This window comes from Macaca mulatta, chromosome 1, assembly GCF_049350105.2.
Source record: "Macaca mulatta isolate MMU2019108-1 chromosome 1, T2T-MMU8v2.0, whole genome shotgun sequence".
NCBI classification, from domain to species: domain Eukaryota; kingdom Metazoa; phylum Chordata; class Mammalia; order Primates; family Cercopithecidae; genus Macaca; species Macaca mulatta.
In genome coordinates, this window is record NC_133406.1 from 211048692 (window position 1) to 211192870 (window position 144179).

Below are 144179 nucleotides of genomic sequence, written 5' to 3' on the forward strand. Positions count from 1 at the left end.
GGTACACTATTAGCTCTGCTGTGCTTTTCCCCTACCTTAACGTGGAGGATCTTTACAAAAATTATGCTGCAAAAAATCTTGTCTCCTCGTTAAGCAAATAATAATAATAATAATAATAACCGTACCAAAAAAAAAGGCATCATGTGAGGGTGAGGGGGAATCAGGAAGAGGAAAAGAGGCCTAAGTGCACGCTGGTGACTACAAGGAGAAGATGGGAACGAGTCATGTAGCCAAATTATTTTTAGCTAAGAGTTGGTTCCATTCACTTCATAATAGACCATCCTTGCTGTCCCCTGTGATATGAGGGATTTTTCCTATTATTATTTTCCTATCTGCCACAAGGCCCTAGGCCCCCAAAAACCCTGTCCATGAAAATGGGGCCAATGCCAACAGAAGCTCAAAGATTGTTTAATGTGAAATTGGGCATGTTCAGAGGAACCTCCCACTTGGCCCTGAGCAGAGATGCAGGTCTTGGACATGTAAGGCCCAGGACCAAATTTGTCCCAAATACCCTGGGGCTGGGGGGAGAGGAGGTCAGAATGACTCCCTCTTTTAGCCAGCAGAACTTCTGCGAGGGATGCTCCTGCTGGCTCCAGTTGTGATGTGCAAATGAAATGCCAGTTCCCCCATCAAATTAGCAAGATTCCTGGCACTGGCAACGGTGTGGGGAGGAGGCATGGCTCCCCAGCCTCACCTTGCCCTCCCTGGAACACTCTGGAGCAGCCACACACCTCTACAAGGGCAAGGCCAGGTGGGAATTCCAAGCCCACCCCCCTTACCTGGGTGCAGCTGGGCATCACAGTGAGCCAGCCGAGCCAGGCCAGGCCAGGTCTGTGCGCTCAGGTGACACACAGGGGTATCCCTAGAACCTGCTTCCTTGGGCTGCCTTGAGAAATAATGAGACAGCCCCCTGTTTAGGACAACATCTTCCCCGTAGGACATCACCAGGGCTGAAGTCGTTGTTTTCTCAGCAAATACTCACTGGGCGCCTACTGGGCATTCGCTGTCCCAGGCAGCAGGGGAAAGCCCAGAACAAAATAAGGCTTCTGTGTGGGGAGCTCAGATCTAGAAGAAGACAGATGCAAAGCATCAGATGGGGACTGCAGGGTGCATAAGGGCGCCAGAGGAAAAGGAAGCAGGGGAGGGAGCAGGGAGTGCTGGAGATCACACTTGGAAATGGGGGTCAGGGAGGGCAGGTGAGGGCAGGTGACATTGAGGGAGGGAAGGTGACATTGAGACAAGGATGAGGGGGGTGGAGGTGGCAGGGAACAGGACAGACATGGGAGAAGTTCCAGCTGATGCAAGGGCAGGGCTAGAGTCTGTAGCTGGGAGCTGTAAGGGCCCCAGGTCCAGGAACGAGCTGGAGGGGTTGGAGGGGAGTAGAAGAGGAGATGAGGTAGGCCAATAGGGGAGGGGGCTGGAGACTCTGGGGGCCCGGGGACGCTGTCATCTTGGATGTGCCCAATGAGGCAGGACCGTGGGACTTTAGAAGCAAACCAGAGACAGCTCAGCCCTGAGTGTCACAGGGTCACACTGGCTGCTGTGTGGAGAGTGGGTGGAGCCAGGGGCCTGCCAGGAGGCTACTGCACCAATCCAAACATGAGGCCTGTGGGATCACGGTGGGACCCTGGAAAGGGTGAGAAGATTTGGAATCTGGGTTTATGTTAAGTTTGAACCAATGGGACTTAAGGGTTATTCACTCTATAAATATGAGGCATTATTAGTTTTTAAAACAGCATACCATTTTATTGAATATCTCCTTATAGGAGAAATATTCAAGAATGGAATCCATAGCAACATTATTCTGGAGAGTTTTTAAAAAGGAAATTATCCAGATTTTTAAAATGGGAGTTTACTTAAATAAATTACAGAACATCAATCAAATGGACAATTTCCAAGAGTATATAATGAGATGGAAACTGGTCACATTGGAGTGTCGGGTAAGAAATCCCCAAATCTGCATCTGCTCCATGAAGAGGACACAGTTAGGGTCATAGATGTCCATCTCTGCTCCTGGGCCCTCAGGAGAATGACGACTCCCCATGGCCTTCCCGTTAGGTGCTCTGAGACTGGCACTGGTGAATGAAATGTGCATAGTGGTAGTGAGTGTCCCTTCTAGATGGAACATTTGAGATCCAGAGCCCGTGCTCATGTCCTTTCTGCCCTACTAAAGTGACCGTGGAAGCACACACAGAGATATTGACATCCTCAGACAGTGGAGCCTCCCTCAGCAACAGTTCCCGGGTGCCGGTGCTGAGCCAAACCCTCCCTGCTGGCCACAGTGGACATGCAATAAGGGTGAGAAATCACCTTTGTTGTTTTAGGGTAAGGTGGAGTTGCCAAATCTCATCCTAGCTTGTCCTGACAGTCTGTCTTGCAAGCTCCAAAATTTCATCTGCTGCCGTGACAATTTTGAGCCTCACAGGACCCCAAAGGCCTAATTGTGAGTTCCCAGGCTCCCACCAGGTATGCTCTCACCCAACAGGCAAGTCCCCGCACCCAGCTAGTCCCTCTATCAGCCAGGCCAGCTGTACTCCACCTGATCCCCACCTAATGGACTTCAGCTCTCTGCCAACGTGGAGTTATTCAAACCAATTACATCCTTCTGCAGGCACCTCACCCTCTTGTTACTACAAAACCTTTCTCCCATGGCCCCTGCTGGTCCTCTCTGCTCTTGAGTGCAGGTTTCCTGTGGCCATACATGAAATGCAGCATCCTCCTCCCTCGGGCTGTGTGTGTGCCTAATAAACTCATCAACTGCATCTGTCCAGCGTCAGGTGTTGTGTATTTAGCCGTTTCATACTGTTTAAGTCGGAGGATTCCCCCACCCCCGGCCCACCAATAGGATAAACAGGAAGCGAGCAGAACACAGTCCTAGCGATGGGAAATCATTTATGAAAAGATAGACCTGAATATGAATAGAAAAAGAATGAAGAACAGCACCAATACTTTAACAGTTACTGTCTTTGGGAAGTGGGATGCCAGTGATTTATACACCATTTTTATATATCCTGTGCTTTCCAAGTGTTTTACAGTAAGTGTAAATTATTATTTTAAAAGAAAACTCAATGTTATTAACAAGAACACCTGGGCCCTGGCCAAGGCCATCCTTGTCCCAGGGTGCATTTTTCTCTCCCTCATCCGACTCCTGGTCCACTTAGCATCGGTCCCACCCAATTAGCCCTTTATTATAGATCGTTTTGTTCTCTAATTGTTCGCTTTGCATAATTTAGCACGGCCATATACTTGTTCTCAAACATTTGATTTAGTGTCCCTTGGCCTCAGTTTCTTCATCTCTAAGTGCAGTAGTGGCAGAAAGGGAGATTATTAGAGGCCCCTTTGTGTGACATTCTCGTGGAACCTAAAATAAAGCGAACACTGGTTTAGCACTTACTGTGTGCCAGGCGCTCTGCTAAGCACTTTTCATGCATTCGTTCACTTATTTCAACAGCCCTGGGAAGGAGACTCTATTATTGCCTGCTCCCTCCCCCATTTTAAAGATAAAGATACTTAAGTTCAGAGAGGTTTAGAAACCTGTCCAAGGTCACACAGCTCAGAAGTGGTGGAGCTGGATTTCAAACCTGCGCAATCTGCTCCTGGGTCTGTGCTCTTCCTGCTCTGGTGAATGTCAAGTCTTTCCTATGCCCAGACCCTGCATCAGGTGCTTGATGCACAAAAATGAGGCAAGGTGTTTGCCTGCAGGCAGAATAATAGTGAGGACTCATTGTGTGCCAGACCTTTAACTCATATTAGGTCGCGGGGTCCCTGCAGCACCCTATGCAGAGAGATTGCCACAGTCACTTACCATGGTACAGAGGAGGAGCCAAGGCCCTTCATTCTGCCCAGACTCTCACCTCCAAGAGGGTCCCGGAAGTGTCATTTGAACCCAGAAATCTGCCTCCAGTTGCTTCATTTCGTCCAGTGCTTACAACACTTGATGTCGTCAGTATTACTGTGCCCATTTCACAGAGGGGAGAAATGATGAGGCTCAGAGAGGTTAGGCAACTTTCCTGAGGTTTCACGGCCAATAAGAAGGAGAGTCCTGGCTGGAAATCACACTCACCCAAAGCCTATGGCCTAAGCAATGGACCACACTGCCTCTCAGCACCGGTGGCAGGGCTTGGAAGCCTTGAATGAGAACCAGGCCTCCCCCATCAGGGTGTAGAATCAAAACGCAACAACACCCTCCAAGAGGGACTCCCAGGGATTTACATCCAGATGCTGTCCTCAGAGCAAAGAGGAAAGAGAACATGAGGGCTCAGAGCAGGAACAGGAGACTGGAGCCTGGAACCCAAACCACCTCCCTGCAGTGTCCAGGTGGCACACAGCAGCACTGCTCCAGAGGGTCAGTGCCTTCTGCCCGCATGAGTCTGGAACTGTCACTTTGTAACTTTATAACTAAGCCAGTGCTGTGTGCTGGGTAGAACCCATCAGACATGTCTGGGGTGACAGGCGGCCTCCACAGCTTGAGAGGCTGTGACTCACTGTGGATCCTAAATCCAGCTGGAGTTTATGGTTCAACATAATTGTTCTAATTGCCATTGTCATGGCTGATAACATTATGTGACAGCCATAAACTCAGCTTTAGAGAGGGCCCCGGAGACGGGAGCAGGTGAAGATGATGTGGACGTGATCTCAAAGGGAAGCGGGAGGGCTCAGGCTGGAAGACCGATCCTGCATTCTGGGGACAGGTATCTTTTTTATCTTTTGTTTGTTTGTTTGTTTTAGACAGATCTCACTCTGTCACCCTGGCTATAGTGTCATGATCATAGCTTACTGCAGCCTCAACCTCCCAGACTCAAGCAATCCTCCCACCTCAGCCTTCTGAGACTATGGGACCACAGGTGCAAACCACCATGCCCAGCTAATTTTTTTTTATGATTATTGTCAGGTATCCTTTTGTAGATTCACTGACAGCTACACTCGCAGAAGATGAGAGTTAGAACATCTTAAGTAAAGTGGTATAATGATATGTTAACATCATTGGAGGTTATCTGTGCAAAGCTTAAGATAATTGCCAAAATCATGGTGTAAGGGTTACAGAGCAGTAGGATAGTCTCATGTAAGAATGAGACACCACCTGATTCTTAAAGCCTAAATGTCGCAGGACCCTGGAACAGCACAACAGCATCTTGGACACAGAGATGGGGGTGGTGTGAGATGGGGCCATGGGGAAAGGCCTGGATTTCAATCTTAGTTCCATTGCTCATTAGCTCTGGGACCACTTGGTACCCCATCTCAAGAGTGGGAGAACTGTGTCTTCCTTAATGGGTGCAGGGGAGTACCTGATGGCCTGATAGGGACCATGCATGGCAGGGTGCCGTGTGCCTCATTGTAAGTGATGGCTGCATATGCAGGGACAGACTGAGATATGATGTCAGGGCTAAAAGGACTCCTCTGAAACCTCCAGTGTTCTGTCTGGCCCTTGGAATCACCATTAAAGCAACCCTGATGGCAGGCCCCATGCCAGCAGGACTGAGCAGTTTGGTCTCTGCTACATCCTTAGCACCTAGAACCAGGCTTGGCTCAGAATCAATGCACAATTAAAACTGCTGAAGGGATGAACAAATGAATGAAGAGTGAGTGAAGCTTAAGAGGCAGCAGCACCAGTAACTGTGGCCTTGGGTGAAAAGATGGGAGTTGAAACCTTCACCCTGGGATCACTGCACCTCCTTCTTCCCGGTGGTGATATCCAGGAGCAGCTGTTGCCCTCCAGGGTCTTCAGGGTCTCTCCCAGGTCCCACCCCACAAGGTCTGACGATGAGGCTGTCTCTCTGGGGAGCTGGGAGGGTCAAGAAGGCTAAGAAGGGTGGCAATGGGTCAGGTCTGTGTGGGGCTGGCAGCAGCGACAGGGCTGGGCTGCAGGTTTCTGGTCCCACATGGTACCCAAGCTCACATTATGGTGCTGGCAAGAAGCCTCGAGCAGTTATTAAACTGGTGCGCCTGTAGGTGTATACTTGTCAGAAATGGTTTTTGCATATTTTGATAAATTTATAAATGTGGAGTGTAATTATCCCTCATTAGCATACACTTATGTTCAAAATCATTGTATCCTGTTTCACAAAGAACGTGAGTTGCCAATTCACGACCAAGACACAGTGTCACCAGCCTGCCCATTGTGTGTCCCCACCACTGATTACACGGAATGGCATCTCAACAACCCTGAAACCATCTCCCAGCAGACATCTTTTTGCGCATGATCATTACATATATCAATTGCTTGAGTCACTATTGTTGGTTTCTGCTACTTGGTACCCAATGCATCCATCAGGATGCAAGCACCTACTATGTGCCCAACTCATGTCCTCATAATCCTCAACAGGATTATGGTCACTGCTATCTGTGCACACTCTCCTATATCAGAGCCTGGACTTCTGCGGGGGAAGGACGTGTCTTGTCAGTGTCTGTCACCCCAGAGCTTCACATCTGTCAACGTGGGTCACAACCCACATTGAACCCCAATTACCAGGAGCTACATAACATGAATCCGTGAATGAGCCAAGGAGTCAATTAATGATTAAATGAACATAATGGATGCAGAAGTGCTTTGTAAAATTTAACAGAAGCTTACAGGTTCTTGGAGATGAATCATGGAAGAGGGTTCAGGGTGGGAACCACGGATCAGAAAAAAAAATCAGTGCTCACTGTCCCCCTGCTTCAGCAAGGATGGAGGCACTTCCATCCTCCCAGATGTCCCTCCTGCTCCCATAGATGTCAGGTCTGCAAAATCTCACCTATCCCCTTGAGCCCTTGCTCTTGTTCCTGCTGGCATTAACAGTGAGCATCTCTCTCCCTTCCCCAAACAGACACTGAAAGAAAAGGCTTTGTGCTCTGTCATTTTCTCCCTAAAAATAGTCGTGAGAAACCAAATGGTCATCATTACACCAGCTGCAATTCTTTGCTACATTATTTTCTAAGAGATGGAGGACAGGGCACCAAGAGAGGGGGCAGCAGGGAGAAGAGAGAACAGGCTTTAAAATTTCAGCACCAGGTTTTGCAAGCAGACTGGATTAAAGAATCAAATCAAATGAATTTTGCCATCAGAGTGAGAGATCTGTCTTCCCCAAAATGCTTTACTTTGACAGTCGACTTCAAGAGACTTGACAGAATTCGTTTTCCCAGCAAATAGGATCAAGGTAGGAAATAAGACCCATTCCATCATGAGAATTCTGTTAACCGCTTGACATAATTGTGGGTTATCCAGGGAGGGTAGCCAGTTTTTGGCAAAATGGATGAGTCTGTTTGTTGTGGTTCTTTTTCCCACCGATGTCTCACATTTCTGGCGCCTGGAAAAGGCGGTGTGAGGGAGGAGTCAGCCACGGCAGGCAGGGGCTTGGAAACCAGTTTGAGACCCACACAGCCCTCATCCTCTCTGCTTCCCTGGGAGTCATGAGGAGCGCAGGGAGGGTTCGTAGAAACAGCATTTTTCCTCCTTTTAAAATATCTGTAAAGAGTTTACCAAACTAGACAAACATAAGATTTGGCATTTGTTACTTACCTCCATTTCCTCCTCTGTAAAAATAACAGACTTGATGACATTAGCCACCCTGGGGAGCTGCAGGTCCAGAAGCCCACAGATATGAGGGCACCAGACACCATGGCACACAGTAGGACCTCACGAGGAAGCTGTTTCCTCCCTGCCAGGCCCTCCCTGCAGACCCCAGGGAGAGGGTCTAGGGCCATGTGCGATCCATGACTTGCAGAAATGCCTCTAAGATGTTCCCTAGTGTCAGCTTCCCTCTGACCACAAACGTGCCATTTCTCCATTCTTGTCTTCAGAAATGACAAGAATGGGCTGGGAACCGTGGCTCACACCTGTAATCCTAGCACTTGGGGAGGCCAAGGTGGGAGGATCACCTGAGGTCAGGAGTTCGAGACCAACCTGGCCAACATGGCGAAACCCCATCTGAACTAAAAATACAAAAATTAGCTGGGTGTGGTGGCACATGCCTGTAAATCCAGCTACTTGGGAGGCTGGGGCAGAAGAACCGCTTGAACCCAGGAGGCGGAGGTTGCAGTGAACCGAGATATCACACCACTGCACTCCAGCCTGGGCAACAGAGCAAGACTCCGTCTCAAAAAAAAAAAAAAAAAAAAAAGAAAGAAAGAAAGAAAAGAAAAGAAATGACAAGAATAACACATAGTGCCTTCACCTCTAAAACCTATGCCTGCAAAGACCAGATCCACTGCCTCCCCACCTAGGGTGAGCGTGTGCACACATGGGTGCATGCATGTGCACATGTGTGCATGTGTGTGTGTGTGCTGGGGAAGGACCATGTACCTCACATTCTCCAAGGCCTCAAATGTGACCCTCTGACACTGCCTCTAAGAGATTTTCCCACAGCCCCAGGAATACGGGGACAGGTGGAAGGCAGGCAAGACCTTCATCTAACTTTCTTCTGCACGGGTCATGGTTCCCATCTACTCCGCCTCATGTGTGGAACAAATGAGCTTTCTAATAGTCCCTGTGATTATCTGGTGACTCATACAATAACAGTGCACCACACATTTGTTAATGAAGGTATTAATTTGTACATGTAAACATTCAACCTATATCCCCGTGTGTGACTCTGTTTTAATATTCCTTCATTTTTCACTTTTCTGGGAGCCACGAAAGAGAGAAGGGGTCTGGGTTGCTCTGGGCTCTGTGAGGCTGGCACTAGGTGGACACAGCCCATCAGGGCACAGCAGGTGCTCCAGTCCCCACAGGTGTGGGCCCTTATAAATGTGCCTGTGGACACACGTGCTTAGGGTTCAGATTTGTTACCCTCCTGCCTATGTGAGGAAGGGAGGGAGGAAAGGAGGAAGGCTGGGAGGGAAGGAGGGAGGGAGGGATATTTACCAAATGGTTCCCAACCTAACTATCTCACTTGACGCTTCGAGCCTGGAGGATCCTGAGCTGAACGGTGACTTTGGAGCTGGACAGTGACCCTGTCACTCCATCCTGGTTGCCCAGTCTCAACCCTGCCCTTCCCTGGTAAATCCACCTGCAGCCTCATCCCAGCCTGTGGAAGCACCAAGTGGACCATAATTCCTCCAGGCCTCCCCACCACGGCATCTCCAGGCCCATTAAATGGGCGATTTATAGGCCCGACACGTAGATTTGTGATCACTGTGCCAAGATCAATGCTTCCCCAGCCTGAGATTATGCTCTTGAGCAGTTCCTTCGCCTTAGAGAGACCTGAGTGCTCTGCCCTCGTCAATTACTGGTGCCATGCATGACAGCCCTGCCCCAGCTTGTCACCTCACACTGGGGACATGGGGGCAGGATGGTGCACTGTGCCAGGCTTGCCATGGGCTCCCCGGAGCGCCTCATCCACATTCTCCCTCTTCAGGTTCATGGTTGAGAGCCCGACTGTGCAGCTACATCTCCTGGGTTTGAACCCCAGAGACGTGTGACTGTGGAAAATGCACTCAGCCCCTCTGTGCCCAGTCTCCTCATCTGCAAGTGGGGATGTGTTGGCTACTGCTATTGTCACCAACGCCTTCTTTCCCCTTCCTCCACCCTGACTACCCTCACCCTCATCATCACCCCGTCTCTGCCCACACCTCGCTCCTGGATGCCTGCCCCTCCATCTCGTTGTGCACAGCTTGTGGAGGCTTCGGGGTGACATCCCAGGGATGGCTGCATTTCTCGAGGTCACCCAGAAACCTGAACAGCCTTCGAGGCCCACAAGGCTGTGTCCTCAGAGGGAGCAACGTCATCACCATGGCCTTTAGGGATAGATGGTCCTGCAGTTCCCGTACTGAGGAGCTCTGTCCTCACTGTCATCTGTGAATGAGGTTGCTTGAATCCCTAAGTACCCAGGACGCACCAGGCAGACTTGAGGAAGGAAAGTCAGGCTCTAGCAGCACATCTGCTGTGTGCCTAGTCCCATCACCAGCACTGTCCCCCTTCATCTTCTCACCAGCCCTGTTGATAGCCCCCCTTCACTGCACAGAAGGGGAACCCGACGCTCAGAGAAGACTGAGGTCTGTGTGAGGAAAGGCTCCCATTAAAGCCTGGGTCTGCTGCTCTCCCTCGAAGCACATGCTTGCCCTGCTCCAGGTTCCACCAGGCCCTGAGTCTGTCCCCAACCTCCCTCCAGTCATGCCTGGTGTCCCTGCTGGAGAGAGGCAGGTCCCAGGTCCTAAGGAGGAACCAGGGATTCAGAGTCTTGGTCTTCAGCCTGAGACACTGTTGGTGTCTGCCTGTGACTGTAGCTCCTGCTATATCCCCATTCCAAGTCCTTTGAAGGGAAAGAAACAATAAAGAAACACCTTTTGTCAGGTTTCTGGTGGCTCTGAAATCTCCCTCTTGCCATTCTCATTGGTGCAGTCACCGAGAATCTCAGTGGGGGAGAAGGATACAGTAGGGTCCCCCACTTCTGTGTCTGTGGAGCCAACACACCACACAGTGCCCGCCCAGCAGGAGGCCCTGGGTTCACACACCTGCTCTCAGGAGATGAGGCTGAGCAGCCAGGGCCCACGCAGTGCCCTCAGCTGCCTTGGGAGGCCTGTGGCCCACCCTGCTGTGCTCCTGTGCCTGGCAGCCCAGAGGCCCAAGGATCTTCTGGCTAGAGCTGCACTTTCTGACAGCGAGGGTCCACCAAGGGGCCTTGAAGCAAATGGTCACGTGTAGATAAAGCCGGTCTCCATCTTGGAGGGGAAGAGAGACTGATTTGGCCATAAGTGTCACAAGATCTTGGTAAAGGAGCAAGCGGGCAGAGCTCTGAAAGAATCAGCATTTGCTTTGTGCCTACTGTATACAGGCTCTGAGCCAGGTGTTCAGCCCTCCCAAAACACAAATGTTACTCCTGCAACCTCGTCCTGGGTGCACTGATCCCAGGGGAGATCCCCAGTTATTTGGTGGCCATCTGGGCCCCCATGGAGCTGTGAGCTCTGGGCTGGGGCTGTCATCTGCTTGTTCACGGCCGTAGCCCCTAGGACGGTGCCCAGCACATCACAGGAGCTCAGTGAACACTAGTGGAAAGGGTAAGGAGGGAGGAGTGCTATTCAGAGAAGGGTGACTGAAGAACACACACAGTGACACATGATGAAAGGAGGCAGGGCCAGGGGCCCCGAGCCACAGCCTGGGGGACTCGGGGACTTAGGGACACGTCTCCACCTATAAGCCCCTGAGGTCACATCAGGGACACAGATGACACTCTGTGAAGTCCCAGGTGGAGCCTGAGCAACAGGGGTGAAAGGAGGGTCACTTTGTCTCGCTTGTGGCTCTCACTCAAGGCTGCCGTCTGTGGAAGGACCTGACGCTCTGACCACAGCCCTCTCTTGCCCCTCAACCATCCATGGCTCCCAGCACCAGCCTGACAAAGTCCAAACTCAGATCCGCTGTGTTCTTGCCCCACCTGCCTTCCCTGCCCCACCTCCCTCCACTTGTCCCCACAGTCTCCAGGCTTCAGGCCCAGTCAGACCACCCCTGGCACCTCCACCCCCACTCTTTATGCTTCCCTATCATTGCCCTGCTGTCCTCCCCTGGAACACCCCCCACTGAGTTCCTGACCACCCTGAGTTCCTGACCCCTGGAACTCAGGCCCCATTCCAGGCTCAGCTTGAGCGTCACCTCCTCCACGAGGCCTCCTCTGATTCCCCTGGATGCTGACTTTGCTTGTCCCTTCTCTGTTCCCACAAACACCGCTATGTCCCTCTCCCAGAGCTGGCTCCAGTCTCACCACTAGACCATGAGCTACCCCAGGCGACAGGAGGTTTGATTCTTCTCTCCCTGATGCCTGGTGCATGGCCTGGCACATAGGAGGCCTCACAATGGGCTGGGTGAGTGAATGGATGAATGACTGTTACCTGCCTCCATTCACTCAGGACCAACCAAGTGCCAGGCACTGTGCTGAGCATGTTACAGGCATTGTTTGGTTTAAGCCTCCATATAATCCCTTGTGCTGTGACTATATAGGCCCATACTATAGATGGGGAAACTGAGGCCCAGGGAAGTGAGGTCATGGGTCCGAGGCCACGCAGTGGGTAGGCTGAGGCAGCAGCACCTTTCCTGCTCACCTCCTCCAATGCCTCGTTTCCCTCCTGACCTGAACCTGAGCCCACGGCTGTGTCTGGGGAGTCTCTGCTGATTCACCACTCACTGGGGACCCCGATAGCTGTTTTGGCTGCAAGTTGGGATCACAAACCTGCAGCCTCAGCTCTAGAGCAACAGAAGGACCCACCAGGAGCGTGTGCCCGGGAGGGTCTCTGCACCCAGGGAAACCCTCCCAGTCCCACCTGCGGACCCCCACCCTCCCCATCATCAGTGGGGACCCCTCCCAGGTCCGTGAGGACACTGACAGTTCCCTCCCCTCAGCCCTGGGAACGTGGTTTATCCATCACAGGGACAAGGTCTGTAGAGTCAGGATCGTGTGTGGATCTCTGATGAGCTGGAGCCAGGGAGCCATTGAATCCCAGAGATTCCAAGGAGGGGAGGAAAACCTCAGACAAAAAGAGGAAGGAGCGAAGAGGAAATAGGGATATGTCAGGGAAAGTAATCCAAGTAATCGTTCTCGGACATGAAAGAAATATGTTCAATTATATTTTACTTCATTTCGTTTTAATGTTCATGCCATATTTTGGTGCCTGCAAGCTACGGATTACCCGAAAAGAAAACACAATGAAAGATGAGAGAATTAAAAACAGACAAAAAATACTCCCCAAATTGGAATCCCTAAGAGAAAGAAATAAAAGCCAGGCTTGAGACAAAAGAGGCTGCTTGGCACCGAGGCCGTCGCAGCACTGACACCGGCTGCCCAGGACCACACAGCCCAGAGCACGCTTTCTTTGACTGGGTTGTCGCAATCAGCCAGAGTCAAGGAAAGACTCAGGCCAGAGTCAAGGGGTCCATGCCGTGGTCCTGAAACTGCCCCTATGTGCTGTGTGGCTTAGGGCAGGTCACTGCCCCTCTCTGAGCTTCATTCTTCAGGGCAGAAATGAGATGCCTAGACCAGATGCCCTTGAAGAATACGGAGAGTGCAGACCAAAAAGAAATCACAGTGGACACAGCTCAGGGAAAGGGAAACTCAGGCATCCCGTGGAGGTTGTGATCTCCCCAACGGAGACAGCCCTTTGGGGAATCACATTGGAAGGGAGGGATGAATGGCTTTGGGGCCTTCTACCTCCCCGCCAACACCTTCTGTCTCCCACCAGAGTCCAGCCACTATGTGGGGTCTGTGCCCCTCACACATCAAAACCACTGACAGGATAGACCCTGGAAATCTGCTCTGTCTCTGCAGCATGAGAGGGGCTGAAGAGGGGGAGGACAGGTGCCTCGTTCCACCACGGCAGCATCTCCCATTTTCAAGAAAGGGGGCACCAAGTAGTCACTAAGAATCACCCAGGAGAGAGGCTCATGCAAGGAGGAAGGTGCCTCCTGGAGCCCCTGGGTTCCTGGCCAACGATTCTGCCCGGTCTCAAGGCCAGAAAACCACGCGGGCAGGGGTGGGGGCCATTCCAGAGATGGAAAAGTTCAGATCCTGCTGCATGTGCATGTGTGTGTAAGTGTGTGGGAGTGTGTACATGTGAGTGTGTGTTGTGTGAATGTGAGTGTGCATGTGTGTATGTGTGAGTGTTGTGTGAATGAGTGTGCATGTGTGTATGTGCGTGTGTTGTGTGAATGTGTGTGCGTATGTACATGTGACTGCGTATTGTGTGAATGTGAGTGTGCATTTGTGTGTATGTGAGTGTGTTGTGTGAATGTGTGCATGTGTGTGTGCATGTGTGTGTTGTGTGAATGTGTGTGCGTATGTACATGTGACTGCGTATTGTGTGAATGAGAGTGTGCATTTGTGTGTATGTGAGTTTGTGTGAATGTGAGTGGGCATGTGTGTGTGCATGTGTACGTGTGTTGTGTGAATGTGTGTGCACGTGTGTATGTGCGTGTGTTGTGTGAATGTGTGTGCGTATGTACATGTGACTGCGTATTGTGTGAATGAGAGTGTGCATTTGTGTGTATGTGAGTTTGTGTGAATGTGAGTGGGCATGTGTGTGTGCATGTGTACGTGTGTTGTGTGAATGTGTGTGCATGTGTGTATGTGCGTGTGTTGTGTGAATGTGTGTGCGTATGTACATGTGACTGCGTATTGTGTGAATGTGAGTGTGCATGTGTGTCCTGTGTATGTTGTGTGAATGTGTGTGCATGTGTGTGTACATGTGAGTGCATGTTGTGTGAATGTGATTGTGGTTGTGTGTGTGTTGTGTGAATGTGAGTGCGTGTGTGTGTACATGTGTGAGTGCACGTGTGAATGTGAGTGTGCATGTGTGTGTGTAAGTACATATGAGTACATGTGTGAATGTGAGTGCGCATATGTGTGTTAGTGTGTATGTGTGAATGTGGCGGGTGGGCATGTGAGTGTGCATGTGAGCATGTGTATGTGCATGAGCATGTGTGTGAGTGTGTTAGTGTGTGGGGGAATTTTATGTGTGTTTGCAGGGTGGGTGTGAGAGCAAGTGTATTGTGCGTGTGTGTGTGTCTGGTTTGAGTGTGTGTGTGACTGCTTGTTTCTATACACATCTTTGTGAATGTATGTGCGTGTGAGAATATGTACGTGTGTGCATGTGTGTGTGCATGTGGGTGTGAATGTGTGTACATGTGTAATGTATATGTGAATGTGTGTTGTGTGTGTGTGTGAATGTATGTGCAAGTGTGTGAGAATACATGTATGTGCATGTGTGAGTACCTGTGTGTGTCTGTGTGTGTGTGTGTGTGTGAGTGGGTGAGGGTGTCCATGGGTGTGTGCCTGTGTGTGTGTATGTGTGTGTATATGGGTGTGAGTCCGTGTGTGTGAGTGTGCATATGTGTGTGAATGTGTGTGTGAGTGTGCATGGCTGTGTGAGTATGTCAGTGTGTGCATGGGTGTGTGTGTGTGTCTGTGTGCATATATGTGTGTGTGAGTGCGTGTGTGTGTGCGCACATGTGCGTGAATGTGTATGTGAGTACGTGTGTGTGAATGTGTACGTGTGTGTGAATGTGTACGTGTGTGTGCGTATGAATGTGTACATGTGTGTCTGCGTATGAATGTGTGTGAGTGTGAATGTGTATGTGAGTGTGCATGGGGGTGTGTGTGTGTGTGCATGGGTGTATGTGAGTGCCTGTATGTATGTGTTTGTGTGTGTTACTATGTGTGAGAGAGAGAATGATAGAGAGAGAGGGAGACGGACCCCAGTGCCTCAGTGACAATGCACAGGAGGCAGCAGCTCAGCCACATTTGTACCCCTGGCGCCAGCAATGGACTTTCCTGAGCTGCCAAGAGCAGGAGGGAGGCTCCAGGCAGGATTTGCAGACACCGCCTTGAGCCAGGCAGGGAAGGGTCTGAGCCCGGCTGAGGATCCACAGTGGAAACACACCAGCAATGGACAAAGCACAAAACCCTCTTGCAGAGTTTACATTGAAAGCCCTCCACAAAGGGCAAACATAGCCAACCCTGACTGAGCACTCACTGTGAGCTGGGTGGAGGCTCAGCACGTTGTGTGGCCGTTTCTGAGTTAGCCACTATGGCTGTCTCAGGGGAGGGAGGTGTAAGCAGGAGACTCTGCCCTCCCCTGCCCTGCCTCTGACCTGGTGTGGCCTACCTCGCCCAGCCTCTCCAGGCGCTGACTAAAGCCACTGACACTCATCCTGAGAGGAACAGAAGGGGTTGGACAAGGCTGCCCTTAGGAGCCCCCAGGCCCTGGCAGGTGTAGGCACCCAGGGGCCCCCTATTGATCTTCCCTGTCCACCATCCCCCAAGGAAGTGTTACCCTCTCCGTTTTACAAGTGAGGGAGCTGAGGCCGCATTACAGGATGGTCAGTCGCTGAGGCTTGAGTTCATCTTCACTGCAGGAGCCCTCAGCCGCACCCAGCCTGGGGTTTCGTCTCCTGCTCCATTCATAGTGGCTATTTGACCCTGGACAAGTAAATTGCACCTCAGTTTCCCTATCTGTAAAACAGAGATAGTAATGACACCTACGCCACAGAGCGCACAGGGGGATTAAATGATTTAACACAGCGAAGGCGCAGCACAGGGCCTGGGTCACAGGCAGTGCAGAGAAGAAGCTGCTGAGTCAAGATCTCAGCCTCCCTCTCCCACTCGAGGCCAGGGCTCCTTTAGTTTCCTGGGGCTGCCCCTCCAGCAGGTGCAGGATGACACCTCCTGCTGGGCACACTCAGTGCCTCAGTAGATACCCCTCTGCCCTGTCGGATTGACAGCCAGGAGAACTCGGGAGGGGGCAGGTCTAGTAAGGACCCCAGGCCCCTCCCACCATACTGCAAGACGGATCTCCTAAGATTCACCACAAAAAATAAGACATATTCTTCTGAAGTCAAGAAAACAAAGCACTACACTTCAGAGAACTACAATTTCATCTGAAGGAAAAAGGTGTCATTTAAAAAATTAAATCATGTTTGTTTTCTTTGTCTTTCCCCAATTCCAGAAGCAGTCAACTGCCAAGACATGAACTTCGACAGAGCAAGGCGTGAGTTAGGGAGACGGCCATCTGCATTGAGCCCAGGAGATGCAGGCATGGGAGAGGAAGGAGGGTGAGCTCGCTCCAGGGTGACCTGTGTCTGCTCTGGGGCCTCAGCTCTGTGCCTGTGTGTTGACCAACCCAAGGGTTCCAGGACCCAGTGTTTGCACACCTCGACCTTGGGGGCGCCCAGCCATCCTGATCTCCAGTCCCAGCTCTGCTACTGACTAGCTAGGGTAGCTTGGGCATGAGATCAACCCCTCTGAGCCTCACTTATTCATCTTTCAAAGGCACAGCATAATAGCAGCCAACTCACAATGTCCTTGGAAGAATTAAATGAGATAATGCCTGCAAAGCTGTGAGCCAGGGCCTGACATAGAGTGGACACCTCAAATATATTAGCTATTAATTCTGCATTTCCTTAAGATGTTTTTTGCATTTTCCTATTTCTAAAAAATAGAATGTAGAGAGGATGAAAAGACAAGCCATATATTGAGAAAAAATATCTGCAACAGACATACCTCATAAATAGCTGTTATTCAACATATACAGAGAAGGCTGCATGCGGTTGCTCATGCCTGTCATCCCAACACTTTGGGAGGCCAAGGCAGTCTGATCACTTGAGCACAGGAGTTGGAAATCAGCTTGGGCAACATGACAAAAAATCCATCTCTACAAAAAATACAAACATTAGATGGGCATGGTGGTGTATGTCTGTAGTTCTAGCTACTTGAGAAGCTGAGGTGGAAAGATTGCTTGAGCTCAGGAGGTCAAGGCTGCAGTGAGCCGTGAGCCTGCCACTGTACCCCAGCCTGGATGAAAGAGCAAGACCATCTCAAAAAAAAAAAAAAATCTTACTTGTGAGTCCCTCAAATGTTATTGTTACTTCCTCAAACTGTTGCCAGATTAATACATAACCTACTGACATTGAAAAGGACACTGATTTGTTTCTGAATCATGAAATTTTACTGATTGTCTTCTACATAAAACTTCTTAGCTTGTATGTGGCATCTGTAGCCAATGATGACAAATTTTGTATTCTGCCCTCCAATGGAAATGGACAACTCTGATATGGAGTACCCTCCCTTCTCCTAAACTTTTTTTACAAAAGCATTCCAACTTGTAACAGACTTGGGAACACACCTAGCTTTGTTGGTGTGTCTTCCTGGATTGATTCTCAAATGCAATTTCTAATAAACTTGTATGAAATTATTTCTCCCTCCACATCTTAATTTTGGTCTACATCTTAAAGCAACAGCAAGAAAACAAATAGCCCATTAGACGTTAACAGACATCTTGCCAAAGAAAATAAAGATGGCAAATGATCATATGAAAAGATGCGTCATATCATATGTCATCAAGGAAATGCAAATTAACACAATGAACTACCATGATACATTTATTAGAATGGCCAAAATCCAGGACAAGGACAACACCAAATGCTGGTGAGGATATGAAGCAAAGGGAATTCTCATTAATTTCTGGTGGGAATGCAAAATGGTACAGCCACTTTGGAAGGCAGTTTGGCAGTTCCCCTCAAAACTAAACATACACTTACCATCTAGGAATCATGCTCCTTGGTATTTACTCAAAGGAGTGGAAGACTTAGATCCACACAAAAACCTGCACACAAATGTTTATAACAGCTTTACTCATGATTGCTGAAACTTGGAAGCAACCCAGGTGTCCTTCGGTAGGTGAATGGCTAAATAAACTGGTAGGTCTGATACAGGGCTAAAAAGAAATTACTTAGGCAGTTAGGGAAGGTAAAGGAGTCCTTGGTAAGGTTTTTCTTTTAATAAAAAGTAGCCCCCAAATCATTTCTTATCTAACAGAAAGCAGCCTGAAAAATCAAGCTGCAAGCATAGATGAGCAAGCTGGCAGCCTGCAGAGGTGAACGCCAGCAGTCGTTCCAATAGTAAAGGGAAACCTGGAAGTCAGATATATTTCACATGAGGGTTCCCTCTTCCCTTTTCTTTGTTGCCACATGTGCAAAGCAAAGCAGGCAACATGGCACCAGCCAGGTAAAAATCCCATTTACATAATAAAAGATTAGGATGGGATGGCCAGCCTCCTCACAAGCTATGTAAATGGCACACCTGGTTCAACCAATCCACTACGCCCTATGTAAATCAGACACCACCTCCTCAAGCTCATCTATAAAACCAAACTCATCTCACCCCAAACCCAGAAACCCATTCGGGACCCCTTCCTCTGCACAAGGAAGCTCTCTTCTTTCTTTCGCCTATTAAACTTTCAGCTCTTAAACTCACTCGTGTGTCCACATCTTCGATTTGTTTAGCATGGGACAACAAACCTCAGATATTTCCTGAGACAGATGACACCATTTCATTTCCAGACAATGGAATATTATTCAGCGCTAAAGATATGAGCTATCAAGCCATGAAAAAAAAAAAAAAATGAAGGAAACTTAAATGCATATTATTAAGTGGAGGAAGCCAATCTGTAAAGGTTACATACTGTACAAGTTCCACTATATGACATGCTAGAAAAGGCAAACTATGGAGACAGTAAAGAGATCAGAGGTTTCCAGGAGTTGAGGTGAAAGGAGGGAGCACAGAGAATAGGTGGAGCACAGAGGATGATTAGGGCAGTGAAACTATTCTGTATGATACTGTCATGGTGGATGCATGTCCTATACATTTGTCTAAACTCATACAATGCACAACACTAGGAGTGAACCCTAAGGTAAACCATAGACTTTGGCTTATAGTGATGTGTCAATGTAAGTTCATCAGTTGTAACAAATCTATGTCTCTGGTGTGGGATTTTGATAACCTGGGAAGCCGTGCATGTCAGGGCAGGGAGTATATGGGATGTTTCTGTCTCTTCTGCTTAATTTTGCTGTGAATCTAAAACTGCTCTAAAAAATAAAGTCTGTTTTTTAGAGAGAGTGGAATGTGTCTTACAATTGAAAAAATACATTTCTTGTCTTTTGTTCACGAAAACCTGTTACTAAACTAATGATAAACCTTTAAATCTCTTGTGCACCAAAAAACTGTTACTAAACTGATGACGGACCTTTAAAAATCCACAGTATCTGAGACGTGAGGAGGTGCAATATCATTCATGAAAAACTCCGTTCCTGTGAATGGCCCACAAGAAGACACACACTTGTAGGAACAAGACTCAAAGCCAATGACTAGTGGAGCGTTGAAGATGTTAACTTTGTTCAGTTCTGGAAAGGGAAAGAGAGACCTGCCCTGCCCTTTCACAGCAGCCAGGAAACCCAGGTGCCAGACTTCCACTTCCTGCCAGGGTGCAGTAACAGGTTCTAGATTTGTCCTCCAGACCTTGTTACAAAATAAATGAAGCAACAGTTTTCAATTCACTGAACTTCAGGCAATGATCAGTGATCCCTGGGAGAGGAATGTGATAAGGTCAGCCCATGGCTGCTCTGGCTTACAGACTTGAGGGGTTCACAGCATGAGAAGGGAGAACCAGGTGAAGCCAGGAGACACCTGAATTAAGGAGATGAAGCTGAAATTTTGGCAGAATAAGGCAGCTAGATTTCATAGCACAGAACACTGGAGAGGAGAGAACTGCACAGAGGAACAGCTCTGGGAATCTGCAGAGGACCCTCAGAGAGTATTTCACTGAGCACCAATCGGCATACATGTGTGAAGGAAAGAGCTGAGACCGGGAAACAATAATTCAAGAGGATTGGAGAGAACCATTCCCAGTGTTTGCACTGGGCTGGGGACAGAGCTGGTCCTATTATTTAGACTGGAAAATATTCTAATTCACTGAGCATTAAGTAGAGTGCTCAGAAGAATCTTGCCTTGGGAGTAGGGAAAATTAGCTCTGGGCTAAATGCTGCCCTGGTCCCACCTAACAATTCTTAAAAGAAAGACTTGAAGGACTTAAACTGTTTCCAGGCAACTTAATTAGGTCCCAGAACAAAGCTCAGGAATGCTTATAAGGATACAAAAATATTCACCACCCGACGAGGGTAAAATTGGAAATATCTGGCATCCCATTAAAGATTGCCAGGCATACAAAGCAGGAAAATACGACCCACAATGAGGAGAAAAATCAATCAATTATAACCATCCCTAAACTGACAGAGATGTTAGAATTTGCAGACAAGGACATTAAAACTACTCTTAACATTGTGTTCTATATGTTCAAAAAGTTAGGCAGAGACATAGAAAATGTCTTTTAAACAGCCAAACAAGGCCAGGTACAGTGGCTCACACCTGCAATCCCAGCACTTTGGGAGGCGAGGCAGGTGGATCACCTAAGGGCAGGAGCTCAAGACCAGCCTAGCCAACATGGTGAAACCTCATCTCTACAAAAATATAAAAATTAGCCAAGCATGATGGTGGGTGCCGTAATCCTAGCTACTCAGGAGGCCGAAGCAGGAGAATCGTTTGAACCCAGGAGGCAGAGGTTTCAGTTAGGCGAGATTGTGCCACTGCACTCTAGCCTGGGTGACAGAGCAAGACTCCATCTCAGAAAAAAAAAAAAAGAGTCAAATAAAAATTCAAGATATGAAAACTACAGTGTTTGAGATAAAAAGTATACTATGTTGAAGAAAAGATTACTAAGATTGAAGGCATAGCAATAGAAACTATACAAAATAAAATACAGAGAGTAAAAAGAATTTTACAAAACTGAAAAGAGCATCTGTGAGCTGTGAAACAACTTCAAGCAGGTAGATATAATGGCCATTCAAGTCCCCAGAGGGGAAAGACAAAAGGGTTGGAGCAGAAAAAAATACTTGAAGAAATAATAGCAGAAAATTTTCTAAATTTGGTAAAATCTGTAAACCCAGAGATTGAAGAATCTCAACAAATTCCCAGCACAAAAAAAAGGATAAAAAGCACGTCATAATGAAATTTCTTAAAGCCAGTGATAAAATAAAATATATTAAAAGCCGACAGAGAAAAAAAATTTAAGTACAAAGGAACAAAGATAACAATGGCAACCTATTTCTCTTCAGAAACGATAAAAGCAAGAAGAAAGTGAGACAACATTCTTAAAGTATTGAAAGAAATTTCTGTGAACCTATAATTCTATAACCATTAAAATATCTTTCAAAATGAAGGTAAAATAAAAACTTTTTTCAGACATGTAAAAATCCTCAATACAGGAATGTTAAAGATAGTCCTTCAGACAAAAGGAAAATGGTATCAGATGAAAATATGTATCTACACACACAGAAATAAAGAGCACCAGAAATGTAAGATCTTTTCTTATTTTTTGAAAGATAATTCACACACACACACACAAATGATTAACATATAACTTTATATCCAGTGAAAATTTCTTTGAAAACATAATACTATTGACAATAGCCCCAAGAAAAATGCAATAATTAGGTGTAAATATACCAAAGCATGCATAGTATTTATATGCTAAAAACTACAAAATGCTGTTGAAAGAAATTTTTTAAAGTCTTTAATAAATGAAAAGACATGCCATGTTCATAGATTAGAAGATAACCCCAAGTGATGTAATGCAATACTAATCAAAAGTTAAGGAAAAATTGTTTACATATATAAAGAAGCTGGTTCTAAAATTTATATGAAAAGACAAAGGAAGCTAGAATAGATAGATAATTTTGGAAATAAAAAACAATGTTGGAGGAATCACATCTTGATTTTAAGACATTATAAAGCTGCAGTAATTAAGACAATGTGATACTGGCAAAAAGACAGGCATATTAAATCAATGGAACAGGGTAGATAACCCAGAAATAAACTTAAATACAACCACTTGATCTCTGGCAAAGATACAAAAGCAATTCAATGGAGAAAGGATAGCATTTTTAAAAAATGGTGGTATAAAAACTGGTCATCCATAAACAATTAAACAAAATAACCTGGACTTAAACTTCACATTTTATACAAGGCTAACTCAAAAATAGATTATAGATAAAGACAGAAAGCATAAAACTGTACAATTTTTAGAATATCACGTCAGATTCTTAGCAAACTCTTCACCACCAAAAGCATAGTCCATAAAATTAAAAAATGATAAATTGGATGTCATCAAATTTAAAAGTTTTGTTTTGCCAGACTATCAAGACAATGAAGATAAGCTACAGAGCGTAAGAAAATATTTGCAAACGACATATACAAAAAAGAATCCGTATGCGAACTATATAAGGAAGTCTCAAAATTCAACAATAAGAAAAGAAAACAAATAATTAAAATGTGGGGAAAGATATTTGAAGAACAATAGACATACAGATCAATGGAACAGGCTAGAGAACTCAGAAATAGACCTACAAAACTATGACCACCTGATTTTTGACAAGGGTACAAAAGTAATTTAATGAAGAAAAAATAGCCCTTTCAACAAATGTTGTTGAAACAATTGAACATTCATAGGCCAAAAAGAAAAAAAAAGAACTTCATGCTAAGTCTCGCATGTTATACAAAATTAACTGAAAACGGTTCATGGACTTAAGTGTAAAATGCAAAGCTATAAAAGTTTTAGAACATAACATAGGGAAAAACAATTTCACAATCGAGGGTGAGGCAGAGTTCTCAGACTTGAGACCAAAAGTACAATTTATAAAGGGAAAATTTGATGAATTGGATTTAATCAAAATTAAAAACTCTTGTTCTTCAAAAAAATTCATCGAAATGGTGAAAAGACAAACTACAGAGTAGGAGAAAATATTTGCAAAACACTTATCCAACAAAGGACTGATGTCTAGAATATATAGAGAACTCACAAAACTCTACAGTTAAATAAACAAACAATTCAATTAGAAAATGGGCAAAAGATATGAAGAGATGTTTAATGAAAGACCATAGACAGATGGTAAATAAGCACATGGAAAGATGCTCAACAGGACTGGATATGAAAGAAATACAAATTAAAACCACAGTGAGATTCCACCACATGCCCATTGGCATGGCTCAAATAAAATACCAAATGCTAGCAGGGAAACAGATCATCTAGAACTTTTATACATTTTTGGTGGGAACGCAAAACAGTTCAGCCACTCTGGAAAATGATTTGACAAGCTAAACATACCCTTGCCAAATGACCCAGAAATACCATATCTAGGATAGACAAATGCAAAATTATAATGAGACCTTTCAATACCCTTCCCTCAATTACCAATTAAAGTAAATAGCTAAAAAGTCAGTAAGAATATAGAAGACTTGAACAACATTATTAACTCAACTGACCTAAACTGACATTACAACCAACAACAGCAGATTGTACATTCTTTTCAAGTGGACATAGAACATTTTATAATATTGATCAGACCTTGGGCTGTAAAACAAGCCTCAATAAATGTAAAAGGATTCAAGATATACAAAATATATTCTCTGATCTCCATGTAAATACATTCAATAACAGAAAGATATCTGAGAAAGTCCCCCAAATATTTGGAAATTAAAATAACACACTTGTAAGTAACCCATGACTTGAAGAAGGAATCAATAGAGAAATTTAAAAGTACTTTGAAATGAATGAAAATAAAAACACGACATATGAAAATTTGGGGAATGTTACTTAGGGGAAACTTATAGCATTAAACATCTGTATTTGAAAAGAAAAAAATTTCAAATTAATGACTTTAAATTCCATTTTGTGAAACTAAGGGAGAAAAGACCAATTAAATCCAAACTCAGCAGGGAAAAGGAAGAGTAAAGGACAGAGCAGAAACTTACAAAATAGATATCAGAACATTGACACAGGAAATCAATAAAACCAAAAACTGATTTTTCAAGAAAGTCAATAAAATTGATTAACCTCTAGACAGACAGTTTAGAAATGAGAGAGAGCAAGAGAGCAGGGAAGGAGATGAAAATTACTAACATCAAATTGAGAAACAAGACATAGTAAAGATTCTGAATATATAAAAATGATAATGAGGGGATAATCATGAACAACTTTATGCCAATCAATTGGACAACTTAGATGAAATCAGAAAACCCCCTGAAAGACACAAGCTACCAAAGTCCAATCAAGAAGTAGACATGGTAGATAATTTTTAAGTTGAATTTCTAATTAAAAACGTCTCCATACACAAAAAACTCCAGTCCCAAATGGCTTCACTACAGAACTTAACTGATTATTTAAGGAAGAAATAACACCAAGCATAGGCAAACTTTTCCAGAAATTAAAAGAGGAGGAGACACTTCCTTACTCATTCTATAGGCCCAACATCAACCTGATAACAAAACCAGGCAAAGACATTAACAAAAAAAAATACCCACAGACCAATATCTTTTGTGAACATAAACAGAAAATTTCATAACAAAAATTTAACAAGCCAAATCCAATAATAATAAAAGGGTAATACATCATGATCAAGTGAGGTTTATTCTAGGTTAGTTTAACATTTCAAAATCAAACTATGTAATTCACATTAAGAAACTGAAAAAGGAAATGTCCATATGATCATTACAATTGATGTCAAACTTTCTAAATAAAATTCAATATTAATTAGAAAAATGATCCTAGCAAATGAGGAACTTCCCCAACTTGACAAAGAGCATCTATGAAATACCCATAGCTAACATCATTCTTAACAGTAAAATAGTATAAGAGCAGGAAGAAGAGAAAAATGCCTGCTCTCACCACATCTATACAAATGTGTACTGGTCTAGGCAAGAAATACGGCAAGAAGAAGAAACAAAAGCAATCAGATTGAAAAGGAAAAAATAAAAACTGCTTTTATTCATAGATGTCATAATTGCCTCTATAGAAAATCTAATGGACTCTATAGAAGAAGCTACTAGAATGAATAAGTGAGTTTAGCAAGGTTGCAAAGTAAAAGATCAATATATGAAAAATAACTGTATTTTTATATGTTAGCAATGAAAACCAGAAATTAAAATTAAAAACACTATGTACAATACTATAAAAGTATAAACTTGGAGTACATCTGTCAAAAGATGTGCTAAAACTGAACTCTGAAAATTACAAAACATTGCTGAGAAATTGAAGAGGCCCTGACCAATGCACAGAGGCACCGTATTCTTGGTTGGGAGACTCCATATTGTAAATATGTCAATTTTTTCCCAAATAGATCAATAGAGTCAATGCAATCACAGGCAAAATCCCCACAGTCTTTTTTTTTTCAATAGAAGTCGATAAATTGATTCTAAAATTCCTATGGATATGCAAAGGACCTAGATGGCCAAAAAGAAGAAGAAAAAATTAGAGGTCTAACACTATCTGATTTCAAGACTTATTATAAAACTACAATAATTAAGATAGTGTGGTGTTGATGGAAAAATAGTCAAATTAAGCAACGGAACAGAACAGAGTCTAGAAATAGACCCACAGATAGAGACAACTGATTTTTGATAAAGGTGCAAAGATAATTCACTGGGAAAAAATAGTCTTTTCAACAATTATGCTGAAGCAATCAGATGTCTATGTGCAAAAATATGAATCTTGGCCGGGCACTTTGGCTCACACATGTAATCCCAGCACTTTTGGAGGCTGAGGTGGGAGGATCTCTTGGGCCCAGAAGTTCAATACTAGCCTGGGCAACATGGCAAAACCCTGTCTGTACAAAAAAAACACAAAAATTGGCCCAGCCTGGTGGCATGCACCTGTAGTCCCACCTACTTGGTAGGCAGAGGTGGGAGGATCACTTAAGCCCAGAAGGTCAAGGCTGCAGTGAGCCATGATCACACCACTGCACTCCAACCTGGGTGACAGAATGACACCCTGTCAAAAAAATAATGAAAAGAATCTTGGTTCATACCTCCCACCACTTACAAAAATTAACCCCAAATTTAATATAGGTCTAAATAAAAATCCTAAAACCATAAAACTTCTAGGAAAAACAAAAAACAAAAAAAAATGAGAAAATATGTGTGACCTTGGCTTAGGCAAAGATTTGTTAGACGCAACACAAGAGCACAACCATACAAGAAAAAATTAACAAATTGGATTCAATCAAAATTTAAATCTTCTGCTCTTAAAAAAAAAAGGAGAGAGAAAAAAGCCATCGACTGGGAGAAAATACTCACAAACCATATATTTAATAAAGGCCTTATATTCATAATATGTACACATTTTGAAAACTCAATAATAAGAAGAATAGCAATTCAATAAAAAGTGACCGAAGATTTGAACAGAAACTTTACTAAAAAATACAACAAAGGGCCGGGTGCGGTGGCTCACGCCTGTAATTCCAGCACTATGGGAGGCCGAGGCAGGCAGATCACGAGGTCAGGAGATCATAACACAGTGAAACCCCGTCTCTACTAAAAATACAAAAAATTTGCCGGGTGTAGTGGCAGGCGCCTGTAGTCCCAGCTACTCAGGAGGCTGAAGCAGGAGAATGGTGTGAACCCGGGAGGCGGAGCTTGCAGTGAGCCGAGATCGTGCCACTGCACTCCAGCCTGGGCAACACAGCGAGACTCTCTCTCAAAAACAAAAACAAAAACAAAAAAAAAACAAGGAAGACAAGTAAGTAGATGAAAAGACATTCCTTGTCATTAGACATTCAGTCAAGTTACCGTGACTGAGTGTTGGTGAGGATATGGAGAAACTAAAACTTATGCACTAGTGCCATATACTGCTTTGAGAGATGGTACATATGTTAGTGTCTTAAAAACTTAAAAAACATGCCCCTGCCATATGTCCAGTCATTGCACTCTTTAGTATTTGTCCCAAAGAAAGAAAGCACTTTCTCTACAAAGGCTTGTACACAAATGTTCATGGCAGTTTTATTCATAAAAGCCCCAAAACTGGTAACAACTCAAACACCCACTAACAAGTGAATGGATAAACAAATGGTTGCACATCCATACACCGGAATACCACTCACCGTTAAAAACATAGCAAACGAATGATACACACAACAACATAAATAAACTTCAGTATAACGCATGTGAAAGAAGTCGGTCTGAAGAAAAGACTGGACACGGCATAATTCCGTTGATATAAAACTCTAGAAAATGAAATCTCATCTATAGTGACGACAAACAGATCAGCAGAGGGCAGTTGATTGGGGTGGACTGGGGGGATTGCCAAGGGGCACAGGGAAAGTTTAGGGTGATGGATTTGTCCACTATGTTAATCGCGGGGGTAGTTTCATGGGTGTATATGTATGTCAAACATCAAATTGAACATTTTAAATAGGACAGTTCCTCATATATCAGTTATACTTCAATCAAGCGGTTAAAATATACTAATACAATTTAAAGGGGGAAAAGTAACTCCAGTCGTCAGCTGCCTTTAACAAGTCGGTTCTGCTGGCCCCTGAGCCCCTGCACCACCCTGGCTTGGGCTCCTGGGTCTGGCATGTTGGCCACCACTTGCTATGTCTTGTGGACCAATGTACCCCGCCTCCTGCAGGTCTCATTCCAGGAAAGTCACTTCAAATTCCACAGATGTGATTCTGGAGCAGGGCAGGGGAAATGAGCGAAGCCCTCAGAGCACAAGGCAGGCCAAGTCAGGGCGCAAGAGCCTCGGAAACAGCAAGAGGTGGGTGACAAGTGCCATCTTACTGCTCACTCATGCCCTATGATTTAATATAGTTCTGACATTTCTCCAGCTGAGTGGCAGTGAGAGCTGCAGCTGCGTGAAATCGGGGGATAAAAGTCGGAGCAAAAGGCCTGAAACCTTGGATCCCTGTCATTTCGCCACCAGCTCTGCCAGAGTCCAACTGGCACAGTACTGGAGCGTGAGAACAGGAACAGAGAGAGAGACTGAAAATCCCAAGAAACTGCTCCTTCCTTGAGAGTCCACTGCTGCTTTTTTTTTTTTTTGGCAGATGGGGCATCAGGGAGAAGCCATCCGGCTGAACAGAGGAGACCCTAGGCTGCTGGCAGTGGAGTCTGGGGGCTGCAGTCCCATGCACTGAGCACCAGGCCAGGGCAGGCTGCAGGGACGCTGCAGTAAACAAGACAGGTGAGGCCCCTGCCCCCATGGACAATCATCCTGATTATAATAATAATAATAATAATAATAATAATAAAGTAACATTCCCCTGTGCCCGCCACTGGGCTAGGTGCTCCACTCTAGCGGTTCCCATGCAGGGGCCATGCTGTTCCCCAGAGGAAATTTTTGGCATGTCTGAAGACATTTTCAGTTCTCATATCCAGGGGTGGGCGGTACTACTGGCATCTAGTGGGTACAGGACGGGGTGCTGTTAATCACCCTTTGATGTACAGAACAGTCCCCACAATGAGGAATTATCTGGCCCAAATACCGCAGTAGGGCCAAGGCTGAGGACCCCTGCTCCATACTCATTTCTCACTTAACTCTCACAACACAACTGAGGCCCAAGTCACCTACCATGACACACCTGTGAAAAGGCAAGTTAGGACTTGAACCAGGTCTGCCTGTGCCCCGAGTCTATACTCTGACCCACAGCATGGCGCAGCACCCCTAGCACACAATAGAGAATACGCTGGGAGCCCAGGGTTCTGAGTTCAAGTCCCAGTTGATCCCTGTAAAGAAATGAGTCAGTCATTAAACCTGTCTAAACCTGAGCTCTTTACTTTGAAAATTGGGTTCATAATCCCCGATCTGAATGAGCATAGAGTGAAGGAAAAGCTCCCCCACTGGTGGAAACACAGGATTTCACATTCATTCATTCATTTACCAAATCTCTACTGAGCATCTGATGCTGCTCTGGAGATAAACCGAGAACAAGATACAAGAAGTCCCTGCTCCCAGAGCACTTACGTTCTGGAGGATTCTGGGACATTTGGACAATCAGGTCACTACCTCCAGGAAGGCGGGGCCACCCCCAATGGGGAAACGCTGTCGCTGTCAGTCCTCTCCCCTAATAGGATTCCTGGAAGTAGATAAGAAACAAAAGCTATTCCTGTCCCTCCCAGTGACTTTTATGCCCATCACTGTGCCCTCACCCTCTTTCTCTTCCTGCAAAATGCAAACTTTACAACGTTTCATTTTCAAAAGCTCCCAGTCTCCAATGCAGGTTGAACTCCATGCTCAACGATACTCTTACCAGGTTGGTGGTGGTATTGCTGTGGCTTTCTTGTATTTTTCTTTTCAACCACCTACCATGACATCATGTCCACGGGACCTGAATTCAAGGCAGTAGCTCTTCCCTTCTCCTCTCCATCCACCTGCACGTGGCTGCCCAGTTAATCCTCCTGGAGCCCACACACAAGATCGTGAATCCCACTGAAGCCTGTGCTGGGCACTGAACAGTAGCCCAAGTCCGATCCACAAGCCCCTGCATCCTTTGTGAACAAACAAAGCCAGCCCCACCCACAGCTTCTAACCACCCTCCTTCACCTCACACTTTCCTCCTGGAAGACCTGGGTCTTGCACATCAGGCAAGCCCCTGCCCCAATCTGGGCCTCAGTTTCCCCATCTATAGAATAAGGTCTAAATAGAGGAACCATCCAAACCCCCACACTTTTCATTACCCACTGTGAAGGCTCGACCTTCCTGACTCGTGATGGGGCTGCACTGGGCAGGACAGTGTGCCCTCCATCTGTGTCCCCAGCACAGGGCTTGGTGCGCCATAGGGCAGCATGGCGCGTCGTTCTGAGCATGAACCTGAAGTCAGACAGGCTGGGCTCAAGTCCAGACTTTGCTACCCAGGTAGTCGGGCACTTTGCTTCCAAGGGTCTCCAGTACCTCATCCCTAACACGGAAACAGTTCCTCCAAGTGCTGTTGTGAGGATCCCGGCCAGTCCCTTCCTGGGGTGCCACCCCCCACCCCTACCCCCACCCCTACCCCCACCCCCTCTGCACCCGGAGATGACCCCCGCCCCGCACTTGCACGTGTTGTGCAGCCACGCCCCTGCCACAGCTGACTGGACCGGGGCAGACACCTGACCCCAGGCAGACCAATAAGCTCAGGGTTGGCCCGAGAGCCGGACCTGGGCCCAGTGTGCCTGTAGGACCTGAGTAAGGGAAGGAGGGAGGTAGAGGGAGGGCAGGAGAGAGAGGACATGGAGCTGGGACCAGAGAGGGAGGGAGGGAAGGAGGCAGAGCGGTCCCCTCCAGCAGGCCCAGGCTCCACCAGACCTCTCCAGGGAATAGGTCCCAGCTATGATTTAAGCCAGCCCCAGTGGGTTTCAGCCCCTCCCAGCAGAGCGCCCCATTCTCTGCCCTCAATCCCCAAAAGCAGACATGTGCCGTCCTCTGCCCAGCTCCTCCCCACCCCTCTGGACCCCCTGCCTGTCTTCTCTGCGGTCTTTACTGGACCCAGTCTTCCCAGAGGCCAGGCTCCTGATGGGGCCTCAGTCGTGTTTTCTGGAGGAATAAGGCAATGAGTGAATGAGCGAGTGAGTGAGTGAGTGAGTGACAAAACCTCGGAGGCGCCCCCAACAATAGCTGGAAACCATCATTCTGAGCAAACTATCGCAAGGACAGAAGACCAAACACCAAACACCGCATGTTCTCACTCATAGGTGGGAATCGAACAATGAGAACACTTAGACACAGGATGGGGAACATCACACACTGGAGCCTGTCGTGGGGTGGGAGGAGGGGGGAGGGATAACATTAGGAGATATACCTAATGTAAATGACGAGTTAATGGGTGCAGCACACCAACATGGCACATGTATACCTATGTAACAAACCTGCATATTGTGCACATGTACCCTAGAACTTAAAGTATTAAGAAAAAAAAAAAAAAGAGCCAGGGCCGAGGGGCAGGCAGAACTGGGCTTGGGTCCTCCTCTGCTGCTCTCGACCTCCCTGAGCCGCCACCTCCTTACCTGCAGCCGAGCGGGGTGGCCACCCAGTCGGTGCCAGCTGCATGAGCACTGTGGCTTAAGCTTTCTGTAAATCACTTTCGTTTTAGTAAGAGATTGCAGATCTAGGCTCAGCTTCCTTCTTCCTGAATATCTCGAAATGTGCCTGTTTTACAAGCCATGGGTGCTGGGGATAGCCAGGAGACAGGGATCCTTCCCAGCCCCCGCCCCCTGCCATTGCCCAGGTTGAGGAGGGAGAAAAGAGCCTTGGTTAACCATAAACGCGAGCCCAACTACTCGGGGAGAGGTGCTGAAGTTGTTTAACCGTTATTTTAAAAAATCCTTTCTGTCTAAATCTGCCTTTTGCCAGTACTCAGATTTCAACCCCCACATCATGTACCACCCCACCCCGACTCTCTCCTGGGCAGGTCGGTAGACTGGCCTGTAGAGGTGCCGGGATGGTGCCCTCGTTCTCTGTCCTCTGACACCCAAGGGCCTGAGCGCTGAGCCTCAAGGGAAGACAGCTGGGTGCAGGAAGAGTGGCTCAGCTAGTTCCCAGTTCAAGGTCTTTGGCAGATTACTCCGTCTCCATGGACCTTAGTGTCTTCATCTGTAAAATGGGAATGATGACTTCAGAGGGCTGTGGTGATGACTTGGGAGGAAGCACTGAGGCCAGCACCTGGCACAGAAGTCACTCAGCACTGTGAGCCCATGGCTCCTCCCTGCAAAGACAGAGCAACATGAAAAATCTTTTGGAATATTTCAGTCGTAAGTGATAGAAAAGCTAACTCAAGTCCGGGCGCGGTGGCTCAAGCCTATAATCCCAGCACTTTGGGAGGCCGAGACGGGTGGATCACGAGGTCAGGAGATCGAGACCATCCTGGCTAACCCAGTGAAACCCCGTCTCTACTAAAAAATACAAAAAAAAAAAAACAACTAGCCGGGCGAGGTGGCGGGCACCCGTAGTCCCAGCTACTCGGGAGGCTGAGGCAGGAGAATGGCATAAACCCGGGAGGCGGAGCTTGCAGTGAGCTGAGATCCGGCCACTGTACTCCAGCCTCAGCAACAGAGCAAGACTGCGTCTCAAAAAAGAAAAGCCAACCCAAATCAACCTAAGCAAAAAGGAATTTTTTTGTGTCCAAGGTAACTGTAAAGTGTGTGGAGATTTCAGGCGCAGCCATGGCACCTGCCCATATCAACAAGAAACAGAAAGACAAAGCTGAGCCTCCCAGCGCACATCACTGTGGGAAATGGAGGCCCAAAGGCAGCCTTTCTCCTGGGATTGGGGGTAGTTACAGGGTGCTGGGCTAAAACAGTCAGGTGCATTTCCCTAGACAGATATGTGTCTCCGGGTGGGGACACAGAGGTGCTCACAGCCAGTGCTGGAGTGGCCCCTCCCATGGCTCTGGGGAGGTAATAGCGTCATCCAAGGGGAATGATGCTAAGCGGGGATTCCGGGCACCCAGGGAGGCTGTTTTAAAGCAAAGAGCATTCACCTTGCTTGCAGGCGAGCTCAGACTGTGGAGAAAGGTGATCCTGTAGCTCAGAGTGGCAGAGCCATAAAAACCCTTAAAGAAACGGCTCCAGAGGCCATCAGAGCCTGGGCTGGGCCCTGGCTACCTGACCCCCAACCTTGCCCTCAAACCATATCCTACCCTGTGCTCAGGGACCAATGCTGTGGACAGACAGACTGGTCCTAGCCCCAGGCCTCCTTCCTTGCTCTGAGAGCTTGAGCTTAGCCGTCTCTGTTACCTGGCTCTGGCTTGGTCCCTAACCGGGCCTCTTCCTGGGATCAGGCTTGACAGGTCCTGAGGCCCCACCTTGTTCCTGAGCCCCTGACTCCATCTGCCCCACTACCCTCTCCACCAAGCTTCTCCCTCCCTTGCCCAGCATCTGTAGTACTTTCTCACAACCATGACAGTATCAGTAATAATAATAATAAATAATAATTATGGCTAACATTTAGTGAGTACCGACCATGTGCCAGCCCGATGCTAAATGTTTCTCATGGATTATCTCATTTAATCTTTTGAACAGCCTTCAGACGTAGAGAGCCTGGGTTAATTTGCTGAAAATCCATTTAGCAAATATCAATTCATCAAATGACCGATTTAACCAAAAATCAATTTGTCCAATGATCCATTAGACACCCAGTGACAGGCAGATACATCAGCCCCGGTCTGGGCCTAGAAACCAGGCAACCATTTCACCAGAGAGGCAGAAACAGAAGCAGGCAGCGGCTATGAAGGACCTATGTCTGCAAAGACCAGGACTTCAGTGGCTGCTGTTGAAAGAGAAGCCCACCCATTTAATGAGTTGCTTTTCTGTGGATGGGCTTCCTGAGGTATAGAAACTGAGGCTCAGAGAAGTTGGGTAACTTGTTCAAGATGACCCAGCTGATGAGTAGGTGCTGAGATCAAAAGCCACTCTTATGGCCCAGAAATGCAGGCTCTGCTTCCACTCAGATATCCATGCTGAGGGGTCTCCTGCAAGTTGCTTCCCCTCTCCAGGCCTCATCTTCCCCATGTGTGAAGAATGGAGTTGGACTGGATTATTTTTGACACCCTCCTGGGCTGACATGCTGTATTAGGCCATTTTCACGCTGCTGATAAAGACATACCCAAGACTGGGTGATTTATAAAGGAAAAGAGGTTTAATGGACTCACAGTTCCACATGGCTAGGGAGGCCTCAGGATTATGGCAGAAGGTGAAAGGCACATCTTACATGGCAGCAGTCAAGAGAGAAATTTTGCAGGGAACTCCTCTTTATAAAACCATCAGATCTTGTGAGACTTACTATCACAAGAACAGCACGGGACGGACCCACCTCCGTGATTCAATGACCTCCCACCTGGTCCGTCCCACAACACGTGGGAATTATGGGAGCTACAAAGCAAAATGAGATTTGGGTGGGGACACAGCCAAACCATATCACATGCTGTGAAACCAAAGACAGTTAAGAACCTGCCCCAAGCCACACAGCAGGTCAGCAGGAGAGCAGCTCCTGCCCTCAGTCTCCTGCCCCCTGCTTAGGGCCTAAGCCTTCTCCTGCTGCCTCAGTCATACCCACACCCTCCCAGGACACCTCTTGAGCATGAATCTAATGGAAAGGCTATTTTTGTCACTTTGCAAGGCCAAAAACATTGCCTACGTCAAGAGATCCCCACCCTGCCCTCTCACCCACCCCTCCTCAAACCTCCAGGTCCAACCCAAGGCCACACTGCCCCAGCAGGGCCCCTGAGTATCTCAGGCCAGGCTCATTCATCTTTTTTTCCATTAAATATCTTCTGTCTGAGCTTAGTCCTTAGAGCTCATGAGGGGATTAACTGGGATAATGCAGCTCCAGAACCGCCTGGAAGCAGAGTGACAGCACCAGCTAACACTTCACTGGGCACTTACTGCACACAGCCCTGTGCTGAGCACTTCACATGGTGTTTTGACTTATTGGAGCCTCACAACAAACCCATTTCACATTTTACAGAGATGGAAACTGAGATGAACTCACTGTGGCCCTTGTAACAAAGCAGGACACGTTATATGGTGGACGCTCCATAAATGTTCCTCCCCAGCCCTTCTCCACACCACCTTTATTCTGTAGACCAGTGGTTTTCAAAGTGGGGTTCCAGGAGGGAAGTGGGAAGCCAAAGCTGGAGGATTGCTTGAAGCCAGAAGTTCAAGACCAGCCTGGGCAACATAGCAAGACTCCATCTTAAAAAAAAATTTTTTTTTTAATTAGCTGGAAATGATGATACATGTCTGATCCCAGCTACTCAGGAGGCTGATGTGGAAGGATTGCTTGAGCCCAGAAGGTCAAGGCTACAGTGAGCTATGATTATGCCATTATACTGTAGACTGGGTGACAGAGTGAGATTCTGTCTCTAAAACAATAAAACTTTTAAAAAAAGAAATGCAAATTGTCAGTCTCACCCAAGATGCTGTGGCCTTGGACGGCCTGAGCTCTAAAAGCAGACTGACTGGCTCTGATACTTCACACTGCCATGGTTTCCAGCCAGTCACTTAATCTCTCTGCCCCTCATTTTTCCATCTGTCAAAAAGAAATGATAATGAGAAAACTGAGGCTCAGACAGGTTCTATAACTTCCCCAGGGTGGCACATTCAGCATTTGATGTAATCAGAAAATGAACCCAGGGAGGCCTGGCACCGAGGCCTGCACCCTTGACCATTCCCTGTTACCACCTCCCCGTATGGGCTCCCTCAACCTTGTAGCAGCCCCTGTTCTTCTGTGTCTGCCCAGCCTGTCCACACAGCGGAACGTGTTGGCAAAGGCAGCACATACCTGTGCAGGTATGTGGAACCATTAGCATGCTCAGGGACACAGTTATTCCTCCTCCTACAAAGTTGGGCTTTGGGGGAGCAATTGAGCGCGCGCTCCTGCCACTCCCTAGATTCTAGGTGTCTGAGCGGAAACCCTGTTTGTTTGGCTCTTTAACCACACTGCTGCTAGGGACTGGCACTTGCTAGGGGCTCAGGACCCAGGAGAAAATGTATTGCTCAACTGAGAGCAGACATTCTCCCCACTTCTGCATAGAACCATGTCCCACTCAGGAAGCTTGAGGACGGGCAGCTCAAAGGTCATGAGGACCTAGCCTCTTAGGCACTTTCATCCCCACTGAGGCCCTTGAAGTCCTTCTTGTGGCTTCCCAAGTGCAGGTCAGGGGCAGCAGGAGGGAGAACAGAGCTGCCTCCCTACTCTGATCGTAGCTGACCCATTGGCTGTTGAGCCCACTTGAGACACCCAGTGGCTCTCAGGCAGCTTGCAAGAGACCAGATTCCCTCTAAGGTGGGAGGGCCTCAGAGCTGGCGAAATCCAGGTCTCCCTGTTACCTCCTGAATTTCTATCCTAGGGCCTGAGAAGCCTGGAGACATTCAGAGGCCATGGACACCCAGCCAGGAGTGCCCTTCCTCCAGTGTCCCCCCACGCCAGCCCCCTGCTGTCCCCATGCCATTGCCTGCCCCATCAGGCTGCCAGACACAGAGTCAGTCTACAGCTCAGAAAACCTGGCCCACTGTGATTATCAAGGACTTGCTTCTGCTCTATTGGCAGCCGCATCCTACCCGCAGTGGCCTGCCTACAATGGGCACAGCAGCAGCTGGGTGAGAGCTGTTTGTACTCGGAAACCGCCGCTCTCTGCCTTTCCAGATTTGTACCCAGGACACGGAATGCTCAGCAGCACATTTTATTTTCTTTGAACAAATCAACTTTCCACCACAACATGGAGAGCGGAATGTGTCCAGATATCAGTGGTCTAGAAACGAAAATCCAATTCTGCAAGTTTTATTGGTCTCGCCCACAGTCACCTGCTTCCTCCCACCTCTCAGGGACCACCAGAGGCCTGGTTGTGTGTTTTCAAAGCGCTGTGATTCCTCCCCCAGCTGAAGAACTGTTTTCTTTCTTTTCTTGTTTTCTCCCCCACCTCCCGCCTCTCTCTCTCATCCTCCCTTGCTGATTATAATCTCTGAGAACAGGAAAACACAATTTCAGAATGGTGCTGTCTGTTATTAATTAGGATTTAGTTCCTTTATCACACTGCTCCGAGACGGAGGTTTCAAAAGAGACAAGGAAGGTGCTGGTGGTAATTAACATTTCCCTGCTCACTGGAAAACAAAAATTATTCCCGGATATGCGGGTGTGGAGTTCTTTTGAAGAAGCTTCGGCATGGGAGACTCAGGGAGGCCAGCCAGGGATTAGCAGATACACCGGCAGGAATAGCAAGAATTCAGAGGAAAGGAGGGGACACTAACCTGAGAGGGGAGAGGGTGAGCCTTGAGGCAGGATTGAGGAGACCCTGGACAGGGGCAGGAGCCAGCCTGGACCCCTCTACCAGGAAAACAGGATGTTCTGGGCCTCCAGAGAGGGAGGGGAGGTGGCACATAGTTCGGATGTGCTGGATTTGCAAGACTTTTCCTGGGTTTTTCCCAACTCACTTGTCCTCTAACTGCCATTAGTTAAGATGACCCTGTCCAACCCAAACAGAAGTGAAGGGCCGTCCTATGCAGCATTTGAGAAAGCAGCAAGAAACAAGACCAGAGGGGTAGAAGAGCTGGACGCAGGAGGGCACCAGATGCTGAGCCTCATAGCTGTGTATTCTCTTGGAGGCGTATGGGGTGCCTTTGTCTGTGTGTCTGTGCATCTGTGTGTGTATGTGTATATGTCTGTGTGTGTGCATGTCTGTATGTGTGTGTGTGTGTGTCTGTGTGTGTATGTCTGTGTGTGTATGTGTGTGTGTGTGTCTGTGTGTGTGTGTGTGTGTGTGTGTGTGCGCACGCGCGCTGAGTTCCTTGGAGTTGAAGCCATGATTGGATTTTCCCTGCCTCTGGGGACCCAAGGGGCATCATTCTTTCTCCCAGGGCCCCCCTGAGCCTCCTTCCCAGTGGGCATTCCTGCCTGTCTGCCCCTGCCCCTGACTGGCCCTTCCTCCAGAAGAGGAGCAGACTGGACACCTCTTGCTCATGTGCACGGGTGAACTGAAGTGGGTTGAGGTGAGCCGATCTGCTCCATCTGTTCCTGGTACCTGACCCTTCCCTAGAGGGAGACAGACCCCTCTGGCCAAAGATCAAGCTGTCCTTGGCTGGGTTAAGCCTCTGTGTGGGTGTCCCTACCACCGTCCCCACCACCGTCCCTACCAGAGTTCAAATCATTACTCAGGACGGTGAAGAGAGGGCTTCCTGAATTTCCAGGGGAGTTGGACCGAGGTCACGTCCTGTGCTGAGATGTTGATTCCACCATGTCTATTTCAACTCTACGTGTCCCTGGATCATTCTGTATTTCTCAGGGCCAAGCCTGCTGCGAATGTGGTTCTGAGTCTTTCCTAGCGATTTCTTAATCCCAAGATTCTTTGGGTCTGTGATTCTATGAATGCATCTGTGATCCTGTAATTCTGGGATTTTGTAAAAGGGATAAGACTCTCCGGTTCTGTGATTCAAATACTCCATTAAGGTATCTTTGAGTCTATGAAAGAAGCTCTAATTCCAAGATTCTGTGCGTCACAGATGCCATGGAAGGGACCATGAGATCTGCAAATCCTCCACCCAAGACCCTCCCCTCTCACATTTCAGCATCTGCAAAAGGAAGGCGTTGGGCTGATCATCACCAAGCTCGTCTTAGCATTAGAATGTGGGGTCCTGGTTGCTGATTCTATGGTCCCCATCCCGTGTCATCACCTGGCTCACCCTAGTGTCTCCCTTCAAGGATCCAGGGTCTTAGGGGGAACCAATGGTTCCAGAAGCCCCCACTCCTTCTCCACGTTCCCCTGAGCCTGGTTAACCTGCAAGCAGAGTTAGATCCTTCCCAGGAAGGCCTTGGTACTTGACATCATCTGTAAACTGCTTTTAGGATTCCTCTACCTATTATTTCCAGGGGACACCACTGCCCCCCAGCCTGGAGAAACAGGAACGGGAAATCTCCTGGCTTCTCTCCTCCCGCGACCCGCCACCCCCCAGGCCCAGGGCTGGCCAGTGTGGGTGCATCCCTGCTGTGGCCTGCTGGGGGCTCCTCCACAGTGTTGTCTGTTATAATAACAGAAATTAATCAGTCCCTAGGGTCCCCTGCACCCGCTTCCCACAGCTGAGTGGGCTAAATGGTCCCAGGTGACAAAGCCCGTGGGGCCAGCACCTCAGCAGATGTACTCCCAGCTGAACAGATTTTTACCCAGGGATATTAATTACCGGGGAGATGACAAGTGCAGTGTGGAGCCATTGGGATTTCTGGTTCGTCTTGCTTGGATAAAAAGCCACAGAAGAACTGGAAGCCAGGAGCCCCCTGTCGTTTCGTGTCTATTTATTCTTCTGATGAACTCGCCCTTCCCTGCCGTGGAGGTCTTCTTCCCTATTTCCCCATTTAATTGACTGTATTCTCAGTGGGCTCTGATAAGCGGCTGTCCTGCCAGGGTCAGTTCAGTTTTCTCTGGAAAGGAATTTAATTCCCGGGGAAGGAAAGAAATGGGAGAATAATCAGGGAGGGGCTGGAATTCTGGAAAGGGCCAGATCCACACTGGGTCCCTCAGGATATTCCAGGGCAGTCCCTCTCCGCCCACCCTAACTTCAGCAGCTCCAGAGCAGGAAGGTTGGGGTCCTAGGGCCACTTGCCACAGAGAGGAAACCAGAGCCCAGAGCCCAGTAGACTTGGCCATGGGGTAGGCACAAGCCACTCCCATCTTCACTCCTCAGGGGCCTCCCCTGTAATAGCCCCCAAGCTGGCCAGGCCTGAGCCCCTGTGAGCTGGCAGGAAAGGCTCTGACCATTACCCTGGGGGAAGGTCAGGGAGAAGCTCCCACAGGCTGTGCAGAGCCAGGCTCTCGGCTCAGATACTTTCAAACTTTTTCAGTCTGAGGCTCAGGCACCTGGCAGGCCCTGGCACTACTGGACCAAAGGCCTGCTGCTCCTCCCCTCTGCCTGTTTAATGTGTGTCTTGACTGCTGGATGAGGGCTGTTTGAGGGCAGGGACCTTGTCTGCCTTCTTCGATGCTGAAATGCTAGGGGTCTGGCATCAGTCCTGGCATACTGTGTATTTGTAAGGAAGAAAGAGGGAAGGAGGGAAGGGAGTTGGAAATTATCTCATCTATTAGCCACTTGCATCCTTGCCCTCACGGACCTGACATTCCAGTGGGGCAGAAAGACAATAAACTATAAACATAATGTATAAATAAATTAAACACAATGATGGAGGCGGGACAGTGGGATGTGTAGTGGGAGCAGGGCTCAGAATTAAATACAATGGCCAGAGAAACCTCATTGAGGAAACAAAGTTTGAATATTGACTTGTCTTCTTTGCTCTTATTTCATCATCACAACATCTCCATTTACAGATGAGGAAACAGAGGCTCAGAGAGGTTGACCATGAACCCAAGGTCACACAGCACGAAGTGGAGGCAGGACTTCCTGCCCACCCCACCCTGGAGAGAAGGGTTCCCCCAACTCTGCCACATTCCAAACCCCCACGGGCGTCACCCGCAGTGAGTCTTTGCACCAGCACTGTGACCAGGAAGTTATAATCCCCACTTGACCAGTGAGGAAGTGGAGTTTCAGAGCCAGGACTGGAACCAGAGTTGGAAGGAATGAAAAGCCTCCTTCATCCTGGACTGCCACTTGAAAGGAGGCTACCATGAGCCCAAGATGGGATCTTGGCAGGCTGGTGGGAGCCTTGGAACCTTCTCAGAGAGCTGGGTTCACTGCCAGATCCAGGCATCGAGTGACACCTTCAGGAAACCAGGTGGGACTGAGTCAGCAATAGCATGACTCACCGTAGGAGGATTGAGGAAGGGACCGCCTGAGGCCTGAGCCACAAACAGACCTTCCAGGCCACAGCTGGGCCCAGAGACAGCCGAATCACAGCCACCAGGGACTCATTTGGCCAGATGAGAAAAGGCAGCTGGGGGTCCCAGGAGCCCACCCCTAGACTATAGGCACACCCTCCTCCACCGCCCAGCAGCCCCCTGTAACACACTCAGCCCCACTCACCCACCCAGCCCAGCAGGCCTGCCAGGAATGGAGGCAAGGCCTGGGCTGCGCTTCCCAGCCTGGAGGAGAGGAACGGGGGTGATTGGCAGGTGAACTCCTCCACAGCCCTGGGTGCAGAGGTCTCCGTGTGGTAGGAGAGGGGGGTCTCTCAGGGTCAGGCCAAGGGCACGCACCAATCCTGCAGCCCCAGGGCCTGGCCAGACAGACTTCTCTCCAAGTTGCCTCCCCGGCTGTCTCTGGCCAGACTTGAAAGGAGGGAAGCCCCTCACCCACCCTGGGCCAAGGCGGGACAGGCCTTCGGCTCAAGGCCCAGCGAGCAGCCCATGGCCTCAGTATTGGGAGATGCATTGTGGGGCCAGGGGCTCAGGGGGCAGATGAGAATGTGCAGCCTCATCACACTCTGGCCTGTTTTCCACTTCCCTGCCCTGAGCTGAGGTGGCTGCTATAGTAACCGCACAGATGTGGTGACACAGGCAGCTCCCAGCAAGGCTGAGGGGACATCTCAGACCCCAGAGCCTGCAGGGTCCCAGGGTGTATTAGTCAGGGTTCTCTAGAGGGACAGAACATATATATATATATAAACGGGAGTTCTCTAGAGGGACAGAACTTCTTCAGCAGTGAAGAAGGCAGACAAGGTCCCTGCCCTCAAATATATATATATATAGAGAGAGAGAGAGAGAGACAGAGAGAGAGAGAAAGAGAGAGAGAGAGAGTATTAACATGATCACAAGGTCCCACAATAGGCAGTCTGCAAGCTTGGGGAGCAAGAAGAGCCAGTCCGAGTCTCAAAACAGAAGAACTTGGAGTCCGATGTTCAAGGGCAGGAAGCATCCAGCACGGGAGAAAGATGTAGGCTGAGAGGCTAGGCCAGCCTTGCCTTTTCGTGTTTTTCTTCCTGCTGTATATTCACTGGCAACTGATTAGATGGTGCCCACCAGATTAAGGGTGGGTCTGACTTCCCCAGCCCACTGACCCAAATGTTAATCTCCTTTGGCAACACCCTCACAGACATACCCAGAATCAATATTTTGCATCCTTCAATCCAATCAAGTTAACACTCAATATTAACCATGATAAATCCATCCCTTGTCAACTTGAACCTATACACATCTCCTGAGATCATACATAATCTTCAGATAAAGACAATAATAAGGTCACAGTTATGCCTAAAATAATACAACTATCCTTTGTACAACTGGAAACCCACCAATCCCCAACCCAAATACTACTACATAAAGTTAACATTACTTAAATGCTGATATGAAGTCAATAAATTTTATGTCACATGATAAAGCAAAAGGAAATAAAATGAAGATATTTTCTGAATACAAGTGTATACATGCACGAACATGTTTTTAACCAAAGAAGGAGGAAATACTCATGACAGTCACAGTCCTCATTTCTGCAGCTGGTCACGTGATCATAGCTGGTATTGATGACTACCTTCTTCTACTACTATGCTGTGTGGAATACCATGACGGTGGATAAGGTATTCCGTGAGTCCATGGATGGTAGTCTTGGCAGAAACATTGTGTGCAGGAGAGGCAAACCCATATCCAGACTAAGTGTCTATTCCAATGAGGACAAATCTCTGCTCTTTCCATGATAGAAGAGGTCCAGTATAATCAACCTGCCACAAGGTAGCTGGCTAGTCACCCCCAGTAATGGTGCCATATCAAGGTCTCAGCGTTGGTCTCTGCTGCTGGCAAATTGGACACTAAGTGGTGGTCGTAGCCAGGTCAGCCTTGGTGAGTGGAAGTCCATGTTGCTGAGCCCATTCATAACCTCTATCCCTGCCACCATGGCCACTTTGTTCATGGGCCCATTGAGTGATGACAGGGGTGACGGGGGAAAGAGGCTGAGTGGTGTCCACAGAACAAGTCATCCTATCCAGTTGATTATTAAAATCCTCCTTTGCTGAGGTCACCCATTGGTGAGCACTCACATGGGATACAAATATCTTCACAGTTTTTGACCACTCAGAGAGGTCCATCTGCATACCTCTTCCCCAATTTCTTTGTCACCAGTTTTCCAACCATGCTTCTTCCAAGTCGCCGACCATCCAGCCAAACCATTGGCTACACCCCATGAATCGGTATATAATCTCACGTCTGGCCATTTACCCTTTCTTGCAAAGTTCACAACCAGGTGCACTTGCCAAAGTTCTGCCCACTGGGAAGATTTCCCTTCACCACTGTACTTTGGGGATGTCCTAGAAAGGGGCTGTAGTGCTGCAGCCATCCACTTTCAGGTGGTGCCTAAGTATTGTGCAGCCCGTCTCTGAACCAGGCCCTAGTCTTCTCTTCCTCTGTCAACTGATCATAGGGAACTCCCCATGAGGCCATTGGTGCAGGCTGGGGGAGAGAAGGCAGGGTGGCAGAAGTCGAGATCATGGGCATTTGAGCCATTTCCTCATGAACTTACTTGTGCCTTCAGGGTCTGCTCGAGCCCGATCACGTATATACCACTTCCATTTGATGATGGACTACAGCTCTGTATCACCCACGTTATTGCTTGAGGGGTCAGAAAGCACCCAGTTCATAATAGGCAGTTCAGGTCACATGGTGACTTGATGACCCATAGTCAAATGTTCAGTTTCCACCAAAGCCCGGTAACAGGCCAAGAGCTGTCTCTCAAGAGGGAAGTAGTTATCTGCAGAAGATGGCAGGGCCTTGCTCCAAAATCCTAAAGGCTTCTGCTGTGATTCACCTATGGGGGCCTGCCAAAGGCTCCAAACAGCATCCCTATCTGCCACTGACACCTCAAGCACCATTGGATCTGCTGGGTCATATGGCCTAAGTGGCAGAGCAGCTGGCACAGCAGCCTGGACCTGTTGCAGAACCTTCTCCTGTTCTGGACCCCACTCAAAATTGGCAGCCTTTCGGGTCACTAGATAAATGGGCTGGAGTAACACACTCCAATGAGGAATGCATTGCTGCCATAATCCAAATAGGCCCAGTAGGCATTGTGCCCCTTTCTTGGTTGTAGGAGAGGCCAAATGCAGCAACTTATCCTTCATCTTAGAAGGAATGTTTCAACAGGCCTCACACCACTGGACCTCTAGAAATTGTATTGAGGTAGAAGGTCCCTGAATTTTAGTTGAATTTATTTCCCATCCTCTGGCATGCAAATGTCTCACCAGTAAGTACAGTGTGTTAGCTAATTCTTGCTCACTGGATCAAATCAGCATGTCATCAATGTGATGGACCAGTGTGATATCTTCCAGAAGTGAAAAGTGATCAAAGGTCTCTCCAAATAAGATTATGACACAAAGCTGGAGCATTGAAATACCCCTGAGATGGCACAGTAAAGGTATATTGCTGGGCTTACCAGCTGAAGGCAAATTGCTTCTGGTGGGCCTTCTGGACAGGAATGGAGAAAAAGGCATTTACCAAGCCAATGGTTGCATAACAAGCACCAGGAGTTGTGTTAATTTGCTCAAGCAATGAATCCACATCTAGTACAGCAGCTGCAATTGGAGTCACCATTTGGTTAAGCTTATAATAATTCACTGTTATTCTCCAAGATCCATCTGTCTTCTGCACAGGCCAAATGGGAGAGTTGAATGGGGATGTGGTGGGAATTACCACCCTCTCGTCTTTCACGTCTTTGATGGTGGCACTAATCTCCGCATTCCCTCCAGGGATGCGATATTGTTTTTGATTTACTATTTTTCTAGGTAGAGGCAGTTCTAATGGCTTCCATTTGGCTTTTCCCACCATAATCGCCCTCACCCTACCAGTCAGGGAGCCAATGTGGGGTTCTGCCAGCTGCTAAGTATGTCTATGCCAATTATGCATTCTGGCACTGGGGAAATGACCACAGGATGAGTCCGGGGACTGACTGGACCCACTGTAAGTCAGACCTGAGCTAAAACTCCATTAACTACCCAATCTCCGTAAGTCCCTACTCTAACTAGAGGACCGCAATGATGTTTTGGGTCCCCTGGAATCAATGTCAGCTCAGAACCAGTGTCTAGTAGTCCCTGAAATGTCTGATCATTTCCCTTTTCCCAATGCACAGTTACCCTGGTAAAGGGCTGGAGGTCACCTTGGGGAACAATGGGAGAAAGATTCACTGCATAAATTGTTGGCAATGTAATGGAGTCCTTCTTCAAGGGGACCTGACCTTCCCTCATTCAGGAGGTTTTCGGTTCATAAACCAGCTCAAGTCTGGAAATTGATGGAGGGACCATGATTCTTTGTTTTTATAATTCAAATTAGCCTTTTGTCCATTCAACCTAGAAGTTTTCTCCTTATGTAAATTAAGTAGGAATGCAGTAGGCTTTGTATCAATTTCACTTCTAGGAACATCATGATTAATTAGCCAGTGCCAGAGCTCTGCATGAGTCAGACTATTCTGATTGCTGCTTTGTCTCTGTTGTCCATTATGGTAGCTACATCCACCTTGCCTTTGACAGCTGAGTGCCACCACTTGGCCCCTGCTACCTCGGGATCTAATTATTCCCACTGTATTTACATTTTGTAGTTGAGTGACTGTGGTTCCCACTGTTAGATCTGACATACAGAGAACAGCAATTACTGGGCTCTTCAAAGATGCAAGTGCTGCCCTCACAAATCTATTTCACAAGGCATTGGTCAGGGGTATATCTTCTGAACCCTCCCAGCTGGGATGAGTAGGTCTAAAATGACTAATCCACTCCACCATCCCAGTCTCCCTAAGCCTTTGGATCCCTTCCTCTACATCAAACCAAGGGAGATCAGGCATTTCAAGCTTGCTCACTGTGGGCCATCGTTTAATCCATATTTCAGCTAACCAAGCAGATAAACTATTAGAACCTTTTTTTAACTCCCTGAGCTGCCACATTAAAAGCAGAGTCCCTACTTAGTGGGCCCACATCAATAAATTAAGCCTGATCCAACTCTATGTTCTTTTCACCATTATCCCATGTGCTTAATATTCATTCCCATGCCTGTTCTCCAGATTTCTCTTTATATAGAGAACTCAAACAATTCTTTTTTAGTGTGGTGCACCTCCTCATGGATCACACTCTCAAACTCACCTCCAGGAGACCACAGAGACTTTAGTCTAGTTATAGGTCTAGAAGCAAACAGGGGCATTGGGGGTGGCTCCTGAGGAAAATCAACATTATTTTGCCTGGCAACTGCCTCAGGAGAGGCCATCACTATTGCCTCAGGCAGCACAGGGTTTATCTCCTCAGACAAAGGTGGAAAGGCTGATGGCAGCATGGGTCGAGGAGGGGATGTTGCCACTAATGGGTATGGGGAAGCTGTTCCTTCTGGCAAAAAAGGTTCATCAGAGTGTACAAATTCAGTGTCCCCAGCCTCTTCAGAGTCCTCCCACATCCCCATTCCAAGCAGCAGAGTCCCATTCTCTTCCAATCAGTGCACTCTTTTTAGCAGTAGGCACCTGCTGAGGCTGTGCATGCACCTTCCGTTGCAGGTCAGCCATTGTCATGATAATAGCTGTGTCTGTTTTCCCACAATTTCAGCTCTTTCTTTATAGGAGATGAGACTGTCACTCAGGGCAATCTTAGCAGATTTGAGTCTCAGTGTCTGCCTCTGAAGCCTGGAGAATGGAATCCCTGAGTTCATTTTCTTTCATCGCTTCATCTACTGAACTTAGGGGCAACCAACCAGCTTTATTATGTTCCTTGGTTCTCCACATATGGTTAAAAATATTATGTAAAGAGTCACTAAACTCCTTGCCGCTCGTGAGCAGTGAATCAGGAGTGTCAAATGCATTTATTTTGTGTAACTCTCTAAACAGTTCCTCCCAAGGACTATCAGTGTTCTCCACACTATTAGAAGTAGAGTCCTTAGCATTTTGAGTCTAGCCATATTAAGCAGCCAACTCCAGAAACCCCAAAGCCAATGAAGAAACTCCATCCTCAATATTCTGTTCCTCTAGAACCACTCCTGGTACCAAAATCTGTATTAGTCAGGGTTCTGTAGAGGGACAGAACTAATAGGAGATATATATATATGTGTGTGTGTGTGTATACATATACATATATATGTACATATAGACATACATACACATATACATATATACACACATATATACACACACACACGTATATATATATGATCGAAGATGCAAAGTATTGTTCCTGGGTGTGTCTGTGAGGGTGTTGCCAAAGGAGATTAACATTTGAGTCAGTGGGCCGGGGAAGGCCCAGCACCTTCTCTGCCATCCAAGGGCATATATATATATAGCATTAACTTACATGATCACAAGGTCCCACAATAGGCTGTCTGCAAGTTTGAGGAGCAAGGAGAAATTGTCCAAGTCTCAAAACTGAAGAACTTGGAGTCTGATGTTCGAGGGCAGGAAGCATCCAGCATGGAAGAAAGGTGTAGGCTGGGAGGCTAGTCCAGTCTCACCTTTTCACATTTTTCTTCCTGCTGTGTATTCGCTGGCAGCTGATTAGATGGTGCCCACCAGATTAAGGATGGGTCTGCCCTCCCCAGCCCACTGACTCAAATATTAACCTCCTTTGGCAACGCCCTCACAGACACACCCAGGATCAATACTTTGCATCTTCGATCCAATCAAGTTGACACTCAGTATTAACCATCACACAGGGGGACTTGGGGAGAGAAACTAGGGCCTTAGGGGCCTGAGGGAGGGGTGTCCTGGGAGAGAATGAGGAGAGGAGGAAGAGAGGGAGGGAGGTTGGGTTTTGAACCTCCACTTCCCCCCAGGCCCTATGCCGGTCACTCCACACACTGTCCAGTGTGATTCCCACCACACTCACGAAGGTGCAGTTCTGCCATCTTGAACACCGGCAGGTACCTGCTCTGCGCTCCATATGCATGGTCTCATTTCACAGTCTCAGCATCCATTGGAGAAGGAAGTTTTCTCCCCATTTCCCGGGTGAACAAACTGAGTCCGGGGAGGTGCAGTCACGTGGTCTGAGCCACGCAGCAGACACACAGTGACTGAGCTAGACTCACACTCACTCTTTGGATTAGGGAGCTTCCATTCTCTCCAGGGTGTCTGAGGGGTCTTCTTGGGGATCTGTCCATCAGAGTTCAATCAAGACACAGAAACCACACAGTGATCCGAATAGGAGATAATTTCTATACATAATTATTAAACTATGATAGAGGAGTGGCTAAAACGATGTCGGGAAGAATCGGAACAGCACGCTAGAGCTGAAGAAGACAACCTTGGAAGCGCCCGCCCCCGAGGCCGGGGTCCTGACCTCGCTGGATATCTGTGACTGCAGCCCCTTGGATGACAGAGAAGGTGTTGGGTCGCAGAGGCGCTGGTTCGTAGATGCAGGTCAGGCTAGCAGGCAGGAAACATCTCTCTGGGCACAGGACAGACAGTGGTGTGCGTGTGGTGCAGGTGGAGGTGTGGGCTGGACCACAGCAAGATGGGCACTGGGCTCAGGATGGGCTATGAGGTGCATCCTCATGCATTCTGGGTGCACAGCTGGGGAAAAGCCCTAGTGGAGATCCCCCCGAGTTCATACCCTAAGAGAAGATGCAACAGGAACAAGAAAATGCGCAACAGAGCACTGTGGACCGTGAAGAGGCCCCTTACTCCACAGTGTCCCTCTGGCGCCCTCTACTGACAAAGCTTGATATCGTGCTCGCTGCAAAGAAAGGCTTGGAGTCCGGTCCGTTAAGGAGCAGGCGCTCACGGGGAAATTGAAAGCTGAGAGGCAAGAAGAAACCAGGGCTCGGCAAACTACGGCCACCGTTCAGACCTGGCCTGTTGTTTGTTTTTCGTGGCCCATAAGCTAAGACTGATTTTTTACATTTTTGAATGATAAAAAAGTCAAGAGAAAAATAATCTTTCATGACATGTTAACATTATATGGCATTTAAACTTCAGTGTTCATTAATACATCTTTAATTGTATCACTTACAATTGTGGAAATTTGTCTTCTCTCTGGTTACATGAATACAGTAGTCCTCCCTTATCTGCAGTTTCGTTTTCCAAGGCTCCAGGTGCCTGTGGTGCAGGACAAGAAGACAATTTGAGAGGGAGTGAGAACACATTCACATAACTTTTACTACAGTGTATTATTATAATTGTCCTATCTTATTGTTGTTCATCTCTTATTGTATCTAAGTTTAAAATTAAACTTGAACATAGGTATGTATATGAAAAAACATAGCATATAGAGGGCTCTGTACTATCCACTGTTTCAGGCATTCACCGGGGGTCTTGGAATGTAGCCCCCATGGATAAGCGGGAACTATTATACCATACCTATATTATATCCTTGATTTGTCTCTTGGCCCACTAGTCCTAAAATATTGATCATTTGGACTTTACAGAAAAAGTTTGACAACTGCAATAAATTAAGAACTGGAGTCCAGGTGCAGTGGCTCACACCTGTAATCCCAGCAGTTTGGGAGGCCGAGGCGGGTGGATCACTTCAGATCAAGAGTTTAAGACCAGCCTGACCAATATGGTGAAACATCGTTCCCACTAAAAATGCAAAAATTAGCTGGGCGTGGTGGCACGTACCTGTAATCCCAGCTACTCAGGAGGCTGAGGCAGGAGAATCACTTGAGCCCAGAAGGCGGAGGTTGCAGTGAGCCAGGATCACGCCACTGAACTCCAGCCTGGGTGACAGAGCAAAACTCCATTTCAAAAAAAAAAAAAAAAAACTGGCTAGGACTCTCTTGGTCACCAAAGTGCCCCATCACCACCCCTCATAATAGTCAGGTCTTGGCTGCCACCCCCTGACCAGGCAAAGCCTTTGGACAGTTAAAGCTAGGAGACCAAAGAGGAGCCCACTTAGGGACACTCACACAGATCCCTTGGAGTAAGAGATCCAGGAGGTTGGCCGGGCGCAGTGTATCAAGCCTGTAATCCCAGCACTTTGGGAGGCCAAGGCAGGTGGATTGCCTGAGCTCGGGAGTTCAAGACCAGCCTGGGCAACATGGTGAAACCCTATCTCTACTAAAATACAAAAATTAGCCAGGTGTGGTGGCACGTGTCTGTAATCCCAGCTATTCGGGAGGCTGAGGCATGAGAATCCCTTGAACCCAGGAGATGGAGGTTGCAGTGAGCAGAGATCGTGCCACTGCATTCCAGCCTGGAGGCAGTTGGGCTGGAAAAGGGGTGTGATCCCTGATAATACAGTCTTCTTTCGTAAGATTTGCCCTGTGAGCAAGGTCACTGCCCACCTCAGAAGCCTTTGGGAGGAGGAGGTTAAAGGGATCAGAGCTCCTGGTGTCCCTGAAACGGCAGGGATGAAATCAGTTCTCTCTGACCAGGTCTGAGCAGATTGCTAGTGTGGGAGACTGGAGGCCCCTCATTTCTGAAGACTCAGATGCCCCGGTGCCAGATTGCCCCATACCAGCCCCACACCTGCCATTCCAGCACCCATCCCATTCAAAACACGTCACCCCAAAATCTAAGACCTTTATACTCATCTTTTCCAGTCTCTGGGGCTCATTTCACAGTTGGGGAAACTAAGGCCCAGAAAGGTTCACCAAATAACAGCAAAGAAAAAGTGGAAATAGCAGGTAAGTTGGAGTCACAGGACTGGCTTGCAATTCCAGCCTAATCTGGAGTGTCTTAAGCAAGCCCTGGACATCTCTGAGTCTCCATTTGGCATCTGTAAAATGTTCAGCCCTGTTCTTGCTCCCTGTGCCTCGCCCAATGCCCTGCACCCATCTATCCGCCTTAGTTACTCTCTGTCTGTAAAACAGGTCTGTAAAATGGATCACTGTGGAGTTTAAAACTTAGACAAGTTTAAGATTAGAAACCCCCCGTGAAGCCTCTAGCACATAGTAGGTCCCCTAGAAACAGTAGCTCTGTAGAGAACCAAGCCTGTCCTTATCCAAATCCCCAGGGTGGACCTTCCCCATGACAAGATACCTGATGCCAGCCGAGCTGCGGTGGCTGAGCCTCCCACCCACAGGGCAGCTCTGAAGAGGAGGTGGTGAGGTCTCAGCTTGCGGGAGGCCCAGGAGCAGCTTCTGTCTTCTCCCTTATTAATTGTACCTATATCTGGAACAGATGGGGAAAGGGTGTCTTTTTTCTCTCTGTTTTTCAAAGAGCTTTGGTCCAGGAGATAACTGTAATTAAAAGAGAAGAAATGCGAAACAATCCTCTTAGACCTCACCGTCTTCCTTCCCTTGTAAATCTATTAATGAACTGTAATTGCAAAGATAAAACCTTTATTGAAACCTGGTACACAGCTCACCATGGGGCAAAAAAATTCCCATTGTAGTCCTAGACCTAAGAGGGAAAGAAGAATATATTAATCAGCTTAGTTCTGTATATCTATATAAAAATGAGAAAAATATATATTGGTGGTATTTGTCAACAGACAGTGTCTGCCCTGGGGAGACACTGGTTGTTCTTCCTTCTGAAGCTTGCTTGTAATCTTCTGTTAATCAACCTGGAGATGAAAGGGATTTGAATGTTGGGTTTCCTGAGGACCCGGAGCAGATGTGGGGAGAATTGAGTTCCTGCTGGGAGTCTGGGTTTGAGAAGGATTCCAAGAGGATGCTGGCTGCCCACCTTGGAGCCTGGTGGGGTAGGACAAATTTCCCCATGCAGGGAAGAAGATCCACGGGGAAGCTTGCACAGGGCGGGCGTGTGGGTGAGAGCCAGCTTGGGCTTCTGCATAGGTTGGGCTCCCTAGAAGCAGAGCCTGAGATGGGGTCTCATGGGGACATATGAGATTGCAGAGGGCGCACGCTCAGGAGAAGGGGAGTGAGGGAAGCAGCAGAGGGTGGCAAGAAGCCAAGTCAGGGCATGGGCTTGGTCTAGTCTAACCCTGACCTGGGCCCATGGGGAGCTCTGGAGTGTCCTCTGTGGCACCACATGACTGTCCTGCCTCCACGAATGAGCCAGACCTTTTGTACCCCTGTGTCAGCCAGTGACTGGCTGCAGGTCATCCCAGGGAAAGGTGAGAACTCGCAGGCATTTTCAGATGCGTCAGCAGTCAGCTCCCTCAGCTGAGGGTGATTTCCCAGAAAAGGGCCCAGCTGGCAGCCCATGCTCTCCACAGCTGAAGGACGTGGGCAGGGCTATAGGGTGGGACACAGGAACATCTGTCTGAGGCCCCCTGATTCTGACCCCACCATCGGCAATGCATGATGGTTCTGCCGCACCCGCAGTGCCCCTTCCCTTGGGGACCAGTGCTCCGCCCTCTCTTCCTTCTCCTCGTCCTTGAGGAATCACTCCCCACCCAGGCTCAGGGGAGTGCGGAGCTCCCAGCCTGTGGCCAATCAGTCTTGTGTTCCCCTGGCATAGGGATTGGTTGAGGTCAGAGATTCGGGTGGCAGCTGAGGGAGGTCCAGGTGCGATTCTTGGACAGGTGATTTAATGAGGAGGTGTCTCTGGAAAAACTGGAAAGAAATGGGAATGTTGAGTCATTTGGGGAATACAAATCAAACTGCCATTCTTGTGACAGAATTTCCGTGGGTGTCTGTTTCGCTTCTCTAGGGAAAACAGCTGGACCCACCAAGTCACAGATCAGGTGTATGTTTTACTTTTATAAGACGCTGGCAAGTTGTTTTCCAAAGTGGCTGGACCCGCCTGTCTTCCCACCAGCAGGGAAGGGAATTCCAGCGCCTCCACATCCTTCTCAACACTTGGTAAGGTAGGTCACAGTAACTTTAGCCATTCTGATGAGAGTATTGCATCTTGTTACGGTTTTATTTTGCATTTCCCTGATGACTAATAATATTGTCCATTTTGTCCCATGTTTATCAGCCATGATAAATCTATTGTGAAGTGTCCATGGGTGTATTTTAACCATTTTTTTATTGTACTCTTCACAGGGAGGTCTTGTATATTTTTTTAGTCAAATCTCTTTGTACGTGTTTTTGGTTTTTGTTATGATCATAAATAGTGTTTTTATTTCACTTGCCAATTTTTTTTGTTGCTAGGACATAAAAGTACAATTGACTTATAAATGGTGAACTTACACGCCCCTCAGTTGGCACGAAAACCTGAGTGAACAAGCGCGCAAGCATTTATTGAGCTCCCTGAATCTATTTAGTTTTGATGGCACAGGGGATAGGAGAGGATGGAGGGAGAAGGGGGCTTTCCTCATCTGCAAAATGGGAGGAATGCCAATAGCTGATACCACAAAGCAATTAGCATATGTACTGTATTAAATGTGTGTGTATATATAGACATATATTTACTCTTTTAATCCTCAAACAACTCTATGATGGAGGTACTGTCGTTACCTCCATTTTGCATGAGGAAACTGAGGCACGGACAGCTTATGTAACTTCATAAAGATCACCCAGCTGGTAAGTGCAGGATCCAAATCCAGCTGGCATGGGCTTCAAGTCTGTGTTTCCAGCCCCAACTCCACCCTGTCTCCAGTATGTCCTTGAAGATGACCTTGAAGGTTAATTGACATCTGTCTGTAAAGAACTGAGCACAGTCCTCGTACATAGTGCTCAATAAATGCTGGGTAAGGTGCCAGGTGCCAGCCTGCACTCTGAGCCTTCAATAGGCTTCCAGTCCCATGGGGAGGACAGAGGAGTGAAGTGTTGCTCATAGTGCAGAGAGTAGAGCTAGGACTGGAGAAGCTCGGGGGAGCCACAGGAGGCCAGGGAGGGGAAGTGGAGGTGGTGAAGGAGGAAACAGCGTGTGCAAATGCCCAGTGGTCTAGAGAAGAGAGACGGGAGCCATTGCAGCAGGAGCAAGGCAGGGACATAGGGTGACCAGAGGGGCTTTTGTAGGAGCGTTTTGGGAAATACCAGGACTAGACTGAGCGGGGTGAGCTTGGTATCACCGGGAGGGCCAATGTGAAGTGGGATGAACCAGCTCCCCAGCCCCTTACCTTTCACAAGCATGGGGGACTTGCCCAGTGAGAGCTACAGGGCATGCGGGAGAGCCCCTCCTTTCTCTTACTGAGCCCTCCACACTGAGGGCTATTCTGTGGGTAGACCCTGGGGCTGCTGGACACCCCTACCTCCCCCAGCCACCTCCCCCATTGCACCCCTCCCTCTCTACCACTGGTGCAGCAGGTTAAATGATAAAGCAGCCTCATTATGGAAGCTTCCAGCTCATTAACCAGACAGGGGGAGATGAATGAGGGAGGCCTCTCGAGAGAGCCCAACCCAAGAGTCCTCACTAAGGTTCCAGCCCCAGGGAGGGAGAAGGAGCATGCAGGGAGCAGCCCTGAGACCCATGGTCTGTGCCTCCAGGAGACTGGTGGGAGTACATGGGATTCACCAAGAAAGGTAAGCCCCCGAGAGCTTCTCCTCTGAGTACCTTCAGTCCTTCAGGATTAGGATGGAGACGCACTGGGCTCTAAGGAGGTGGATCCTGAGGACCAGGGCTGTGGGAGCAGAAGATGGTGGCCTGGCAGGCCTAGGGTCAAGGAGGGCTTCCTGCCAGTTCCCTCCCTAGGGCCCCTCGTCACTGAGGGCTCCTCCTCTCAGGCTGGGCAGCAGGGCCCAGCGATGCCTCTGTGAAGGTGGACACAGAAGGACCCTGGCAGAGCCTGGAGCAGGCCTGGGGAAGGGGAGCCGTCGTGGCTGGGCCACAGGATGATGGTGGCTGGATGCTGGCTCTGGGCTCTGTGGCAAGAGAGAGGTGGAGACATCACAAAACCTTCTTGGGGCCTGTCCTTGGCTTCAGGCCAATGTGCTCAGTCCCTCAAACTTGAGATGCTAACCAAGGTTGCCAGGTGCTGTCCAGGGAAGTGTGCTCAGCAGGGAGGTTGTGCTGGAAGGAAGTGAGGGGGACCTGGAGATCTGCTGGCTTGTCTGCCCTGACCCAGGAGGCTGACCCTGAGCAATGAGAGTGTTGCAAAATCCCAGGAAAAGTCCGGGCTGGAGTGTGCCCGGGATGCATTTCCTAGTGCATTTCGCAGAGGGCAGCATGAACCCCAGCATGCCTTAGAATCCAGAACTTAGAATCAGGGCAATTTGCAGTTTCATAAACCCAAGATTTCGGATTCTAAGAATCTCAGAATTTAGAAATGTAGAGGCTCAGAGCCCGGAAAGTAGAACTGCCACGTAGTTTATGACTTCCAATCTAACAGAATCGTCCTCAAAATACAGAAAACAAAACTGAAGAGAAAAACCTCCCCTGGGAGCCCAGTACATGGATCGCATGAAGGTTGGGCAGCAAATCTGGCTGGAGGCAGGTGGGGGCGTCTAAGACCTCTCTGCTGACCACCTCCCCCCAGGCCTGTTGACCTCTCATTCCCTATCAGGCAGCCCAGGACGCTGTGGTCTAAGCACTTCAATTTAGGAATGGGGATGCTGCATTGCAGAGAAAATGTGGACTTGCCCAAGGTCACCCAGGGAGCCAGAGGCAGAGTCAGCTCCGCCCCTCCCCACTTGCTCGGCAGAGCCACTGCCAGGCTGGGCACACTGGGCCAGATGGCACTGGATCCCAGGGCTGCCAGGAGCAGAGAAGCAGGATGTCAGGGGGAGGACAGAGCACTGGCTGGGATACCCTTTCTGAACCTGGACCAAGGCCAGGTTGAAGCAGGAGAGAGAACCTACCAGCAAGGCAGTGGAGGGCAGCCTGCCCACGGCGCTAAGCTCTGACTGTCTACTGGCTTAGTCCTTGAACAATTTCCCAATAAAAACACTTTAAACTGTCATTTAATGAGTGATTACTATGTGCCAGGAGCTTCAGGTACATCATCCATGAGTACATTATTCACTGGGCACCTACTGTGTGCCAGGCACTGTTATGTCACTCGGGATAAATCAGAGAACATTTCCTTCTCGGATCCTGACCCACAAAGCAGCTCTGACTCCTTTTTCACAGATGAGGAAACTGTGATGAAAGCACCTTGCCCACACCATTTGGCTGATCAGTGGCAGGGTCTGACTTGAACTCAGGCCCAGCTACACATGTGAAGTCCTCATCAAGTCTGAAGCACAGGAGAAGCCCCAAAATAGCAAGTCCCTGACTCCTCCCCAGCAGGGGCCTAGAGGTGACTCTCAGTGGGGGTGGGGCTGGGGTAGTGAGGGCCATAGTGGAGGGGACAGAGTTTTGCGGTGGTGGTGGTGGTGCTACGTGGCAGTTTGGGTGCCTTAGAAATCTACCTACCCCCAGAGAAACAAGATTGACAATGTGCGGGTACGAGGAGGAGGCTGCCCAGCAAAGGTGGCACTGGTGCTCAGTTCTGGACACAGAGTCCTCACAACTACCCTGAGAAACAGAAGCTCTTATCACTCCCATTTTACTGATGAGGAAACTGAGGCTCAGAGAGGCCAAGGGACTTGTGGGAGGTTGCAGAATGTGCCAGAGCTGGGACACAACCCAGGCTCCTGCTGACTCCACAGCCTGCCGATGCTACTCTGCCTTCTGTCTCTGTCTTCTACTCTGCAAGTCTTCCAGAACATTCCTCCCACACCTGTGCTGGTTTTCCCTTCCTCGCAGAGCAGGCCCAGAGGGCACCAGGCCAACCCCGAGGACGGCGAATCTCTCACGTCCTCCTCCCTGGAGGGCTCTTTACCTTGCTGTTTCCCGACATGAGCTTTTTCAGCAACTCAACACCCAGCGACTCATGCTGAGCCTCCTTCCCTCCTTCTGTAGGGGCCGCAGACAGGCAGCTCTCCCTCCCTGCTGCTTGTGCAGTTAGTTTCCAAAACCAGATGCAGAACTTTTCAAAGAATCTGTATTAAATTCCATCTGCTTAATCTCGCATTGAGCTCAGCTGGATGCCAACAGTGTTAGGTGTCCCTCCCGGGTTCCACCTTCTGGGGATCGGGTTGGTTTGTTTCTGTAGCTCTTCTTCCAGGTGGGCCAAGAGTCCTGGGCTGGGAACAGAGTCTGTGGCACACCCCCAGAGACCGCCCTCTAGGCCAGCATCCGCTCACTGACGGGTCCTCTCTGGGCTCCATGTTCAGCCAGGCTGGCCGGCTGTCCTCTCTCCATGGCCATATCTGTCTTCCCTGTAGCTTGCTGGCCTGCCCCTCCCTCTCTCTCTGTCCCCTTCCCCATCTATCTCTCTCCTTGTTATTATCCCTTTCTCTCTTCTCCTCCCTTCCTCCTCCTCTGTTTCCCCCAACAACTCCCTACTCAAGGTGGTCAAGGTCATGGCCACAGAGGATGATCCTTGCCTGCTCCTAAAGGGGGCTTTGGTTCCACCCTGGGCCAAAGCAAGGGTGACACCCAGAGCCTGGCAGGGGCCGGCGGTAGGAAGCCTGGGCCTGCTGAGTCGTCTCCCATCCAGGCTGGGAAGGCTGTGCCATCATCAGGGCCCGACAGCAGTGGTCCCAGTGGGGACACAGCCATCTTCTTAGCATAGGAAGGACATCCTGGTCCTGGCAGGAGGGGGCATCCAGAGGTCATCCTGTCTTTCCCTTACCCCAGGACAGACTGGCTGGAGTTTTCCTGTCTGGGAAGATCATTTCATTGGCCTCCCCGTCCCCATGGATGGTCAGTGTTCTGGGTCCTCCTAACCTGGAAGTCCGTTCTCAAGTCTACCTCACATTCTGCATGCTGTAGGGCCGAGCAGGTGAACAGAAGGCTCTCCTCTGGAGCCTTCCCTGTAACTGGGCTCCTTGGGCCCTTCTCCAGCCTTCACAAGAGTCCAAAGCCATTTCCCGTGTGCCTGTTTCTTGGCCCCTTGATCATGGAGCTGTCGCCTGCCTCCCCACCTCCTTCTCTCCCTCCCACTTGCTCCAAGTTCCTCCAGGGTCACAAACTGCTGTCCTTATGCATGAAACTGGTCCTGGAGGCCTGGGCTGTGCAGGGCCTTTGCCCAGAGGCCGCTCCTGAAGCTCTGCCTCCCCAGTGGAGGGACCTGGGCCTCTCACCTTCTCCCCCTGCTGCTTCCAGCAGCTGGATGGCCTGATGGGGGGAGCGGGGCTGGATGGGCTGTTGGGGGGTGGCAGGAAGATGGACCCTGGGCAGGTTTCTGTTCCATATCCTTTGTGGTGGGTGATGGCCCCAGGCCTGGTGGTTTCTGGGGAGAATGGGCACAGGTCTGAGAAACCCAGGTTGGAACTCAGCCTCTGCCGACAAGAAACTCCTTCTCAGTTGGGCTGTTGCCAGACCCATGTGGTGAGGGAGGAGGGAGGATGGCTTCATGCAGCCCATCCCCACTGCTAAAAAAATAAAAATAAAAAAATATTGATCTGATTCTAGGTCTAGCCACCTTCCTAGTTTGGGGTGCAGTGGGAGCAGCTGTCCGCTGTGACATCAGAGTGGGCCCAGAGTGACTTTTCTTCTCATTTTTCTGAGCCCGTGGGGCCAGTGAGACTTAGGACCGGAATCCCAGCCCGAGGTCACCGCTGCTCCATGCCTTTCTCTCAGCAAAGGTCCTCAAAACAGGGACCCTGTCGGCCCCTTTTCGGGGCAGCAGCAGCTCTGGGTCTGGTGAGTGAAGGATGGAGGCAGAGCTTCTCAGCATCTAGAGATGCTTCCAGGACAGCTGCCAGCTCCCGGCTTCAAGGCCCCTTGACTGTGGGGCCTCCCCACCCACCTCTGGGTGCTGTCCAGCCCCACACAGTGCCTGTGTCTCCCCACAAACCCCCTCCCCAGAAAGCCGGTGAACATGACCAAGGCCACTGTCAACTACCACCAGAGGACACACATGAAGAGCACCATGAACCAGAGCTTCACAGACCAGAGCACCATGCAGGAGGATGAGCGCTGGACCTGGCCTTCATGGACACCCATGGCTACAGCTCCCGGGGTGAGGGCCCGACTCTCCTACCCCTTCCTCATGGCCCCTGAGCTCTCTTCTTCCAGACACTTGAGCCAACAGGACAGAGCCTTTCTTCGGGTCCTCCACACATGAGATGAGTTCTACAACACCTCAACCAACATTGAGCACCTATTAGGCTCCTGCTGGATACCAGCACTGGCACAGAAAATACAGAGCAGGCACAGGTAGCAACTTTGCACTGTGTACTAGAGGAGCTTGCAAAGAATTCTGCTAGCATAAGAGGAATGCAAGATCCAGCGTGACACTTGTCATGGAGGAGGTACTGCTATAGGAACAGAGGGATCAGAGTGGCCTCACCACCTATTGAGCTCCTGCTGTGCACGAGGTGGGGATACAGTGGCTGAGAGGGACCTATGGAGAGTCGCATAGATCACCTCTGTGGATATCTGTTTCCTCACCTGTAAAACAGGTGCCAATCATAGAGCTGCTGTGAAGACTAAAAGAAACTGTGCAGGTCAACCACTTGGTGCAGTGCCTGACTCCAGAAAAAGTGTGTGCAATCTTAGCTGGCATAATTTGTGTCTGCTAGACCCTGTGCTGAGCTTTAATATAGCACTTTGCTAGACCTCTTCTTTTTATGATATACTATTTGGTTTTTATAAAAATTCTCTTTAACAAATGCATAAATTATGAAGCATAACGATAAAATTAACTGCCATGAATCAGATCTTGGGAAGTGGAATATTTCCAAGGGCACTGAAGGTCTTGGGACCCTCCCCTGCTGTCTCCTCCAGTGCCCCCCAGGGGTGACCACTGTCTTGCACTGTGTGTTCATCTTGTCCATCTCTTCTTTGCAAGTCCTCCACATATGTCTATATCGCCACGCGAGACACTGTTTAGTTTTGCGTGCGTATGACCTTTATACAAATGTCCTAGCTACGTGTGGATGGATCTCTGTGGCTTGGCTTTTTCGCTCAGCATCATTTCTAGATATGTCCATGTGGACACGTGTATCTGCAGTTCATTCGCTTTGTTGATGTTCGGTATTCCATTGCGGGAATATGCCACAATTCATGTGTCCATCCTCCTATCTATGGATATTTGAGTTGGTCTTAGTTTTTTGCTTTCTCTGGGGAGTTCCATGTGTTTGTTTGTTGTTCAAACGAGGCTGCTATGAACCTTCTTGTACAAGTTTCCTGATGCACCTGCCTAGGAGCTTCTCTGAGGTGCATTCTAGAAGGGAAATTGCTGGCTTGTGGTGGGTGTGTTTGTTCAACTTTGCGAGACGGTGCCAAATTGTTTCGTAATGTGGCTGTCTGTTTCCACTCTCAGCAGCGGTTATAAGAGTTTTCATTCCTCCATACCCAGATCCAAATTTGTCAGGCTTCTACATTTTTGCCAGAATGGTGGGTGTAAAATGGTAATTCTCTGTGTTCATAATTTTCATTTCCCTGATTACTAATGAAACGAAACATATCTTCTAATGATTTTTGGCCTTCGGGTTTCTTCTTCTGTGAAATGCCTGTTGATATCTTTTACCTAATTTTCTACCATTTGTTTATTGCTCTCCTAGTGATTTTCAAGAGTCCTATATCCATTTAGGGTAAGTCATTTATTGATTACATGTTGTAAATATCTTCTTCCCATTTAAGTCTTGTCTTTTCACTTTTCGTTCTGTAGTCTTTGGAAGAACAGAGTGCCTTGAATGTGATTTAGTCAAATTATTCCCTCTTTTCCTTTTGTGGTTTGCACTGTTAGTGCATTAGTACGGAAATCCTTCCCTACAAGAGGTCATAAAAATAGTCTATATTTTCTTCTAAAATATTCAGTTTTGCATTTTGCATTCAAATTTCTATCCATCTGGAATTGATTTTTTGGTATTCCAAGTTGGGGATTTGACTTTTTCCCCACGTGGGCATAACCAGTTGTTGCAGCATGGTCCACCTTTTCCCGGCTGGTCTGCAACGACAGCTGCATAACGTACACTTTACATATGCAAGGGTTTCTGGACACCTGCTCTCTTCCACTGACCTTTTAATTAAATCAAGGTCTACTTCTAATCACTGTGGCTTATAAATCTTGATATCTGAAATGGCAAATCCCCAATGTGTTCTTCAGGTGTGCCTTGGCTATTTTTCCCCTTATCCTTTTTCTTATGAATTTTATAGTCAGCTTGTCAAGTTCTCTTAAATATGCTATTGGGATTTTTATTGGAATTTTATTGAATCTGTGGAACTATTTAAGGAGAACTGTCATCTTTACAATATTAAGTCTTCACATCTATGAATTTAATATATCTCTGCACATGTAAGTCTTGAGTACCTTTCAATAATTTTCCCCAGAAACATCTTGAGCATTTTTTTTGTCAGATGTATTCTCCTGTCCCTTGTATTTTGTAGTTTTGTAGTTTGTATATTTTGTAGTTTGCTATTGTAAATATTATCTTTTCAACTATGATTTCTAACTGTTGCTGGTAAACACTTGGTTTGAGTCTCATTAATTCTAGTAATTTTCTTCGTAAATACTTTTGGACTTCCTATGAATGCAGTCAAAACATGTTAGAATCATGACATTTTGTGTTGGTCTGGTTGTTTTTGCATTCATTAGCCTTTCGTTTGATTTTCTTATCTTTATGCACTAGCTCTGGCTGGGAGGTTGGGACCTCCAACACAATATTGAGTGGAAGTGGTAAGAGAAAGCATCTTGTGTTTTCCTGGTTTTAAAGGAAATTAGTCTACATTTCAACATATGCTGTAGGCTTTTGGTAAAAGTGTTTTACCAGGTTAAAAAAAAGATGTCCTTCTATCTCTAGTTTGTTGACTATTATTTTTTAATGGATATGAAATTTCCCAAAGGCATTTATTGAGATTAATCTGTTAACATAGCAACAATCACTTATAGATTTTTCTAATATTAATTGATCTTAGGATAAACCCAACTTGGTCATGATGCATGGTTTTTATTCAGTAATTTAGTAATTCGGTGATTTAATCATGCTTCTGATTTTATTTTTATTTTATGTATGTATGTATATATGTATGTATTGAGATAGAGTCTTACTCTGTTGCTCAGGCTGGAGTGCAGCGGCACGATCTCAGCTCACCACAACCTCTGCCTCCCAGGTTTAAGAGATTCTCCTGCCTCAGCCTCCTGAATAGCGGGGACTACAGGTGCACACCACATACCCGGCTAATTTCTGTACTTTTAGTAGAGACAGGGCTTCACTATATTGACCAGGCTGGTCTTAAACTCCTGACTTCGTGATCCACCTGCCTCAGCCTCCCAAAGTGCTGAGATTACAGGCATGAGCCACCACGCCTGACCATGTTTGTGACTTTTACAACTATGATCATGAGAAGTATTTGAATTATAATCTTTTTTTCTTGTAATACCTTGCTCCGGGTTCTAGTATTAAGATTATAGTAGCCTTATAAATTATTTGAGAACTGTCTTCTTTTTTCTAATTTCTGAAAGTTTGGAATGAGAAGTTCCTTGGTAGAAGTCACCTACAAAACAATCCATGCCTAATATTTTTCTTTATGGAACAATTTTAAACTTCTAATTTATTTTAATTAGCCTAGGACTATGCAGACTTTCTGTTTCTTTTTAGTCACTTTTGTTAAGTTATATTTTTAAGGCAGATGTCTATTTAATCTAAGTTTTAAATGTATTGGCATACACTAATTCATTATACTGTCCTGTTATCTCTCCCATTAAATGAATATCCCCCATTACATTTTTCAACAACCCTTCACAGTGGTTATTATCAACCCCTGGATTTACAAAGAAGGAAACAAAGTCTTGGGGAAGGAATATCACTTTCTGGATATGCCCAGCCCTTCTATCCAAAAAGTGACAGAGTCAGGATTTAGAATGAGGTATTTGTAAATTGTAAATCCATGTCATATTTACTGCACTGTGTGAGACCTTGGAAAATGGTAGGATTTGGACAGCCCTTGACAAGAAGGGCAGGCATTCACAGCTGAGGGATAACGAATTTGAGAGCATGCATGTGGGCAAATGAGGAGGATGTGGAGAGGTCTGATTGGTTGGGCTGGATTCTCAGTGGGATGAGGAGGAAGATAGCCAGGGACAAGTCTTGCTGTGCAGTCCTGGCGAGGTATTACAGAAGCAAGAGACACAGACTTTGCCCTCAGGAGTCTCACATATAATTGGAGAGACATGACTGACTTAAAGGAGTCAGGACCAGGCTAATTGTCATATGGGTGATGTGGAAAATTTATGCTGAGAAGGTTCTGAGAAGGGATGCCTTGGGTCAGGAAAGCCAGGAAAGATTTCCCTAGTGAAATAGGATTCGAACTGAGATTGGCAGGATTTGACTGATCATGAAGGGGTGACAACACTGTCGGCAGGATATAGGACACGGGCAGAGGTGTGGCGAAGGTAAAATAAAGGGCCTTAGGAGACTGCAATGGGGCCTCGGCACTTTAGATCTTCTTTTTCCATTTGCCATTCTGGCCCAGCCTCCACCTCCATCTTTTCTCCTACGCAAAGCAGAAGCAAGGTGGCTTCCCGCATATGTGATTGTGCGTTTGCACAGGGCCCTGTGCTTAGAAGACACCTGCACTTGGTTTACTGTTCAGTTATCACAGTTCTGAAATTTTTAACAATTTTATCTTTGAACTTGTGTTTTAAAAGTGAAGTCCAAAGGGACAGAGGATACTCGTCAGCTAAGGAGATACCCCCTATGTGTGTGCCCACTGTTCCCTGCCATCCATGGGGCATGGAAGTTCAGAGACACTCAAGGTGAGTATGAGGTATCATTGTACCTCATGGAAATATGGCTACTAATTTTTTTAGAAAAAGAAAAACATAACAAGTGGTAATGAGGATATGGAGAAATTGGAACACTTGTGCACTATTGGTAGGAATGTAAAATGTTGAACAGTATGGCAAATCCTCAAAAAGTTAAACATAGAATTGCCATATGATCCAACGCTTCTACTTCCGGGTATATACCCAAAAGAATTGAAAGCAACAACTCAAACAGATATTTGTATACCCATTATTCATAGCAACATTATTCAGAATAGCCAAAAGATGAAACCAGCCCAAGTGTCCATCAACAGATGAAAAGATAAATAAAAAGCAGTATATACCTACAATGGAATACTATTCAGTCTTAAAAAGGAGGGAGACTCTGACACATGCTACAACATGGATGCACCTTAAGGACATTATGTTAAGTGAAATAAGCCTGTCACAAAGAACAAATACTGTATGAGCCCACTTGTATGATGTACCTAGAGTAGTCAAATTCATAAAAGTAGAAAAGAAAAAGGGAGATGGCAGACTAGGGAGTTATTGCTGAATGGGTATGAAGTTTCAGTTTGGGAAAATGGAAAAAGTTCTGAAGAGTGGTGGTGGTGATGGTTGCATAACAATAGGAATGTACTAAAGTCACTGAGCTGTATATTTTAAAATGGTTGAAATGGTAAATGTTACGTTATGTATATTTTATCATAATTTTTTTAAAGTAAGAATAAGGTAAGTATGTTACATCTTACAATTGAGTATCTGGGGTCACAGACAGCACCAAGATGGCATGCTTTCTACTGGAACCAGAACTTATTTCAAACACAGGAAGAAGGCCATGGCCTTCTCAGAAGCATGAAGCATGTGTGACCAAGAAATCCCAGCATATCCTTTCTCACCTGTGTTACTTCTTTGCATTAACCAACTGCTTATGCTGAAAATGATGACATAGAACCAAAAGGAAAGACAGGGCAACCATAGTTCCTTTCCGTCCTTCCTTATCATCATTAAGTCAAATGTAGAGTGTGGGTAGAATATGCATACATCAATAACTGAAATAAGCACGGTTGAGTTTGTTTTATGGAGCTCTTCCACCATTCTGGTAGGAATTAAATATATGTCTACGACAGGCTACAAAATACAGTTTGTATGATTTTGAAGATCCTACACATGAGTTAAATACTCTTACACTTGTATTAAAAATTGACATTATATAAAGGTTAACAGTAAAATTTATGTTAATCATTTAACATATTTTTTACTTAGTATTTCATTAAATATCATATTAAAATGCTATGATGAGGTCAGCATTACTCTAATAACAAATCCAGGTAAAGAACATTACAAGAAACGAAAACCTAAAACCAGTATCTCTCATGAACATAGCCACAAAAATCCTTTAAAAATATTAGCAAATAAAATCCAACAATGTATAAAATAAACTATACACCATGACCAAGTGGGCATTATTCCAGGTATATACATTCAAAAATCAATCAATGTAATCTGCCATATCAATAGGCTAAAGAAGAAAATTTAGGTCAGTCACAGTTGCTCATGCCTGTAATCCCAACACTTTGGGAAGTCAAGGTAGGAGGACTGCTTGAGGCGAAGAGTTTGAGATCAACTTAGGCAACATAGCAAGATCCCATCTCTACAAAAAGTACAAGAAAATTTAGCTGAGCATGGGGGCATGCACCTGTAGTCCCAGTTACTCAGGGGGCTGAGGCAGGAGGATAACTTGAACCCAGAAGTTCAAGGCTGCAGTGAGCTATGATCACACCACTGCACTCCAGCCTGGGTGACAGAGTGAGACCCTGTCTCTAAAAAAATTTTAAAAAAAGGAAGAAAAACTATATGATCAGATCATTGATGTAGAAAATCCATTTGGCAAAATCCAGCACTCATTTATGATAAAAAATCTCTGAAAACTGAGAATAGATGGAAACATTTTCAACTTTATAAAGAACAACCACCAAAGAAAAAGAAAAAAGAAAAAACCCACAGATAATATCACACTACATAGTGACAGACGAGACACTTTCCTCAGAAGATTGGAAACAAAGCAAGGATGTCTCCTTTCACTACTTCTATTCAACATCATACTGGAACTGATAGTGCAATAAGACCAAAAAAAAAAAAAAAAAAAAAAAAAAAGGAATAGAAAGCATATAGTTTGGAAAGGAATAAATGAAACTGTCTTTATTTGCAAATGGCATAATTGTCTGTAGAATATCTCACAGAATCTTAAGTAAAACACATTCTGAAATGAGAAAATGAGTGCAGTAGAGTTTCCACATACAAGGTCAAAATAAAAGTCAATTACTTTCCTATATAGCAACAATGAACAATTGAATTGTTTTTTTGAGACAGAGTCTTGCTCTATCCCCCCGGCTGGAGTGCAGTGGTGCAATCTTAGCTCACTGCAACCTCTGCCTCCCAGGTTCAAGCCATTCTCCTGCCTCAGCTTCCCAAGTAGCTGGGATTACAGGCACCAGCCACCATGCCCAGCTAATTTGTTTGTATTTATAGTATAGATGAGATTTCATCACGTTGGCCAGGCTGGTTTTGAACTCCTGGCCTCAAGTGATCCACCCTCCTCAACTTCCCAAACTGGTAGGATTACAGGCATGAGCCACTGCGCCTGCCCTGAAATTTAAAGTTAGAAAAATACCATCACAATAGCACAAAAAATTGAAATGTATAGGTATAAATCTAACAAAATATGTACAGTATCTATATGTAGAAAACTACTAAATAGTAATGACAGAAATGATAAGAAGCTCAGCAGTTGAAATATATAATATTTAATATAAAAATTTTACTAAGGAATATTAACAATAGATTAGACTTTACAGAATAAAGATGAGTGTAACTGATGAAGAAAAATGGAAACTATCCAAACATAAGCACCAAGGGAAAATATGACTGTAAGGAAGAACTAACAGAGTTTCAGTGACCCATGGGACACTATCAAGAGATCTAACACACATGCAGTTGGAGTCCCAGAAAAAAGAGTAGGGGAAATATTTGAAGAAATAATGGCTGATTTTTAAAAATTATATAAAAACTATTAACACAAAGACACAAGAGAACAGCTGAGCCCACAGTGCCCAAACGTCTGACCCACAGAAATGTAACATAATAAGTGAGTGTGATTTTAAGGCCCTATGTTTGTGATAACTTGTATGGCAGTAATTAAAAAAAAAAAAAAACTTAAAAATACAGAAGAGAACAGGGGAAAAAATTTAAACACTGGCCAGTCCCACTGAGGATAGAGGGAAATATAAATGATTTCACACTTAGCAGAGCTTTGGTGAAGATGCAGCCACCATTAAAACTGGAATGAAGAAAACAGCTAATTTTTTAAATGAGTTCTTATAGACTGAGTGTGAGCTAGGCTGTGTCTGGAATCTCTAAGGGCCTCAAACAGGAGAATAAGGTAGAGGGAGACCATTACTGGGGAATTTGAAACCTGGGTGCACTTAAGAGTGTAGCACAAACAAAACTCAACTAAACTCAACTCCACTAGATGTGACTCAAATCATCATCATCATGTCTTCAGGGAAGAATAAGTGTGTTCATTTCTGGGCATAAATGCTGCTTACCTCAGTGTCTACTGTCATGTTCACAATGTTCAGGATTTATTCAAAAACTATGAGATAAAAATCATCAAGGAAAAACAACCCACTGACAAGTGGAAAGCAGTCACAGAACCAGATTCAAAGATGATCCAGGGGTTGGAATTTTTAGACAGAGGTTTCAAAATAATTATATTAAAATAATTATGCTAAATAATCCAGTTAGAGATGTGGAAAAAGTGCTTGAATGGACCAGAAAATTCAGAAACGAAGGAAACTTTAAAAAAAGAATCCAAATGGAAATGCAAGAAATAATTTTACAAAACACAATCAGAGATAAAGGATTGCTTTGATGGGTTTATTGCATACTATATAGCAGAAGAAAGAATCAGTAAAATGGAAAATAGGTCAAGTAGTAGAAATTATGTAGACTGAAAAAGAAAGAAAATGATAAAAAAAAAAAAAGAGCATCCAAAACCTGTGGTCTAACATACATATAACTGGGGTTCCAGAAGATCAGAAGATTAACAGAAAGAGATAGTGAGATGACAGATGATTGATTGATTGATAGATAGATAGATAGATAGATAGATTTAGATGATAGATAGACAGATAGATTTAGATGATAGATAGATAGATAGATAGATAGATAGATAGATAGATAGATAGATAGAAAGAATTGCTGAGAATTTTTCAAATTTAATAAGAAGCATGCCATAAATCCAAGAAGTTCAGAGAAACCCATATGGAAAACACACACACACACACGCACACCCAGATACATCACAGTTAAGCTGCTAGAAACCAGAGATTAAAAATATTGAAAGCAGCCAGAGAAAAAGAAAAATTACATACAGAATTATAGATAAGAATATAGATAACTTCTTATCAGAAGCTCTGTAGTCTCAAAGAAAATGGAGGGTCATATATATATATATGTCATACATACATATATATATGTCATACATACATACATACATATATATATATTCTTTCAATCAATAATTCTACACCCAGAAAAATTCTCTTTCAAAAGCAAACATGAAATAAATTTTTCAGATCAACAAAAGTTGACTTGCCCTACAGAAAATGTTAAAATGTTAAAGGAACGTTTTCATGCAGATGGTCCATAATACCTAATAGAAATTCAGTGGTACCTACAGAAAAGGACACCAGAGATGGTGAGAATTAGGGTAAACATGAAATATTTTTTTTCAGTGTCATCTATTTTAAAGATAATTGCCCATAAAAAGAGAATATAGTAACAATGTATTGGAGATTTATAACACATGTGTAAGTGTGGCTTATGGCAACAGTAGCACAAGGGACAGGAGGGAGGAAAGGAAAATATTCTGCTATAACAGTATTCCTCTATAGGTGAATAAGTATAATATATGAAGTTGGACTGTGATAAATTAAAGATGGAAACTGTAAATGCTAGAGCAATCATTATAAAAATAAAAAAGGAGAGATTACTAGTAAGTCAATAATGGAGATAAAATGGGATCATAAAAATTAATTGATACAAAAGAAGGCTGGATTAGAGAAACAACACAGAACCAATGTGACAAAAAGACGATAAAAAGCAAGCTAGTTTATTTAAATTTAACCATGTAAATAACTCTATCAAATGTAACTGCTCTAATTCTAGAAAAGGCAAAATTGGAGGAATTAAAAAGCAGACTGGGGGATGCCAAGGGCTGAGGGTCAGGGGAGAGGATTGACTACATGCTGATTGTGGTGGTGGTTTCATGAATACATGCAGTTGTCAACATTCATAAAACTGTACAACACAAAGGTGGCTTTTTGTATAAATTATGCCTTAATAAACTTGTTTCAAAAATTATAAATAACCTCAACACTTCAGTTGAAAAAGAGGAGACAAACGCTTGGGAGAGTGGTTACTGAAGAGTCAACTACAATCCCTGCTGCCCAGGAAAGGTCAGTCCCCCGAGAGGAAAGACACCCATAGCACTGGTAGCGGTAACTTGACTGGAGAGCGAGGGAGCTCTCGGATTTCAGATGACAGGTTCTTGGAAGAAGAGTGAGCACTTTAGATGCTAGACCTGGGTTGGAAAGAAAACCCACACAGGCTGGAGCCTGAGCCAGACTCACAGGATGGTATTTCCATGTAAATGTGAATTTAGCATGCAGTGCAAGGCTCTGAGCTGAGAAAAACAAATCAAGGCACAGGTAGGGAAGGGAGCCAGACCTTGAGAAGGGAGCTCAGTGTGGACCCTGGAGGGGTGTCCCTCATGGCACCTGTCTCTTTGCTGCCCTCCCCACCCCCAGGCTAGTCCCTTCCCAGCCAAGGCTCTTCCCAGGAGATAGAGGGTCCTAAAACAGTAACAGCAACAACAACAATAATAATGGTAATACCCACCAGTTATTGAGTGATTACCAGGTGCTAAGTACTCACACGAGATTTGTCCTCCCAACAACCATTCGATGTTGCTATTATTAGCACCACTTTACAGGAGAGAAAACTGAGGCTCAGAAAACACACATCTAGTAAGTGGCAGAGGTAAGATTTGAACTTTGGTCTCTCTGACTCCAAAGCCAACACACTTCTCTGCACATTTTTCTGCCTTTTAGGGCATTTTAATACAGGCATGGAGTCTAGAAAAAGGGAAGAGTCTTATGCAATTGGGAGGCTCAGACCTATGTGCAATTTTGAGGAACAAACCCAGATGGTCATGGATAAGCTGAACCTTGTCTAAAGTGCCTCCAGACTGAGAAGGGCGTGGGAACCAGTTCACATGGGTTAATGTAATAAAGTTTTCTTAGGTTGCTCTTATGTTCTAATGACTGGAGAAAGAATAATGAAGAATATCAACAAAGTCCCTGTTCTCAAGGAGTTTACATCTGCGAGATATAGACATGTAATACTGCATGTGCACATGTACACACACACACACACACAGATTGGTTAGTACTTTTTGTTAAATGCTTAGAAGTGAAGTTGCTGGGCTATAAGGTGGTTGTCTATAGAAACTGCCAAACTTTCAAAATAGTTGTATCACTTTGCACTTCCACCAGCAGTGTATGAGAATTCCAGCTGCTCCACACCCTCACCAACACTTGGTATTGTCAGGCTTCTTAATTTCAGCCATGACTGCCATCTCATGATATTTGCAATTTACCTATCCCTGATGTAACACATATATTTATATATATGTTTTATATAAATACATACTCATATATATGTTTTACATATAAATATGTGCTCATATATTTTATATATAAATATATATTTATATATGTTTCATATGTTTTGTTTTATATATGAATATATATTTATGTTTTATACATATTCATATATGCTTTATATATAAATATATAACATATTTCTATATTTACATATTTTAAAAATATAAACATATAAATGTGTTACATATATTTAAAAATACATAAATATAATTTAGTATAATAAAATATAAATATATAGTATGTTATATATGTTTTGTATATTTATATAAATACATAAACATATAATAAATATAACATATAATTATATAATAAATATATAAATATATAATAAATATAACATATAATTATATGTGTATATAATATGTATAACATATAATGTATAGTTTATAATCTATACACATTATAATATGTATAATGTGTATTATAATTATCATTATATATATTACATATAAATACGTGTATAACATATTCATATATAAATTATATAAAATATAATATAGAATATATATTTCTATACAATGATATAATATATAATTATATAATATATTTATAAGAATAAATATTTATACATATTAATAATAAATATATAATCATATATTTATTAAAACTATAATTACAATACATATTATACATATTATAATGTATATTATGTTATACATTATAATATATATTGTTATATACATTGTATATAATGTATATTATATAGAGCAATATTATATATTATACATATGTTTTTATATATATTAGTGGTAAGTTCTATAAAAAATGATGAATGGGAAGGCACTGGAGATGACAGGGCTGTATTAGAAAGGATGACCAGGGAATCCCTCTCTAAGGAGATAATGTTTGAGCAGAGACCTGAGTCAAATGAGGGTGTGAGCCTTGCTGATAACTATCAAGAGAATGCCCTAGTCACAGGGAATGGTAGATGCAAAGGTTCTAGGGTAGGATGAGCATGATGTGTTCAAGAAACAGTTGAGAGGCCAATGTGACTGGAGCAAAGTAGGTGATGGGAGAGAGATACAAGATGAGGTGTAAAGAGTTGGCAGGAGGAAGATATTTAGGGTGTATAGGGTGCCCCCATGACCAGGGCATACTTGGCAATGCCTGTAGATATTTTGATTGTCACACCTGGGGAAGGTGTACTACTGACTGAACATCCTACAATGCACTGGACAGCCCCCCACAACAAAGAATTATGTGGTCCAAAATGTCAAGAGTGCTGAGCTTGAGAAACCCTGGTCTATAAGTCATGGCAGGGATCTAGGTTTTTATTTTCATTGCAGGGTTTTGAGTAGGAGAATGACATGATCTGATTTACATGATCTTAAGATATCACTGTGGCTGTTTGGTAGAGAAGAAGCTGTTGTAAGGGAAAGGGTTGAAGTAGAATCAGAGAGACTAGGAGGAAGGATCCCACAAGTCCAGAGAGATGGTGATGACTTTGAAAGTTGTGGGTTGAAAGATATGAGGGGCTGTCATTCATACAAGATATTGTTAAAGGAAACAGATGCCCATCCTAAAAAAAGGCTCAGGTGGATGCAAACTCTGGCCTCCAACCTCAGGGGGACTGTCACATGGACCAGAGGTTAGAGCCATTCTTTGGGGTCTCAAGGAGCCATGAATGTGGGTAAGTCCAACAAGGAAGCTGGTTTCAGTTTGCTAAGACAAAATGCTTTCTATCAGTTCTGACCAATGATGGAGTATGCTTCCTGGTGGAAATGGGCAAGGACAGATCAACTTTTAGGGTTGCAAAAGGTGTTATACACAGGCTAGTCTTTGTTATCAAACAGATTTCGATTAAACTCTCCCTCCTCTGCATATTATCTGTGCTGCCTTGGCACACTTGACATTTTCTGAGCCTCAATTTCCTTCTCTGTAAATTGGAATCAATATATTTATTATCACATTATGGTAAGAATTTAGTACAATCAAGTATGTAAAAAAAATACTCTGTGCCTGGACCAAACTAGGTGCTCAATAAAAGGGAGTAATGATGACAGTGATGGTGGTGATGATGATAATGATGATGATAGTGATTGTGGTGATGATGCTGATGAGGATGTTGTCAATGATTAAGATTTTTTTGTGAGTGTTTATGGTGGTTGCCAAAAAGGGAATTGAAGCATAAAAGAGAGGGTTGGATTAGAAGCCCATGAATATCTCTTCCAAATTTAAAATTTGATGGAAAGGGTGGCCCATCACTACCAGGCAGGATTCACTGTCTACTGCCATCATCACTCCCTTGATTGACTGCCTCCCTGGGAATTCATTAGTCAAACAGGAACAGAAGAGTTACTCTTAGGCTCAGCTTCCAGACTGGGGACCTTAACCAGCTTGTGCTCCACCCTGTGCCTTTCACACTGTGGGCAGCTCTAGGAGCCAGGGAGGAGGCTGAGGGTAAGCAGTGGGGTGGGGACATGGAAGGGTCTCAGTTCTGTTGACATTTCCTGCTGCTCCACATACTCTAACCATCTGAGTTATGGCCCAGGTTATGGTCAGAAAAACTTGGGGTCTTAAGGAATCTTGGATCCTCTCCCTTGCTCCAAGAGAGGTTTCTTACACATGTTATTAAGATTCTTGTGGAATCGTCTTCCATCTTTGACCTTGGCTCAGCGTATTTGTTAGGAAATAAATCAGTTACTAACTGAAATCTGAAAGACAGTGGCTTAAGGAAAGATTTGTTTTTCCCTCATGTAAGAAAATTCTGGATTTAAGAATTTCAGGGCTTCTATGGTAGCTTCATGCACAATTTTGTCAATATCCCAGGCTCCCATTTCATTTGTGTTCTATTGACCGCAACACATGAGTTCATTCTTGTGTCATGAACACAATACAGCTCTAGCCAGAGCTCTGCGGAAGCTCTAGCAATCACAGCCCCATTATAAGCACAAAAAAAAAAAAAAAAAAAAAAGGAAGAGGGAGAGCAAAGAGGCTCCTGCCAGCTGTAAAAGCTGTCATCTAAGAGCTTCCCTGGGAAATGCACCCATGACTTCCACTCACCTTTCACCATGAAATACTACGCAGCCATTAAAACAAGAATGAAACCATGTCTTTTTGGAACAGCAGGGATGCAGATGGAGGCCATTGTCCTAAGTGAACTGATGCAGAAACAGAAAACCAAGTATCACAGGCTCTCACTTATAAATGGGAGCCAAATCTTGGGTTCACATGGACACAAATATGGGAACAAGAGACAATGGGGACTCCAAAAGGAGGGATTTTCGAGGGAGGGGGGCAAGGGCTGAAAACTTCCTATTCCTACTATGTTCACTATCTGGTGATGGGGTTAATAGAAGACCAAACCTCAGCACCATGCAATATACCCTTGTTAACAAACCTGCATATGTACCCCCAAATCTAAAATAAAAATGAAAATGAAAAAAATAATTACTGCTCAACAAATATTTGTTATTGAGTATGGTCTCTGGCCAGAGCCAGGCTCAAATTGTCCCACCTCTTGGATTACAGTGGTTATAGGCAGAGTCTGAAGTCAGACTTCCTAGGTTTGAATCCTTGCTCTGCCACTTACTAGCAAGGTGACCTTAAGTAAGTTATTTAACCTCTCTGTGCCTCAGTTTCCCCATATATAAAATGTAGATGGTAATAGTAACTACCTCAACAAAAGAGAGGGGTGAGTAATATACCTTAGGAGGACAGACAGACATGACAACCAAATTGGCATTCTGCAACTAAGGGAGAAGAGGCAATGGGATCATAGGAGATGACTGGCAGCCTTGCCCCAACCAGAACAAGAATACTTGAGTGTGGACCAAGAGACCCTGAGAGCAAAGCCCGATCCCAGAGGTTAATTCAGGAAGTCCCCTCATGGGGTGAAAGTTTTTCTCACCTACATCCATTTAAACACTTAAATTAATATATTATTAGAGGTTCATTGCAGAAAAAATGGAAAGCATAAAGAATCAGAAAATAAAATTAAAATTCCCCACAATGATAACAGCCATTGGTATTTTTACATGCATCCTTCTGAGTTTTATTAGTCCCATGTATATATTAAGAAAAGTTGGAATGTACTTTATAGCCAGCTTTATATGCTGCTTTTTTCTCTGGCTCTTATAAATGCATATTTATAAGCATTTTCTCAACATAAATTACTTTCGAAGGTCTCATTTGATGGCCACGATATGCCATCACAATTATTCTTCAGTCATAATTTATTTAGCTGGTCCTCATTATTGGACACATAGATGTTCCCCACCATGTGGCTGCCACAAATGATTCTCCGATGACCAAATCTGCGCATAGATCCCTGTCTTCATCTCTGATTATTTCCTTATGATGGATTTATGGTCTCATCCAGTCAAAGGATATGGGCATTTTTAAGGCTTTTGATATGTGTTATGAAACTGCCCTCCTGCAAAGGTGGCCTGGGTTCCCCTCCCCATGAAGGCTCAACAGGTTTCTGAGGCCTCCCTCCCACCTCCTTCAGCATCTTCTCTCTCACTTTCCTGCCTCAGCCTCTTCTCCCTGGGTTCCCTTGTGAAACGCAATACTAAAGGATTATATTATCAAATATTTAATTATGTATGTATCTGAAAATATTTTAAAAGTCAACATAATTACTCTATTTCCATTAGTTTAATTTGCAGCAAATTATGCATTTAGTGTGAAGCTGGAGGTGCATTGCTGGTTGGAGTGCAGATAGCGTTTGGCTATCTATAATGGGCGGGGGCTGGTGACAACGGCTAAGGCTGGTAAAGCCATATCAGGTCCTTGCAGAGGCAGGGCTTCCTCCCAGCTGGGGAGCCTCAGTACCTTGGAGCTCTGAAATCACACCACCACCACAGATGACCCTAGGGACTGGGTGTCTTAGTTATCTATTCTTGCATAACAAACAACTCCAAAACTTGTGGTTGCTAGCAATAAATATTTACTATCTCACAGCTTCTGTGGGAGTGGCTCCATCCTCGGCCATCAGCTCAGGCTCAGGATCTCCCACGAAGCTGCAATCAAGGTGGCCCCAAGGCTGCAGTAAACTCAGGCTTGACTCAGGGAAGAAGTATCTGCCTCCAACCTTACTCACAACGATCTCTCCAAAAGGCTGCTTCAGGACCTGACAGCTGGCTTCTCTCTGAGCAGACAATTCCAGAGAAGCACTCAGGTCGACACCCAAAGTTTTCCCATCCTTTTGGCATAGACGTTAGAATTGAGTCAGTAATCCAGCCCCACTCGAGGGAAGTGAGTATGGAGGGTCAGGGATCATTGAGAACCATCTTGAGGGCTGCCTCACACACTGGAAGAGGGAGGGAGGGAGGCATTGACCATCCCGTTGGAAGTTTGGGATGTCTGAAGAGGGAGAAAGCACTGTTTCCAGGTCCTCCCAGGTCAAAGCCAGAGGAGCCGCCCCAAGTCACACCCTATGCTGGACGCCATCCTCCCAAAGCCGAGAGTTTCAACTGAACAGTTTAAGGCAGGGCTTTGACACAATCAGGTTTGCCTTTTGGGAAGCCCACTCTAGCTGCCTTGCAGGGGGAAGCATACGAGGCACGAGGGTGACGAGGGATGGCTGAAGCAGGCGCTGCTGCGCCCAGGTCTCCTAACCACCTCTGCGTTCACTTGCGCCCTGACCACTCCCCTCCGCGGCTCCAGGGTCCTGGGGCGAGACCAGCCCCGAGCAGGGCAGCGCGGGGAGCCAGGGACCCGACACCCAGGAGAGATCCTCACCGCGAGGGACAGGCATAGGCGGATAAATGCCCGGCTCCCCTCGAGGGGCAGAGTCAGTATCCCTGACACGGTCCCAGAGATGGGCCCAGGAGCTGAACCGCAGCCCCCTCACTGTGATTCAGCCTCTCCCCGCCCCGCTATCCCCTCCCCACTGTGCCTCCTGGGGTCGCCTCCCAACTCAGCCGCCTGCGCCTTGGAGGGACCCCATCCAGACAGCAGGGATCCCTCCAGGGCTGAGCCCTGGATTAGAGGGGAGGAGAGGGGAGGGCTTGAGAGACGCTGGGAGGGGGCTGGGGGACTGCGATGGACAGAGGTGGGGAGAGAGGGCAGAGCCACCCAGGTGGATGAGCAAGTGAGGGTGCTCTCTTCCCCTCAGCTATGTATATGTACAAAAAATTTTGTATGCACCCATTTGATACCCCATCAAGACATACCACATTTCCATTACATCAATAATGTCCTTCGTGCCCAATTACAATCGCCCCCCAATACCCCCCAATAACACACTCCCCACTCTGTCCTCTGGCAACCATTGACCTCTGCACGTTATGGATTGGCTGTGTATGTTGTAGAATTTCGTATAAATGGACTCATACAGTAGGTTTCTATCTTCTTTCACTCAACACAATGTTTTTTTGAGATTTATGTACGTTGTTATCTTTATTAGTATTTTGTGCTTTTTTATTGCTCTATAATTGCCCATTTTATTCATATGCCACAATTTATTTATTCATTCAACCCTTGATGGACAACTGAGTTATTTCCAAGTCTGGACCATTACATATAAAGATGCTATGAAAATAATTGTATAAGTCGATTTGTGGATGAAGATTTTCATTACTTTTTGGTAAATGCTTAGAAGTGAAGTTGCTGGACTACAGGGTGGTTGTATATTTAACTTTATAAGAAACTGCAAAACTGTTTTTCAAAATTGTTTTACCATTTTACACTCCCAGAAGCACTGTATAAGAATTCCTGTTGTTCCAAATCCTCTTAGTATTGTCAATATAGTTTGTCAGACTTTTTCATTTTAGCTATGACTGCTATCTCTTGGTGTTTTCCGTTTATATATCCTGATGTATGATAACATGAGCATCGTCACATGAGTTCATTGGTATCCATATTTCCTTTTTGTGTGAAGTGACTGCTCAAGAAGTTTGTCCATGTTTCATTGAGTTGTTGTATTTTTATTATTTGCAGTTCTTTATACATGTTATATATTTAGTACATAAAAATCCATCGCCAGGTCTATGCATTGTGACTATTTCCTCCCACTCTGTGACCTGGATTTTCATTTCCTCAACCACATCCTTTGAAGATCAAAAGGTTTTAATCTCGATAAATCATGTTTCATTATTTTTTCTATGTTAATGCCTTTTTTATGCCTACCTAAGAAATCTTTCCTACCCAAAGTCTAGAAGATACTTTTCATGTTCGAATCTATTAGGCTTATAGTGTTAACTTTTACATTAAGTCTATCATCCACTTCAAAATAATATTTTGAATATTATACTTGGTGTTAGGTAGGGGATTGGGTGTGCATTTTGCTATATGGATAATCAGTTGGTTCAGCATCAGTTGGTTAAATGATAAAAACTATCCTTTTTAATGTTGAAAATATTGAATTATGTCAGGGTCTGTTTCAGTCATCTCTAGTCTATTCCATTGATCTATTTGTCCATCTTACTGTGTTTTGATCATAATAGTTTTACAGTTCTTTTTTCTTTTTTTTTTTTTTGAGACAGTGTCTCACTCTGTCACCCAAACTGGAGTGCAATGGCACGATCTCGGGTCACTGCAACCTCCACCTCCTAGGTTCAAGCGATTCTCCTGCCTCAGCCTCCTGGGTAGCTAGGATTATAGGCACCCGCCATCATCCCTGGCTAATTTTTGTATTTTTGTAGAGAGTTTCACCATGTTGGCCAGGCTGGTCTTGAACTCCTAACCTCAGGTGATCCACCACCTCGGCCTCCCAAAGTGCTGGGATTACAGGCCTGAGCACCAGGCCTGGCCAAGAGTTAGTCTTGAAATCAAGTTATCTAGTGTGTGTCCTCTAACTTTGGTCATCCTTTAAAAGACTTGATTTTTATAGTTCCTTTACATTGCTGTATACCTTTTAGAACCAGTTTGTTCTAAAAATTGAATTTTTAGGTTGAAGCTGTGGATCGAGTTTGTGAGGACTGATATCTTAGTATCAATTTTCCCAATCCATGAACATGAGATGTCTTCCCATTTAAGTCTTCTCCAATTTCTTCTGTGTTGTTGTACAGTTTTCAGCATCAAAGGCTCATACATTAAAAAATATTATTTTTAAATATTTTATTGCTTGAGGTTATTGCTAATTGGTATTGCTTTTTCTTAATTTTATTTAATCATTGTTTTTTGTTAGTATATCAAACTTTGTGCGTTCACTTATACCCCATGACCTTATTAAATTCTGTCAATATATCTATGTTGCTTTGGTTTTTATTTTTGTAGATTACTTAGGATTTCTTTGTTTTTTGTCTTGTTTTGTTTTGTTTAATTATACTTTAAGTTCTAGGATACATGTGCAGAACGTGCAGGTTTGTTTCGCAGGTATACATGTGCCATGGTGGTTTGCTGCACCAATCAACCCGTCATCTATGTTAGGTATTTCTCCTAATGCTATCCCTCCACTTGCCCCCCACCCCTCAGCAGGCCCTGGTGTATGACGTTCCCCTCCTTGTGCCCATATGTTCTCACTGTTCAACTCCCACTTACGAATAAGAACATACAGTGTTTGGTTTTCTGTTCCTGTGTTAGTTTGCTGAGGATGATGGTTTCCAGCTTCATCCATGTTCCTGCAAAGGATATGAATTAATCCTTTTTTATGGCTGCATAGTATTCCGTGGTGTATATGTGTCATATTTTCTTTTCCAGTCTAACATTGATGGGCATTTGGGTTGGTTCCAAGTCTTCACTATTGTGAATAGTGCTGCAACAAATATGTGTGTGCATGTGTCTGTATAGTAGAATGATGATTTACAGTCCTTTGGGTATATATCCAGTAATGGGATTACTGGGTCAAACGGTGTTTCTAGTTCTAGATCCTTGAGGAATCACCACACTGTTTTCCACAATGGTCGAATTAATTTACACTCCCATCAACAGTGTAATAGCGTTCCTATTTCTCCACATCCTCTCCAGCACCTGTTATTTCTTGACTTTTTAAAGATCGCCATTCTAACTGGCATGAGATGGTGTCTGACTGTGGTTTTGATTTGCATTTTTCTAATGACCAGTGATGATGAGGCTTCTTTTCATGTTTGTTGGCCATATAAATGTCTTCTTTTGAAAAGTGTCTGTTCATATCCTTTGCCCACTTTTTGATGGGGTTGCCTTTTCTTGTAAATGTGTTTAAGTTCCTTGTAGATTCTGGATATTAGCCCTTTGTCAGATGCACAGATTGCAAAAATTTTCTCCCATTCTGTAGATTGCCTGTTCACTCTGATGATAATTTCTTTTGCTGTGCAGAAGCTCTTTAGTTTAATTAGATCCCATTTGTCAATTTCGGCTTTTGTTGCAATTGCTTTTGGTGTTTTAGTCATGAAGTCTTTGCCCATGCCTATGTCCTGAATGGTATTGCCTAGGTTTTCTTCTAGGGTTTTTGTGGTTTTAGGTCTTACATTTAAATCTTTAATCCATCTTGAGTTAATTTTTGTATAAGGTGTAAGGAAGGGATCCAGTTTCAGTTTTCTGCATATGGCTAGCCAGTTTTCCCAACACCATTTATTAAATAGGGAATCATTTCCCCATTGCTTGTTTTTGTCAGATAATCATGTGTTTCTGAATACAGAGAGTTTTGCTTCAATACTGCCAAACTCCAAGCTTTTTATTTCTTTCTCGTCTTATTAAACTGGCTAGGACCTCCAGTAAAATATTGATTACAAGTGGTTAAGATGAACGTCCTTGAATTTTTCCTGAGAGGGCGGGGTATTCAATCTTTAGCTACTAAGCATAATGTTAGCTATATGCTTTCCATAGATGTTCTTTATAAGATTGAGGAAATTCCCTTCTATTCTTATTTTGCTGAGAGTTTTTATCATGAGTGTGTATTGAATTTTGTCAGATGCATTTTCAGCATCTATTAAGATGATCATATATTTTTCTCCTTTATTCTGTTAATGTAGTAAATTGATTGTTCTCAAATACTGAACAAACCCTGCATTCTTTTTCTTTTATTTTTTTTTTTCTGAGACAGGGTCTCACTCTGTCACCCAGACTGGAGTGCAGTGGCACACTCTCAGCTCACTGCAACCTCCACCTCCCAGGCTCAAGCAATCCTCCCATCTCAGCCTCCCGAGTAGCTGGGACTACAGATGTGCATCACCACCCCTAGTTTTTATTGTTGTTTTGCATTTTTTGTACAGATGAGGTTTCACCATGTTTCCCAGGCTGGTCTCGAACTCCTGGGCTCAAGTGATCTGCCTGCCTTGGCCTCCCAGAGTGTTGGGACTACAGACATGAGTCACCACACCTGGCCTTACCTTGCATTCTTTAGACAAACTCCGCTTGTTCATGATATATTCTCCTTTTTATATATTTCTGAATTCAATTCGCTAATACTTGTTAACAATTTTTGCATTGATATTCTTGAGATTTTTTTAATGTCCTTGTCAGATTTTTGTATCAAGGTTATGATGACCTCATAACAACTTAAGAAATATTTCCTCTTCTTCCATTATCTGAAATCATTTGTGTAAGGTTAGTATTATTTCTTCCTTAAATGTTGGATGGAATTCAACAGTGAAGCCATTCAAGCCTGAAGCTTTCATTGCAGAAAGGTTTGAAAGTACAAAATCAATTCATTTCATAAATATAGGGCTATTCAGTGCTTCTATTTCTTCTGCTGCCAGTTTTGATAAGTTGTGTTTTTCAAAAAATTTGCCCATTTCATTTAAGTTGTTGAATTTATTTGCACAAGGTTACTTTTAATAGTCTCTTATTACCATATTAATGACTACATTACTGTAATGATGTCCCCTTTATCATTTCTGTTATTAGAAATGTTTTGTTTTCTCTCTTTTTTGTTGTCGTTGTGGTTGTTATTTACCTAAGGGCTTATCCATTTTATTAATCTTTTAAGAGAACCAGTTTCTGCCCTTGTTGGTATTGTCTATTGTCTGTTTTCTATTATATTGATTTCTTTCCTTTTCCTAGTTTCTTAAGATACTTAGACCATTGATTTCAAACTGTTCATTTTCTATTTTTTTTTTTTTTTTTTTTTTTTTTTTTTTTTTTTTTTGAGATGGAGTCTCGCTCTGTCGCCCAGGCTGGAGTGCAGTGGCCGCATCTCAGCTCACTGCAAGCTCCGCCTCCCGGGTCTATGCCATTCTCCTGCCTCAGCCTCCCGAGTAGCTGGGACTACAGGCGCCCGCCACCTCACCCGGCTAGTTTTTTGTATTTTTTTAGTAGAGACGGGGTTTCACCGTATTTAGCCAGGCTGGTCTCGATCTCCTGACCTTGTGATCCGCCCGTCTCGGCCTCCCAAAGTGCTGGGATTACAGGCTTGAGCCACCGCGCCCGGCCTTCATTTTCTAATATAAGGATTTAACCTCAATAATTCACTTTAAAGTATCTCTTAGCTGCATCCCACAAATTTTGATATGCTGTTTTTATTATCACTGAGTTCTGAATGTTTTCTAATCTCTCTTGTGATTTCCTGATTGATCTATGGGTTATTTAGATGTGTGTTGTTTAACTTTCAAACATATATTAGGTTTTAGATGCATTATTGTCATTCACTGCTAATTTAATTTCATTGTAAACAAAGAAAATACTCTGTATAACTCCAATTCTTTTACACTTATTGATATGTGTGACCAGCACATGGTCTATGTTGGTGAATATTCCATGTGCGTTTATAAAGAAAATGTAATTGGCAATTGTTGAGTGTAGTATCCTATCAATTTCAATTAGTTCAAGGGCAGAGGACTGCCTCAGAGAATGGGGCGAAGCCTCCTACAGTTTAGCCTTCCTGAGCCTGTCAGTGTCCATCACACTGGGGACACCTCTGCCAAAGCCACAGGACTAAGGTGAGATCTCTTTACAGGCCTGAGGACGTTGCAGGCACATGTGGGCACCTGGACACAGAGATGTACAGGGACCCAGAGCAAGAGAGGCACTTAGATGCATACCTATAAAGAGAAACTAGTTAGCATGCAGACTAATAGTTCAATGTAAAGACCAACATGGCCGGGCATGGTGGTGCACACCTATAATCCCAGCACTTTGAGAGGCCAAGGAGGGAGGATCACTTGAGGCCAGAGTTTGAAACCAGCCTGCTGTACAACATAGTGAGACCCAGTCTCTACTAAAAATTTTTTAAAAATTGCCTGGGCATGATGGCGTACACCTGTAATTGTAGCTACTTGGGAGGCTGAGGCAGAAGGATCAGGACCACTTAAACCTAGGAGTTTGAGGCCACAGTGAGCTATATGAGTGCACCACAGCACTCCAGCCTGGAAAACAGTGATATCCTGCTTCTAAAAGAAAAAGACCCACAAACCAACCCTCTGCAGACAGACACTTAAACACATACAGAAGATCAGAGCCACAAAGTGACAGATATAATACACAGACAACTCAGACACAGACACTCAAAGACACCTAGCCACACAGGCCCAAGCACAGCAACACCTGGACCCAGGTAGACCCCAGACCCAAACTGATTGACACAGACATACACGTACACAGACATAAACACATAAAAACTGGTGGCAAAATAATCAACACACACATACATAAATCAGAAATACACAGAGAGCCGAAATACATAATCACACAAATGTCCAAACACAGAATGCTGTACACAGAAATGGACAATGAAAGAGACACAACTCGGCCGGGCGCGGTGGCTCAAGCCTGTAATCCCAGCACTTTGGGAGGCCGAGACGGGCGGATCACGAGGTCGGGAGATCGAGACCATCCTGGTTAACACGGTGAAACCCCGTCTCTACTAAAAAATACAAAAAACTAGCCGGGCGAGGTGGCGGGCGCCTGTAGTCCCAGCTACTTGGGAGGCTAAGGCAGGAGAATGGCGTGAACCCGGGAGGCGGAGCTTGCAGTGAGCTGAGATCCGGCCACTGCACTCCAGCCTGGGTGACAGAGCGAGACTCCATCTCAAAAAAAAAAAAAAAAAGAAAGAGACACAACTCTGCAGCCACAGAGAACCCATCTATGAAAACACTCGGAATCATGATTACAATCAAAAGATAGGGAGGCATCGGCTTCTAATATCAATCACAGGAATAAATCACCACAAGCGAACAGATGAGGTTGCACAAACACACACAAACCCTACACGCACATTCATAAACACTCAGACATACCTAGACCCAGGATCCTATGGCTCACATACAAGCACATGTGTGTCCACAAAAATGGACCCAGCTGCAGACTCACACAGGTGTATGTATGAACACAGCACTACTGTGGACATGTGAACACCTGCAGGTCATCCACATACAGACATACAGACTCCAGTGTGGTTTTCTACCCAGATACAGAGGCAGTCTCAGGCTATGACATTCCCTGGGGAGCAGAGGAATCCATGGTGGGGTGGAGGTGGCACTAACCTGGTAGATCTAGAACAGGAAAGGGACCATCCAGCCCTGGCCCAGCCTTTGAATGGGGGATGATGTAAGGCAGAAGCTGGTCATCTCTGTTCTGGGGCTTCCCTGGGCTATACCCAGGAGAACCCTATGTGGTCTGAACTCCTGGGGCTAGGGGCAGGAAGCTAATGCCACCCAGAGGGAAGTGGCCACATCCACCACCCCACAGTGCTTCTCCCTCCCCCCAGGCCTGTGTTCTCCTGCCAGACCCCTCAGCCCTGCCCCCACCATCCAGCACACCCAGGGGGCCCAAGGAACCCTGCCCACTCACTCCCTGTCTCCGAGCAAGCTGGCTACACGGTCAAGCTGAGAGCCTGTGTGGAGTGTGTGTGTGTCACTCTGGCCTCAGAGAAGCCCTCCCTGATGCCCCCATCCCATACTGTGAGGGTGGCTCACTGATCCATTACTTGCTCTGGTTTAGTTTCCTTATAGCCCTCATCAGCACCTGAGAGGACCTCGCGTTTTTGATTCATTTACTTGCTTATCATTCCTCTCCCCCAACTTTGACCTCAGGGGCCTTATTTATCACATCCATTACTGTGTCCCCAGCATCTCGAACTGTGCTCGATGCAGAGGAGGGGCTCAAAATTATGATTGATTGAGTGAGTGAATATGTAGGTCTCAGCTACAGGTGCAGAGTTATACTCAGCCATCCCCCACTTATTCAGAAGTCAGGTATCTGGCAGCTTCCACTCTCTGGAACCAAACAATAAACTCAAAAGGCTCAGGAGCTATCAAAATGCAAGCCTTGTTCCAAAACATTCATTTTATAACGATTATTATTTTATTCAGAAGGGCTCCCTTCTTGTCCTCACTCAGAGAGTAAGGGGGCTCCTCCTGCAGACATGGTTCTTACATGCCTGGTGATCTGTTTGCCCAGCAGGGCAGGTGAGAGGGAGGGCATGAGGAGGGGTGGGGCATGATAGCAGAAAGTACATGGAAATCTGCAGGAAGAGACATCTGGGGCCCAGGAGACTCCAGAAGAGGATGGGTTGCAGGCTGAACCCTGAGTGTGGTGACATTGCTGGAGACACCCTGGGGCGAGAACACACAGAGCTGAGAGTGAGTGAGACTCTCTGGGGACCTGGAGCGAAGCTTAAATTATGCTCTGCCATGCCTATTCCAGAAATGGGAATGTGAAGTACATTTTATCATCCATTTTTAAATAGCTCGGCTCAATGAAGAAAAACAAGCAGAAGAAATAGAAATCACCTGTCATCTTACCTGCAGAGATGCCACAGTGGGGAGCACATGGGACGGCAGGTGTCGGTTCTGCTCCTCCATTTTGGTGTTATTAAACGAGCTTCACAATCATGGCTTTTATTGGCTGCACAATATTCCATCACAAGGATTCGCGACAATTACCCATCACTTTCCCTATTGGACATTAGGGTTGTTTCCAAGTATTGGCTGTTATCTTCAATGCTGCAGTGAACATCCTTGTATGAAAAGCTCAGTACTTAGCCTTCACTGTGCTTTCTGATGGCAGAACTGCTAGGTTAAAAAAAAAAAAAGTAAACAATTTTAAAGCTTATGATACATACTGTGGAATTTACACACCCATAGTCATATCAGGGCATTTTCACATTTTAGATGCTAAATTAATGGTTAACGCTCATTGTTTAGAAAACTCAGTTTGAAACCTTTTTCCTGGATTATAATCTATTGGGAACAGAATCCTTAGTGGTCTGACTTCTACATGTGCGTACGTGTGTGTGTGTATGTGTGTGCATGTATGTGCAATTTCCAGGTGCATGGTGTATTGGTGTATTTTTCATCTGTCATGTCACTGGTACCATCCAACCCTCTATTACTTCCATTTTACAGGCGAAAAAACTGAGGCACAGAGGTCGTATATCATGCAGTAGAAAGTAACCTGAGCTTTGGGGGAAGACACACCTGGGTTCTGATCCCAGCTCCACTGGTGGGTGAGCTCTGCCCATGCCTTCCCTTGTATCTCTGAGCCAGTCTTATTGGATGTAAAATGGGGACAGAGCACCTGCCTGTCGTAGAGATCAAGTAAGAGAGTGGATGGGAAGCTTCTGCACAAGCTGGGCCCATAGTAGGCACCCAAGCAAAGGGAGCTGTGGTCATTTTGAGGAAAGTCACTTTCTCAAAGTACCAGAGGCAAGACATGGATCCCTGACTCTTAAATCCAAGCTCAGTGCCTGTTCTAAGCACCCAGGCTTTTGCACCCCAGACCTGAGGAGGAGAGACTTTGAATAACCCTCCATATGGGGTTGTCCATGCTGGGACCCAGAAGCTCACTCTGCTGAGCACCAAAAGAAGACAGCTCCCCCTGCCTAAGCTAACCTTTAATGCAATACACCCAATGAGGCAATGGTCATCCTATGACCCACCAGGACTGGAAGACCTTTTCACATTGAGCTGAACCTCAGCCTGTCTCGTGTCCTCCCAGCCTGGTACCCGGATATCCTCCAGCCTTCCCTCAGATCCTGGACCATGAGGACGAGGCAAAATTTGCTGATGGCAAGGATGAGAGGACCCCTCCTCCACTCAGGTCTCTGGGAAAGTTAATCCAGCTGCCAGGCCAGGCCATTCTGGGTAATGGATGCCTCTTTTTAATGCTCTCTGGGAGATGGGTCCTGCCTTAATCTGCTGCAGTGCCATTAAGAGAGAAAACATTAACTCCATGGGGCTCCTGATGGCCTTCAGAAACTGCAAGTTAAACACTAACCAGGAAGGGCTGCTCAAGCCTTAACCCTCCCCTTCCCAGCACAGGCCATGGCGTCAGCCAGACGGCTCTGCAGATCACTGGCCTGGGCTCCCAGGGACCCTGGGTCCTGTTTCCAGGCTCTTCTCAGCCTGGGGAGCAAGTGAATGTGAGGAAACAGGGATGACAGAGGGAGAGAAGCATCCTTGAGGCTCTTGGAGGTGCCCCCACCACCTACCCCAGAGCTGGTTAGGGAGCAGAGCACTTAGAGCCTGGGTTGGGGCTGGTGACTTTGGGCCACTCTCTTAACCTCTCTGTTTGCTGGATTCCTACAGGGTTGGGGCTGGATGGGCTCCATTCCTCCAGGTAAAGCCTGGTGGTCTTCTCCAAGAGGAGTAGTGTGTCCTCAACCCCCCAGGTCCCTGCACCAGAGCCTGCTCCCTGCTCAGACCACACGTGACCTGGTGGGGAGGCCACCTGTAGGGCAGCGGGGAGCAGCTGACCTGGGTGAGCTGGCAGAGGGGCAGGAGTCCCTGGTACAGAGCGTCCCTGGGTCCCCCACACTGCGCTGGGGCTCTACACGCACAAAATGCCAGTGCCAGACTCACAACCACCCTTTGAGAAGGGGGTGCTGTTCCCCCCACTTCACAGCTGACAGCAAGGAGGCTCCAAGTGCAGAGGGACCTGTTCAGGTCAAACCCAGATCTGTCCCATTCCAAACCCAAATGCCTTCCCACAAGACAGGGTGTGACCTCATTTTGGCCCCTCTCCCTTTTGCACATGCCCACCTTCCCTCCTTGCCCTCCTTTCCCTCCTCTATTCAAAGCCTGCCCAGCCCAAGGCTGGCCTCCTCCAGGAAGTCCTGGATATGTCTGATAGCCAAACCCCAAGGGTGCCACCCAGCGAGGCCTCTGGTTGTTCAATTACCCAACACAGTTTTAGATTTTGCTGCTGTGAGTGCAGATGCAAACATGAGCTCATTTCATTCTGTCCCCAGGCTCATCGATATTTGCTGGGCACTGACTTAGTTAGAGCCAGGTGCTGGCTGCAGGGCCACAGAGGAGACAGGAACAAACATGCGCTGAGCCCCTGCAGATGCCCTTCCTGTGCCCAGGGGAGCCCATGTGTCCTCCCAGGCAGGCTCCTTGCCCCACTGAGCAGATGAGGAAAGTGAGGCCCAGAGAAGGGGAGGAAGCTGCTCAGGGTCACTTGGCTGGGATTCAACACCAGGCCAGTCCCCAAATCCACACCCACCCCTCCCCACATTCCCTTCCCCAGAACCTTTTAAGCTCCCACTGCTGGGGCAGGACTGGCCCTTTGCCCCGGAGCCTCTGGTCATGCAGGTGGGCTCTGCAATCACAGCCACGCAGGGAAGGGAGGGACAGGGTGCAGCCTGCAGGGGCCTAAGGTCACCCCTCTGTGACATGACCATCACCTCTGATCATGCTCACGCAGCCTTCGGGCTGTGCCTCCACCTGGGGGCTAAAGGTCCCTCACCAGTTCCCTGACCACCTCCTCCCCCAAGCTATCCCCAGAGCCCAGCCCTGGCTGAAGAAGCAGCCAGACATAAGTTAATGCAGTTTCAGCTCTGGCTCCAGATGCTACTTCTCTCACCTTTCTGGGCTAGTCCCTCACCAGCTCCATTCTCAGAGGAATATGGAAGGACCAGAGGCTGGAGGCTAGTCCTGGCCTTGAGGGGCACAGGCCTGGCCCTAGGACCGGTGCTGGTGGACAAGCCCCATCTGTCGGAGCCCATGGTGGCGTGGTCAGCATGAAAGGTGACACACACGCATGTGCACGGTGACGCGGCTCAGCGTGAAAGGTGACACACGCGCATGCGCACGGGGACGCAGCTCAGCGTGGAAGGTGACACACGCGCATGCGCACGGGGACGCGGCTCAGCGTGGAAGGTGACACACGCGCATGCGCACGGGGACGCGGCTCAGCGTGGAAGGTGACACACGCGCATGCGCACGGGGACGCGGCTCAGCGTGGAAGGTGACACACGCGCATGCGCACGGGGACGCGGCTCAGCGTGGAAGGTGACACACGCGCATGCGCACGGGGACGCGGCTCAGCGTGGAAGGTGACACACGCGCATGCGCACGGGGACGCGGCTCAGCGTGGAAGGTGACACACGCGCATGCGCACGGGGACGCGGCTCAGCGTGGAAGGTGACACACGCGCATGCGCACGGGGACGCGGCTCAGCGTGGAAGGTGACACACGCGCATGCGCACGGGGACGCGGCTCAGCGTGGAAGGTGACACACGCGCATGCGCACGGGGACGCGGCTCAGCGTGGAAGGTGACACACGCGCATGCGCACGGGGACGCGGCTCAGCGTGGAAGGTGACACACGCGCATGCGCACGGGGACGCGGCTCAGCGTGGAAGGTGACACACGCGCATGCGCACGGGGACGCGGCTCAGCGTGGAAGGTGACACACGCGCATGCGCACGGGGACGCGGCTCAGCGTGGAAGGTGACACGCGCATGTGCACGGTGACATGGTCAGCGTGAAAGGTGACACACACGTGCATGGTGGCGTGGCTCAGCGTGAAAGGGGACACACACACATGTGCATGGTGGCGTGGTCAGCGTGGAAGGTGACATACACACATGTGCATGGTGGCGTGGTCAGCGTGGAAGGTGACATACACACATGTGCAGGTGCATGTGCAGGTACATGTGGAGCCAGCAAAGCCACCTCTGCCCTCCTGGGCCCTGGACCCGGACTCTGGGGCTAAGCTGGGGCTGCTGCGGTGAATTCCCCGTTTGCTGAGGAAAGGGAGGCCTCATTTATGAACTCCCCTGAGCCGCCACATCCCAGACTTTATTTTCTCTGAGTCAGCCTCCATTTGAAAGGAGGAGAAAGGGAGCCTGACAGAGAGAAAATCAAATTCTAAGTTGCAACAACCAGAAGTGGTCTCCCAAATGAATCATAACTCTTATTTTTACAGGTGGGGAAACTGAGACCCAGAGAAAGTGCCAGAGGTTCACACGGCCAGTGGTGGCAGAGATGGGACCAGCACTCAGGATTCCTGACTGCTGCTGCATCCCTGTGAAATGGGTGTGTGTGCATGTGTGTGCATGTGTGTGCCTGTATATGTGTGAGTGTGCATGCATGGGCATATGTGTGTGTTACTTTGTGGCTGTCCTGAGTTGTGTATGTCACTGTGCAGGTTGCAGTTTGACCCTCTAAGCTGGTCCCCTTCATCAGGTAACTCTCAGATCATCAGCTGGTGGGGGCCGTAGGGAGAAAGAAAGGGGAGTGTGCAGAAAGCCTGCTCTTCGGTATTTGGTCTTTAGATTATGGGATGAAAATCAAATTTAAACTCTTTGCAGGGAGGTAATTTTTCCTAATCATTCACCCTGCTGCACGGATCCCCACAACTTGATTATGTCTAACTGGATTAATTGGTTGGAGAGTGATTTCTTTTCTCTGAGAAGACCTGCCACAGAGAAGGGGGCGTCATCTGAGCCCCAGTGACTCCCCGCCCACAAGCAAGTCCCTGGGGCCAGGTGCCTGGTCTCTAGGCCTCCCTCCAGCCTCCCCTCCCTGTTTCTCTTTCATCACTGGCTCCTTCTGTCACCATCTGTCTCTGTCTCCCACTGTCCCTGACACTGTCCTGGTTTGGGCTTCTGTGGTCCTGACTGCGGGGGAGGCCACCGCCCTGCGCCCCTGCATTAAAGAGTCTGATGTTCCCCCTTAGGGGAGGGGAAAGGCACAGTGTGAAGTGCTCAATTTCATCTTCTGAAGCAGCTGGGGCTGAGGCGAGGGGGTCACGTGGGCAGCCCCCCATAGCCCCACTCCGTGTGCCACCAATATCCTGGTTTCCAAAGCCTTTAAATTGCATAGAGTTTTACAGTTTGCATGGGCTGGATGCAGCCTGAGTGCCCACAGAGGGGGCTGCAGGGCCAGGCTGGGCCAGACCAGCTGTGGGGCTCAGGGAGGGCCTGGCTGGAAGAAGGAGGTCTGGGCAGCCCCTCTCTCAGCCTGAGGGAGGCTGAAGGGTCTGCAGTCCCAGTCGCTCCCCCATGGCTGAGCTGACACTTCCCTCCCACAGGTACAGAATCCCGGGCCCCAGACACCTGCTCCTTCCTGGAGCTCAGCACCACCTTCCTTTCAGAACGGGGTCTGTTCTCAGCCACTGCTGCCCTGCAGCTCCTGCCCTGCTTCCTTGGGGTCTCCCTCCATACCCTCTGTCTACACTGTTCTCAGCCAGGCCAGGGGCACCATCTTCTCTCTCCAGACACTGCACAGCCACCCCAGTCTCCCGGACCCAGGCCCTCTCTCTCCCCTTCACAGGCTGCAGCCGACTGCAGGGCCCTCATGAAATGACCACACAAACCTCTGCGGCCCCATCTTTCCCACTCCCGTCTCACACTCACCCCACAGAGCCAGCTGTGCGCAGGCCTCTGCATGTGCCGGGCCATCTTCCTAGAACACCCTCTCCCAGGCCTGCCTGACGCCAGCTTTCTGCACAGCCCTGCTCGATGGCCAACAGCAGCTGGCGTGTACTGAGAGCTTACTATGTACCAGGCACTCTGCTGCGGGCTTTACATGGTTATCCCATTTAACACCCACAGCAACCCTGCAGGGATAAGTATTATCCATCTCCATTTTACAGAAGAAAAACTGAGGTTCAGACATGAAGCATCTGGCCAAGGTCTGTCATCTGGGAGGTAAATGGTGGAGCTGGGAAGTAAAGGGTGGAGCTGGGATTTGAGTCAGGTCACTTGCATGAAGTCGCTTCTGCCCATCCCAGGCACCTCTTCCCGGGTTCAGGGTCCCTCCTCCGCACTCCTGTTTCCCCTTCACAAGCATTTGCCTGACTGTTCTAAAACTGCCAATTTCCCATCTCCCCGTGGGGCCTGAGCTGTGAGCTCCGCAGGACCACCGGGGTCTCACCTGTCTCTGAGTCCTAGAGCCCAGCATGGGACCCGGTCCATGGTGGATGCTTGCCCAGGGTCTGCTGACTGGTGAGCTCCAGGGGCAGCCCTGATGGCTGCTCATCTCCCATAACTCCACCCTGTCTGCCACCAATATCCTGGCTTGCAAAGCCTTTAAACTAAATAGAGTTTTCCAGTTCATTTGAGTTAATCACAGCTGCCCTTTCTGGAAACCTCTTCCACAAATTGCCTGAAGAGAAATTGGCAGCCTGCTGGCAGTTCCCCCACCCAGACCTCACCCTACCATAGTGGCCTAGATGCATAGGAGAGGGCAGGAGGGGGACAGGAGGACAGGGCTGGAGAGTGTGTGCACACCAGGCCCAGGATTCACTAGGGAGGAGGCTCTGGCCCTTCTGGCTCTTGAGTCAGCACAGATGTGGTCTCTGAAGCAGACATTTTGTCCCTGAGCCCTCAGCAGTGGGTCTGGCACTCAGGAGGAGCTCTGGAATGAACATAAAGAAGCCCCTACTCATGTCTCCAGCCTCACTTCCTGCCTGCCCCAGACTCCACTCCCCCCACGCCCCACTCTCTCAGGCCTCAGCTCTCTCCTCTTGCGGGCCCTTCTCCCTGGAACCCCTTGCTTGCCTTTCACTTGTCTAATTCCAGCACACTCTTTGCTCCTCTGCTCAGGTATCACCCCCTTTCAGGAAGCCTTCCCTGACCCCCAGGAGAGGTCAGGAGCCCCTGCTCAGGGTCCCCACAGCCCTGGGCTTGCTCCTGTTAGTTCTTCAGCCTCTGGATAGTGATATCAGGTCCACCTATTGTCCCTAACCCCCAACCCTGCTAGACCAGAAGCTCCTTAAGGGCAGGGAGAGCCTCTAGGACAGGCCCAGAGCCACCATGGGGCCTCCCAGAGGAGGTACCTGTCAGTGCCATTGGGGTGTGGGACCCTGGCTACACCATCCCCAGGGTCATGGCAGTGAAGTCAGGATCCAGGAAGGTGGAGGAGCCTAGACCTGGCACGAGGAGCCACAGCTGCCTTCCAGATGACCTCACTCAGGGATGTTCTACATCCATGCCCTAAATTACTGGGTTCCTTACATCATAGAAATCGTAGCAGAGGCGGGGGTGGGAAACAATTCCAGGAAACCTAAGCTTTGGCCATAGAGTTCAGAGTCTCTGGGAGGGACTGGCGCCTAGCCCCCTGCCCCAGACTCATCCTGGGCATCTGTGGTCTACATCTATAGAAGTGGATCAGCATCAGAGCCCTGGCAGACCCTGCCCAACCCAGCCTCAGCCAGCTTCCCCCTACCACAGCTAAGAAAGTCTTACTTGCAGGCTCACTGCCCAAACCCAGACCTATAGCAGAAGAGTGTGGGGGCTCCATCCCCAGACCCTAAGGCTCCTCACAGATTCTGCACCCTAAGCTTCATTCTCTGTGCCAGACATCCTGTATATACCGTTGGCAACTTCCCCATTCCAACCCTCTCTGCACTCACCACTCACCCACCTGCTGCACATCTGGACCCAGGGATGAAGTGGTAAATAAAGCAGACAAAGTTCCTGCCTCCTTGTAACTGAATTTCATTCAGAGAAACAGACAAATAATAACCAATGAAAAAAAAATGCCAAGAAAATGTATAGCATGATGGATGCAGGGAAGGAAATTGAGCAGGAACATATGGTGGAAAAGGGCTTCCTCTCCCTTCGATCAGCTGCCATCATCTCCCACCTGGACCTTCCAACAGCCTCCTCAATGTTCTCCTGGCCTCCCGCCTTGACCCCTGAAATCTGCATCTGATCACGGCAGTTCCTCACTTCACACCTGTCAATGGCTCCAGGACATGGCCTTCAGGAGAAAAATCAAAACCCCATAACAAGGCTCATAAGGCCCTGCCCTTGCCCCCGCCCACCCCCAGACCCATTTAGTAGTGCCACTTGCCTTTTAATTCCATACTCCATCCTTACAGGCCCGATGAAGCAGCTTGGGAATGGTCCCAGAGGTTAGAGATGCATCCTGTGCCTAGAGAACAGCAGGCACACAGGTAATGTCAGAGGCAAAAGGTGACATTAGAGTAGATCCTGTGGGACCTTGTGTGCTGTGCTGGGACTCTTGGGTTTTATCTACTGTGTCCCTTGTCTGCCTTATCTCCCCCAAACTGACTGTAGCTCCATGGGGACAGGGACTGTTTCTCCTTTCTTCCTTTAAGCTCAGGGATGAGTAAAGATTTGATTGAGAGAAAAAGCCAATAAGGACATGGCCTGGTAACAGGATAGTCGGCCCAGGGCTCAGCTAGGGCACCTTATAGGAAAAGAAGTGATCTGATGGCAACTTAAAACATAGAGGGGTTATCAAAAGTAGCCAAAACCAAGGGGCCAGGTTCAAGGAAGACAAACACTGAAGTCAGCCAGAGTTACAGACACGTGGGTTTCAGCACCACGGAGAGCTCTGAGGGGGTGCCGTCATCTTCAGACTTCTGGGGTCACTCATCTGCTTTTGTCTTCTGGGCGGAATGAGCTGGTTGCTACGGGAAATTTGCTCTTGCAAACTGTATTTTGTGATCAGAAATGAAGACATAGACTCTGGAGTCAGACTACTTGTGTTCAGATCCTGGATCTACCACTTACAAGTTGTCTGAACTTGGTTGCATTTCTTAACCTGTCTCTATGCCTTGTTTGCTGTGTCCGGCAAGTGAAGATAACAGGGGTACCTTACCTTATAGGACTGTGATGAGGACTAAGTGAAATTATGAGAATAAACCACTCATGGAGACTGGTAGGTAGTCAATGATTTGAAAAGGTAGTTATTATTACGCCAAGAGCTTTTGTACACAATAAGGGAGAGGTGTTGCTTCAGAAGTTGCATTCCTGTACTCAGTCATCTGACAACCTTGCTGGGGGATGTGTTTTATGGGATATTTGATGGGATATAAAATTTCAAGCCAGATCCTAATACCAACTGCTTTTCTTTGTTTTTGTTTTGTTTTGTTTTTGAGACAGGGTCTCTGTAAGCCAGGCTGGAATGTAGTAACCCAATCATAGCTCACTGAAGGCTCAACCTCCCGTGTTCAAGTAACCCTCCTACTCCAGCCTCCCGAGTAGCTGGGACCACGGGCATTTGCCACCATGCCCAGCTGTGTTTTTTACTCCTTTGTAGAGACGAGGTCTCACTATGTTGCCCAGGCTGGTCTCAAACACCTGGGCTCAAACAATCCTCCCTCCTCCACCTCTCAAAGTGCTGGGATTACAGACATGAGCCACCACGTCTCGTCTGACTGCTTCAAATGAGCTGTGTTACTTTGGGTGAGTCATATAACCTCTCCAAACTTCATTCCTCATGTGAAAACGAGGCTCCTTATTTTATTCATATGGCAAGATTTTTTTTCCTTTTCCCTTTCATCTTCTCTTATTTTCTTTCCCCGTCCTTCCTCCCTACTTCCGTCCTTCTTTCCATGAAAATATATTCAAGCTTTGCTGAGTCAATTAGAAATTAGATAATATATGGGGATATTAGACTAGGTGGCACTTAAGGGCCTTTCCAGTCCTGTCTCTGGGTCTTTGGCTCAACCCTTCCAAGAAAACACTGAGTGTCGAGCCATAATGAGATGCAAGGCCTGTGGAAAGGCCATGGGGGACACCTACGAGAGGAGCTGGATGTTTTTGCTTTGGACATGTCTAGCCTTTTAATCCCTACATTAGATCTCTCCTCTTCCAGTTTATGCTCAGGATCCATGGGCCCTCTGCATCTGACACATAGTCCTCACTTTTTGCTCGCTCACTGTGCTCTGGCCACACTCGCATTCTTTTGTATACTGTGGTTCTGCCCTCCACAGGGCCTCATTACACTCCATGCCCTTTGGCAGGATTGTGCATTATCACACAGGATTCTTTCCATTGCAAGGGGCAGAAAATCAACTCAGTAGAAGCAAAATCAAGAAACTGGTGATGCAGGGGTGGAGATTTACTGGCTATTTTTTTTAACCTGGAAAGTCCAATCAGGCATGGCTGGGTCCAGGAAGTCAAATGATACCTCCTCTTCCCATCTCTTAGCTAGGTTCTTTTGCATTGACTTCATCCTCAGGAAGGTTCTACCATCTGAGTTGAAAATGGTCATAGGTAGCTCCAAATGCACATCATGGTGGCTTATCATACTTCTTTGCTAATAGTTTAAGCAAAAGTCCTTGGTATTTTCCTCTTACTGGGGGGCCTGGCTTGGATCATCTGCCGACCTTCTGCCCAACCAGGAGTGGAATTCACTCATTAGCCATGCCTGACTTGCATAGCCACTCTGGAGAAATAGCTTGGGGTCAGCCCTACCTACATGCACTGAAAGTGATATAGGAAGCTGTTTCCCATAGGAAAATTAGGGTGTGTAAAATGAGCAAGAGGAAAGGATGCTGGGCAGATTTAAGATAAAAATAAATGCTCATTGCTTCTCTTCCTTGTTCCCTGGACTGATTCTTGCCCATCCCTCTAGGTTCCAGCTTTTTGCCACATACATGGAGAAGACCTTCCTGATTTATTGATCTAAGCCAGGACCTTTCAATCTCTTTATTTCCCTTTTAGCTCTTAATATAATAATAGCTAACATTTATTGAGCACTTTATTTATTGAGACACTGTCCCAAGTGTTTTAGATGTATTAATAAATTTAGTTCTCGTAACAACCCTATTAGGTAGATATTTTATGATCTCAATATTCTAGTCAAGGAACTGAGGGCTATCAAAGTTAAGCAACTTACTCAAGATCTCACAGCCTTGTAGGGGTGGGATCCCAGCCCAGGCTATCACTCTTCAGAGCTCACCTCTGACAAGGCAGTCTACCTTCTTCTATACATCATGATGCAAGGCTCACACGGCCTGACTTGCACTTCCATGTATTATCAACATAATTACTTGCTTTGTGTCTGTCTCCTCCACCAGACTGTGAATTTCACAGAAGCAGGACCCTGTCTGTCTCATCCACTGTGGGTCCCCAGCACCCAGTGCCCTGCACAGCACACAGGACTTGGTGTCCTCTTTTCCAGTGGGAATAATGAGGCTGCCTAACCCTGCCTTCCATGCAAGGGGGCTTTGGAAAGTCAAATACAAAATAATGAAGGGAGCCATCTCTCCTCTTCCCTTCTTCTTTGCTCACTCTCCCTTTCCTTCCCCCTCTCTCCCCTCCTTCCTGCCCTCCCTCATCCTCTCTGTCCCTCTCCTGATGCCTTCCTTCCCTCACCCTGCTTTATCTGCCTCTGTCCTATACTCTTTCCTCTACTTCCCAGACCCCCACTCTGAGCAAATCAAACGATACTGTGGAACCTGTTTCATTTGCATTTGCTCAGGGGCCTCGGTGCCTTCGGCTGCATGTTCATTAAATGGCTCTGTGTAGAGGGATGTAATGAACCGATTTTATTACAACTGTCATCTCTGCCCATCCTAGGGGGCACTTACATATTCATCAGGAAGAAAGAGAACCACAAACCTCAGCTAATAGCACTTGAAGTTCTGGGCTGAGCAGAAGGATCTGGGCTGCCTGAGGCCTATGCTGTGTTACTGGTGGGGGCAGGGAAGGCAAGGCTGGGCACAGCCAGCGCCTGTCACTGCAGCATCCCCATAACTGTGAATGTCAGAAATCTCAGTGGCTTTGACCAGGGTCCAAAATTCCTGATTATTGCAAAGGTTCCCAAATTTATCTCTGTACCAAGCATTGCCTATGGAAGAGATAACTGGCTTGCCATGGGAGAACCACTATTTTATTACATGTATGTGCTACCTGTGATTATGGCAACAGAGAAATTCATTGAAAAGCAACCTGGGAAAGCATGCTGATGAGTGTTTATTCATTGTGTCTTTCCGCACACCGTGCAAGGTTGGTGATAATGATACCATCAGCCATGTGCAGCCGACACTGGACTTGGTGATTTACCTGTGTTATCTCATTTATCCCTTACAACAGCCAGATGAGTTACATACTGTTAGTATTCCCATTTTATGGATAAGAAAACAGGTTCAGAAATGCCATGCCCAAGGCCACGTAGCCAGGACTTTGCAGATTCAGAGCTTGAACCCAGGTCTGCCCAAATCAGCAGCTTAACCACTGGGCTCACCACCTGCTGTTTAAGAGGACAGCCCCTATCACATAAGCCTTCCACATTTTATTTCATTAATGCTAATTTCCCAAAGGAAAATTTGGGTGTGTTAAAGGAGCAAGCGAAAAGGAGGCCGAGCAGATTTAAAATATAAATAGATGCTCCTTGCTTCTCTTGTTTCCCAGGCTGATTCCCGCCTGGTCCTAAAAGTCACATACCACAGTGATAAGCGATGGCTTCTGCAGAAGGCTTGCCGTCCCCTCCAGGGATAATTTGGATTGGACCTTACAAGCATCTGAGTTGAGGCAATGCGTATGTGTTTGTCGAGGGCAGGTGGCGGTGCGGGAAGGGTCATGCACATACATGGGGGTGCAGGAACCTGTCTTGGGGCCGGATGGTCTAAGGGAAAATGCAGCTGGGCTGCAATTGCTTTGAACACTGACTCTGCTTGAAACTTGCCAAGTGACAGTCAAGAATTTTAACACATGGTAAATATTATTGAGCACCTGCCGCATACTAGGCACAGCTCTGGGTTGGTGAGATATAGCAGTGACTAAAACAGACCAATGTCCCTGCCCTCGAGGAGGTGACAATCAGAGTGGAATGAACTCATGGCACCCCGTTCCTCCCTGGGATCAGTTTATCCATCTGTACAGAGGGCAAGCTGAGTCTCTGCAGCAGGGTCACAAGCTCAAGTACCATTAGGGGCCAAGCAGGTAACACAAGTGATAGATGGAGGCAGGTGAGGATCATGGGGAGCCGGGGGCCCTGCACAAGGGCCACTGCACTTGGCTCTAGCCACCACTGCCTGGTGAAACACAGGCCCAGGACGTTTGTTGCTCAGATGTTACTTTATGAAAAAACTTTAGATTTTACATTTTCATCAACTAATTCAAAAACAAACAAACAAGAAAATAAAACCTATTGTGTAGGCAAAGTCCCCACCTCTCTGTGGGTGGGTCTGGCCTCCAGAGCTCCTTTTTTCAAAAATTATTCCTTCAATGACAGAGAAGGAGGGTCTTGCAGAGCACCTAGTATATGGCAGCGGATGACAATCACGAGCCCCCCCCAATGCAGGGGTGCACTGGGCCTTGTCAGAGTCCAAGCTCCATGAATAGATGAGGCAGCTCAGGGAGAGGTAGGAGGGCAGAACCAGTCCTGCCATGCCTCTGCCCGATGCCCACACTGCTGTGCAGATGGGCAGCCCTGGGCAGGGAGAGGCACCGTCAACAGGAAGGATCCAAAGATGGCCCTGGGCCCTCCTGAGTCATGCGGTTCAGGGAGCATGTGTATGTGTGCATGTGTGTGTGAAGGCAGGATTGGGGTCAGAGCAGGACGAGGTCAGGGAAGACCCTGGAGGAAACCACAAAGTCCTTCACAGACCATAGTGATGCAGAGTTGGCCTGCAGGGTCTGGAGGGGCCATTAGAGAAAAGGCTGGACAGTGACCATTAAACCACACCAGCACACAACCGTAAAAAGCTGGCTTTATTAAGACTTTCTGTGTGCCTCCTCTGTTCTAGAACTTTACAATATTATCTCACTGAATCTTCTCAACAACCTTGGAAAGGACTTACTACTATTAACTCATTTTACAAATGAGGAAATTGAGCCACAAAAAGGTTAGGTCACTTCCTCAGGTCACAATGCTGGTCTAGGCCAGACAGGGATTGAAGCCAGCAGCCAGGCTCCCAAGTCCACACTTGACCCAACTCTACCCCCAGGAGATGGTTCCAAGTGATCACAGCTCTCCTCTGAAGAGGACCTAATGTGTATCTGCCAGGCACCACGCAGGGCTTTGCTTAACCTGCACAGCAACCAAGTGAGGGAAGAACCACCCCTCCCACTTTACAGGTAAGAGGACTGAGGCTCGGCCACAGAGGGGATGTCAAGATCTGCCCAGGGCCAGCCCTGGGTCTTGGGTTCTGGTGGGTTCTGGCCAATCTGATGCCAGCTCCCTCCTTGGGGACATTGTCTGCTGTGATGCAGGACTGCAAGGGATTGTCAGTTTCTGATTAGACTCAGAACCTCCCTTCAGAAGGCCATGGAGCTCACTGGGGTCCTTTGGTCCAGACTTAACCCTTCCCACTTACTCCCACCAGGTTCTGAGTTCATCCCCACCCGAGACAGGATAGACCCTGGGTCACCTAACAAGGCCAGAGCCCCTGCCAGTCCCTCCTCACTTTGTTAGAAATCAGGCACATCACAGAATTCTGCTGACCCTTAGATCACAGCAGAACTTTGGGCCCCAGAGGCCTCTGACTCTGCCAAGGGCCCTTGCCAACAGCAAGATTTGTTAACTCATCAACAGCGAAGCAGCTGCACTCCAACAACCCCTGGGCTTACGCAGCAGCATTTGCACATCCTGGGTGCCCTGCGGCCGGGCCGGTCCCTGTTCCTGCCAGCACAGCCTGGGGCCAGGCCTTTCCCTCCAGCTGCAGAAGGGGCAGAACCTCAAGAAGACCCAGGTCCAGCAGGGAAGGGCCCTGGGAGGAATTCTAGGAAGGAGACTTGGAGGAGGTGATCTGGTCAAGAGAGACTCAAACGGGCAAGATGGGAGAAGACAGATTTGCTGAGTGCCTATTGTGCAGGGAGCTTCCATGTGACTTCTCATCTAAGCCTCATTCCCTATGGAACAGACGTCCTTGTCCTCATGTTACAGATGAGGATATCAAGTCCCAGAGGGGTCAAGTGACTTTCCCAAGGCCACACAGCTGGCCGTGACATTGCAGGGACTCAAACTCAGACCCTGGATGAGCCCTAAGTCCATCTTCCTATCTTCTTCCTCCCAAGTACACTGTCTAGATTTGCTCTTCACTGTGTGGGGGTTCTGGGGCTGCTTCAACCTCTGTTGCTCCACCCCCACCCGCATCTGCCCTGCGACTCCCTGGGGAAGAGAAGCCTCAGTAAATCCCAGACGTCAAGGAGGAGAATCTGAGATGATCCCTCCAAAGAAGCAAATATTTCCTAGCAGAGTAAATCACCAATGCCTCTTAGTAACTGCAGGTGCCACCGGCCGCCCTCCTTCCCCTGGCAGTTTGTAACTCAAACCTTAGACCTGGATTCACATAACTCTGTCCGGGGATAAATAAGGCAGGAAGCCAGGGAGACACGCAGGGATGAGAGCAGCTGCCCAAGCTGGGCCCTGGGGGACTTCGGGGATGGAGGTGAGGGGCACAGTGTGGCTGCTGAGCGACCGTTGCTCTCACCCATCCAGGGGATTGGGCCAGAGGCCTCCTGGGGTCCCTGCCAACCCAGATATCCTGTGTCTCCTTGGCCCAGTGTCTGGGGACAGCAGGGGCAAAGGGTCTGGGCTCAGAGGCTGGAGCAGGGATTGGGAGTCTCCAGCAGCTCTGAGTTAAGCCCTGGCTGGGGTGCTTGGTGGAGCAGAGGGGGCTGGTGGTAGCCGAGGACAGGATGGGGTTGGGGAGCCCAGCAGGGTCCCTGGGCCAGGGCAGCCAAGAGTAAGCCAGAGGGGCAGGACTCAGCACCCTGGGCTGGGAGTCAGGGCCTGGTCAGTTCTGGGTGAACTTGCTGTGTGACCTTGAACAAGTCACTTGGCCTCTCTGAGCCTCAGTTGCCTCATCTGCAAAGTGGAGAGGATTCCAGCCTTTAATGCAGGGCTGTTGGGGGGACCTACAGAGGTCAGGGAGGGAAAAGCTAGTTGGGAAGAGCAGCCAGGAGCACAGGGGCGGGGCTTGGCCCTGTTCCACCCACCTCTGCCCCCAACCTCCTGGTGACTAGCCAGGCCCTGGCATCCCCGTCCCTGAGAACCCACGTGATTGGAGGTGGTGTAGGCCTTTGTGCAAAGGAGGCTGCTCCCCACCTCCTCCTGCTTTTTCCCCAAGATCACATGCTGGCCTGCTGGATTGAGCTTCCCAGGTGTTGGCTGAGCTTTGTAAAACATTTGATTTCTCATCTACGTGCACGGTAGCTCTGCTGTCTCTCCCCAGAATCCATGCTGCTCCCCAGCCCTGTCACTGACCCTCCTCTGCCTTGTCTCTGGCCCTGGTGACCAGCTGTGTGACTTTGGGTGAGTTGCTTAACCTCTCTGAGCCTCAGAGTCCTCCTACTTTGAATGGGGATAAGAATGCCTGCCTCATGGGTTTGTCGTGTTTATTTACACATTCCTGTAGTTCTTAAACACATATTTAATATTTTGGATGAGCCTCTTCTGTGTCAGCCCTGAGGACACAGAGGTGGGCAGTGGAGACGAGGCCCTGCTCCCACAGGGCTCCCTTGGGAGGGACATCAGGTGCTACATGGAGGACCTGGCTGGAAAGGTGTCGGGTGAAGTTGCTGAGAGCCATGGCAATGCGGAGTGGACAAGAGACTCTCCCAGGGGCACATGGAAGGCCAACACCACAGCCCAGGCCAGCCTGGCCCCAGAGCCTGCTCCTGACTCTGCCCTGCAGTGGCACCTCCCATGCAACCCCACTAACTTCCATACCCCACAGCCCAGCGAAGCCGGTCCCTCCTCTGGGAACATCCTACTAGTATGCCAGGCAGCGGGTTGCAGAAGGAGGTCCAGCCCTGCTGGCTCCTTTTGTCTCCAGGGACCCAGCTCTTAGCCCGGACAGAGAAGGGTCATTTGTCAGCTGTGTTCCCTGGAACAGCAGCCCCTTGGCTGTCTGGCCTGAGCTCCCTGTCTCTCGCCACCCTCCCCCATCCCCAGAACTTACTGCAAAATTACCCAAGACTGCATTGGAGGTGGGAGGCTTGGAATTGGATCCCTGGATCCTATCTGAGAACCCTCTGCCTGCTCATTGTCTTGTAGCCAGCAGGGAGCATCTCCCCCCTCACCATTCTGAAAACAAAATTTTTAATTATTATAATTATCACCTGAGAAATTGGGTTCCTGCCACAAACAATTAAAATGAAATTCAGTTCAGCTTTGCCCAGCTCGCCTTTCAGCCTTAAATCTGATGGTGAATTTCATAGCACACCTGGAACAGGAGTCGGAGGCGGTCCCTGAGGAGTCTTCATCCAGGAAGGAGTCTGGGGGTAAGTGTGGATGTGAAGACATGCACATGTTGCGCAATTGTGTATGTTCATGTGCTTATACATGAGCAAGTGCGTATACGTGTGTGTGGATGATCATGTATGTATTTGAGCAAATGTAACTGCAGGGGTGCATATGTATGTGTGCGTGCCTGTGTGTGTAAAGGCATGAGTGTACTTGTGGGTCCGCCAGTGAGGGGGATGAGGTGGGGCAAGGTGTTTGAATGCAGGCAGCACTTGTCAGGGGCAGGGCATAAGAGATGGAGTCAGAAACAGATGCCAGGGTGAGAAGGTTGCACTTTGTTTTGTTGGCAATAGGGAGCCATGAATGATTTTTGAGCAAGAGTGAGATTATTATAAGGGATTGGCTCATGTAATTATGGGAACTGGCAAGTCCAAGTCTGTCATATGGCCTGGCAGGCAGACACTCAGGAGAGCCAATGGGGCAGTGAAGTCTGAAGGCCGTATGTTGGCGAATTCCTTCTTGCTCAAGACCAATATTTTTTTTCTATTTGACTTTCAACTGATTGGATGAGGCTCACGCCACATCAGAGAGGGCAGTCTGCTGACTCAAGGTTCACCAATTTTAAAATTAATCTCATCCACGAACACTCCCTAAGTTGGCACAAAATTAACCATCACAAACTTGACCATACAATAATGAGGTCACACTAGGGAGCAAATCTTGAGTGCTTAACTGTGTGCCCAGCTCTCCACTCAGCATTTCAAACACTTCTCATTTAACATGCATAACCTCTCTATGTAGTAAGTTATATGAATGTCCCCTTTTTTCCAGGAAAGCAAAGCTCAGAGAGGTTAAGTGACCTAGATCACACAGCATGTAAATGAGAAACTCGAGGCTTGAACCTAGCACTTCCCATCCCACAGCCCATGTTCCCAATCCCAACACAGGACCGACATGCCTGGAACCATGGCCATAGGGGTGGGGGAGGAGGGGCTGACGCAGAGATCTGGGAGTCCAAGCTGCCAGGGGTGGGAGAAGGCAAGACTGAGAATCAGCCTGGGAATCGAGTACGGAGAGCTTAAGATGGAGCCAGGTTTGGGGAGAAGATAGTGAAACCCATTCACGTCAGAGACAGAGAAAACAGAGGGTATTTCTCTGCCTTCTCTCTCTCCCAGGTTCATCTAATCTGAAAAACAAATGTGACTTTCTATCCATTTCTGATGACTCCCAGGTTTACATCTCCAACCCTACGCACTGATCTTCGTATCAGTGTCCATCTAGACGAGCGATGTTGTGGTACAAACATCCTCGAATCTCCGTGGCTTGAAACCACAAGGGCTCATTTTCACTCAGGCTACCGGTCCTTGTCAGTCACGTGGGGCTCTGATTCACGCCGTCCTCACTCCACACATGCTGGCTGTTAAGGCAGAAACAGCGAGCGAGTGAGGAGAATCACGCACAGCTCTTAAGCGCTCGTTGACTCAGAAAGCGGATTTGGGGTCCTGATACCTCTAGTAATCTTCACCCCCATCCCTTCTCCACACCCAGTAAGCAGAGAACATGCAGATCACCAGGCATCCAGGTCCTCCAGGGCTGGGGCTGGGCTCAGGCTTTGGAGAAGTGGGGTGGGGAGGAGGAGGGACAGGGCTTTGATCTTCCTATTATTGTGGGAAACAGGTTGAAAATGAGACTAATTGCAGCTCACTCAGCTGCTGAGCAACTTTAATTCTCTTCATCTGTGATTTATTTCCTGGCTGCACCCGGATGGCTACTTCTTCTCATCCCACTCTCATTGAGCTGGGAAAATGGAGAGAGAAAAGATCCCATCCTGATGGATTCCAGCATCAGCTAAACCTCTGGAATGAGAGTCACTTGTGGGAGCTAGTGTTCCTGGAGGTTGTGTGAACTAGCACAATTCAAAAGCATTATAATTTACATTTACGGAGATTTACATGACCCTGTCCACTCACACCACCACCTCGTGTAACCCTCAGGTCCATAGTCACACTTCGAGGACTTGTGCCCTGCTCCACTGCCTCCTGGCTATGTGACTCTAGGCAAGCCCTTCTTTTTTCCTGAGCCCCAGTTTCCTCATCTGTAATATGGGGAAAATAATAGCAAGTCCCTCGAAGTCATGGTGCGGAATCAGGGAGAAAATCCTTGTAAAGTGCCTGGCAGGGGACCCAGCACAGAAGACAGAAGATGCCTGATCAAAGCAGCGGGCATCACCCCCAGCTGGGGGGTGTGGAGAGGGCTTTCAGATGTGAATGCTGGACCCACAGGAGGGGCTGTCATTCCCACAGCTATCATTCATTGTTTGTCCCTTCCAGAATCCCACATGAAGCACAGAGCTGTCCCTCTCCTGTTCTTTGCTGCTTTTTGTTTCTCTACCAGGCTTTGACAGTGGGAGTTTAGCCTCAACTAAGTCTCGGGAAATGGATTTTCTGTGTCCGTGAAAATTGACAATTCACCCCAAGAATCACAAAAGACGGTTTTCCTTTCCACTTACTGGCAGGAGCACAGACCTTTTGGGGTCTGCTGTGTGCTACTATACACAATTCAAACCGCATCACCCGCCCCACTCTACCCTCACCAGCAAGGGGCTCATCAGTGACAAAGTAGGAAAATGCAAACGGTACTTTCAAGACGTTTTACGGAGGAGTGGGGAGAAAGCAATTTCCACCGTACAACTTTTACCTTTTCTTCTTTCTTTTCTTTAAATGACAGTATTTCTTGTTTGCTCTTCTGTCTTGAGACAGATCCACAAAGGAGGATGAATCTATGAAATTCATAAATTTCTGGGAAGTTGTGGCTCTTAAAAATGTACTAACCTTAACCTGCAACATGAAATACCACTGAGTGTGAGAATGTAAAAGCCAGCAATTTTGCGGTACAGGTAATCTGTCTGTAAGCACCTGCTCCTGACTGGTGCTCACGGCTTCCACTTTAAGCTGTGATGCTCAGGGTAGTGATATTGGTCTGGCTGGAGTGTCAGAAAGCCAGGAAAGGGCCCACTGCACCCTCTCACTTGTTTAGGTAACTCAAGAGGAGGTTGGGGAAGGCCTCAGTTTTGGATGTTGCTCCTTTGAGCAACCGATTCCCACCGATTCCATCTGTGGGAATCTATGGCCCATCTCTGGCCCTGGGCTGTGGTCACATGACCAGCACATGAACCTCCATCCCCTGACTGCCAGCCCATGGCCCTGGGCCCCTTCAGGGTCAGTAGAACCACAGGCTGGGGGTGGAGGGAGCTCAGTCAGCCAAGAGAGGTCTTCATCACTCCTGTCCTCAACCCCAGGAGTTTTAATGTCCAACACAGGGTGTGGCACAGACAGGGCCGGGGAAAGGAATGACCCAGCCCCAGGGCCAGGGGCAGAGAGGCTCCCCAGTGACCACCTCAGCCTTGTCCCTCCTTTCTTCTCAGCCTTGCAGCCCATGGGGCCTCCTCTCAATCTTCCCAAATGCACCAGCCTCTTGGCTCTGCTTGCCTCTGTTCACGCCCTCCTCAGGCAGCCTTTCTCCTCCCCGTGGGGAAGATGCCCTGCCCCAGGCTCCAAGGTCCTTGCCGCTTGTCATCCTAGAGGAGAGACCTTCTCCCTCCAAGTGTCCACCTATCAAATCTCAGGGAAGACTAGGAATGCACCCTCAGCTCCACCACATGGAACTGGCTCTTCACCACAAAGATAATTCTGTTGACTGAAGAGGTAGAAGGGCTCCCAGACAAACACCTCAGAGGTCCTCAACATGACCTGTGCACCTTTTGGTTTGTAGGAACCTGGGAAAACAAGGGTTTCCCTGACATGACTGTATCCATCCCCTTAAGCCCACAGAAGGTGAGAGTGGGGTCTCTGAATTGGTTGTTTAGCTCAAAGGGCTCAAGGTTAAGACTCGTGGAAAAAGACTTTTCCAAGTCAGCTGTTCCAGCTCTCCACTTGGGAGTAGGAAAAGAAAGAAATTTGGGACAGACTGGAGACTGGACTTCCCACCACAGTCCCAACGGCCCCTGGAAGAGCCAAATGCCCAGGTGCTCTCAAAGGCTGTGGTCTCTGCTAGACTGCCTCCTGGGCTGCAGCCAGGATGAATAAACAATAGGAAGGTGGGAGCCTTATATAACCCAGGACTGGAGAGGAAGGTATTTATCAAACAAGCAAATCAGAGGAGGAACCAATCAGCAGGGACTGCCAGTCAGATGGACCAATCAGATGAATTTATTTGTTCAGCCAGTCACATGTTGAGCAGCTGTCGTGAGCTGCTGTTAGGAGACAGGTGGGCTTGGTGGTACCTGTGGGATCCCAAAGGCCTTGGGCTTCCAGGTGGCTTTCACCTCCCCTACCAGGGAGCAGGTCCCACCCAACAAGCCAAGGACAAATGGACTCCCATGGGTGGGAGCCTCTCACTCACTCATTTACTCCTTCCTTTTCATGTGTCTAGGAGCACTGGGAGTTGAGCAGTTTCTGGGCCCCATTCAGGGTGGTGTTAGGACAGGAGTTGCAGGACAGGGAGTCAAAGGTGGGGATGATAGAACAGGGCCTGGGAGAAGCTGCCTTGGCCCCCATTCTCCAGGACTCTTGCCTGTCAGGGACATGGAGGGCAAAGGCAACCCCACTCAGAGTAGGACCCAGGCATAAGTGGGCAAGGTGAAGACAAGTCCCTGGCCTCCCAGAACATGGAAGGAGGGGAAAAGCAATCCACCAATCCACCAGCATGAAGTCTGTCCTCAGTGCTTGGCCCAGGGGCTCGAGACCCAAGCATTCAGGGGCTGTGGAGTATTGGGTACCCTGAAGCAGAGGCCCAGAGAACCAGGTAGGCCCACTAGGGAGTGGGACTGGCCCACAAAACCGTATGCCCAGGGTGGCACCACTATTTTCATCCTCCACCTGCCCAAGGGTCTAAGGCAGCCAAGGTACTCTACCTGAGCTGGGGACTCAGAGTCTCCAGGTCCAGTGTCTCAGTGACACCTGTCATGTGCAGCTCATGGACAGAGGACTGGGAATGGCTCTGCCAAGGCAATACTGGAAGACCATCCTGAGGAAGTGGCATTGGAGTGTGATCAGAAGTTAGGCAGAAAGTCTTCAAAGGTGGGAGAGACATTTGGCTAGAGGTAATGCCAAAAGCACAGGGTGGAGTTGGGGGCAGAAAAGGTCCCCCAGGGACCTTTGCAGGCCTGATGCATTGCACCATTGTTTTTGTTGAGGGAGGGCAAAAGGCATTGAATGCCCTGCCTAGGACTGTGGTCTTTAGTACTTATGTTTGTATTAATTGTATTAGGCTTTTTTTTTTTAATTTCAAGGAATGGCAGCCAACTCTAGCTAACCTCAACAAAGGTGAAGATTTCGGAGGAGCATGTGGAATCCAAGGGCTGAGATGCATGCTGGGGATGGGTTGGCAAGAGGCTGATACAGGAGTGCTCTCTTCCTCTTGCTCAGTTTCCCTCTCTGAGAAGTTTGTGTTGTTGTTGTTTGTGGTTTTTGTTTGCTTGCTTTTGCTTTGCTTTCTTCCTGCAGACATGTGTTCCCTGCCACAGTCCCCCCACACCCATCCGCCCCAGGCACGTGGCTGGCATTAACTCCCAAGCTTACAAAAGCTCAGTATCCTCCACCAGGACAAGAGGGGACTCACCCTTTTCAATTCTAACTTCAAATGCCCAGAAGGTTCTATTTGCTTGGGTCAGAACCTCATGTTTGAACTAATCAACTATGTACAGAGAGTGAGTCCTAATTCAGTCATAGTATATTCTGAAATGACCAGGTGGTGGATTGGAAAGAGGAGAAAGGGAAGTTTCCAGAAGTAAGCTGGGGACCAGGTCTTATAGGTGCTGGATTTAACCTTCCACACCATTTTAAGGAGGTTCAGAGAAGTTAGGTAACTTGCCTCAGGTCAGATAGCCAAGAAATAGTCAAGTCAGGACTAAACTCCAGACCTGCTAACCCCAAGCCCCAAACTCTCTATTAACGATTTCCCTTGACTGATTTGGTGATGCTGGACTTGGGGTAAGGTTTCATTTCTAAAAGAATCTTCCCAACTCAGCAGTCCTAAAATTTCAGGTAGAAATATTGACATGTCAGCGTGGGCTCTTCTTTCTGGCTGCTGGGGTCCCGCTGCTCACTCAGTGACCTGGGCCCATGGAATTAGGAAGAACACAGTCCTCGGACCTCAAGGAGCAAGTTATGTGTCTTCCACAGCCAAATCCAACAGCTTTCCAGGGAAGGGAGGCAGTGGAGAGGCTTGTATATTATCTCTGCATATATGAGCTGGGAGATCTCAGACAAGTACCCAAACTTCTCTGAATCTGTTCTTTCATTTGTGAAATGGGATTAATTATGCATAACATATGAATATCATCTACCATATCACCTGGCACATAATTTATTATGTGTAGTTTCCTTCCCTCATTACTAGACCCCTTGGGGCATTAATTCTGATCTCTGCCCTTCTCTGGGAACATATTATTAAAGCTCCCACACTGCTTTACTAAAGAAATGAGCTGGATCCATGGTAAAGCAAAACTAACTGGAGATTGATAAAGGCTCCTATGGCAACAAGCACTTAACAGGTTGCTGAGGGAACCCTCATTGATGCTCTTGGTAAGGGAGCAGTAGCTGGAGCTCATCAGAGATAGAAAACTCACTTTGATCACATGGCCCAGAGACCCCAAACAGCAACATCATTTAGAGTTGGAGTAGGTGAGGGCAGTGGAGAGGGAGGGCTCAGGGGAAGAACAGAGATGGGGTGAACTTTAAGACTAGCGTTCATTTGTTGAAATAGGTAGATTCCATTCAGCACCGTGGACAGAGCCTGCCTTCTTGGCGAAGGCTCTCCAGGAAACCACATGAGTGAATCAGAAACGGGAACCTGGAGACTTTCAACTGATGGCACTAAGGCAAAGTCCAGTTCACAGACAACTCACCTGGCCAAACCTACTGTATCTAGGTAGGTCTTTTCAAGACCACTGAAAACTTACAAATAGGTAGAGAAAGTCATTAGGCTGTTGTGGGGAAACAGGGAGGGGTCAAACCCAAGGTTCAAGTCTCTCTCTCTTAGGACTGGCTCAACTACGAACTTGGGCAAGTCACCCTCCTCCAATATCAGTTTCCTCACCTTTAAAATGAGGGTGCTGTACCAGATGGTTCCTAAAGGCTTTTCCAGCCAAGACGCCCCATGATCTAAGGCTACTGCAACATCCCCTGGAAATATGTTTGATCATTTCCAGCCTCCTGGCCTTGCAGACATGGTCCCTGGTTATAATTCCTATCCAGACCATCAGCACTGAAGGAAAGGTCCCCACACCCCATGCATCTATACCCCTTGGTCCTGGGTAGCTCTGTCTCCCAATCTTGCTGGGCCTGGGAAGGTCCAGCCTGCAGACATGGTGTTGGCCAACTCTGATGAGTGTTCAGAACCTCAGCTTCAGGCAAAGCTGGGTTGGAGTCCAGGGTTCACTACTTGCCCATTGTGGGATTTGAGGGATGTTGTTTAACCTACTGCTCCTCATTTGATATTGAATCTTCCCAACTCAGCAGTCCTAAAATTCCAGGAAGGAATATAAACAACTCCTGTGGGTGCCCCAGGGTGGCTGCCATAGTCAACGCCCCATCACTGTGAATCTCCTCTCCAGATACTTAATGGTCACACCCATTGTTTATACATGTGACAGTAATTTGCTCATGGTTCTGCATTTACATTTCTTCCCGATTGATCTATTGACATGAACTTTTACCTTTGGCTCCTTACTATAATAATCATTATAATTATCAGTAGTACATGAACTCACAACTGGTCTCCATACTAATGTAATTACTGTCAGGCAGATGCAGATAATTTCCGCTGTCATTAATGTAATAAAAAAGTAATTAGCTTCACTCCTTCACATATCAGGCCTGGGTCTGGCTGCCTCTCTGGCCTCTCTCCTCTTGGGAAAACTTGTATATTTATCTGCAGAAAAAACTCCCGTTGTCTTTCTGTCGTTATGGTCAGCAAGGAAGATTCTGCAGTGCCCCCAACCCCAAAGGACACATCACTTTGTAGATTGCAACAACTCCGCATGCTGTGCTGCTGCTACTACTGGCTGCTGAGTATTGAGAACTTAAACTGGACCTAGTGGAGAGCTAAGTGCCAGCATTATGCTCAGAGAAAGGTGCCATTCTGGCAGGGCACAATGGCTCACACTTGTAATCCCAGCACTTTGGGAGGCCAAGGCAGGAGTATTGTTTAGGCCAGGAGTTGGAGACCAACCTGGGCAACAGAGCAAACCCCATCTCTACAATAAAAGTAAAATAAAAATTCACCACATATGGTGGTGAGCACCTGAAGTCCCAACTACTCGGGAGGCCAAGGCAGGAGGATCACCTGAGTCCAAGAGGTCAAGGCTACCATGAGCTATGGTCATGCCACTGCACTCCAGCCTAAGCAACAGAGCAAGATCCTATCTCTTGAAAAAAAGTGGTGCCATTCTCATTTCCATTTTATGAATATGGAAACAGAATTAGAACTGAGTAACTTTTCTCTGAATTAGTCACTGAATTAGTGAGTAATGGAGCCAGCCTTTGATTTCAGGTTTCTCCATTTCTAGAGCCCATGCTTTTGACATTTTGTACTGAAGATAGAAGCCTGCCCTCTCCCTGCCTCACCCCTGGCCCCCACTCTTTCTCGTTTTCCTTCTGTACCTTGCTCTTTGCTCACAGCCCATACTTCTAAGGTTTTTATGCTGGAAACCTAAGGCCTGAGCTTGCAACTCACATGTAGAACAGCAAAAGGGACTTGGCCTCAGAGGCCCACCCCCAGGGGTCTACAATTTACCTGGAGGACCCTCCGCCACTGTAAAAACTGCTTGGCTTTGTGGGGAGGGATGATGGGAGTGACACTTTGGTTTTTTTCTTCACTCCACCTAGCAGCTCATACAGGGAACTAGCTTCAGTACCACCTCAGTGTAGATGAGTGAGTGATAATACTGTTCCATTGTTTACTTCCATCCAGCTGTGCTAAGGAGCTTCTGACTTCACAAGATACTCATAGCATCCTACATAGCCCAGCATTGTACCCACTTAAAATATGGGGAAACTGAGGCCCAGAGTGCCATAGATTTTTGAAACAAAGAATCCCTTTAAAGTCACCAACCTTTTCATTGTATAGAGAAACTGAAGCCCAGCGAAGGAAATAGATTTGCCCAATGTCACACAGCAAGTGAAGGGCAGAGCCAAAACCAGATTCCAAATTTTCTGATTCCCAGGCCAGTGTCTTTAACATAGTGTCAGGCAAAATCCTCTAAACCAGTCCAGAATGTTTCTTGGATTTCAGTGTGGTCCCCACCCTGCCTGCCCTGCAGAGATATCATGGCTGGAGTCATATGCATTCAGACTCCAACTCCCACCACAAACTTACAGTGTAAACTTGGGTCACTCTGCCACTTCTGAAAGCCTTTTTTCTTGTGGCAAAATGATTGTTTGTGGGACAAGTATGCTGCATTTGAGTGTCCCAGGCATCCTGGGCATGCTCAGTGGGTCCTGTCGCTCCCCAGGGAATAAAAGCCTATGTGGGCTACACAACTCAGCCAACCTCAGCTTTCAAGCAGCCACTTCAACTCCCCAAAAGCAACTTTCATTGCTCCTCCAGAGACCTTGATTCATGGATCCATTTGAGCCAAATAAACTGATTTATGGAAATGATTATTCCCTGGTGCTAGTCTCGTTGGCTGCAAATAGATGGTGCTTCTGAATGAGCCCACAAGTCCAGCTAAAAACAAACCCATCCCTCTAACATGACACCTCTGGAGAGGTGGGCATTCAATTATCCAGATTACCATAGCTTTTCACTGCGCCCCTCTAGCTTTCGTTTAACTGGAGTTGGAATTGCCCACCAAGAGTCTCAGCACTCTGAGCAATTCTCCTGGAAGGAAGATGCCAAGTGCTGCATGGAACGCACTGTTTCATGAAGAAAGGGTGGAGGCTTGGTGAGCAGAGCAAAGGGCCTCCACGCTGGCCTGGGCATGGAAGGAAGACCTTCTGGTGTTGGTGAAACTTGGCTTTGAGAGGATCAGACGCCTTCACATAACTTGCCTCACAGAGTCCAGACAGATAGCGTAGATACCCTGCGGACTCATTTCTTATTTGTGTGTTCAATCATTCACTTTCTTACTCTCTCAACAAATACTTTATAGCCATCTCTTTTCCAGGACATTCTACTTGGTGATGAGAATATAAAGATCATAATAACCAGACTTCACCAAGATGCTTGCAGTCTTGCACAGGACATAGAAATTCTGGCACAAGAAGTTCCCAATGGGCATCAGAGAGGAGGAGGAGGAGGGAGCACCTCACTCCCTTGAAGGTTGGGTAAAGCAGGCATCTACCCTAGATGGGTGGCCTCCAGACAGACTCAGAAAAGCACTTGGGTTCTGGTCATTTATACAGGAGGTGATTCCAGGGAGCACAGTGAAGAGATGCAAAGAATGATTCAGGAAAGGAGCAAAGCCAACAAAGGGAACGTTGATTGATGCTGACCGATTACTGACAGCAGCTGGGCTCCTCCCACTGGGGACCTCCGAGGAATCATGTGGAGCACACATCAGAAATGCCCTCTTAGAAGCTGGGGAGGCTGGGGTCTTTTTACCCACTGACACTCATCTCCATCGTTAGAGGATTGCTCCTGGCCTACACTGGGTCCTCCACACAGGAATACTGTGCCTGCTCCCAGGTGAGCTTCCATGGTGCCACAGAAAGCCCGTGGGGAGAGAAGAGATGAGACAGGCAAGCAGGGGTGCTGCCGGGGTGCCTGACGCTGCTTCAGGACAACCCAGGATGGGTCACTGGCCTGTGGTAGCAACAGCATCTGCTGCACTGTCCTAAAAGAGGCAGCGTTTGAGCTGGGTCTGGAGGAAGGAGTCAGCATGTGTCAGATGAAGTGCATGGGGAATGGGTTATCCAGGAAGCTGAAACAGGAAGTCACAAAAAGAGAGAACCAAGACAATTCCTTCAAATAGTGGCTGCTGATAAGGCAAGAAAGCAGTGGCTCAAGGAGCTAAGGGGTACGAAGAGAATGTATTTTAAGGTCATGGGTGGGAAAAGTCTGAGTAGCTTATAAACAGGAAAGTGCGAAGTGGTGGAGTGGAAGAAACTGGAGAGAGAGAGAAGGCATGGTCAACATGGTCTACAGAGGCCGAAGGAGACGGAGCCCAGTGGGAAGTTCCGACCTGAGTACCTGAGCTGAAGGTGCCTGAGCTGGGAGATGATACACAGGTCAGAAAAGGTGGGGTGAGTGCCCTATGGCCTCTGTTTCCCAGTACTGAAGGGGCAAAGACAACCTGCAGGGAGTGGCAGGACTGGGGCTGGATGCAGGAGTTGAGAAGGGCAGAGGCCTGGAATAGTCCTAGGGGAGAAAGGGAAGGTCACAGGAGGGCTCGGTGACGCTGGTGACAGCCGCGGATGGTACCTGTGCCCTGGTGAGCATACCTGCCCTCGTTGGCATGCAGTGTTTTCAGTAATTGCTCAAGACCCAGCCCAGACATGGAGGAAGCAGCAGCTGGTTGCATTATCCCTGGCTGGCTTTGGCAGGGCAGGAGTGGAACCAGGGGGACACTACCCCACTGTGGGCTCAGTAGTCCTGGGACAGGACTTCCCTTCCTGTAAAATGACGGGCCTGGTTCCTGGCATATATTAAGTGCTCGATACATGTTGGGGTGCAGTGTTGGCTCTTCCTCACACTGTTGTGTGGTGAAGAGCCATTGCAGAACCTCCAGCACCTGTTTACATCTGTTTCTCATTCTCCACATCAGTCTGGGAGCTCCTAAGAGCTGGAACCAGGTCTGTTCATGTCGTTCTCAGGACTCCCACAGACTAGGCATGGAGTCAGGCAAACAAATGATTATTGAATGAACACATGAAGGAGGAGCTGGGGTGCGTGTCAGGTGACCCAGAGATGGTCTCTGAGGGCAGAGGATAAGCAGAAAGGTTCCCCAAGCTCCTGTCCCATCCCTCACACCTATAGGCAAGCATAGGCCACTACGTGATCAGCTAACAGAATCTGTCCCCACACCCTTTGAACACAGTGTGGAGCCCTGGTATGGGAGAGAAAGGCAGAGCCATCCTTCTGGCCTCCTCCTGGCCTGTCTCTGAGCTGGGCTGATTTGCTTGGCTCATTTGTCAGAATAGACCTTGTCCCAGGACCACACTGAGATGAGGACAGCAGGTTCCCAGGAGCACATGTTTTTCCTCCGCTCACCAAAGGCTGACCCACATCTGGACTTAGTCATTCCCACTGCCCCCACGGCATCTCCCTGCCCACACACTCTGCAGGAGCCCCTGTGTTCTGCAGGCCCCACACCTGGAAGTGCCCTCCTGTCTCTGCTAGGGAAGGGAACTTATTTTTCAAAATGCCCTTGGACACTGTAGCCCCACAAAAGCAGCTCATTTCCACACTCACCATGCCCTGACATGTGAGTCTGTGCACATTCTTTCTCTCTGTGTCTCCCTCCCTCCAGCCCAATATGTCGGGACGATCTGTCCCCTCACAGAGGGACCAGCAAGCAATATTTCAACACGTGTAACCAGATTGCCTGTCCCTCTGGCCTTTGTGTTAAGCAAGGGCAGTCATGAAAGCTGCATGTGACCGGCACTGGCCTGGTCCACCACGTGCTCATCCAAAAGCTCTGCCTTCCACTCTGTCAGCACCAGCCCCCTTCACAATGGGTGCGTCACCTTTGCAAGAGGACCGGGCTGGGGGGTGGGGTGGTGCACAGGCAGTGAATGAATGCACAGGGCTGCAGGAGCTCAGCCGTGTGTCTTGGCCTTGCCACTCACAGCTTGGGACCTGGGTGTGCTACTGACCTGGCAGACTATCCCATTTCCCCATCAGCAAAAGGGGGACCATGACAGTGCCTATCTCCTCTGGGGGATTCAGAGAAAGGGCACAGGGATCACCAGCACCATGGTCAAGAAATGATGGCTCTGGTGATGGGAAAATGATGCTTTCTCGTCTCATCCTCACAGCAGCCTGGAAGGCAGATGTCCTCAGCTCCAGTTTGGGACATGGGAGACCTGACTGTCTGTGAGATTAACTGTGGGACCCAGGGCACATTATTTAGTGACAAGAGGTGCTGAGACTTTAGCATGGGGTATGCAACCCAAAGCCCAGCTGGATAGCCTGGTGCATCCCTGAGGGACACCTGGCTCCTCAGGTCAGCTGCTGGGAGCCGGACAAGTGAGACACAGTGCCAACACATGTCATTCAGACATAGCCAGAAAACCATAGCTTTTCTATGATGGCCCTAAAGAAATGTCTTACTCGTGCAGTCACAAGGAAGACACAGCTAGAAATCAGGCCCCACATTTAATTCCATGGGTTGCAGAATTATACTACAAGTTGAACTCACAACCTTGTCTTTGTATCCCGCTTCTGGAGCCTGGCATCTCGTCTTCTCACTAAGCCATGAACTGCTCCAGGCCCTGTCCTGAGCCCTCACTGTCTTATTTCTCTTTGTGGGGTGCTTCTCAGCATGGTGCCCACAGCCCCATGGCCTTGCAAATGTGGCCTCCTCAGAATTGTAAGAGCAGAGGCCCCAGGACTGCAGCGGGGCTGTGGCAGAGCAAGAAGCATGGGGAAGTCATAGCCATAGCATCCATCAGCAGATGGTCATCCCTGCACAGATGCTGGACCAGGTCCCCTACACGTGAGCACCAGCAGGGCAGGGGCACCCACCCACACCTCTCTCACCCCACACCCCACCCATGCCCCATCCTAAGCCCTCCTGGTTCTGATTCTGGAGGCAAAAGTGCTCAGAGGAGAGAGGAGTTCCCCCAGGCCACCTTCCAGGCAGCTCGAGAGCTGGGACAGGACCCCAGGTCCCCAGACTCCCAGCCCACCCCTAAGTGACATGCTGGCCCCACGTGCCCAGCATCCCTCATGCCACCTCGGTCACAGCCCAGGGTGGCATCTCTAAGTGTGCACCTCCTCTGTGCTGGGGCGGCTGCGTTTTCTTAAATAACTATCAAGGGGAGGATGGAATTAGGGCGCACAAGAGAAGCCCATGCCTTGTGAGATGAGGCGCTCTACCCTCCTACCTTCCCTGTCAGCTCTCAGACTAATTCAAAGTAATTAAATGTTCCATAGTTTTCTTTTATACTCTTCAATAAATGTTGTCCATGAAAATCAACAGGCATTTTTTGTATTTAATGCATATTAACTAGTCTTATAAATCTAAATTATCCCTATAAATCTAAATTAAATGCCCAGCTTTAAATGTATTCAGGACACTTAATAAAGCACTGGCAATAACCATTACTAACCTGTTTACTTCGAGCTGACCTTCGTTTTCACAGGATGTGTTTCTGTGCCGTGCGTGGTGGGAAGGAAGGAGCGCAGGGTCTCTCGGCAGTTTGCTGGTGATTGTGGGCATGGCCTATCTTTATGGCGCCCTCCAGAGCTGCCTGGCCTCTTTGTGCCCAGCCTCCTCCAGTCTTTGGGTCACCTCCCTGCCAGGGATGGAGAAGGAGATGACCAGAGCAGCCTGCAGATGGAAGTTTGGGCAAGAATCAAGAGTCCTGGCTTGGCCGGACTTGACCTTGGACAAGTCACTTGCCCTTTCTGGACCTCAGTTTCCTCTTCTTCATAATAAGGACAAGGTCATCACAGGGGCCTTTCACCAGCTGCTGGGAGGAAGTCTTGGGTGTAGGGAGGTTGGTCCATGATATATGAGCACTGTGACCTTGGGCAAGTGACTTAACCTCTTTGTGCCTCAGTTTCCTCATTCATACACTGGGGACAGTAAGAGCACCTACCTCACAGGGCTCTGTGATATGCCTACTTCAGGGTCTGATAGTTGAGGCCCTGTGGGTTCAGCTGTGGTTATTCTCCCAGGGTAGCCAGTCCTCAGCCATTGTAAAGGTCATCAGATCTGATGGAGGATTAAGAGGTCTACATTTGGACCTCTTTTCAGGTGAAAGAAACAAACCTCTAAGTTTTCAAGCCACCGTTTGCCAGATTATCTGTTGCTTGCGATTAAACACAGTTGTAACCGATACAGACACACCTGAGTTCAAGTCCTTACTCTGACAGACTAGCGGGGAAGGGTAAGACAGCAGCGACAACATGGGATGGGAACACCAGCTGGAAGGAAGCTGTCATGGGATGGGGGGGCAGAGCTGCTCTGGGCTGCGTCCCCAGAGGACAGAAGGCCCTGCCTCTGCCGGGCCCCCAGGGTTGTTCCTCTGATGTCAGACCTGTTAGGACATGAGCTGGGTCACTTGAGAGAGAACAGTGTCAGGGAAGCTTGGCCTCTAAGTGATGCCCCCATTCCTACATGTCACTGAGTGCCCACCTGCGTCCCCAGACCCAAGGTCTGCACCAGGTCACCCTCCACCTCCCCACCCGCCACCACACACAGCCACAAGATCACCAGCTTGGGCCAGGCCCTTCCCTCATCCTGGCTGCCCCCACCTTGGTCCCCAGAACTGTCACACAGGCCACGGTGAACACTAAGACCTCCTCACAGACCAGGCTCCACCTCCCCCCAGCCAACCCCTCACCCAACTCTTCCCACAGCTCTCCCTCTCCTCATCCCCTCCCCCTACAGCTGCCCTTACATTCTACCTCTGCCCCATTCCCCTCTCCACTCCACCCCTCCCTCAGCCCACCCTTCCCTCCACCCCTCCCCGAACCCACCCTCCACTCCACCCCTCCCCCAGCCCACCCTTCCCTCCTCTCCTCCCTCAGCCCACCCTTCACTCCACCCCTTCCCCAGCCCACCTGACACTCCACCCCTTCCCCAGCCCACCCTTCCCTCCACTCCACCCCCAGCACACCTGACACTCCACCCCACTCCCAGTCCACCCTCCACTCCACCTCTCCCCCAGCCCACCCTTCCCTCCTCTCCTCCCTCAACCCATCCTTCACTCCACCCCTCCCCCAGCCCACCTGACACTCCACCCCTTCCCCAGCCCACCCTTCCCTCCACTCCACCCCCAGCACACCTTACACTCCACCCCACTCCTAGTCCACCTTCCACTCCACCCCTCCCCCAGCCCACCCTTCCCTCCACTCCTCCCCCAGCACACCTGACACTCCACCCCTCCCCCAGCCCACCCGTCCCCCAGACCTCCTTTTCCTCCACCCCTCCCCCAGCCCACCCTTCCCTCCACCCTCCACTGCCAGCTCTCTCTCCAGGTAGCAACATAGCGATCTTTCTAAAATGCACGCCCCAGAGTCTCCCAAGGCCTCCCTGGGACTCCCCACTGCACACAAGGTCAGGGTCAAATCCCTCCTCATGGCTTCTGAGGTCCCATGGGGTCTTCTCAATCCTTGGTCAGCTCCCACTCCCCCAACTTACGGGGGCCTCAGGGACCTGCTTGCCACTCTGCTAGTGTCTCACTCACTTGCTCTCTCTTGGACCTTTGCAGGAGCTCTTCCTTCAGCCCTGAAAGCCCCTCCCTCCTCACTGACCCACCTGCCCCTGGGCCTCCAGGTCTCCACCAGGATCTCCCTGACTGTCCCATGCCAAGAGGGGCTTCCTTCCTCTGTGCTCCACGGCCCTCTATTCCCTTCTTATCACAGGACTGACTCCCTAAATGGACCACCCATTTCTCCATTGCCTCCCCCATCTGACTGAGAGCCACATGAGGGCAGAGGCATATCTCACTCACCCCTGTAGCCCCAGGACCTGGCTTCACGCCTGGCTCAGTCAGGGGCTTCAGTGCACATTGACAGAGGCATGAAGAACATCAAGCTGGCAGAGTGTGGTGGGGCAACGTGTCCCGGTGGTCACACTGTGTGGCCAACACCAATTGTCTCCTATCTGTTGAGGCTGTGGCCGGCATTGGCAGGGATTCCCTGCTACTGGAGAGGGTGGTTCCAACTCAGCTTTGGGGGTTGACTTGGTCAGTCTCATCCGGCTGTGGTAATCTCATCTCGTTGGCCAGGGATTGGTCCAGGGCTTACTATATTCCACCTGGTGAAATAGAATCAAATCTCTTTCAGGTGAGGCTTCTAGAAAAGATTCCTTTTCCTGAATAAAAGGGATAGATTCAATTGGTACAACTCTCTTGCCCTTTTCCCAAACCCTTTCTCCTGCCTACTATCCAGACACGATGTCTGGAGCTGTAGCAGCTCTTTCACGACCATGAAGCGACAAACCCCAGCACAAGAAGCCACATCTACTGAAGATGGCAGAGCAGAAGGAGCCTGGTCCCTGCCTGGCATCACAAACAGCTTAGCGAGGGCCAGTATCACCCACATCTGGACCTCTTTTCAGGTGAAAGAAACAAACCTCTAATTTTTCAAGCCACTGTTTGCCAGATTATCTATTGCTTGCAATTAAACACAGTTGTAACTGATACAGACAGACCTGAGTTCAAGTCCTTACTCCGACAGACTAACAGGATGACCATGGGTCAGACAGTTAGCCTGTGCAACCTCTCTACGTTGCTCTAAATGCAATTGCTTTGTCTGTTAAAATAGAGTTGGTGGTCCCTACTACAAAGGTGTTAAACCTTTGTGGAAGCCCCAGAGGGAGGTCCTGGGAGGTCATGCAGGCAGAGGGGGCACAGTGCTGGGGTGTGGAGACCTGGGCCACCTCTGAGTCTTCTTATTAAATATGGATCCCAGACAAGTCCTTCACCTCCCTGAGCTTGGTTTCCTCTTCTTTCCTCTATGAGGGGAGAGACTGAGTCTGTCTTATTCATTACACAGCCTAGTACAATATTAAAAATGACTAACATTTATCAAGAGCTTATGTGTAGACATCTATCTAAGCAACTTGCATCAATTATCTCCCTCAATTCTTATTATATTCCTACAAGGTAAGTACTAATATTAATATCCACCACTTGGCAAATGTGAAAACCTGGGCACAGAGATGTCAAGTCACTGGCCCTGGGACACACAGCAGGAAAGTGGCAGAGATGAGATGTGAACCCAGGTAGTCAGATGCCAGAGCTCACATTCTTCACCACTGTGCTAGGTGGTCCTGGCACATAGTAGGTGCTCAGCAAATGGCTGCTGAATAGATGAATGAATATGTTGACAGCAGTACCCCAGGAGACTTGGGCTTCTAATCCAGCTCCTTCCACCCCTGCCTCGGCTTGAGTGGGTCCTGAGGAGATCGTGGATCCAGTGGGCAGTGGGCAGAGCTCCCAAGTCTAACCCACCGCACCCCCCACCCAGCACCCCCAACAGGCAATTTCTGCACCAGGATCCAGGCCTCTCACCTGCAGACACTTTCTCAGCCCCTTCTGCTCGTTCAGTCATTTGCTCTCATGTTAACTTTTATTACTTATTGATTTTCTCCAGGCTAGCTCAGCTGTGTCCATTTTTATCTGCTTAAACTAGAAGAAACTATTCAGTGGGAAAAATAGAGTTTAAAATTCCATGACCACAAACAGGGATCCTTATTAATGGGGCTATCCCCTTTGAGGGGAGCAGGAGAAGGCACCTGCCTGTCACTCAGCTGTCACTGTTGGGCTGGGAGAGCCTGAGGAGGGGGATCTCATCCAACCTCCCATGGAAGGGGCTTTGGGGGAGCCGGGCTCTGGAGGCCACTCAATAAGGGCCCTGGGTCTGGGTCTAGCATGGAAATGTCCTCTGTGTGACCAGAGGACCTTGGACGGTCCTGGGAGCACAGACAGGGCTGCATTTGAGATGAAGGTCAAGAGGAGGCTGAGGGAGAGGCTCAGCAGGGGTCAGATAGAATGCGAGTTACAGGGAAGGAAAAGGGTGAAGCCAAGGCCAGTTCCCAGTGAAGGCAGAGACTCTTAGCTGAGTGCTAATGTGCGCCGGGAACTCCCTGGGTGTCCTCTCACCCACCCTCCACACACCCTGAAGAACGTGTCCAGGGCCCAGCCAGGCAGTGTGATGGAGCTGGGAGAGGAGCCCTAGGCTGAGTCCCCAGCCCCAAGAATCCTGCTTTATCCTCCTGAGGTAAGGCCATCATGGTGGCCAACATCTGCAGAACCCCAGAGGGAGGCCATGGGAGGCCGTGTCATGGTGGAGGGAGCACTGTGTTGGGGTATGGAGACTTGGAGCCACCTCTGAGCCCTCCGCCTATTAAACAGGTACCTGGGCACATCCTTCACCTCCCTGTGCTGGGTTTCCTCTCCTGTGAGGGTGAAAATGATAGGACCTGCCTCTTGGAGTTTTTGGGGGAGGGTTGGTAGTGAGGTCTTGTCACACAGCCCTTCACTGCACAGTGCCTGGGCCATGAGCTTGACTAGGGGTCAGGGGGATTGCAGCGGTGATGACAATGATGATGATGGAGGTAGTGATGATAAACATGATGATGGCCATGGTAATGACAGTGGTGGTGGTGGTGACGGTGGCAGTGGTGATGGTGGTAGTGGTGATGCTGGTGGTGGTGGTTCTGATGATGGTAGTAGTGGCGATGATGGTGCTGATGGTGGTGGTAGTGACAGTGATGGTGGTGGTGGTGGTGGTAGTGATGGTGATGGTGGTGGTGGTGGTGATGGTAGTGATGGTGGTGGTGGTAGTGATGGTGGTGGTGGTGATGTTGGTAGCAGTCATGGTGGTGGTGGTGGTGATGAAAGTGGTGGTGATGGTGGTGGTGGTAGTGGTGGTGATGGTGGTTGTGGTACTGGTGATGATGGTGATAGTGGTGGTGACGGTGATGGTGGTATATGACAGTCATGATGGTGGTGGTGGTGATGGTGGTGGCGCTGGGGATGGTGATAATGGTGGTGGACAGTAATGGAGGGCGAGTATGAAGGCAGAAAACCACAAGTCATACCTGATGCCCACCCCTTATTATCCATTCCCATAATGCAATAGTCTCCTTCTCCAGCGCCCTGCTCCCAGCTGCAATTTCTCTGCTCCTGTGCTATGTTGGGGTCATGTTTGACCCTCCCTGGACTATCATTTCCACAGCTGCAGGGCCTGGATCTGTCTCAGTCCCAGGTCTATCCCCAGCAGAAGACTCAGTATAGGACAGTTCTCTGAGTGTTCTTGGACCAACCCATCCTCCCTTTCTCACTAGTAGTTCTCAGGAACAACTGTAGGATATGCTGAGAATACAACATCCTGAGACCCAGAGGGACTGGGCAGAACAGCCAGCTCTGTTCCAGCTCCTCCAAAAACAGGATGTCCTTCAGTGCTGGTGCTCAGCAAGTCCTGTTACTCCAGGGTATGAAATCCAGAGTAGGAGGCTTTCCAGGATCCCTCAGCAGCAGTGCTAGTGAGGCCTGCACAGATGAGATTCCACCCACCCTGGGCAGCTTTCTTGAGCCTGGGGGAAGCAGCTCACAACGAATCCTAGGCTTCTGTTGTCCCTTGCTGCCTATCTGTAAGGAATACACCTCCTTTGTATAATTTGTGTGTGGGTTTGTTCTGTCTCACCAGACTCAAACAAGTTGGTAACCAGCACATAGTAAACCTGCTTCACACCCAGTACCTGGCACAGATGCACACTAAAGCATTTGTCCACTGACCTGGCAGGAGGCAGAGAAGCAGGAACCAGCCCTTCTGTGGTCCCCCATCCCAGATCCTCAGGCTGCTCTCCCCGTGCTGTTCCTCCATGTGTCTTCCCTTTCCTGAATCTCAGAGGACACCAAGAGGCTTGGAAACCCCCAGGACTTAGGAACCTCCTTCTTAGGGGTTTGGCCTTCCAGAACCCTGCCTGCCCTGGATTGGTGGCAACTCATGTACCCGAGGAATCAGAGGCCATTTTCTTCATGGTGATGTTGACCTTTACTAATGAAGAAGCACAATTTCCCCTGCTTTCTGCACTGCATGGCAATGGGGTGTGAGTTCAAAGGGCTTGAGAGACTTCAAGGCCCGGAAGGATCCCTCCAGGGATGCCCAGCATTGGTACTCCTCAGAAAGCGGCAGACCCTGCCACCTCCAATCTTCTGGGTGATGGGCTTGCCTGAGGATGGCCAGAAGGATGCAGAGTTAAGAGTTCCCCTCCACCCTCCATCTAGGACTAGGGCTCGGTCCACTCCTCTCTTGACCTCTCCAGGATGGGTTTGCCTCTGGGTGCCCCCATCCACGCTCTCTGCACTTGATTTCCAATAGAGGCTCAAAGTTTGTGCTTTGCAAGGGTCAATACACTCACCGGGGGAGGCCAAAGTCTCTGCAGGGGCTGCCCATTCATTCCCCCCCAGCCTCCAGTCATGGTGCAGCAATAAAGCCAACAGTTCCAGTTGCAGACAGGGAATAGGAGGGAATCTTGCTCTGCCAAATGCCAGAGCGACTTAAGTATTGGTTTCACCTGTTGTAACTGATGGTTGTAAGTTGAGAACAGTGGTCACACATGGCTGGCTCCCTTCTGCAGGAGGGAGTGAGGTCAGTCAGCAATGGAGGTTTGAGGGGTGCAAGCTCAGGGAGGTAAGGAAGTGTCTCTCAATTTATTGGTGAGGAAACTCAGATCCAGAGAGGTAAAGACTCTTGCCTGAAGTCACAGAACATAGTCACAACAGAGCAGGGGCCAGAACTCAGCTCTTTCCAGGATAAGACACTGCCCCTATATCAACACTCCAGGTGGGGGTAAAGAGAGAGGGAGGCCACTCTTTGGGGGCTGGGCAGTAAGAGAGGGCAGAGAATGTCCAGCCATGTGCACTCCAGGAGGACAGGGCCTGACTCCCTTGTTTCCTGCTGCAACTGCAGAGCCTGGCACACAATAGGTGCTCAAGATATGTTTGTCCCCTGAAAAACCCTCAGCCCCCAACACACACACACTGGGTTCCCAGAACTGCATGGGCTGATACAGGCCCAGCATTCACTGCTGCGCTTCCCCATCTCCTCCCTGCAGCCAGGCAGTTACATACCCCAAGCTCCTGACTTCACTCTATCCCTTCACTCCTGACACCAGAAGTCTTGGCTGACTTGGAAATTGCCATGCCTTGAATGTATATGTTCCTCCAAAATTCATACATTGAAACCTAATCACCAAGGAGACAGTGTTAGAAGATGGTGCATTTGGGAGGTGATCAGGTCATGAGGGCTCCACCCTCATGAATGGAATTGATGCCATTTCTAAAAGAGGCTTCTGAGATCTCTTACCCCACTTCCATCCCTTCCACCAAGTGAGGACACAGCATTTGTCCCCTCCATAAAACACAGCCACAAGGAATCATCTTGGAAGTAGACAGCAGCCCTCATCAGGCACCAAATCTGCCTGTGCCTTACCCTTGGACTTCCCAACCTATAGAACTGTGGGGAAAAAAAAAAAACTCTTTATACATGACCCAGTCTATGGTTTTGTTAGAGCAGCACAAATAGACTAACACAGAAATCTGAGTTTAAATAAATAAACACATATCTATAATAAAAACAGTGCTTGTTCTCCTCTACTTTTCTGTCATCAATCCAAGCTCCATCCCCACTTTCTCATCCCTTGAAATCTCCAGCCCTCTGCATCTTCCCTCTGCCCTCCCTGCAGGACAGAAGGGCCCCACCTCTTTTGGGAAACAAAGAGAAGGTCAAAGAGCCAATAATTGGAGAAGGATGCCTGCCTCCAAGAGGATAGAGCAACTCAGCAGAGATTCGCCTGGCTGAACTGCAGGACAAGGACTGAGCTTGGAAATTCAGGGCACATGTGTGTTATCAAGGGTCATTGAGACCTGCTTGGTGACATTAGTGACCCATCCAGGGGGCAGAGCCCAGAGGCAGCAGATGCAGGGAGGCCACAGGCTCTGAGACCAGATGGGAGTGGCCTGGACTCTGGCTCTGCTGCTTGCGGCTTGTTTTTGGGCCCCAGCTTCCCATTTGTAAGTCAGGGACAGGGCCTACCTTGCAGGGCTGCTGAGCATATCCATGATAAACCAGCAAAGTCCCCAACTCACAACAGGTGCTCACACGGTCATTGTAGGCAGTCCAGCTGCAGGCAAAGCTCCTGGAATGTGAAGGCTTTCGGAATTATCAACAAAGAGGTGATAATTGAAATCTCAGGTGAAGGAGGCCCCCAGGGAGGGTGTGTGGGAGGATGAGAGATGAAGGGAAAGCAGCATCGGGGGGAGTCCTGGAACCCCTGCCTTGATTGTGCTCATGGATTCCTGGACTCCTCTGAAGTCAGAAAGAGGGATTGGACTCTGGCCACAGCAGGAGAGTGAAAAGTTAGACACAGAGAACTTTCTCACCATGACACAGCAGAATGTAGCAGTTGATGGTGTAGGTGTGAAGCCCAGATCTCTTCTTACCATGTGACCCTGGGCAAGGGACTTAACCTCTCCATGCCTCAGTTTCCTCATATGTAAAATAGGGACAACAGGTATATCTGCCTCACCATTGTCAAGAGGGTTAAATGAGCTAATCCATGTAAAGTGCTGCGCTCAGCACAAGGCACTGAGTGGAGTCATAGCGATGGTGAGGGTGGTGATGGTGATGGAGGCAATGACTATGATGATTAATGTCTCATGATTGCTCTACGGAGGGTGGGACCAACCCCCACACACTCAAAATTGGTTTAGATGTTGAATCTGATGATGTCACACACTCACCAAGAGTAAGGAAAAGATGTATTACTCACGTAATGAGGCTTCTAGGAAGAGCAAGGCACATACCCAAGCTATCCATTTGGCTTGAGTGAAAAGAGAGGCAAACGGCTCTGGTTTTTATTGTGGTTTGGGGTGAGGCCAGGATGAGAGTTCCTGAATATGGGACATTGTTTGCCTGGTTTGAACTTCCCTGCCAAGGGAGGGAGTATGGGCATTCTTCTCAGTTTGACCAGATGTGAAACAAAAAGAAAAGAAGAGGAATGTGAACTGAGAGCCATCTGCAGTGCAACATCAAAAATGGAGTTGGACTTTATTACAATGGTGATGATGGTAATAATAGTGATGGTGGTGGTGGTGGTGGTGGTGGTGGTAGTGGTGGTGGTGATGATTATAGTGGTAATGATAATAATGATGGTGATGGTGATAATGATGATGGTGATGGTGGTGATGATGGTGATGGTGATGATAGTGATGGTGATGATGATGATGATGGTGACAGTGATAGTGATAATAATGGTAGTGGTGATGGTGATGATGATGAAGATGGGTCCTGTGGCTTGCCTCTCTCCTGCTTCCTCCTCTGTTTTGGCCAGAGACATCTTCACAATTCACCCTCCCATCCCTCCCTGTGATTTGACAAACCAACCTTTGTCTTCATCACTGTATCATTAATGTCTATTTAGTGAATATTCTTAGTTGAGGGTTGTGGGATATGCAAATCATGAAATGTGAAGGGAGGGACACAGATTTGTTCTTCAAATCACAGAGACAAAAATGTGGGGGGTGGGAGAGGGTTGCAGCTCAAGAGAGGTTGAGGAGAGGGCAAGTGTCAGTCTCCTTAATCCTGAAGGGAGAAATATCATGAATGGCCTGGGTAAACCTAGGCTGTCACAGGTTATTGACAGAGGTGGGAGTGTGGAGAGAAAGCCCTTGGTCCTTTGAAGCTGATGTCAAGGAAATGACCAGCTTCCCCAGAAGCCTCTGCCCTAAGGAAGACTGCAAACACGAATTGTAGGATTTACGGAGGCCAGAGCCTGACCTCTCACACAAAGGTGAGAGTTATTTCCTCATTTCCGATGAGTATCTGGACTCAGAGGTGGAATGTGACCTGCCCAAATCCATTCCAGATCTGTGTAAAGTCACAGCCAACACCATTCTCTGAAGCACATTGATGCCACACAAAGAGGGATAGTGATATGATTTGGCTGTGTCTCCACCCAAATCTCAACTTAAATTGTATCTCCCAGAATTCCCATATGTTGTGGGAGGGACCCAGGGGGAGGTAATTAAATCATGGGGGCTGGTCTCTCTCATGCTATTCTCGTGATGGTGAATAAGTCTCACAAGATCTGATGGATTTATCAGGGGTTTCTGCTTTTGTTTCATCCTCGTTTTTCTCTTGCTACTGCCACATAAGAAGTGCCTTTCACCTCCCACCATGATTCTGAGGCCTCCCCAGCCATGTGGAACTATAAGTCCAATTAGACCTCTTTTTCTTCCCAGTCTCAGATATGTCTTTATCAGCAGCATGAAAACAGACTAATACACATGGTTTTGTTTTTTTAATCTCATAGAATCCAGTCCCCTCCCTGCAGGGACACCATTAATGGAGGGGCTGGTAGAAAATTGAGTGTGGGCAGAACTAACTGAAACTTGATCATTGCCACTTTGTTGTTGGGAACAGGCCTCCAAATCTGGCCATAAACTGGCCCCAAAACTGGCCATAAACAAAATCTCTACAACACTATGACATGTTCATGATGGCCATGATGCCCATGCTGAAGGTTGTGGGTTTCCCGGAATGAGGACAAGGAACACCTGGCCCACCCGGGTGGAAAACTGCCTAAAGGTGTTCCTAAGCCATGAACAATAGCATAAGCGATCTGTGCCTTAAGGACATGTTCCTACTGCAGATAACTAGCCAGAGCCCATTCCTTTATTTTGGCCCATCCCTTTATTTCCTGTAAGGAATACTTTTAGTAAATCTATAATCTATAGAAACAATGCTTATCACTGGCTTGCTGTCAATAAATATGTGGGTAAATCTCTGTTCGAGGCTCTCAGCTCTGAAGGCTGCGAGACCCCTGATTTCCCACTCCACATGCTATATTTCTGTGCATGTGCCTTTAATTCCTCTAACGCCACCGGGTTAGGGTCTCCATGACCGAGCTGGTCTTGGCAAGTGACGCCCATACGTGGGGCTCAAACCCAGGTGAAAGGGTCACCAAAGCGACGGTTGGAGAACATGGAACTAAGCTGGAGGATACCCAAGTACTCTTAAGCAATCCCCATGGTGAGTAAGAAGGTGAGCTCGGAAGTATCAGGGTAACAATGGGACAAGTGTGGGCTCTGGTTCATTCCACCTTGGAACCTTTTCACACTGATGATGAAGAGAAAGGAGAGTATAACGAAGTAACAGAGCAGGTTTGTTTGCCAGCTAAAGCTAAAGCAGCAAAGGAGGAAGACGTTCATCCCTACCATTCTGCACCCCCTCCTTATTTTGAAGAAAAAAAGTAGCCTGACCCTCCATGTCTTTTTTTTCTGGAGGACACTGGGCAAAAAGTAGTTGCCCCAGTGACTGTTCAATCAGTGCCTCGAGCAGTCACTCTCAGTTCTAATCAGGCAGGAATCCAGCAAGGTAGAAGAGAGGGTGATTTAGAGGCTTGACAGTTCCCTGTTAGAATACACCCTTCAGATCAACAGGGAAATATTATAACTACATTTGAGCCTTTTCCTTTTAAATTACTCAAAGAATTTAAGCAAGCTATTAATCAATATGGACCAGGTCCTCCTTTTGTAATGGGACTGTTAAAGAATGTTGCTGTCAGGCCGGGCGCAGTGGCTCAAGCCTGTAGTCTCAGCACTTTGGGAGGCCGAGACAGGCAGATCACGAGGTCAGGAGATCGAGACCACCCTGGCTAAAACGGTGAAGCCCTGTCTCTACTAAAAAATACAAAAAACTAGCCAGGCGAGGTGGTGGGCGCCTGTAGTCCCAGCTACTTGGGAGGCTGAGGCAGGAGAAAGGTGTAAACCCAGGAGGCGGAGCTTCCAGTGAGCTGAGATCCGGCCACTGCACTCCAGCCCAGGTGACAGAGCAAGACTCCGTCTCAAGAAAAAAAAAAAAAAAAAAAAAAGAATGTTGCTGTCTCCGGTCAGATGATTCCTACTGCCTGGGATGCTCTTACTCGAGCTTGTCTGACTCCTGCTCAGTTCTTACAATGTTAAACTTAGTGGGCAGATGAAGCTTCCATTCAGGCTGCTTGCAATGCCCAGGCCCAACCTCAAATTAATAAAATTGCATACCAACTTTTGGGGGTCGGTGGCTGGGCTGGTTTAGATGCACAAGTGGTCATGCAGGATGATGCCATAGAGCAGCTTAGAGGAGTGTGCAGTAGAGCATGGGAAAAGTCACTTTGGGAGTAGAGCAATACCCTTCCTTTAGTGCTGTAAAACAGGGACCAAAAGAACCGTACACAGATTTTATGGCTCAGTTACAGGAGTCTCTTAAAAAGGTGATTGCAGATTCAGCTGCTCAGGATATAGTGTTGCAGTTACTCACCACGGGGATTGCTTAAGAGTACTCGGGTGTCCTCCAGCTTAGTTCCACCTTCTCCATCTGTTGCTCTGGCAACCTTTGACCTGGGTTCGAGCCCCATATTGGGCGCCACTTGCCGAAACCAGCTCGGTCATTGAGACCCTTCATTCCTCTAGGGGCGCTAGAGGAATTAAAGACACACACACAGAAATATAGTAGGTGAAGTGGGAAATCAGGGGTCTCACTACCTTCAGAGCTGAGAGCCTCGAACAGAGATTTACCCACATATTTATTGACAGCAAGCCAGCGATAAACATTGTTTCTACAGATTATAGATTTACTAAAAGTATTCCTTACAGGAAATAAAGGGATGGGCTGAAATAAAGGGTTGGGCTCTGGCTAGTTATCTGCAGCAGGAACATGTCCTTAAGGCACAGATCACTCATGCTATTGTTTGTGGCTTAGGAACACCTTTAGCGGTTTTCTGCCCTGGGTGGGCCAAGTGTTCCTTGTCCTCATTCCGGTAAACCCACATCCTTCAGCATGGGCATCATGGCCATCATGAACATGTCACAGTGTTGTAGAGATTTTGTTTATGGCCAGTTTTGGGGCCAGTTTATGGCCAGATTTGGAGGCCTGTTCCCAACACTTTGTTCCTCTGAGCAGCCTCAGAACATAGCAACATACATCAACATTAAAAACATCTGTGCATCAAAGTATACAATCAACAGAGTGAAAAATCAGCCTATAAAATAGGTGAAAATATTATAAATCATATATCTGATAAGGGGTTAACATCCAAAACATGTAAAGAACTCTTACAAAACAACAAGAAAACAACCAACCAGATTTTCAAATGGGCAAAGGACTTGAATAGACATTTCTTCAAATGAGATATACAAATAGTCAATAAGCACTCGAAAAGACATTTATAACTAATTAAGGAAATGCAAATCAAAATCACAGGGGGACACCACCCACACCCGTTAGGATACCTACTATCAAAAACAAAACAGAAAACAACAAGTGATGGTGAGGATGTGGAGAAACTGAAACCTTGTGTACTGTTGGTGGAAATGTAAAATAATGCAGCATCTGTGGAAACAGTATGGCAGTTATTCAAAAATTAAAAATAGAATTGGTATATGATCCAGCAGTTTTGCTTCCTTATATAAATCCAAAAGAAGTGGAGGTTGGGTTTTAAACAGATATGTGTATATCCATATAGTTTTATTTGGGGTTCTCCAGAGAGACAGAACCGATGATAAGAGACATAGAGACAGATATGAGAAGACATATTAGGGGAACTGGCTTACTCCATTATGGAGGCTGAGTGGCCCACCACAGGCCATGTGCAAGCTGGAAAACCAAGGAAGCCAGTAGTGTGGCTTAGTCCAATCTGAAGGCCTCAGATCCAGGGAAGTCGATGGACTCTCAGTCCAAGGCCAAAGGCCTGAGAGCCAGGGAGCTGCAGGTGTGGAGTTCAAAGATCAGAGAACTTGCAGCTCTGATGTCCAAGGATAGGAGAAGGGTAAAAGAAGCAAGACTTTGCCCTTCCTCTGCCTGTTTGCTGCATCAGGACCCCCTGCTGAATGAATGGTGCCTGTCCACATTGAGGGCAGGCCTTTCTCACTCAGTCCACTGACTCACACACCAATCTCCTCACAGACACACCTGGGGCAGCCCAATCATTTCAATCAAATGCCAAACCACTTGGGTTTCCCTTCGAGCACAAGACAGATGGGCTCAGCACCCCCAAATTCCACCCAAAGCAGAAGTCCTTTTCCAGGCTTCTGGTGCAAAGCAACCCTCCAGGGGTGGGCATTAGGGAATAATTAATGCTTATATGTAAAATGGGCAACCATCTGGGTATCCCTTAACCCAGTCAAGTTGACAACCCAACTCAACCATCACACATATTCACAGCAGCATTATTCATGATAGCCAGAAGGTGGAGCAACTCAAGTGTCTGTCCATAGATGGATGAACAGATAAACAAAATTTGGCATGTACACACAATGGAATATTATTCAACCTAAAATAGGAAAGAAATTCTGACACAAACTACAAGATGAATGAAACTTGAGGACATTATAAGCAAAATAAGACAGCCACAAAGACAGGTAGTATATGATTCCAATTCCATGAGGTACCTAGAAGGAGTCAAATTCATAGAAACAGAGAGTAGAATGGTGGTTGTTGGGGTCTTGGGGGAGCGGAGAATGGGGAGTTGGTATTTAATGGGTACAGAGTTTCAGTTTGGGAAGATGAAAAAGTTTTGGAGATGGTGGTGGTGATGGATGTACAACAACATGAGTGTTCTTAATGCTACTGAACTGTACATTTAAAAAAGGTTAAGATGGCACATGTCATTACATGTATTTTACTATAATTAATAATTTTTACTAATATATATGATAAAAGATGTATGTCCCAAAGCTTCTAGAACCACAAGACTATGATGGAGATACAACATTGAACAATCTAGACTGAATTTACTCTCAGACAACCCAGCTCTCCTAGATTTTAACTCTCATCCTTTACTTGGAGAGGGAAACTGAAGCTCAGAAAGGCTGTGTGAGCTCCCTGTGGTTGCACAGCAGGTTAGGAGGACAGTCAGACTCACACTTTGCCCCTCGCCCGTTCTCTCGATTCTGCACCTAGTTCCCCAGCCACTGTTCCAAGTGGCTTCCAGAAAACATTTACCAGGACCCACATTTACATCAACACTAATGACTCCAGGCCAATCATTCTGGTTTGGCATCTGAGGATCCATTCCCATGGTGCTCTGCATACTCCCAGCACCCTTCACTTCTCCTGGCACCTAAAAGCATGGGCATCTCTTCTCCCCTTCATTTCCTATCAAGACCTCATTTTATATCCTAGGCCTTCCTCCCCATCTGCCACATGTGGCGCTTCCTTCGGCACATCCTCTGCATCCCACAGCTGCCTGCCACACTCTGGTGGAGAGGCAAGGCTGTGGGCTCCCACGGGGGCTAAAGGCCCCCATGATCACCCTCAGCCAGTGACAGCACACTGCAGGTGGACATCCAGGAGCAGCCTCAGCCACCAGGCCCTAGGAGGAGGCTGACACCTTTCAAGGAATCATGACTCTTTGGTGGCCACTGTCTTCCCATTCACCCACACCTCCCTCCTAGCACAGATTACAGCCTCCACCTTGATGACCTCGATCTGATGAGGCTCTTCCTCTCTCCCCAAAATGTTGGAAAGGATGATGATCTGTTGGTCAGAGTCCTTGGTTCTACAGTTTACAGACTATAAGACCCCAGGCAATCGAGTCTCTTCTCCAAGCCTCAGTTTCCTCATCTGTAAAAATGGTGACACAAGTAATGAATCCTAGTGTGTATAACATTGGAATAGAATTATCAAGCAAAGTCCCAGACTCTAGAAAGGGTTCAATAAGTGTTCACGGTAAAGGTTTCTTCTCTCCTTCTTTCATTTCAGTGAACTAGGAAGAGCGTAAGTTTTGACATCAGAAAGTCCTGGGCATGAATCTCTTTGATCCACCACTTAGCAGCTATATGAACTTGGACAAGTTGCTTCACTTCTCTGAACTTGTTTCCTCTTTCATTAAAGCAAACAAAAATGGGTTCTCCCCTGATTGAGTTGTTTCATTGAAGATTAAATGAGTTACAGCAAGTCAATAGCCAGCAAGCCTGCACAATGCCCGGCACATAGTAGGTGCTCAACACACGCCACCTAATCCCTCCCACCAGGTCCCCCTCCCTGCATCCTCTGCGCAGACAAGCTGGGTCAATACCACGTAAAATACCACATTGACTGCAGTTGGCCTTTCTCTTCTGTTCCTGCCCTATTGGCCACTCTGAGTAGATTTCACAGCAGAAATGACTGTTTTTGCAGAAACTGATTATGATGAAGCCTGAACACAATGATTCACAGACCACAGGAAGTCGCTGCCAACACAGGCACTTATAGGAACAATGTTTGTGGGGGAGCCTCCTGGAATCTTGGGGCAGGGAAGAACCTTCTCTGTCATTAAGTCCCATACCATGAAGTCCTGAGTGGGCCTCTGAAGCAGTGACCCTCTCAAGGGTCATCTCATGCTTAGCTCCCTGCAAGAACAGGGGAGGTAAAGAACATGGCTGTGGTCTCAGACGGACCCAGACTCCAGCCCCAGCCCCTCCACCTACTTCCTGAGAGGCCTTGGGTAAATCTTTTACCCTCTTGGGCACAACTTCCTTGCATTTCATAGCAATATGAATGGCAGCCACCTCTGGGTTGTGGTGAGAATCAGATGGCTCAGTTCATAGAAAATGCTCAGGGCCTGGCACCCATAGGTGTTAGTAAACGGTAACAATTACTATTGTGATTTAAGTCCAGCACTCCTCCATCACTAGCTGTGTGACCATGGGTCATCCCTCATATGTTCTGAGACTCCGCTTCACAATCTCAAAAAAGGGGATGAAAATTCTTACCCCACAAGGCAATGGGACCTAAACCACCTTGTACAGGACTTGGCACACAGTAAGTGCTCACCATATGAGCAGTCCCTCTTCCTCCTTTCTCCCCTCTTCCTCCTGAGGCAGCCTATTATACCTGCTGGACATCTTTGAATTATAGAAAGTTCTAGAATTTATCCTCATTGGTCCTTGGCCTATGAAGTAGAAAAGAAACCAGCCAACTAGAATTGAGTCACAGACACCTAGGTGAGATGGTGTTTCCAGAGGGAAGAAGTGGTCTCTGGGGTCAAAGGCCACTGAGAAGCCAAAGGCCACAAGGACAAACATGTCCACAAGGAGGAAGCATAGGAAAGATATTTGTAATCTTGACAAGACAGAAATCAGACTGTGTAGTAGGCAAGAAATGATGGCAGTGGGGAGGAAGAAGATGGAGCCAGCTTCTGCAGGTAACAGGTTCAAGTGGAAGGTGGCAGAGAAATCCACTTAGTTGTCTTCACAGAGTCAATGTAGTGTTGGCAAGAAGAAAGAGGCTGGAGTCCCAAGTGCTGGCAGAAGGCAAGGCCTCTGCAGGGGCAGAAATGTGTGTTCCAGGGTGTCTGGGGAGGGTGGTAGAGAAGGTAGGCCTGACTCGATGCACTGACTGCACCTGCAGAGCCTTCCCCACCCCCAAACTTCCCCCCTCATTCCATTGTGTTCCTTCTTTTCTTCCAAAAACCAGCTCAAAAGTTTCCTCCTCGAGCATGTTCTTCCTGAGCCACCTCCCTTCAACCTTGCCTGGCAGCCCAGTGAGGACAGGAGGATGAGGTTTGGAAATAGTTCTAGACTAAGTTTCCTTTCTCCCTTCACTAGTAATGAGCCCTTACTCAGGTCCCTTGACAAGTTCCAGTTTTCTCATCTGTAGAATGGGGCAGCCCCCAGGCTCCTTTTCAAGATCAAATGAAAAACCAAGTGGGAAAAGAGTTTTGCAAACAGCAAACTAGTGCCTGAGCGCTGCCTGCTGGCTCCACCTGTCTCCCTTTGCAGTGTCCCTTCTGCAAGCTGGAGTGTGCTTTGTGTTATGTTTCATGATCGCCTTCCATGCAGAAACTGGCACCTTAGAAGTGATCAGACAGCAGGGGGCCATGGAATGAACCCACCACGTGAAAGCAGCTAGCCTACCCTACCAGATGGGGCACACATCCCAGGCTGTGCTGAGATTCAAAGAGGGAAGGAGACAGTCACTACAGCCACACAGTTGGGGCATGCTAGGGGGCAAGCAAAGACTTGAACCTAAGCTTTTGGTACCCATGCTCTTTGTGCTATTGGGAAGTCCAGGCTCAGCTTTTGAACGGTGAAATTTCAGCATCCGAGCAGCCAGAGAGGCAGCTGTTTTGTGACTTTGCCTCGGCCCCCTCCACCAGGCCCATCACAGTTGCTTAAAGATCCAGCATAGTTTTAGTTAAGATTCCGAGCCCAGGAGGGAAGCAGGAAATGATTCATTCTCTCTCTCAGCCAATGTACACAAAGGTACTTTATTAATATTTACTCGGGGGCTTCTCCAAGGACCACAACAGCAAATCACAGGAGAGGAGGAAATGGAAGATGAGCTTCACTAGGTCCGCCTGCTGCCTACATGTGGGGCGAAGGGGCCTGCTGACCATGCGGCCTGGCACAGCCCCCGCCAGTGCAGGGCCTAGATGGGGCCTTGAGGCTCATTCTGTCCGACCCAGAGAGGGAAGGGGACTCGCCCACAGTGACTCAGCAAGGTCACCACAGAGGAGGGAACAGAGTCTGGGAATGTGGAGGGATGGACTAAGCTGTGAGCCTCAGGGCCCTCGTCTGCAAAATGTGGAAGTAAACACTGCCAGGCAGTTTGGAAGGAAGATGTAAAAGAATGACCCACAGCATCTGGCCAAGAACAGGGGCTCCACAAATAACATCAACCTGAGTACTAATGAGGACATCGGTGCCAGGGCCTGCCCCCATTTCCCAGCCTGCTTTGCAATGGCCCTGGGCACCCTTTCCTGGGAAAGCATCCCTCTCCCCAGGCTGGGCTGGGCTAATGAAAACCAGGCTGAGAGAGTATCAGTTACTCGGCGCAGGAAATGGTCCCTCTTCATCCTTCTAAGATCTCCTTTCACAGGGGCCAGGCAGCAGCCCTCTGCACCCTGCTGTTCTCCAGAAGCCCCAGCCCTGGACCAGCATTCAGGCACAGCAGCCACCCTCACCCCTTTCTGTGGCCCACTCTGTGTCATCGCCTGAGGAATGGGACCCAGATGTGGTTTTTTTTCCACCTGGCAGACACCTGCTGACAGCTTCTGTTGCTTGGTGGCTGTAATTGCAGCGCACTCTCCCCTTTATGCCCTGCTAGGCACAGACTCCATCTGCCTCTGCCAGGGAGTTGATTAAATAGTTTATTAAATCTCTCGGCTTTTGCTTGCAAACTGTCTCTTTTAGAGATGAAAAAATACCGAGACCTAAAAAGCCAAGGTGAACTTCCTGAAGGCCCCACAGCTAGAAAAAGACTGAGCTGGGAGTTTGTGGGTGACTCCGATTCTGGCTGGTACCCCCGCCCCTGGTCCAAATCCCTTCTGAGTTCCTGCTGCACCTGCAAAACCAGATCCTTACACCAAAGCCCCTCTCCCTTGCAGCTAAGCAGATTCTGTCACTTGTGACTCAAGCAGCCCAGATTCTCATGAGGAAGAGGAACTTCCTGATGCTCAGAGATGCCCAGAGCCAGATGGGCGCTGACCTCAGGAGGGAGATCACTGAGGTCCACGGGAGGGCAGGAAACCTGCAGTGCTAGGGCCCAGGCCCTGCACCCTGGTGGCTGGGGTGTCCTGGGGCCTCTCTCCTAATTAACCTCCTCTCCACTGTGTTGTCTCCCTCCTGCTCCATGTCCCTTCCTTCCTCATCCCTACACCCAGCCCCTCCTAGGATCATCCATTCATCCCTCAGGCATTGCATTGTCTGTAGCCCACTTGTGACTGTTCATCCACTGGGCTGGCCACACTGGGGATGCAGAGAGTGACAAGGCCGTGTCCCACCCCTCAGGGAGGCTCCAGTCTGGCTGGAGAAACAGACACACAATCCATCACAGCCCAGCTGGCCAGTGCTGAGATGGGGGAAGATGCCGGAGGGGCTGGGGGAGATGGGGGAAGGCCAGGCCCTGGACATGGAGACTGGGAGGACTTCTGAGAGGAGGTGGTGTCTGCCCTGAGACCTGAAAGAGAAGTGGGGCAGCCGGGGGAAGGGGCTCACTACGGGGGAGAAGGTTATTGTGGGTAGCAGCAGCCAGGCACAGGCAGGGCACTGGCAGAGAGGGGGTGCCTGGCGCCCTTGGAAATGGCAGGCAGTTCTGCGTAGCCAGGGCAGGGTGGAGAGGGGGGAGAGGAGGGTGGGGAGGGGGAGAGGAAGGTGGGGGGGTGCAGAAAGATGGGGCTGGGGCCCACCCGGCTCAGACCACAGAGGGCGTGGGGAGGGCTATGGGAGGAAGTGACCTCTACATAAGCATGGGGGAGGGGGTGTTCCAAGAGCATCTGGGCTCCTTAGACCCCTTGAATGGCGGGGAGGGGAGGAGGCTTCTCTCTTCCTCCCTCCCTCTGGCCTCCTCTCTCTCTCCCCCTTTCCCTTTCTCTCTCTCTCTCTCTCTCTCTCTCCCTCCCTCCTTTTCTCCCTCGTCCCTCCTCCCTCCTACTGTACCCTCCCCTCTCCTCCCCCTCCTCCTCTTCTCTCTTCTCTTCTTCTCTTATACTCCGCTTTCCCCCATTTCTCTCCCTCCCTTCTTCCCTCCCCACTCCCCTCCTTCTCTCTGCAGACCCCTCTCCACCTCCTCCCGGCCCCGCCCCAGCCGCGCTAGTGAGGCCCTGCGGCGCCACCTTCAGGCCGTGGCCGGGAGCGGTGCAGTCCCCCCGCGACCCCAAGAAGGAGGAGGTACGGGCCTGGGTCCCGCCCCGGAGGTGGCGGAGGTCCCGCCCCGACCGTCCCAGGCCCGCCTAGACCCGCAGCCTGATCTCTGCCTGCTCTGCGCCCACGCCAGTATCAGCCCCAGCCGGCTCCGTCTCTCCTAACGACCCTAATTACCAGCCAAGCTCGGCTCCCCAAGGCCCAGGCGCCAGATCTGATGACTTTAATAACAGAATCCCTTCCCTTTCAGGGCCTGCTCCGGAGGCCACTGGCGTGAGGATGCAGCGATATCTGCTGTCCTGGGAGGGCGGACCCCACGGGGGTTCTACACCCTTACACAGGGGGAGAGGGGCTCAGCCAGGGCAGTGAGGGGAGAATGGCTTAGGGTGGCCTAAGAGAACCTGGCGCTGAACGCTTGTTCATTTATTTGATCCATGATCACTCAGGGACACCCACCCTTGTGCCTAAGAAAGTTTGGAAGGCCCCTCATCATACGGAGGCTTTCTGACTGAGCTTCTCTCTACCCTGAATGTGAGAGATCCTCACAGTTGAGCAGGAATATCATGGCCCCTATAGCCTGAAGGAGCTGCAGATGAATCTTTGTCCCTCTAGAACCCTGAGGGCTTAGGGTCCCCTTGTAAATGGGAGGGGGAAATACGTCAGAGGCATTTGAAAGATATTAAAAGATATTAATACGGATTCTTGCAAAAGATAGTAGTTACAAGCCGGGTAGTGGTGGCTCACCCCTGTAATCCCAGCACTTTTGGAGGCTGAGGCAGGTAGATCACCTGAGGCCAGGAGTTTGAGATCAGTCTGGCCAACATGGTGAAACCCGGTCTCTGCTAAAAGTACAAAAATTAGCCGGACATAGTGGCAGGTGCCTGTAATCCCACCTACTCAGGAGGCTGAGGCAGAATTACTTGAACCCGGGAGCGGAGATTGCAGTGAGCTGAGATAGCGCCACTGCCCTCCAGCCTGGGCGACAGAACAAGACTCTATCTCCAAAAAAAAAAAAAGAAAGAAAGAAAGAAAGAAAAAGAAAAAGAAAGAAAGAAAGAAAAAGAAAGGAAAAATAGTAGTTACAAAGATGAACTATCCTTTATCACAAACCCTTGTAATAGAGCACATCTCCCCATGATGTTTTATCTTCTATACAAATAAGCATTGTACCTAGGGTGGGCACGTTCCTCCTCTTACCTTTGGGAACACCCTGCTGTGCCTGTGGAGCAGCTACTCTTTATTCCTTTACGTGCCTAATAAACTTGCTTTTGCTTTACTCTGTGGACTCCCCCAATTTTTTCTTGTGTGAGGTCCAAGAATCCTCTCTTGGGGTCTGGATCAGGACCCCTATCTGTTAACAAAATGACAATGGGGTGACTGTTATCGCGCTGGGTGATTGGAGCTATGACACTGGCCTGTGACAATTCCTGTGGGGGCCCAGAGAAGGTGCTGGCACCCCGGGGGGGGGGTTCCAGAAGGGGGAGGGAGGGGGCTCTGAACTGGTTTCACAGAGTGGGTGGCATCTGAGCAGGTTCGTTCGGATGGAGTAAGAGTTTGCAGGGGAAAGATGATGAGAAGGGCGTTCCAGGCAGGGGACAGGTGCCCAGAGGTGTGGAGTCTAGAAAGAGCAGAGGCTTTCAGAGATAGGGAGTTTGTGTGACTGAAGACGGAGGGGAAAACAGTGGGTTAGGCTGGGAGAGCATTAGAAGTTAGATAAGGAAGAGCTTCGGGGACCTCCTTCACTAGGCATGAGGGAGACGAGGTAGAAGGTAATCGTGACATTAACAGTCGCAGCTAACCCTCACTGAGGGCTTCCCATCTGCCAGGCACATCCTGAACACTCTAGACACTTCGTTCACTGATCTTAAGGGGAAGGCATATTATCACCGCCTCTATTTTATGGAGACAAAGAGGTTAAGTCTCTTGACCTAAGTCATTGGTGAGGAAGGAGGCCAGGGTGCCATCTTGGTCTTGGGCTGATGGTGCCATTTGGACAGCCACTCACTCAGAGAAGAAATACCTACTGCGAGCCTGCTCAGACTTGCTCCCTGCCCTCAGGGAGCTGACACTTCAGTGTAGGTGGATGATCCCTGGGAAGCCATGTAAACATGCAGCTCAACAAGATCATTTCAGGCAGTAAGAAATACCACGAGAAAAACCCAGCAGGGAGAGGGGTCAAGGGACTAGGGTGTGGGTCCAAAGGAGGAACTCCTCCCATAGGCTTAACTTCCAGGACATACCTGGCAGCCCTTCCCCTCTACGGACCGCCCTTCCCCTCCTGGACACTGTGGGGGCTGCAAGAAGGGGAGAGTTTCTGATGGCCCGCCTCTGGGAAAATGCTTCTGAAGACCCCTCTCCTTTCTCAGCTAGTCTCCTTCTCCTTCAAGCACTGGCTTCCAACCATCTCCCTTGGAGATACCTCAGATTAACGGGCCAAGAAAAGCAAAGTTTTTCGCTTCCCCTGCCAAAGGCCAGGGGTGGGAAGGGACATCTCCTACCCTTGGAAATAGCCTTGACTTCTCTCTTCATGGGAGAGTAAGGAAGAGTTTCCCTACCACATGCTGTTTGGTTTCCCACAGGTAGTCCCATATAAAGTATTAGACACAGAGAATCTTAAAGCAATCAAGCCTTAGATCCTCAGACTTAGCATCAACTTATAGACTTTGAGACTCTTAGAATCATGGAATGTTAGAAATTGAGCACGTTAAACGGACTGATAAAACTATGGAAGTTTTAGAATTAGAAAACAAGATCTTGAAAGTCTCAGAACCCTAGGATTTTAGAATTTAGAGTTGAAAGGAACTCCTAGCTCCATCATTAACAGCTGACGTCTTTGAGCATTGATTTATTCTCTCTGTGCCTCAGTTGCCTTTCTGTTAAAAGGGAATAATAATAATTTGTGCCTGACAGTGTTGCCATGAAGAGTCATTGAGTTACTATATGTGGAGAGCTGAGATCAGTGCCAGGCACTCAGTGAGCTGTAAGCTGTACTAATACTCTTACAACTAATCTAATTCACCTTCTCTTGTAATACAGTTTAACTGGTTACCCACCCCTCCACCCACCCAGCTTCTGTGCAGGAGGCCATGCAACTTAGGCTAGATTCCCTCCTAATATGAGATAATCATTTCCATTGGAAGCAACCTTTATCACTCCAAAGCCTGCTGTCCTGTCACTTCCTGCCTCCCTTGTCCAATACTGTCCTCTATAGGCAGAGACTTCCCTTCCTCAATGGCTACACAGCCACTGGGAGCTCAGCCTGCTCAGCCTCTCCTCCTAGATGCCAGGTGGAGGTGGTGCAATTTGTCTGGAAGCCTCCAGCACCCCCATTCTCTTTTCTTCTTTTCTCAGTATCCTCTGGCCCTCCCCCAATTCCTAGGTTTCCTAGGAGCTCTAATATCTTGCCTTCCATAGACAAAAACATCCATAATCTCCCTGAGGTCAGAGGGGCTGTGCACTTTGTAAAGGAAGCCTGGAGAAAAAGGCAACATTCAACCTGAAGCCTCAGTGTAGGTGGATGATCCCTGGAAAGCCATGTAAACACACAGCTAAAGAGGATCATTTCAGGCAGTAAGAAATACCATGAGAAAAACCGAACAGGGAGAGGGGTGGGAGCTCAGGTGTCATCTGGGGTATGACAGATCATGGGATCTGTCAATGGTGGGAGCTCAGGGGCCACCTAGGGCATGACAGATCAATGGATTTGAGCAGAGGGAGTTTAGAGTGTCCCTACCCCAGAACTACAGCACCTGAAAGCTGCCCACTTTGCTTGGGTGCTCCCCTTCCTTCCGGGTGCTTCGCATCTCTGAGGGAAGGAACCATCGCCCAGACTGTTGCCCAGGTGAGGCTGCACACACAGTTCAGCACTAATGGGGGAATGTGAGTCCATGCTCCTGCAGCAATCACTGAATATCCAGCACCAATAATTCCCCAGGTTTGCCGCTAGGGGCTCCAGGAAGGAGCAGCAGCAAGGAAGCTAGACATCTGCAAGGCTCCCATCACTTCCCTAAAATGCCCAGGTATTTTATGGTTGGGCAGAAGAATGGTCATCTTTCTCCCAAATGGGCTTGCAATTGCTAGAGCATACTTGGGCTCTTTCAGTTAAAACACTGGTCTGCCGAGAGAGATGTCAATAAGTAGAAATTAGCTTATTTCTGGAAATTCAGCCAGAAGGGAGTCTGGGCTGGTTTTGTGTTTTAAACTATTTCTCTTTTCATCCTACCTCTCTGTCTCTGATGCCAAGGCCTTGAGGGCAGAAGTGGAGTTGACAGGACCAGAAGTCTAGAGCCAGGCCCTGGTAGTCAGCAGACAGACCCAACCAGGCTTGGGGCCTCTGCAATGGCCCAGGACATCAAGCCTAGCCTCAGTGAGGACACCGACAGAGTTGTGATCTAATGGTGGGAAAGAAGGTGCAGGATCGAGAGAGGCTCAAGAGGGGGAAGAACAACCTATGTTCCAGCCCCTCTTTCTCTGCCCCACACCTCTTTATGCTGCAGGTGAAATCGCTGGTCCCTGCTCCTCAGGTGTGCTGGGCCCCTCCAGACCATGCTCCTTTGCACATGCTGTTCCTCTGCCAGGAATGTCCTTCCCAGCCTCATACCTCCTCCTCCATGCAGTCCTCTGAAGCTGCTCTCCTCCAACCCCAACTCCATCCCACGCACCCACCTCAACCTTTATTCTTCTAAGGCCTCTTCCAGCTCCAGATCTTCATACTCTTAGAAGCTCCTTTCTCCATCAAATCAGACATACCAAGATGCACATTAAGTCAATGTATGTATATAACTATATAAGAGCCAAGGAGAGCAGAAAGTGACTCGTTGATAATGTTAATTTTGCAGAGATTTAATTAAATGTGTCAATGTTAAGGTTGTAGCTTTCTGTTTATATTCGAATCTCATAACGTGTTTCAGGCCTTAAACATGTTGAAAGCTTTAATGCCTCTGTAGGTGGGGACTCAGATGACCTCAGCATCCTAGGGCCTTAGCAGTGGCAGAGAGCCCAGAAGTCATCTCTCTACTCTAGATTCGTCACGGCAAGATGGCGAGTCAGGGACAGAGAGAGGCGAATGTGTTTGAGGTCACAGAGAGGGTCATGGTAGGTCCAAGAGAAGGACTTGGGAACAACTGATCCAAGGCCAAGGCCACATCTCCCACAGTTGACTGTGTGGGCTGAGGCCAAGGACTTTTGGCCTGGCCTACCCTCTGAAGTGGACCCAAGAACCAAACCAAACCCAAATATTGCGGTAGCTGCTGTGTTCTGGGTGGTCCCCATGCGTGAGCCCTGATTCTGAGCAGTGCGTGGGTCTTCCCCCATTTCTCCCTCTCAACTTTCGATGAGGCAGATGCCATTATTGTCTGTCTCTCCTTGCAGAGAAGGCCACTCAGCGAGGCTCAGAGAGGTGAAAAGACCAGTCAAAAAAAAAAAAAAAACGCCGCCGGGCACATGGCAGAGCCAGGAGTCCAGCCCAGGCAGTTTAGGGCTAGAGCCTGCAAGCCAGCCCTGTTCTATGAGCCCCAGGCAGAAAGAAAAGGAGGGAAGGGTGGGGGAGGGGAGAGGAGAGAGGCTCCTTCCCTTGGATGTCTTGGGGAGATCCAGGCCATGGTCTGGCACACACCACAGCACATACTGTGGGTTCATGTGTTCAGATGGCCTGACCCTCTACGGGGAGCATCATGGCATGGGCTTAAACATGCCAGATATGCCTTAGCCCTGAGCAAACCCTCTGTCTCCAGGGTGCCAGGGAAGGTAAACTGCTCCACAGACCGAGCTGAGTGCAGCAAAAACAGGACAGCAGAAGGGATAACACCATCAGACGGACCTGGGCTGGATCCCAGTGCCACCACGTCCTGGTGGCTCAAACATGGGCAAAGCTCTCCCTTCCCTGAGCCCCAGCTTCTGCATCTGCAAAATGGACACAGTGTCTAACCACGACGTTGTAGTATTGTTGGGGACTTTAAGTAAAATGAGACAGAGGAGGAAACTGGTGCTCAGAGATGTTAAGACAGGTGCCCGGGGCTCACACAGCTGGTAAGCTGTGAAGCCAGAACTCAGGCTTTACTGTCCTCTGTTCTCGTCTTTGCTCCCCAACTTACAAGCCATAGGGCCAGTGAATTTGCCTTTTTTTTTTTTTTTTTTTTTGAGATGGAGTCTCACTCTGTCACCCAGGCTGGAGTGCGGTGGCACGATCTCGGCTCACTGCAACTTCTGCCTCCCAGGTTCAAGCGATTCTCCTGCCTCAGCCTCCTAAGTAGCTGGGATTACAGACATGCGCTACCATACCCAGCTAATTTTGTATTTTTCAGTAGAGACGGGGTTTCACTATGTCGGCCAGGCTGGTCTCGAACTCCTGACCTCGTGATCTGCCCACCTTGGCCTCCCAAAGTGCTGGGATTACAGGCGTGTGCCACCACACCCAACTTGATTTTACCTTCTAAGCCTCAGTTTTCTCATATGTGAAATGTAGATAATGATATTCTCTTGCAGGTTTTCCTTTGGTATTTGCAATCTTGTGTTTCAATTGTCTGGTACCCAGTAACATCTATGACCTGGTAGTTAAAATGACGGTGATGATGGTGATGATAATAAACAGGTTGGATTGAGCAGAATGAATAGAGAAGAGAGTTCATTAAGGCAAGACCCTGTTCCCACCAGGAAAAGGATAGGCTGATTATCTACTGATGCTCCCACCGCCCATCCCTCTTCTTCCTGCCACCCCTCACCACCAGCTCCAGGAAGCTTATGAGGGACACGTGTGGGGAGGGCGGCTGACTTCCCCTGTGAACACTGGCTGCTATTCTTCCTCCCAAAGAGGATTCGTCAGTCATTACAGGCATGAGAAGGATGACTAGTCCTGCTCTCCATGGAAGTGGGGGCTGGAGAGATCGGGACAGGCAGGGTGGGGTAGGTATAGGCAGGTGGATGGCAGGTGGGGCTTGGCTTGTTAGTGGGTGACCCCGCAGCAGTCCTGCTGTGAGCGCAGGCTCCTTCCTGATCTAATTAGCATTGCTGAGACTTAAACTACACAGCCCTGAAGTGAGTTTGCTCCCCCAAGAGCATTCCAGAACTAATACTGATTAAATATGAAACAGTTCCTCCCTTCAGGGCCAAGTCTAGAAGGCACAAATCAGAAATGGGAGCTGTAATTACTAGCTCCGATTTTGCCGTGTGCATTTTAAAACAATGGAATGGGATGGGATGGGATAGGATAGGATAGGATAGGATAGGATAGGATAGGATAGGATAGGATAGGATAGGATAGGATAGGATCGGATC